The 144,179-nt window shown below is 46.8% G+C and overlaps 1 protein-coding gene across 1 annotated transcript; it reads right to left on the bottom strand.

Annotated features, from left to right (window-relative positions):
* Window positions 1–52,676: 52,676 nt before the first annotated feature.
* On the bottom strand, window positions 52,677–120,406 carry LOC144752889 (uncharacterized). The gene is made up of 5 exons (XM_078640715.1): window positions 120,345–120,406; window positions 70,893–71,256; window positions 68,959–69,051; window positions 54,498–54,632; window positions 52,677–53,176 (listed from the first exon to the last, which is right to left on the bottom strand). The coding sequence occupies exons 2-5, from the start codon at window positions 71,083–71,085 to the stop codon at window positions 52,743–52,745; spliced, it is 855 nt and encodes a 284-aa protein (XP_078496841.1). The 5' UTR covers window positions 71,086–71,256; window positions 120,345–120,406; the 3' UTR covers window positions 52,677–52,742.
* Window positions 120,407–144,179: the final 23,773 nt, after the last annotated feature.

Here is a 144,179-nt window from a genome sequence, read left to right as displayed (position 1 = left end):
CAACCAATGTGTTTGACATAAGGGAGCTACGGTCTCCATTTCAGAAATAAATGTAATACATATGATATCTTGGAATATAGCAGGAGCCAGGCGACTACTTGATGAAGGCCTCCCGCTCAAGGAGTGGGCAGGCTGTGACATTATAGCTCTGCAAGAAACTCGGTCACAGGAAGACATTCCTATAGCAGGCTACGCCCACTACACAGTAGATGCGGAAAAAAGCAAGCACTATGGCAGGGCAATAGGAGGATTGACTGTGTATATATCGACAGCGCTAAAAATATCAACAGAACAGTTGAAATCCCCGGATCCCAGTATGCAAATTGTAAAACTTTCAGATCCAAACTTAAATACAAGTAAAACGATAATATTAATCAAGTACTATACACAACCAAAGGCTCAAATAACAAGCATTTGCAATGCAATAGGTCTCGCATTTACGCGAGTTTGAGCTATTGACATTATAAATGGCAATGCCTTTTAGTTTTGTTTTCGTTTTTAAAACATAAATAAAAGGCATAGTCATTTAGAATGCCAATAGCTGAAACTCGCGTAAATGCGAGACCTATTGCATTGCAAATGTTTGTTATTTGGAGTGTGAATAGGATCAAAAAGGTGTGTGCGGGGGTCTATTTTCTTATCTCTGTGTTATGTCGGTTCTCGTCAGCCTCTGATTCTTTATACATCTGATGGTACATTATGTCAGCATGTGTGTGCCTACATGGACTCTTGAAATTTACAAGTGGCTTAGAGAGCAGCACAGATCATTGAGCAGTCGCTGATATGACACTTCACTACATAACATTACCATGGAGACCAGCTTGTTAACATCAATGATGAGCCGACACAGAGTTGCTACAGTCAGCAGCTATGGCCATGACACCACATCCTCTCACCGTCTTCCAAGCTGCACTCACAAAGACCCCATGAACAATTACCAGCAGTACAATGGTGTCATGTTAGGCAACCACTCACCGAAATCCTACATGTAAGCATGGGTGAGGAGGGGACCTACAAGGGGCCCGAATCAATAGGCAGTTTTTACTGTCTCTTTTAAGCGGATCAGAGTAGGCGAGGATTTAGTCCTGCTTAGTTGGGTGTTCCAGTGGTTCTCCCTTTGGGAGCATGGATACAAATGACAGGGGGACTCCGACACAGTACAAGTCATGCTGTGAAATGCCATACACGAGAACGTGGGGCAGTAAAAAGCAGCAACCGAAAAGGAGCAAGATGAGGTCTGAAGTGCCCCAGCTAAAGGGGTGCTGGGTATCGGACAGGGCAACATTAGGCCTGTTAGAAGTCACGAAAGAAACAACCCAAGGCCAAAACAAATAGAAAATAGTGCACCCCCCAAGGCTCTGACATGCAAACACTTTAAAAGGAGCAAAGCATTGTGTCAAGCTGTAAAACAAACCACTCGCCTCCCCTGCAGACCAACCTCAGGGGGTAACCCATGACATATCGGTCACACTGCTGCAGTTGAAGGGATCATAACATCCATCCCTCTCCTACGAAATACACCACTGTAGGACCAACCCTCACCAAACAAAGCCCACCACTCATGGTTACTGATGCCAGGGAAAAGATTAATGTCCTGTAACCCCGACCTCACCTATCCGTCTGTTCATCAGAGGATATGGCCTACCGGCTGGAACGGTTGAACTCGAAGCTGGGGAACTGGGGTTAAGTCTCAGCAGGGGGGCTCAACATTCTTTGCAAATCACTTAATCTCCCTGTGCCTAATGTAATGAATGTGTCTGTTTGTGATGCAACTGGTGCCTATGTAAAGTGCTCTGATACCTTCGGGTCGAGTCCGCGCTATATAAAAGTCTGGGAAAAAAGTGTCAGAAGGCAGGATTGAAGAACGCTGCACTGTTAAATGAGTTAACAATGTGATTGCTAAACACGTGTGTCCTCCGCTGGCATGAATTAGACATCAGCAGTGACTGTTGTCACGGGGCATGAGCCTACTAGTCCCATCGAACCCCTCAACTTCAAGGATGGGTGCTGCTGGGGGTGAGTGCTTCAAATGGACTGTGTGTGAGGTGTGCACACCCTTCGCCCTCGGGACAGTCCACTGAGTTCACTGCAGGCTGCTCATTAGACCCGCCCCTGCCCCTAGCCACCCTTTGGGGTGCAGTGTATTCATGCTGCCTGTGTCATGTGCTCCCGAGACACCCGCTGGAGCTCCTTCCCTCGATGTGCCAGTGGTCTTCGGCCATGCCCTAGGTTTAGGCTGACCCATGCTGCTGGTCGGCCCCTTAAGGAAGGAGGAGAGGTGGGGCTTTCTGCGGGCTGAGGCTAACTACTGGTGCACCCAGCCCACTCCCCCCACCACCACCCCCTTTGGCGAGTAGTGTCAACTGTGTCCGCTTCTCAGCAGCTCTGTGCAGCGCAGGCCTTAAGCATGGATTTGCATGAGAACCTATTGCCATAATGTTTATGGGGGTCGCCTCAGCGCTTAATCATTTTTAAGTCTACACCAAGCTGGGTTATCGCACCAGTTATTTACGCTCCCAGAGCTGCTTAGGATTTGTAAAGTGCACCGTATAAAGTGTCGTTGTTTTTATGAAGCGGCGATGCGTCCACTGTTCCCCGTACCCTGTTTCACAGCTCTTAGATTGTGTAAAAGCAGCCTTGCGCACGGAGCTCGAATTAGGCGCCTTTGAGGTGTGTTATGCAATATTATTCTGTTGCTGCTGTGGGTCTCGTCAGGCCCTGCCAGAAGCGGATTTCAGAGTAGTTTCCTTTTATGCCTCCGTGCGCAGCTGAAGAGCTGGCGCAGCGCTTCGAGGCGCCTGGCCCAGGGAGAGGAGCCTCAGCGCACAGAGGACGGCGCTGGAGGCGCGTCGAGACAGACAAGAGCACTGCGTCTGCACTGCCTGTCGCGCAGGGTGGGAGGCTGGACCCCCGAGTATGGCCCACCGTCCACTACCTTTAGCATCATGGGAGACCGGGGAGCAGGCGCTGGACTGACCCCCGAGGTGAGTGAACCTCACTATTGTCACAGCCTCCTAGCATCAGCCCCTCGGTGTGCCTTCTCCTTGATTAGCCATCACTTCACACCCAGAGCAGCGTGCCAGCTCGCCCACGCACCACAGACTCCAGATATAGCGCCCGCTACTGCAGGTAACTCATGCTGCAAGCCCTGGTGCTGGGGCTCCTGGCTGCTCCGGTTCATTCCCTCATGCGTGATTTGCAGGGGCGTAGCTAGAGCTTGTGGCGCCCGGGGCTATCCCTCAGATTGCCGCCCCTGGGAGGGGGTTGGGGAGTGCAGGGGAAAAAGGACGGTGAGCACTTGAAAGAGGTCCGAGAGACACATTGTATCGCCGCTAATACTTCTTCATCATACGTGCTGTCGGGCTCTCATATCACCATTGATCAGTGAAATCTCAGGCTGTGCAACTCCTTTAAACCTATCAGCCACTCATGGCTTTAAGCAGAGCAGCTCCTAAAACTGACTTTGCAATGGATCACTAATGGGCACTACAATCAACTGCTTAAATTTCAAGGCAAAAGCATGGATCGATATCTCAATAATGCACAAAGAGTGAACGAAAATATATATACCTTTCTCAATAATGGCCATAAAAAAAAACCCTAAAGATAATCCATGTCAGCAATGCAGTTCCTGTTTACAGCACAGAACACTGTGTCAACGACGCAGATGTTTACAGTTCATCTTCATTACATCTTTCATTACATGAGAGTATTTTCTATTTTTCGATTTATGAGCTATATCGTTCCTAGACAACAAATTAACTTCTATTCAAATAAGAAGGCATCCTGTACCTTTCTTCTGACTAATAGCATTGAGTCTACACACATTTGGTTTAAAATAAGATTGAAGTAGAACATAAATAAGTCCCACAGGACTATTGATGGAATATAATACAATCTCGTTCAATCAAGGCTTAGTTATGCTGCGCCACACACTTTGGCTGCCAATGATGATTTAGTGTTGGTGTCGTGTTGATTCCGATACTACTGAGGCATAGCTGCCAAGGTTTCAGATTGCTAAGTGTGACATTTTTAGAATTTCAGTGAAATTATGAGTGACATTTCAACAACTATGAGTGACATATCTCCGTCACCAGCGAGTTAAGTGCGACTTCAACTATGCTGCATGGCTGAGGGCTCCTGAAAAGTACTGTGCACTAGTAATGTACAATAAAGTAAGTTCTAATAAAATATGCATCTGTCTACTGATGTGAACTCATCAGCTGAGCTTAAACCCTTCTGCCAGAGCTAAGGTGGGCCCCACGCTCCACGGCTTTTATTTATAAGCAAGCACAATTTAAGGGGGCCTAGCCTTATCGAAAGATTACTTGAATACACTGACACATAGAAAGGGTGGGGTGGGGTGGGGTGTGATCTCTGATAACCAAAGTTCAGTAAAATGTGGAGCAGTGGTCTAGGCAGTCAGGGTTTTGTTTCAGTGCAGTTTTTACTTGTGCACTAGATGTGTCATTCTTTTGTACCACAAACACACTATATTACCATAAGAATTTTCGGGGCCATTGCTCTCAACCTGTCAGTGTTGTGATAGTCCCCTGAAGAGGAAATCACAGGCCAACTCAAAATTAAGACTAATATGTTACTGCCAGCGCAATTAGCTTTTAGGAACTTGAAATTGTTTTAGTGGAGCCAGCCAGGCCCTTAAATGAAGTGGTCATGTGATTTAAGACCCACACAGACAAACGGGCGCAGGTCACGTGCAGGGTATCGCCGTTCACTCAGGGGAAATACAGCTTTAATCAGTCCACAAAAGTACCTCCATTCCCACACAGCAGAGTTCTCTCTGGCGCCGTTAAACACACTGTGTCGTCCTCCTGCAATAATTACCGTTCTGATGGTCTATGCAAAATAGATGCGGTAAACAGCATGTACCGGCACTGGATTTGGGAAAGATAGCTTGACACAGCTGAGGTACACACAAGTCACAGCTGCCCACCAACACTAGCATCAGTGACAAGGGCAAAAATACACTGACCAGCAGGCTGCTGATCGCGCACTAACACTCATCTAAAAGTAAATTAGGTTAACAATAAAACGCTGAGTCTGGCCCTCTCTGTGACTACTTACAAACGTGTACCAGCCGCTCGGCCGTCAGACTCTCTCTCACTCAGAGTCAGCAGCAGGGACAGCTCAGTTGCACAGAATTATTCTTCATGCGCTCGCTGGGTCAGTGGATTGGTCCCGAGGTCGCGGGGTTATTTATTACAATTACCGGCCGAGCAGCGCCAGCGCTGCTAACATTTACCGGCCAGCCACAAGCTTAACTGCAGCCAGCGACAGCGTGTCAGTAGGAGATGACGTGACGTCCTGTGGCGCGCAGCGCACTTATTGGCCACAGTACTGCCTCGTGACCTGACGTCAGTCCCAATAAATGCAGCACGGGGAAATCTGAGTGAGTTAACAGCTACTAACTTGGCTCGGTCACTGTCAGCCCCTAAGCCTGCCAGGAGCAGCCTCATGACACAGCGCGCTGCCACTCTTTTAGATTAATCGGCACTATCAGCGAGGATGAGTGGCAATGCATTTTATACTTGACAAGGCTGCTGAGGTGCCGCCCGGCCACCCCCAAAATAGTGCCGCCTGGGGCGGACCGCCCCCCTCGCCCCCCCCCTAGCTACGCCAGTGGTGATTTGTCTGCGCCGAATCCGGCACGGGTTTGAAATGAATCAAGGACTCTTGCCTGCTGTTCTGTGCACCTCTGCCTCGCTTCCCAAGTGAGCTGCTTCCGGTCCATGGCCTCTCCTTCTCTCGATGCCGGCCGCACTCTGGTTGAAAGCCCGGCTGGTTTGGCGACTTCGCCCCCCAGCTGTCCCCAGCCGTTCCGTCGGCCTGGGCAGTAAACCTCGACGCCATCGAGCATGAGTGCCGGTACTGGGCACAGGGGGAACAAACATTGAATTAACCCGCATTTTAAAAAGAAGACGCGCTGGCGTCAATCACGTTGTGCTGCGCTGGAAGAGAATAAAACATACAATGGTAACACAAAAAGCACGCTGTGCGATCTAAATATATATTTTTGTTGTATTAACCTGTATTTTAAAAAGACACGCTGGCGCCATTACCAATGTGCTGCGCTGGGAGTAAAAACAAGACGTGCGTGTGCACTGCCGAAAACGAAACCTGTCGTGGGGCGGGACTTCCGTCTTCTGCGGGAAGCCCGCGCCCACGGAGTGGCTGGCCAGAGGAGCCGTGGTGACGCGGGACTCCCATGCCCGAGGGAGAGCCTCGCCGGGGGCTGTAGAAGTCCGGAGTGGCGCCGATGCGTTGAGTGGGGCTTACTTGTACTGGGGGGGTGGCGGGGGTATGTCTCTGTGTGCTCGTGCAAGTGCGTGTGTGTGTGCGCTCATGTGTGTGTGCGGCGGGGGGGTGTCTCTGTATGTGTGAGTGCGTGTATGTGCGCTCGTGTGTGTGCGTGTGTGTGTGCGCGTGTGTCTGGGTGTATGTGTGTGTATGTGTGCGTGCATGCGCGCGTCCTGATGCATTGTGCCTGAACAGCATGCCGGATTTGGAATGCGTGTTCACATGCGCGACCTGATCCGATTCCGGCATGCTGCCCGTTCCCATCTCCTGTCTCCCTTTTGGCTCCTTGTAAGCAGAGCTGGCGGCTATAGGTCTCGTGGCGAGAACGCGCTTCGCACGCTTTCGCCAGTGCGAGACCTATAAAGGAAGAAAAACGCCCTTCTAATTAAAACAATATCAAGACTACGTTGTGAAGATCCGACCTGGAATATAATAGTAAAAGGTGACTTTAATTCAAATTTGATATTCACACCAGATGATGATGAAATTATAGCTGCAGACAACTCATTTTGTTGTGTACCACAGCAACACAATACGGGGATCAATAATACGGACCGTATTGGTCAACAACTAGTCACAGATATTGAATTTCAAGATATGCAGGTCCTCAATGGAAGAAATGACGAAGATCGCCCTCCAGAAAAAACGTATTATGGTTCAAGGGCGCCCTCGACGTTAGACTTCACACTTGTAACCCTTCCCTTATTATCGATATTAACTCGCTATTACATGGAGTTTTCCCCTTTGAGTGATCATTCAATGCAGCATGTCATCTTCAATCTAGACAAACCAAGACATCAACCTACTAATTTTCCTGAGGGTGAAATTACCTCAGTTAATCTAAGACGCCTGAAATGGACAAACACGAACAAAATAGACTTGTTTTTAACAAGAGTATCTTCGCCGAATTAACTTCAGAGCCCATTATCAGAATACAAGCCTGGTCGCTATTCCAAAATAAATTAGCAAAAACGATGAAAGTGTCAGAAATTGGGGTAAAAAGCAATGACCAGACAAGAAATCTACCAAAAGATCTGCAAGCGTTAAAGAAAGAACTAAGAAAAGCTCAAAGGAAACTGCGACAGGATAAATCCAAGGGCGTATGCTGGAAAGCATTTCAACAAATGAGAATACAATTCAAAACAAGCATTTGCAATGCAATAGGTCTCGCATTAGGAAAGTTTGAGCTATTGGTATTGTAAATGACACATTTTTTATTTATGTTTTGTTTTTGAAAATAGCTAAATTAATAGCTTTGTCATTTACAATGCCAATAGTTATAACTTTCGCAAATGTGACACCTATAGCATTTGTAATGCAATATGTGTTGTATTTACGTGACTTACATGTATTGATATTACAAATAATAATGGCTTTTAATTTTTTTAAATAATTAATACTTAAATAAAAGTTATTTTAATTTATAATGGCAATAGCCTAAACTTTCGTGAATAACTTTTGTGAAGATAATGTTCAGTGTATTTTATTGTAACGAAAATCCAAGAACAGAAGTGAAATATTAACATCTTTTTGTTACATTTGTAATAAAGCTTGAAACATTGAGATAACGTATTTGAACCAGTTGTTATTGAATGGTTGCACAGATTGATGCTGTGGTGGTGTTGAGTGATGTTGTGGCGGTGAACGAGTGATGCTGTGGCGTTCAGTGATGCTGTGGTAGCGCATAGTGATGTTGTGGTGCCCCTGAGTGATGCTGTGGTGGTGCGGAGTGATGCTGTATGCTATGCTATGTTTTGTTATCCTATGTTTTGTTGTGATTTGTTATGCTATGCTATGTTTTGCTATCCTATGCTTGGATTTGTTATGCTATGCTATGCTGTGTTTTGTTATGCTATGCTATGTTTTGTTATGCTATGCTATGTTTTGCTATGCTATGCTTTGTTATGCTATGTTTTGTTGTGTTTTATTATGCTGTGCTTTGTTTTGCTATGCTATGTTTTGTTATGCAATGCTATGTTTTGTTGTGTTTGGTATGCTATGCTATGTTTTGCTGTGCTATTATATGCTTTGTTTTGCTATGCTATATATTGTTGTGTTTTGATAAGCTATGCTATGTTTTGTTGTGTTTTGCTATGTTTTGTTATGCTATGTGTTGTGTTTTGTTATGCTATGTTTTGTTATGTTATCCTATGTTTTCTTGTTATGCTATGTTTAGTTATCCTATGCTATATTTTGTTTTGCTATCCTATGCTTTGTTTTGATATGCTATGCTATGTTTAGTTTTTCTATCCTATGCTTTGTTTTGTTATGCTATGCTGTGTTTTGTTGTGTTTTGTTATGCTATGTTTTGCTATGTTATGCTATGCTATGTTTTCTTATGCGTCTGCTATGTTTTGTTGTGTTTTATTATGCTATGTTTGTTTTACTATGCTATGTTTTGTTATGCTATGTTTTGTAATGCTATGCTATGTTTTGTTGTGTTTTGTTATGCTATGCTGTTTTGTTGTGTTTTGCTATGCTATGCTTTGTTATTCTATGCTATGTTTTGTTATGCTATGCTATGTTGTGTTTTGCTATGCTATGCTATGCTTTGTTATGCTATGCTATGTTTTGTTATGCTATGCTATGTTTTGTTGTGTGTTATTATGCTATGCTTCGTTTTGCTATGCTATGTTTTGTTATGCTATGCTATGTTGTGTTTTGATATGCTATGCTATGTTTCGTTATGCTTTGCTATGCTATGTGTTGTTATGTATGCTATGTTTTGGTGTGTTTTGTTATGCTATGCTATGCCATGTTTTGTTGTGTTTGGTATGCTATGCTATGTTTTGCTATGCTATTATATTTTTTGTTTTGCAATGCTATGTTTTGTTGTGTTTTGTTAAGCTATTCTATGTTTTTTTGTGTTTTGCTATGTTTTGTTATGCTATGTGTTGTTGTGTTTTGTTATGCTATGTTTTGTTATGCGTCTGCTATGTTTTGTTGTGTTTTATTATGCTATGTTTTGTTATGCTATGCTTTTTGTTATTCTATGCTATGTTTAGTTTTGCTATCCTATGCTTTGTTTTGTTATGCTATGCTATGTTTTGTTGTGTTTTGTTATGCTATGCTATGTTTTGTTGTGTTTTGCTATGCTATGCTTTGTTATGCTATGCTATCATTTGTTATGCTATGCTATGTTTTGTTATGCTATGCTATGTTGTGGTTTATGCTATGTTTTGTTATGCTTTGCTATGCTACGTTTGTTATGTATGCTATGTTTTGGTGTGTTTTGTTATGCTATGCTTTGTTGTGTTATGCTATGTTTTGTTATGCTATGTTTTGTTATGCTATGCTTTGTTTTGTTCTGATATGTTTTGTTGTATTTTGTTATGCTATGTTGTTTTGTTATACTATGCAATGTTTTGTTTTGCTATGCTTTGTTATGTTATGCTATGCTTTGTTTTGTTATGCTATGTTTTGTTATGATATGCTATGTTGTGTTGTGTTTTGTTATGCTATGCTATGCTTTGTTGCGTTTTGCTATGCTATGTTTTGTTATACTATGCTACGTTTTGTTTTGCTATCCTATGCTTTGTTTTGTTATGCTATTTTTTGTTATGCTATGCTGGTGAGGGTGTGTGAGGGTGAGTGAGGGTGAGTGAGTGAGGGTGTGTGAGGGTGGGTGAGGGGGTGTGAGGGTGAGGGTGAGAGGGTTGTGAGGGTGAGGGGGTGTGAGGGTGAGGGTCTGAGGGTGAGTGAGGGTGAGGGGGTGTGAGTGTGAGGGTGAGGGTGTGTGAGGGTGAGTGAGGGTGTGTGTGGGTGAGAGGGTGTGAGGGTGTGTGAGGGCGAGGGGGTGTGAGGGTGAGGGGGGTGAGGGTGAGGGGGGCGAGGGTGGGTGAGGGTGTGTGTGAGGGTAAGGGGGTGTAAGGGTGAGGGGGTGTGAGGGTGAGGGGGTGTGAGGGTGAGGGGGTGTGAGGGTGAGGGGGGTGTGAGGGTGAGGGTGTGTGTGAGGGTGTGAGGGTGAAGGGGCGTGAGGGGGTGGGGTTGTGAGGGGTGAGGGTGTGTGTGTGGGTGAGAGGGTGTGAGGGTGTGTGAGGGCGAGGGGATGTGAGGACGAGGGGGGGTGAGGGTGAGGGGGGGCGAGGGGGGGTGAGGGGGTGTGTGAGGGTGAGGGGGTGTGAGGGTGAGGGGGTGTGAGGGTGAGGGGTTGTGTGAGGGTGAGAGGGTGAGGGTGTGTGAGGGTGAGGGTGTGAGGGGGAGTGAGGGGGAGAGGGTTGTGAGGGTGAGGGGGTGTGAGGGTGTGAGGGTGAGGGGGTGTGAGAGTGAGGGTGTCGGGTGAGGGGGTGAGGGTGGGTGAGGGTGTGAGGGTGTGTGAGGGCGAGGGGGTGTGAGGGTGAGGGTGTGAGGGTGAGGGTGGGTGAGGGCGTGTGAGGGGGTGTGAGGGTGAGGGGGTGTGAGGGTGAGGGTGTGTGCGGGTGAAGGGGCATGAGGGAGAGGGTGAGGGTGTGGGGTTGTGAGGGAGTGAGGGTAAGGGTGTGTGAGGGGTGTGTGAGGGTAAGGGGGGGTGAGGGTGAGGGGGGTGTGAGGGTGTGTGAGGGTGAGGGGGTGTGAGGGTGAGGGTGTGTGAGGGTCTGTGTGGGTGAAGGGGCATGAGGGAGAGGGTGAGGATGTGGGGTTGTGAGGGAGTGAGGGTAAGGGGGTATGAGGGGTGTTTGAGGGTAAGGGGGTGTGAGGGGGGGTGAGTGTGTAAGAGGGTGAGGGTGTGTGAGGGTGAGGGTGTGTGAGGGTGAGGGGGTGAGAGGGTGAGTGAGGGTGGGTGAGGGGGTGTAAGGGTGAGGGGTGTGAGGGTAGGGTGAGAGTGTGTGAGGGGGTGTGAGGGTGAGGGTGTGTGAGGGTGTGAGGGGGTGTGAGGGTGAGAGTGTGTGTGAGGGTGAGGGGGTGTGAAGGTGAGGGGGTGTGTGAGGGTGAGAGAGTGTGTGAGGGTGAGGGTGAGGGGGTGGTCGGGGGAGGGTGAGGGCGTGTGTGAGGGTGAGGGGGTGTGAGGGTGAGGGGGTGTGTGAGGGTGAGAGGGTGAGGGTGTGTGAGAGTGAGGGGCTGTGAGGGTGTGTGTGAGGGTGTGAGTGGGCATGGGGGTGAGGTGAGGGGGTGTGAGTGTATGTGATTGTGTGTGAGGGTAAGGGGGTGTGAGGGTGAGGGTGGGTGAGAGGGTGTGTGAGGGTGAGGGTGTGAAAGGGTGGGTGAGGGTGTGTGAGAGGGTGAGTTAGAGGGTGAGTGAGGGTGAGAGGGTGTATGAGGGTAAGGGGGTGCATGAGGGTGAGGGTGTGTGAGGGTGTGGGGGAGGGGGTGTGAGGGTGTGTGGGGTTGAGGGTGTGTGAAGGTGAGGGTGAGTGAGGGGGAGAGGGTTGTGAGGGGGAAGGGGGTGTGTGAGGATGTTTGAGGGTAAGGGGGTGAGGGTGTGTGAGGATGAGGGTGTGAGGGTGAGAGAGGGTGAGTGAGGGTGAGAGAAAGTGTGTGAGGGTGTGTGAGGGTGAGGGTGTGTGGGTGAGTGAGGGTGTGTGAGGGTGAGAGGGTGTAAGAGTGTGTGAGGGTGAGGAGGTGTGAGGGTGAGGGTGTGTGAGGATTCTAAGTAGCGAAATATGAAAGACAGTGGACTTAGGGGGTAATGAAGGAGCCGGTGGGGCAATGGATGGATAGGTCTTGGCCGTCAAAAACAACAATCGAAGGAGAGGCTGAGCAACACTGGAGGCGGGGGAGAAACATTAGCAAAAGTAACACAGAGCATGTGGGAGGGGTGGGAGTTTGGGCACAGGAGAAAACTCGCAAAATGAGGGAGACAGCAAAACGGAGAGTGGGGCAGGTATTTAGGGGGGGAGCGTTGCGCATGTGCTCCAGCAAAATGATGAGGGTGCCAATGTTTTTACATTTATCTATATGAGATGGGTCAGCAATTCAGAAGGCATGGAAAAGAAGTTGTGCAAAAGTAAATTTGTTTAAGACGGAGGAGCTGCCAGCAATTTGCTCACTGGTATCCCTGGCTACACTCCTCCCTCCGCACCAAAATTGTTTAAAAAAAATTTTGGGGGGCATATGAGGCAACGGATGAGCAGGTGGGGAGGGTAAAAGCGGCACATGAAATACAACCAGGCCCGGCATTTCTGACATTCCCATGGAATTAATCGAATGAAATCCGCTGTTAGTATTTCCCTCATTTTTGGCCACTAAATGTGATAAGCAGAGTGCGGGTCGTGTGGCATCTGGGAAAGAGGTTCATCCAGGCAGACAGCATCCATAACGTAATGATGATGTGCGGGGGGAGGGAGACTGTGAGCCCGGCAGGACCAGCATCCTTAATGTAGCGAGGGTCGAGAGGCATGGGGATGGGGGGCTTAAAGGCCTGAGAGGGCCAACCTCCCTAATCTTACTGTACTGAGAGCCTAGATTTAAGGGATGTGATGGAGGAGCTGAGGGCCCGGGAGCACCAGCAACCTTAACATAAGGTGAGGCGAGAATATAAGGATGGGATGGAGGAAGAAGAGACTGGGGGCTTGAGAGGACCAGATTCATTCATGTCAGGAGGGCCAAGGATAAGGAGGGGGGGGGGGTCAGTGGAAAAGAAGGCCTGAGAGAAGGCAGCATCCTTTAGGTGACAGGGTTTAGGAGGCAGGGGGTACGCGTTTGGGTGGAGGTACAAAGAGAGGTAAAGGTAAGGTAGCAACATCCCTAAGTAGGGCAGACGACATGGAAGAGGTGGAGGCAGGGAGCCTGATAGGGACAGGAAGCATCTTAATGTAACGAGGGCCGAGGAGGGCGGGTGGGGGAGGGTCACGATAGAGAGGCAGAAGCTGACACCATGGGAGGGAACATCCGCAAGGAAACGAGAGCTGAGGAGGCTGCGTGGGCTGGCCAAATGTACAGAGGTGAAGGCTGACAATCCTTACACAAGCAGCTTCCTTAAGGCAGCTAGACACACATATCAGAGCATGGGTGTTTATGAGGGAGAGATGAAGGGGAGGGAAGATTTGTGAGGGGATGGGGGAGTTTGAGTAAAAGCACCCAGGTTATTAGGGGCGCGAGGAATGTGCTCTTCAGCCTGAACTCTCGCTCTGTACGCAGAAGCCCCAGGGGTTGCATTAGGAATAAGCTCTCAGCATTGCGTGGTGGGGGGGTAGCGGTATGGGTGCTTGTTCACGAGAGCGAGGCCAGCAAGTTCGGGAGTGCATTCCTTTGAAGTCTGATGGGGACATCAAAGGAAGGGTGGGAGGGAATGAGCAGACCTGCAGAGCGCGTGAATGGGAAGAGCGCCCGTGGGAGGTGGGTGGGGAAGTAGGAGAGTGTTGGTGTGCGATGAACACGCGGGGACGGGGGAGCAGGGGAGCGGCGTTCCTTTGAAGTCGAAAGGGTGGGAGGGAACGAGCATATGGGTTGTGAGCGATAAGGAAGGTAAGAGGGGGAGCAGGAAGTGAGGCCGAGCGTGCGCTGGAGAAGCTTCGCGCTTGAATGCCTCACATGCACTGGGCGTAATCCGCACTCCAAAACCTCTTGGTTGGATTTTCTGGTGGCCCTCTATATGTCTCGCCAGCAATGCGCAAGCGCATTGGCAGGCCGAGACCTAAAAAGAATATGGGAATTCAAAAAATAGAAAGCAGAGAGTTTCTGGTCTAAACTAATTTACAACTTAAGACATTCAAATCTAAATACATTCTGGCAGTCAATAAACAACTTGTGGAGACCTCGAAACATCTTAACATCGCACATACAGGAGCAGGAGTGGGTTAATTTTCTCAGGGATAAATTTAAAGAAGAACAACCCCATGACATGCACAATTTCCATTTATGAACTGTGAAGTACATTAGTGAAAATGGAATGAAATTGCAAACCACTGGAGCAAAGTACACAACAGAAGAAATAACAAACATAATAAAGAAAGGCAAAAGCGACTGTGCTCCCGGCCCTAATGGCATTCCCAGGCAACTTTTAAACATGGCTCGGAGTACTGGAGCCTGATCCTAGGGAAACTCTACACTGATGTAGAATTATTCAATCAAATCACAGAAAGTTGGCAGGGATCAATCATTACCCCTATTAACAAAGGAGGTGACAGATCGAGTCCAAAAAATGATAGGCTAATCGCCTTACAGGATGTTGATGCTAAATATTTTGCCTCATTAATCCTTAAAGATCTAGCTGATTGGTCTAGTGAATGCAACCTAATACCAATTAATCAAACTGGATTTAGGAAGGGTATTGGAACCACTGCAAATATTCTGTCGCTTTCATTGATCGCGGAAAGATGCAAAAATAGAAAACAAGATCTCCATCTGTGTTACATTGATCTAAAAGCTGCCTTCGACAGTGTCGATCGGAAACTCATGTAGTCCAAACTAAAGTCCTGCGGCATACCAGACAGAATATTGAAAGGTCTACTATTATTCTATACAGATACCTGGGTAAGCATGAAACTTGGAAATGGAGCTAGACTATCAAGGAAAGTGTACACCTACATGGGTCTAAAGCAGGGGTGCGTACTAGCTCCGCACTTTTTTAATTTATTTATCTCAGACCTTTCAAGACAGCTAGATGGAATTTATTCACACTCACCGAAATTAGGAAAACTTCCATTATCGCACCTTGCCTACACAGATGATATTGTTCTCTTAAGCTTGACTAAGGTAGGCTTGACAAGATTATTAACCGACCTCTCCGAATTTCTGTCGGCAAATAATCTGGAGTTACATGTTCGAGGCATGTGGGCTGCTGAATTCATATCTGTGCATAGATCGCCGCCTAGTGTTGGGTCCGGATGATTGCACTTTGTTGTCTTGGAAGAGTCTTCGAAGTATCACGAGATAGGTGACTCCTCCCTTGGACTACAGTGCGCATGGGCATCTTCTCCATCCTCAGATTGTTTTTTTCCGCCATTGGGTTCGGATGCAAACTCCTATACTCCAACTCGGAATCGAAAACAAAACTTTTCAAAAGGCCAAAAGGCCTTCGACTTCGGCGGTATTGTTCTCGTTCGGTACCTCTCTACTCGATCCAACCTTCCATCTCAAATCGGTCGTCGACGCGGGCCGTTGGGCCTTTGACGCCACGTGAGCCGACCGTCGATGGAAAGAAGCCCGTTTAAAAGGTGCCCACAATGCCACTCCAAGTTCCCACATACTGATAAAGATTCAGTATGCAACAAGTGCCTTTCCCCAGACCATAGGGAAGAAACCTGCCCAGCCTGCGCCCAGTTTCGCTCTAAAAAAACTATACGAAACCGACGGGCTGCCCAGCAAGAAATGCAGCGACAGGCACCGGAACCAGACAACATCTTCGATGATGACCAGGATCTACAGGACGCCCCAGACTCGGACCTAGAAATCGTCACCGTCGAGGATTACACGATGAAATCCCATCGGGGCAAATCGTGAGTACAACACCCCCGACACCGATTAACCCGTTACCAGAGGCTCTGGTCGAGGCATCGCCAAAAGGCCTTAGCCAACATCACAAACTAATTTCGCCAGCCCCGCCTTCCGGCTCGGCTCCGAAAATGAAATCGAAACCTTCAGAAACCCCAGGACCCAGTGCCATCGCCCAGAAGAAGGTTCCAGACCAAAGAAGATCACCGACCCAAAGGGCGTCGATCCAAAGAAGGCCGCACAGCCAAAGGGCGTCGAGCAAAAAAAGACTGTCGACCCCACAAAGGCTGTGCAGCCAAAACCGTCGACCCCAAAAAGTTGGTCGACCCGAACAAAGGCACACAGCCAAAGGGCGCCGAACCGAAGAAGGTCGCCGACCCGAGCAAGCCTGCTGTTCCGAAAACCGTCGACCCGTCAATCGGTGCCGTACCAAAACCAGTGTCGAAACCGGTAACACTTGTCGACCCAAGGACAACGGCTCCAAAGACACCAGTCGATCCCAAAAAAACATCGACTCGGTGAAAGACACTCATCCGAAGAAGCCTACGGAGCACAAAAAACGTGTCGACCCGAAGATTCCGGTCGACCAGAAACCAATCCTCGATCCAAAATCGGGGCCCGAAACCACAAAGCCACACAAGACTCCGAAAGTCGTCGAAAAACCAAGTGTGACCGACCCGAAAAAGTCTAACACTAAACCCAGGACTGTAGAGGAAGAATTATTCCACCCAGATCCATCAGACGACCAGGCTAAAATATACATAAATCCAGAGACTGGTAAAGTTACCATCCTGCATAGGAAAAAAAGGCCTTTGGACTTTGAACCTGATTCACCTATTCCACTGAAGAACAAGCATTTGGCAATGCAATAGGTCTCGCATTAGGAAAGTTTGAGCTATTGGTATTGTAAATGACACATTTATTATTTATGTGTTGGTTTTGAAAATAGCGAAATTAATAGCTTTGTCATTTACAATGCCAATAGGTATAACTTTCGCAAATGTGAAACCTATAGCATTTGTAATGCAATATATGTTGTATTTACATGACTTAGATGTATTGTTAACACACATAACAATGGCTTTTAATTTTTTTTATAATTAATACTTAGAAAAAAGTTATTGTGATTTATAATGGCACTAGCGTACATTTTTGTATTTAACTTTTGTGAAGATTATGTTCAGTGTATTTTATTGAGACGAAAATCCAAGAACAGAAGTGAAATATTAACATCTTTTTGTGGGCTTGAAAAAAGTACAGACGGACAGGAGGACAGGAGGACGGTGTTGCAGCTGCTGAGATGGGGCTCGGGAGCATAGAGTGTGGCGTAACAAGACAGTGGGGGGATGGTTGGGTTTGGGGGGGGGGATGTGAGCCTTATGTTCGGAGCTGCCGTCTTTGGAGGGGGTGGGGTTGGGTTTGGGTCTAGGCATGGTTTATCTTCCTGGGGCTCATGTGGAAGGGTGCAAGGGGAGGACACCGTGCTTAGGCAGACTGGGGAGGAGGCAGCGAGGAGTTTTCATTGCTGAGTTAGGGGGAGCTCTGTATTTCTGCTGCTTTGGCCCCTGGAGGTTCGTGGTTAGGATGGAGGAGACTGATTGGGGGTTGGGACGGAGGCACACCTGGGTGTGCAATGGGGCGTGCTTTGAAGTGAAAAACGTGAACAGGGATTGTGTAGCTCTCCTCATACCGCACCAAATAATTTAACATTTGTAACGTTTTATTATTAAAATACCTTTTCCCTTGATAATACCAAAGAGACACAGCAGGAAGTCATGGACTCATGCGTGGCGTGCAGTGTTGCCAGATTTTTTCACAACTTTCAAGCCCAAAAGCAACGAAACGGTAGCCCAAAGTAGCCAAAAGTAGCCCAATTTTGCCACTCCATTACCTTACGTGTAGCCTGACTACAACATTCACAAATATACTTCTATTTCAAGGATTATATGTTTACCTCCCACATTAATCAGATAACTTACATTTTGTACACTGAAATCAAAGTTGGTCTATCAGGAAAACTGTCACTCACTTGATATCGCATGGTGTGTGTCACCAGGGGTGGGGAAATCCTATCGCCCGACGCCCGAACCAAGCAGATTTTTATAATGGGCAAGAAGATTTATTGTCTGTTTTGTCCGACGGACAAGTAGACATTAAATCACAAAAAATATGTGAGCTGTGGGAACTCGGGGGCTTTTGCAGAAAGCTTTTGGAGGACATTGAATGACTGGCAGCCCATGACTGGCCTCTATCTAGCCAGTGATTGGCTGGGGGAGTCTTGCGCTAAACGTCAGTACGTCAGTGTTCTAGCGCAGATTCCACACTGGTGCAGTCCACCTGCTCTTGGAACTCAAGGGCAGGTCCCGAGGCAGGAAACACTTTTTCCACTGCCAGGTCCCAGCGCTGTGGGTCGAGGGGTCAGGTGGCCTCTCTGCCACTGATTGCTACGTGGCTCTTAATCTTTGGTGCGCTGCGGCGCACTTCCTGGAATCGAGAGCAACAAGTTTGCGTCTCGGACACACTGTATGCCTCCCCAGCAGGAGAGTCAGTCTGATAATGGGTTTTGCAGCGGTCCGAGCCTTAATAAAAGTATGTTAACTGTGGTTCTGCGTGAAGTGGCCTGGATTCAGTGCGCGTGGGGGAAGGGTCAAATGTGTCACATGTTAACAATCTACAATAAGGCAGGAATCTCTCCTTTTGCAATCTAGCAATGGAACCAGTGCAGCGTTGTTAGGAGTGAAAAAACGATGAAAGGAAGTTTACTAAAGAGAGACATTGACCTTTACTTTGTCTCTGCTTTTATGGACGAGGTCGCATTTGGGGGCACAGAGCAAATGATAATACTTTAAACACCTGGCAGGCTTACAGAAAATGCAGCCTTGCAAGATTATGCGATTCCTGTTAATAGAATTTTTTTTTTAAATTGCATTGTTTTCCTGGTGTTAAACAAATTAAGCTAAAGTTGAATAAAGGAAACACCACATAATGCAGAAAGTATATTCGTAATCCAGGCAATGATGTGCGTGCAGCGCATTTCACACTGTTGACTGAGATGTGGGCCTCTCTTGGCGTCTCAAACGTTGCAATGTCCTCAATTTTGCCTAAGATGAGGTCTCCTTTACCAATAACCTCCCCCACAGTCTTTATTGTCTTTTCCTTATTCCGTTACCTCTCCCTTTGCTCCACAGTTTCTCGCTTAATCAGTGCCCACAATTTATCTTTTAATCTTGCCTCTGCTACAGAGGAAAAGCCTCACGTCCGTGTCAATTTTATTGGCTTAATCCTGTCAAGAAATGGGTTATTCTCCACATTTCTGTTAGCCTGTACCTTTATTTGGTTGCATTTCTCAACTCCTGTACCTACTGTAAACCGCCCCCACCATGCACAGTACTCTGGCAGTTTGTGTTAAATAAGCAGAGCCACTGTAATGAAGCGGCAGGGGATGTCTAATTTATGTGGCATGGAAGGTCTAAATTACGCGGCAGGGTTGACTATTGTGGCTACAAAAATGAGAATTATATAGCATAATGCAGAACACTTTCGTTGATAGTATTACTTCATTATTTTAACATCTGTACATGTTAACACTGTATAAATGTTTTGCCTCATTACTTTCAGATTAAGATCCAAACACAGCAATAGCAATGTAAAAGAGACCAGTCACTACTTGTGGAGGGCTTTTCACTGTGTGGCAGGACATGTTACCCCCTTTTTAGTAACATTTGATCTGTTTGAGATAGTATCAACATTTGTTTGTTAAAATATGCTGTTTAGGCAGCATGTGTTGGATTACATGGCACATTATGTGGGAAACCCCTCAGCTGTAGACTCTCGCAATTAGAGTGGCTCTGTATATAAATCACACAGGACCTGTCACCTGTGGGGGACCATCTTTCCTTTGCAACTATATAAATTGGCAAAAATTGCAGAAACGAGCTCAATATAAAGCAGAAATTACCAAAATATAAATCTTTAGGTCTCACAATCACGTTTTATTCACAACTGGGTGAAAATATACAATGTTCCAACCTCAGAATTTTAAGCAACCGCTGTAGTGTTGCATGTTGGTTGCAGTTACGTCAGTAGTAAAAACAAGCCCATACAAGATCTAAGGAAAAGTGACTCTTCCGCTTGTGTGAACATTCGTCCTATGTTGCCAAAGGGTGTTTTCCTGTGTGACGGTCTTTGTGCCTTCTTTATGCATTTGCCCATTTTTAAATATCCAAGTATCATCAGCTCAGAACTTGGATTTTAAAGAAAAAAGTGAGTAGTTTACAAATCTCAGTGAGACACACTTGCACATCTATTGCTGATCTGCACCCCTTCATGTTAGGTAAGCTTACTCTGCTGTTTCCATTACTTACCAGTGCTGTGCACAAGAGAACCCTGCACTGCTAATGCCAGTGTCGCATATGCTCCTTGTGTGGTAGAAGAATGTGGAAATGTAGCAGTGAATGCACAATAATATAATCACACCCCACCTGCCCAGGAGTGTAAAAAGCGAAATTGATTAACTGCCCATTACTTCCTCTTGTGTATTCATACTTGTGAATACTGCTTCAGTGAACTAAACACCTCTGCAATGTGATTTGTGCTGCCCCATGAACAGTTCATAAGCTCTGCCGAGAAGTGGTTATTCCCCTCCACACGTTTATCAGAGCATGATCACATGTGATTATCTTTGAAACTGGACAGCTATGAGTTGGCCCTAGGATGGAGAACACCCTTTTGCCCTACAGGTTCATATTCCGACACAGTCTATGCCAAATACACTTCAAGAAATTTAGTAAATTACCAGCCTGTACTCTGCCTTTCGGCACTATTTCTTTACATTGGAAAATTTGTCACATTCATACAGAGTAATAATTGGGTGCAGTGCACACTGACACATCTGCACACATGCTGTACATCCAGCCGGTGCAACAGTTGAATTTAAGGGTGTATGACCATGCACTGCATAATTTGACTTGCATTTGAAGTTTATATTGCATAGAATGTTGCACTGATTGCAGTGCAGGTTCTCTCCGTGCAGACCCACCTCAGTGATATATGGAATAGGTGGGGCAAGCAGATATCTTCCCAGGGGACAAGTAGATTTCTGTAACATTTTGTCCATTGGCCAAGTAGATTTTTTTAAAATTTCCACACCCCTGCGTGACTGTCACGGATCCCCCCCTGTAGAGGAGGATGTTTATCCACAGGAGCAAAGATGAATGTCCCACACACTTCCAGACAGCAACGACCCAAGCGAGAAGAGATAACTCGCTCAAAGTCAGTTGCAACCAAAAAGTGTGGGGGGGAATTTTCCCAGGGAGTATACCACTCTCCCCCAGCAAGGACGATGTAGCTGCAGTCTCGATGGCAGGAGATGGCTGGAAAATAAACGTACAACAATACTAACCTCACCAGTAGTTTACCGGGTTAATACATAAGTGTTCAACATAGCATTCCACTTACCTCACAAGGTGAGTGTCAGGGCTTTAAGCTAGTAGTCCATTCAATAACCAGGAGGTACAGAAGGGAACCTGGAAAACTACCAGCAAGGATATCTCCAAGGAAGACTGTACACAATTCCAGTCCTGCTCCTAAACTTAAAACAGAGCAAGACTGGGCCACACGAGCAGCTGATGGCAAGCTCGTATCACTTATAGAGCTAAAGACAAAGTGACACAGCAAACTCCCACTTCCAGCTCATAAACTTAAGACAGAGCGGAGTGAGGAACAAATAACATACAACACAAACAATACCCACAATACACATACCACGTCCTACTCTTAAACGTATGATGGAGCGGAGCGGGTGTACATACAACAATATAATGCAAGAAAGACGTACAAGCGTTCCACTCGTAAACTGAAGATGGAGTGGAGCGCCTAAACAAACACACACAAAATACCTCCGTTCACTCTGTAAAAAAAACGCCAGAGAGGAACGGCGAGAAAATCAGGGCTGAAGCGCCAGTCTCAATAACAGAAACGGGGAGTGAATGACCGGCAGGTAAACAATGAGGAAAGGAGTGAAAGGCACCGGGGAAGGAGGTGCCGGGAAAGGAGAAGCCGGGTGGAAGAAAGCTTTCTGCAAAGGGGCGGGAGGTTCAGGTAAAGGGAAGGATACGGGTAAGGAAAAGGAATACCGGGAACCTAACAGGGAATCAAGGGCAAATACCACAAGTTCAGAAAAGGAGCAAAACGGGAACGCGAAGGCAGACAAGATCCAAGATCGCTACGGGAACCTCACGGAGCAGGTCGCTGAGTAGAGGGGGCGTGGTCACTAACCAAGCAGTAAGCCAAGCAAGGATTCGCGGGAGAAACTGCTAGTTAGGGAGCGTCTCAAAATACTGTAACATAATGCAGTAAGAGAATTAGGGAATGTCACAAAAAGATCTCAGGGGTACAATAATGAATGCGGAAAGGAGCACTCTACGCAGCCCTGAGGAATCTACGTTGAACACTCATGAATGTGGTCAGATCCGACCACCCCTAACAGTGTGGAGCAAGCCGGCCCAAAATATTCTGGGTTCAATTTGGGGGACTGCAAGTGCGGAAACGTTCTTCTTGGGAAAGGTGCTCTTCAGCTTGCATACTCACGTCAGGCCCCCCAGAATAACGGCAATATAGGCCAATGCTTCATGTTTTTTCACACTTGTTTGAATTCTCCCAAAGCAATGCTGAACATCTCTTTACATACGCAAATTATGTATGTTTCGTACTTTTTGGTACTCATCAGAAGAGAGCAGTTCGAGACATGGGGTGCAGGGCTTGCTGCTTGCAACCTGTAACTGATGTATGCACATCATTCAGTTCTATAATATGCACAATATTGTAATTGTATTTATATAGCGCTTCCACCCCAGAAGAGGCATCAAAGCACTATTCGGCGAGTAGCATGCTACTCTGGAACCCAAAAAGGATTAGGGGTGGGTTAATATAGAGAAATATATGTTAATTTGAGAAATGGACATGTGAGTCTGTTAGTTGCATTGAATGGGATAATGGAGGAATAGAAGAGGGAGGCGTCTAGAAAGTGTTATTTAGGAAATCGTAGTAAAATGAGGTTTGAGGTGGGTTGAGGGCGGGATAGAGGGAGGAAGAATCTAGAAAGGGTTATTAGGGAGATCATAGTAGTAAGATGAGGCTTGAGATGAGTAAAAGGAGCGATGGAGGAGGGACAAGTCTCTAGAAAGGGATTTACTCTCACAAGTGCATTGTAAATGGGCATGAACCAAACATTTCTTACCCAATTGGCACCCCTTAGCCCTTAAAATAATGTTCCCAACATCCAACAGAGCCTTTTGCTCCCTAACATGAAGGTAATACACAATGATGTAGCTGTCAAACCCCAACCAGCACAGAATATAATTGAAAACAGACTATAAAGAGGTCTATGTTTTAAACTGTGCATAGAAGAGACTATGGCCTGAAATAATTTGAATGTTCATACCACCCTGTTTCATTTTCATGTTTAGCAAACACGACATTTGAAGGTTAATAAACACAACTGTACAAAATGCACTACACACAATATTACAAATGCACAGGACACTTGAAACCGCCAAATACGCTCTGCTGGATTTGAGAACACATTTTGCATGCTGTCATTTTAACACTTAAAATGTTTAATGAATCAATAAATTTTGTAACAATTAAACAATAACCTTGCAACTGAAAAACGTAGGAAAATCACATTGAGCCTTTTTAATTAGGATTTGTCTTTGTTTTTACATTTTAGTGTTCAGCCTGGATAGGTCAATGGGTTGTGCGCCTACTGCAGAGACTGCCCTTTAGCCTCTAGGCAGTGGTTCCAATCCCAGCTGGGCTAACCTGGCCCTTCATCCTTCTGAAGTCAGCACAGTAGAGTAGGCAGCATAGCAGTGTATGTCTGTCACGTGCTCAGGAGAGACAGTGCAGGTTCTGCTGAGGGGACCAGTGGAGTCACGCCCTGTCTACCAGTCTGCCTGCCATGCTTTTCAACAGTGCCTGGCTACGGGGAGCACACAGCGTCACTCATTAACTCCCATTGATCAAGGCGCACAAAAGCAACAGATTAAAAGGCAATCAGTCTAGGGCTTGAGCACGGACGGCTCAGGCAGCTCCATCTGTAGTGAAAGCGCCCATTGGGCGTGGCGCTTGCAATCCAAAATAGGCGCTTGCTCTTCTACTGAGGAGCGCGTTCAGGGAAGAGGGGGATGGGGGCCCTGGAGCGAGGAACCTTAATGCACGGGAGAGGGCTTACCTCGAACTCTGAACTCGCACTCGACTGCTGCCCTGACTCCTTCACAACGATACAGTGTGATCTTGGGCAAATCACATCAAGGCCATCGTTCTCAGTCAATTACTGAAGCTATAAAAACAACCGGATCCTAAATTAAATGTCAGAACTTGGCTGAGTGGGTTAAGTATCGATCTAGGAATCTGTACCTCACTCAGCCTTTCATCCAACTACAACCATGAAAAGAGCGCCACTGAGCTGGGACATAATAAAAGCTGCTACGAAGGAGTAGAGGTCAGGCGGTGTTGCTGCGACCTTGACTGGTGTCACTTCTGACACATGTATTGATAACGGGACAACATTATGACTGCTCTGGCGTGCCGTGTGCTCCGCCCCGCTAGGTTTCCACGCAACTGAATGTATTGTGTTTCTGTGCAAAAGAACACAGTCCAAGCTGTCTCACTTTGAATATTGTTTGAAAAATGTTGTTCACTGCCACTGCCTCCTGAAAATAATTTATAGCCCCGGCCCTGACAATAAAGTGCCGGTGCTGAGCACCGGCACAAATTAACCACTGACCTCACCTTTAAACTTGCTGGGGACGGCCGCCGGTGCAATCTGCAGAGTTCTCAGGAGAGGAGGGGCTGGGGCCGGGAGGAGCAGCTGACTGCAGGGCAGGCTGAGGCTGCTACAAGTCGAAGGCCAAAGACGAGGAGCCACGCAGAGGCCTCGTCGTCGTAATCAAGATGGTCGGTCAGTCAGTGGTACTGGTCACTCTCCCTCGCAGTCCGTAGTCGCCGCTCAGCTCGGAAGTTGAAAAGGAGGAAGTGGGGGGGGGGGGGGATCCCAAAGATAAAGGGCAAAGGTATGGGGCGGGGCAGTACCCTACCTGACGATTGGGTCACAGGAACCCCAGGGCAGGTCAGCACACTTTTGGGGGCAGGTCGGGAAGTCGTTGCTGATATAGCAGGACCCTCATTGGAAGCAGCTTCCCGCCTGCAAAGATATACGGCCCTGCAGGTGTTACTTGTGGGCAGGGGCCGCAGGGCACAGACACCTCTAGGTCAAAAAGGGGTGTGATGAGGAAGGCAACCATCGGCTGCAGCGTGGGCGGGGCGGCGCCGCACAAAGCTTTGAATCCGCCGCACACTCGGCGGATTCTAGCTCAAATTTCGGCAGCCCGCCCAACACGATTTTTTCTCGCACAATTGGGCAAAATATCGCCCAATTGTGCGAGAAATAGCCCAATCTGGCAACCCTGGTGGCGTGCACAATCCCGGGCGGAAGTCAGGCAGGCCGGGGGCGGGACATCAAGACACACCGGAAGCCCAGGCGGGAGCCTACCCAGCACTGGGACGTGTGGGCAGGAGGAGAAGGGCGGCTGGCGCTAGCGGGGCTCCCGTGAGGTGAGAGAGCCCCGCACCGAAGGAAGAGACCGCCGCCGCCTGCAACGAGCCCTCGCATGGAGAGCTGGAGATGAGTACCGGTGAGTGGGGGCCTTTACTAAGCTGCGAGGGCGGGGGGCATGTGTGTGTGCGTGTGTGGCGGCGGGGGGCTCTGTATGTGTGTGAGCGTGCATGTGTGTATGTGTCTTGGAGTCTGTGTGTATGCGTGTGTGTATGCGTGTGTGTGTGTTTAAAAGAGGCCGATGACTGTGGGGGGAGGGGGTGTGTGTGAGCGAGCGAGTGTCTGTCTGTGTGTGTATGCGCACGCATGTTGCTGAGAATGTGGACGGAGCCGACGTGCGCGTTCAAGCAGGCAAATCCAGCAGCAGAAGCGCGTGCCACCCTCCTGTCCCTAATTCCCCAAAGACGGACGGCTATACGTTTCTAGCTGGACGCATCCTTCGGATGCTACTCCAGCGAGACCTAAAAAGGACTTTGGGACTTCTCCCTCAAGACCCTTCAGCCCTTTTCAACATATCATTCCTACCACACCGTTTGCACCTTCCTCACCTTCTCACCACGGGGGCGATGAAGGGGACACAGGGTATGAGCCTCAGCCTCTATATGATTTCCCACAAGATCCTCACCAAGAGGAACCTTGGGAAGAGCCAACAGACCCTTATGACACCCATCCCATCCCTGATGTACCCACTTACCCTACTAAGCCGTCACCTACTGATGACACTGTAGTCTTCAACCAACTCATAGACAGGGCAGCACAATTCCACAATGTGGACATGCATAGTGACCCTGTGGAAGAAGACTTACTTTTTGACACATTCACTACTGCAGAAAAAAGTGTCAAAACACTTCCCATGCTGAAGGGAGTTCTAAAACACGCACCCGACATATTTAAGGATACAGCCAGGGCACGAGGGGTTTTGTGTGGCCATTCTTGGTTAAAGTGGAGGTCTTCCAACATTTGTAAGGTGTCTTCCTGGGGCAGGCTCGTGTACAAGGCCTCTACATCAAGACCTACCAGCAACATTGTGTTTGGATTGAATTCTAGATCTGCGATTTGAATCAGGAGGTCCCTAGTGTCTTTTAGGTAGGTTGGTGTTTTCTGGACCAACTGCTTCAAGTACTCATCAGCAAACTTCGAGAGGGGCTCTAGTAATGACCCTATTCCCGAGACAATCGGGCGTCCTGGGGGATGGGACTTGTTCTTGTGCGTTTTTGGTAACGAGTAAAAGAATGGTGTTTTAGGGCTTTTAGGCGTCAAAAAATCTGCCTCCTTTTTTGAAACCCATCCACTGACTTCAGCTTCGTGTACCATGATAGCGATGACATTGGTCAGTCTGTCGGTAGGGTCTTCTTCAAGTTTTTTGTAAAAATTCTCATCAGACAGGAGGGATAGGCATTGTTGGTTATATCCTTCTTTTGATAAGATCACTACTCCACCCCCCTTGTCTGCTGGTTTTATGACGATATTATCATTATCTCTCAACTCCGTCAAAGCAAGTCGTTCCTTTTTGCTCAGATCTTGGTAAGTCTTTTTGTTGGGACCCAGATTGTCGATTCCTTTCATAATTGCCTGCTCAAAGGTTTGTATCTCAATGGGTACTGTAGTCATTGGAGGACAGAACTTAGATTTCCTCTTCAGGGTAGTAGACTCCTGCCTAAAGACTGGTAGGCAGAGCCCCGCCTGTAACCAGGGGCAGAGTCAGCACAGGGACTGAAAGCTGGTCCTCGTGGGTAAGAATTATGTTTGAAGACGACTTTACTCGGGTAAGAAGTCCTACTTATTATATTCTAACCGAGGTGGTAAATTTTTCTAGCAAAGACCACTCCTAGCGACTCTTCACTCCTGTAGAAGCCTCTAAGAACGCCTATTAAGGTATTTTTTCTGAAATTTTGCCGCGTGCGTAAATATGCACTTTATTGGAATTGGCAACCACAGAGCAGCGTAGTAATTGACAACAGTTTTTGAGCACGACCCTGCACTCTTAGCATTCCACTCCTACCCCACCAATAAGCACGAAATGCACAAGTAGCCTCCTCTCTGTGTTTAGAGACTTGAAACCTGTTTTCCCCTGCCCTCCTTCCTTCTCACTATTAATGTATCTACAATTAGGTGCATACCTTTTACTAGTAATTCTAGTCTGTGTGCTTTAAGAAAAGTATTATGCCTACTCACCGCATTTAACATACCATAATATAGTGTATTGGTTTGTGTTCCCACATTATAGGTGACTGTATAAGAAATTCCATAATAGCTATAGGAACCTACACAAGTTGTGTAAGTACCTTCTGTGTATGTATTTTTGTCTTTTTGTCCTGACGAAAGCTCTACAGACCCGGCTGGGCTCATAGAGCTGAAACATGTTGACGCATCCATATATATATAGATATATGGTAATCTAGTTGCCCGATTACATATATATCGAATTTTTTAACAACAGTGCCAACCTTTTCATTAAAAAAAAATATTTTTTGGTGACACACTGTTTTTTATATTTTTCCCTTTCGTATTATTTCTGGACACTTCTACCTGGACCAGAGGTAGCCTCGGGTGAGGCAGGCATACCGCACGTTATTTGACTACCCTATGAATATGCCATGACGCCTGACGGGGCGGATAAAAGATACACCGCATCGACTAAATCAGGCTGTCTATGAGGGTTTTCAAAGACTAACCGAAGGTTTAGTAGACACCAGTGTCCATTCCCTTTTGATTAATTCAGTATCTAACTAGGGGAACTGAATGGACCTTGAATCCTCTTCCCTCCTTTTTGATAGAAGGCAATGGAAACACCACAATCATTGGAGTTAACTAGTACACCAACACCTATCGCTTCCATATTTCTTCCTTGCCAGAAGGGACCTCCATCCACCTCGACCTCAATTAGTGGTGGTGAAAGTGCACAACGTAGTAAAGTTCGGCAATCCACATCCTCCACTTCATCTGGCATTAGCAACATGACCACCACCAGTATCGCCGCCTCCTCCGGCCCCCACAGACTTTTCAAGTCCGCAGTTTGGGACTTCTTTAGTGTTTGCCCAAAAAAGGAAAACTTCGCCATTTGTAGCATTTGTAAGCATGCAGTTAGTCGTGGTAAGTTTGGTACCAACTATGGTACCGGAGGCCAGAGAGGTCATCTTAAGAGACAGCACGCTGTCCAATGGTTTGCGCACCTAAAGGAGATCAATGAAGCCCGAATTGCAAGTCAAGAAAACGTTGATGTTTCATCTGATGATGACGAGGAGGAAGAAGTGTCAAACACTTCACTTACACCCAGTACCCCTGTCAGCAGCACACCCCCTGTGAGCCACACTACGAGTGTGGGAGAGAGTGAGACACCAATGCGAAAAAGTTCAGCAGCGAGCGTAACTGGGTCGAAGAAGTCATCATCATCCCGTAAAATGGTCCAGGCCAACATTAGAACTATGTTGTTTTCAGACGCGCCATATGATCGCAACCACCCACTGACGCGTCTGTATAACAGTAAGCTGGCTAAAATGCTAGCTCTGGACCTTCTCCCTTTTTCTTTTGTAGAAGGGGTTTGTTTTCTAGAATTAGTGGCAGCGCTCTGCCCTAAATGGAAGGTTCCTAGCCGGTTCTATTTTGCCAGAGTTGCGGTTCCAGCACTACATGAAGATGTGCTGGAGGTGATTGGGGCAGCTTTGCAGAAGAGTGCTGTTCACACTATACATCTGACAACAGACATGTGGACCAGTGCCACAGGCGCTGATTACATGTGCATCACTGCACACTGGGTCTCTTTTTCAGGGGTTAAAGCAAAGCTAAACGCCGGTGTTGACCCGGACCAAGTTTTTAAAGCTGCTCGGAAACATGCAACACTAGCCATGTTTGGCTTGGAGAAACGTCATACAGCAGAAAACATTTTGAATGAGTTTAATACAAAGGTCTTTCACTGGCTGTCCCCAAAAAAACGCCAAATTGGTTATGTTTCCACGGATAATGGCGCCAATGTAGTTAATGCCATGGAGCTGGGTCACTATTTCAGAGTGCCGTGTTTGGCTCAACTGTATAAACCTGGTTGTTAAAAAATTCTTGAGTGATGAAGACAGTCCAGCGTGCGAGTTAGTGGCCACCTGCCGAAGAATGTGCAACCATTTCAGCCATTCTTTTAAGGCCCGGAAGCATCCGAGGAGCCTGCTACATGAACGTCGAATGCCAGTGAAAGCACTCATCCAGGAGGTGCCAACACGTTGGAACTTAACCTTCTACATGCTTGAGCGTCTGTATGAGCAGTATACGGTACTCGATCACTATTTCTTAACACTGGGTACAGCTCAGAAGGACCTGAGGCTAGATGTGGCGCAATGGAACCTAGTTAAAAGCCTGACAGACATGCTTCGTCCTTTTGAGGTCTTCACGCGTGCAGTCAGCAAGGAGGACTGTAATTTGGGAAAAGCTATCCCATTGTTGAGCATGCTGGAGCACAAACTGAAGGTGGTGTCTTCTATGTTTTAAAAAGATAAAAAAAGCAAGACGCTTTTGTTTTGGCGGAGAAATTATTAGAGCGCCTACTTGGCGATGAACGTCTTAAAATGATCCACTCAGAACAGCATTACATTTGTGCTACTATTCTGGATCCACGCTACAAAAAGGCGCTGGCAGGCCGAGCATTCTTTCCTTTTGATGATGAAGATGTTACAAAGTACAAACGTTGGCTAGCCTTGTCAGCCATGAGGTTTGAAAGAGAACGGCAGGAAATTGAAGGAAAAGGCAGTACATCAGCATCAGCAGGCCATCCCCAGTCAAAAGAATCCACTTCTGCACCTGTGGCAGAAATGACCTCTCAGCCGTTAAAGACACCGGCAACCGGATCATCTGCACCAGACACAACAGTAACATTGGGTGGAGAAGAGGATTGGCTAACTCAGCTTGGGCTTGGTTCTCAAATGGTTCCACTCCCAGCAAAAAGTAAGCAAAGTGGAGGAACCATGGAGAACCTTCAGTCGATGGTGCAGGACTATCTGAATGACTCAACAGAGGTCTATCTTAATGCTGACCCATTGGCGTATTGGCATGGGAAAAAAGAATTGTGGGCACAGATCTCCAACCTGGCTATAAACTACTTGTCTTGCCCACTCGAAAGCGTGTCTTCTGAACGTGTTTTCAGTGCTGCTGGTGGCATTGTAACTTCCAAACGGACCCGCCTCTCGCCCAAAAATGTGGAGAGGTTAACAATGATCAAGATGAATCAGCACCTCATACCACCAGATTACAAAGTACGAGAACACACGCCGGATGAAGACGAGGAGGACAGCAACTTAGATGAGGGAATTTCTTTTCTGTTAGGTGACACTGACCTACTCCTGCCTAAATTCGCAGAGTATGAGGACGAACTCTTATTCTTATTCCCTGACACCGAGCCCTGAAAATGAGCCAATGAATCAATAACTTTCTTTTTCGTCCTTTTTCATTTTTATTCCTGTGTGTCTGTCTTTCTTTGTTTTGCACAGTTAATATAATTAAAACTTTAATCACCTAATCACAAAAACAAGCCCATCAGCAGAACTGTCTTCACTTGTTTGCTTATTGATTTGAAGGTGCCGCAGTCTGCATTCCTCAGGTTCACAAGTTCACAAGAACATGCTCCTCTATCCTCCTCCTTCAGACTCCTATTTCTCTCAAAGCAGAGGGCTGGATTACGCCCAATGAAGAAAGACTCTGCACTTGTGGGGGTGTTCTACTTCTTTGCGGGTGAGTTGGCGGGTCTTGGGGCCATTGCTGGGAAGCTCTAATACCGGATAAAAGTGGTTTGGACCAAATCGGAGGCGAATTTTTTTTTGCGTTTTTGCTGACTTGCTTGCCTTTGAGGTGCTCTTTGGGGGGGTTCCGGGTGTTTGTGGGTGGTTTTTGGGGTCTGGGAGCACTGCTGGGACAGTCTAATTTTGATTGCATTTGTTTTTCAGGAAATCCGTGATGGAAAGGAATATGCTACTTACCAGTATGCATCTGTTCTTGGCATGTAGGGCTGCTGACATTCATATCTGTGCATAGATCGCCGCCTAGTGTTGGGTCCGGATGATTGCACATTGTTGTCTTGGAAGAGTCTTCGAAGTATCACGAGATAGGTGGCTCCTCCCCTGGACTACAGTGCGCATGGGCATCGACTCCATCCCCAGATTGTTTTTCGCCATTGTGGCATAGATGGAGTGTAATACAGTAAGTGATGACCATGCCTGAGAATGATTCAGAGTGCTACAGCTGCGACAGGCACCGGGGAGGAGGGTGGGCGATATGAATGTCAGCAGCCCTACATGCCAAGAACAGATGCATACTGGTAAGTAGCATATTCCGTTTGAGGCATGTGGGCTTCTGAATTCATATCTGTGCATAGAATAAATAGCAGTTACCTCCTTATTGGCGGTTGCCCGTGCCAGCTGCAGCAGTCTGAAAGAGAGTTCTGAGAACAGCCTGTCCTACAGCAGCTTGCTGTTTGGAGTGTACATCTACGCAGTAGTGTTTGGTAAATGTATGTATGGTGGTCCATGTGGCTGCTCTACATATATCCTCTAGAGGAAATGTTACCCAGGAAAGCCATGGATGCCCCTAGCTTGCGTGTGGAATGCGCTCTTGGGAGAACTGTTAAAGTGCGTTTAGCTTTTTGATAACAGATTTGAATGCATTTAACTATCCACCTGGCTATACCTGATTTGGAAATAGGGTTGCCTTTATTTTGTGGAGAGAAGGCAACAAACAGTTGTTTAGTTTTGCGAAAGTCCTTTGTCCTGTCGATGTAATACAGGAGAGCTCTTTTGACATCTAAGGTGTGCAGTGCTCTGTCTGCCACTGAGTCAGGGTTTGGAAAGAAAACTGGCAGTTCGATGTTTTGATTAATGTGGAACTGCGAGATCACCTTTGGCATTAACTTGGGGTTGGTGCGCAGCACCACCCTATTAGCATGAATTTGTAGGTAGGGCTCTTGAATTGTGAGGGCTTGAAGCTCGCTGACTCTTCGCAGCGATGTGATGGCTATTAGAGAGGCCACTTTCCAAGTAAGAAACTGTATCTCACAAGAATGGAGAGGCTCAAAGGGGGGTCCCATGAGCCTGGTGAGAACGATATTTAGATTCCAGACAGGCGAAGGAGGGTGTCTGGGAGGGATCACTCTTTTAAGGCCTTCCAAAAAGCCCTTGATGACAGGCACCCTGAAGAGTGAAAGGCGCTGTCTGTTCTGAAGATAAGCGGCTATAGCAGCTAAATGTATTCTGATGGAACTGTACGCTAGGTTGCATTGATACAAATGCAATAGGTAACATATGATGTTTTGCGTGGATGCATCTAGCGGATTAATGTCATTGTTGGAACAATAAATGACAAACCGTTTCCATTTGGCTGCATAGCACGCCCTGGTCGTAGGCCGCCTTGCCTCAAACCGTTTCCACTTGGCTGCATAGCACGCCCTGGTCGTAGGCCGCCTTGCCTCTCTGATGATGTTCATACACTCGGGGGCAAGTTGAGGTAGCCAAACTCTATGACCTCAGGAGCCAGATCGCTAGGCTCAATTGTTGAAGATCTGGGTGTTGAATGTCTCCATGGCTCTGAGTGAGGAGGCTGGGAATGAGGCGTAGTCGTTGGTGAGGTTCCACAGAAAGTTCCAGGAACGTGGTGTACCAAGCCTGCTGTGCCCACGTTGGAGCAACCAGGATGAGCGTCATGGAGTGCTGTCGCAGTTTGCGCGCCACCAGCGGTATATGAGTGGGGCTGGGGGAAAAGCGTACGCAAATCTGCCTGACCAGTCCATCCATATCGCATTGCCCTGAGACCCCGGGTGGGGGAACCTGGCGGCGAAGCTTTGGCATTTTGCGTTTTCTTCTGTGGCGAAGAGGTCGATCTCTGGATGACCCCACTGCTGGAAGTATGGCTGGAGTACCGAGGGGTGGATCTCCCACTCGTGCATCTGATGGCTGTGCCTGCTGAGCAGGTCCGCCATCTGGTTGTCTACTCCCGGGAGATGCTCCGCCATGAGGAAGATGTTCCTCTGAATGGCCCACTTCCACATGCTCTGGGCCAGGTGAGATAGCTGCGGGGAGTGTGTGCCTCCCTGTTTCTGGATGTAATACATGGCAGTCATGTTGTCCGTCCGGATCAACACGACCTTGTTGCAAAGGTGCAACTTGAACGCTTTCAGCGCCAGGAAGATTGCCATCAGCTCTAACAGGTTGATATGCATTTCCTGCTGTTGTGTTGTCCATAGTCCCTGCACCGTGTAGTGGAGGACATGCGCTCCCCAACCCTGGAGAGATGCGTCCGCCGTTAGCACTATTTGTGGGACAGGCTCTTGGAACGGTCGTCCCTTGCAAAGGATTTGTGGATTCCACCAATGCAGAGAGTTGTAAGCACGACCGGTCACCAACACTAGGTCTTTGAGATGCCCATGAGCCTGGTTTCACTGTCGCGCTAAGCATTCTTGAAGGGGACGCATGTGCAGTCTCGCGTGCGGGACTATGAATATGCAGGATGCCATCATACCGATCAGTTGCATGAACACCTGCGCTGGGAGTGATTGTTGAGGTCTGAACCTCCGAATGAGCAGCTGCATGCTGTCGACCCTGGCAGAGTTCGGCTGCGCTGTTGCTGTCAGAGTGTTCAAGGTTGCCCCTAGGTACTGTCGCACATGGGCCGGCCGCAGGTGTGACTTTGTGTAGTTGAGTGAGAACCCCAGACTGTGAAGGAGGTGAATCGTGCGCGACATGTGGCTGGCACACTGCTGGGCCGACTTGGCCTGAACGAGCCAGTCGTCCAGGTAGGGATAGACGTGAACATGTTGTCTGCGAAGGTGTGCAGCCACGGTCGCTAAGCACTTGGTGAACACTCTGGGGGCAGTGGTGACCCCAAAAGGCAGAACCTTGAATTGGTAATGCTGATTGTTGATGGTGAACTTGAGATATTTTTTGTGAATGGGAATGTGGAAATATGCATCCTTGAGGTCCAGTGTCGCTAGGAAGTCGCCCTGACTGAGCAACGGCAGGACCTGCTGCAAGGTTAACATATGAAAGTGTTCTGAAAGGATGTATTGGTTGAGGGGTCTGAGGTCTAGAATGGGCCACAGGGATCCGTCCTTTTTTGGGATTAAGAAGTACAGAGAGTACACCCCTGTACCTTGTTCTTCTGCAGGCACGAGTTCTATCGCCCCTTTTTGCAGCATGGAGAGTACTTCTTGCTGCAATAAGTGCATGTGCTCTGCGGACATAGGACGGTGCCTTGGGGGTATGTTGGGGGGGGGGGGTGGAGGTTAGTTCCAGACAATAGCCTTTACCGGATAAGTTGTCTCACCCACCTGTCTGTGGTAATGCTTTCCCAGACTGGCAGGGACTGCTGTAGTCTTCCCCCGACAGGTGTTAGATGGTCGGGGGCAGTGACAGGGCGTCACTGTTTGTTGGGAGCGGAGGATCTGGCGTTGTTATTGCCGCGTCCTCTGCCTTTGGCGCTGTTCCCACGGTATCCACCCCTGGTATTGTTCGTGTAGGTGGATTGCGTGCTCCCTTTGGTGTACTGTGCCTGCTGTAAAGCCTGTCCTCTAGAGGCTCCCCTATTACCGGAGCGACGAAAGGAACTGCCCCGAAACTGCTGAGACTGCAGAGTCCCCATGGATTTGGCTGTCTCTGTCTGTTTTTAATTTCTCGAGTGTTGTGTTGACCTCAGGACCAAAAAGGAAGTCCGGGTTAACCGGATGATTGAGCAGAGTAGTTTGAATCTCGGGCTTGAAACCAGAGATGCGGAGCCATGCGTGACGTCTCAGCATCACACTAGTGTTTATGGCCCTAGCTGCTGTGTCTGCTGCGTCCAGTGCGCACTTGATGGACGCATTAGAAATCAATTTCCCTTCTTGTATCACCATCTCTGCTCCCTCCTTGTACATATCAGGCAGGTGTTGCAACAACTGTTCTAGTGTGTCGTAGTGTGCCCTGTCATATCTAGCCAACAGGGCCTGTGTATTGGAAATCCTCCAAATATTTGCAGCCTGCGCTGCCACTCGTTTCCCTGACGCCTCTAGAATCTTTGATTCCTTGTCCGGAGGCGGAGCGTCACCACTGGTTTGTGAATTTGCCCTCTTGCGGGCATTGGCCACTACAAGTGAGTCCAAGGGGAGCTGGCCTTTGATGTAGGTGGGGTCCACGGGAGCAGGCCTGTACTTTTTCTCAATACGTGGGTTAAGAACCCTAGCTTTTGTGGGTTCCTTGAAGATGTCCGCAGCATGCTTGAGGACCCCTTTAAGCATAGGCAAAGTCTTAGTGGAACGTTCAGAGGTGGAGAAAGTGTCAAACAAGAAATCTTCGTCCACTGGCTCCGCATGCATCTCCACGTCATGGTTGAGTTCTGCCCTTTCGATCAAAGCGTTAAACGCCGCCGTGTCCTCTATTGGCGATGTTTTGACGTTATAGGACTGGGCGTCCGGTGCAGCATGTGGATCATCAGGGTCCACAGATTGATCTATAGCCTCAGACCACCGTTGTGGTTCATCCTGATCAGTGTCAGCAGTATAAGCGTAGGCTGCTTGTCCATAGTCTTCACCCATGTCCTCCTCACTCTGTGTTGGAGAATATGCCATTTGCTGCGAATAGTCCTGGACGTGCCCGAAGAGAACTGGTGAGGTGGCCGAGTCCTCCTTCCGTTTGAGAGGAATTTTGTAACCCTCCAAGGGATGTTCAGGCGCGATCTTCCGCTTGTGGATGGTTAGCCTGCCTGATTCCGCGTCGATAAAGAGTTTCGACTGGTTGTCGTATGAGGGTTCGTGGAAAACCACCCCTTCTGTGGCGGGCTTCGAAGGCGTCGACGACATTTTGGAAGGTTCGGCGCCTTTATGGAGTTCGAGTTGCTTTTCCCGAGCCGTTGGCGGAAGACCGAACTTAATCGGAGTTGGTCTGACTGTTTTGGAGCTTGACGTGGTAGTCGATTCGAGCTGCTTTAGCACTTGAGGAGGACGCTTGCTTGAAGGCGTCGACCCGACCTCTCGGCGTGTAGCATCCCCAGCCTTGGGCGTCGACGAGACCTGCTGGTTCGGGTCGGCTTTCGGCTCGAGGTGCTTGCTGAGCAGTGGCTTGAGTCCCGAGATTTTCGGCTCGACGGCCTTCGTCGTCTGGAGGCCTTTGGCATTGTCGCCATATTTGTGCGTTGACGTCGACGCCGTCGAGGTGACGTGTTTGCTGCCTGAGCTCTGCTTCGCCGCTCCAGTCTTCGAGGCGACAGGCACTTTCGGCGCCGAAGGGTCGTCGACAGCCTTTGACGTCGACGTCGAACCGACCACCATCTTAAGTAGTTTCGGTTTCGATTTCTGCTCCGTCTGTTTCGGTTTCGATGTAGAGGAATCGACCGATGGCTCTTTAGATGTGTTCTTAGCCTGGCTTGGACGCGGGGCTATAGAACGTGTAGAAAGATCTCGGCTAAGGCCTTTCGGCGATGCCTCGACCTGAGCCGAAGGGAGCGTAATGTCAGTTATAGGCCCCGCTACTGCGGTTGGGCCTGGCGCATCACTGGAGTCGTCATCGACGGCTCCGATGGCCCCTTCGTCGTCCCCTACCTCGACGATGTCTTCTTCGTGGACGTATTCTTCAGCTTGCTCGTCCATCTCGAAGTTGGAGTCATGCTCCGACGCCGGTTCCGACCGTTCTTCGGGAACCTCCTCATCTTCTTCATCTTCATCGTCGATGCCTTCCTCGCCACCGGCCTCGAAGATGTCGACTGGCTCGGGCGCCGACTGTTGCGCCGACTGCCTCGCAGCGCGCCGAAGTTTAAGCATTTTCTTGGAGCGGAACTTCGAGCAGGCCATACAGCTGGCCTCGTCGTGCTCGGGGGACACACATTTATTGCACACAGGGTGCACATCGATGTGGGGGTATTTGGAATTACAGACGGGGCATCGTTTGAACGGGCTCCGGTCCATCGTCGTCGTAGTCTGGGCCTTTGGTGTCGAAAGCGAGAATCAGCTTCCAACGTCCGGTTCAAAGAACTGGAAAAGAAACAGGCACCGAATGAGACAATACCGACGCTTCGAAGGCCTTTTGGCCTTAGGAAAGAGTTAATACAAAGTTTCCGAGCTAGAGTCGAGAAGTACATCCGAACCCAATGGCGGAAAAAAACAATCTGGGGATGGAGTCGATGCCCATGCGCACTGTAGTCCAGGGGAGGAGCCACCTATCTCGTGATACTTCGAAGACTCTTCCAGGACAACAATGTGCAATCATCCGGACCCAACACTAGGCGGCGATCTATGCACAGATATGAATTCAGCAGCCCACATGCCTCGAACACGGGAGTTATGACCTAGCTGCACAGCGCGTTTGGACCAAAGGCCGATAAATATTGTAAGTATGAGATTTTCCTTTTTGGCTGTTTGGGGGTGTTGTGCTTTTTTGCGGGTGGGTTGGCGGGTCTTGGGGCATTCCTGGGAAGGTCTAATACCGGATAGAAGTGGTTTGGACAAAATCCATGAGGAAAAAGTTTTTGCTATTTCTGACATTTCACTCAATGTAGCGTTTTCGGGGGCCTGTTTGGGGGGTTCCTGGTGTTTGTGGGTGGGTTTCGGGGTCTGGGAGCACTGCTGGCTATTGATACTTTTGATTGCAAGAGGTTTGAAGCAAATACATGGTGGCAGAGGGGAGTTAGGGCCTAGCTGCAGAGCGCGCGCGGAGTGATTTTGGAAATTACCATGAAAATGACTAAGTCCCCATTTTTGTACTTTTGCTTTTTGGCTGTTTGGGGGTCTTCTACTAGTTTTCTCCTGGGTTGGCGGGTCTAGGGGCCATTGCTGGGAAGCTCTAATACCGGATAAAAGTGGTTTGGACCAAATCAGAGGCGAATTTTTTTTTGCGTTTTTGCTGACTTGCTTGCCTTTGAGGTGCTCTTTGGGGGGTTCCGGGTGTTTGTGGGTGGGTTTTGGGGTCTGGGAGCACTGCTGGGACAGTCTAATTTTGATTGCATTTGATTTTCAGGAAATCTGTGGTGGAAAATGGGAGTTATGACCTAGCTGCACAGCGCATTTGGACCGAATGCCGATAAATATTGTAAAAGTATGAGATTTTCCTTTTTGGCTGTTTAGGGGTGTTGTGCTTTTTTGCGGGTGGGTTGGCAGGTCTTGGGGCATTCATGGGAAGGTCTAATACCGCATAGAAGTGGTTTGGACAAAATCCATGAGGAAAAAGTTTTTGCTATTTCTGACATTTCGCTCAATGTAGCGTTTTCGGGGGCCTGTTTGGGGGGCTTCCTGGTGTTTGTGGGTGGGTTTCGGGGTCTGGGAGCACTGCTGGCTATTGATACTTTTGATTGCAAGAGGTGGTTTGAAGCAAATCCATGGTGGCAGATGGGAGTTAGGGCCTAGCTGCAGAGCGCGCGCGGAGTGATTTTGGAAATTGCCATGAAAATGACTAAGTCCCCATTTTTGTACTTTTGCTTTTTGGCTGTTTGGGGGTCTTCTACTAGTTTTCGCCTGGGTTGATGGCTCTGGGGCCATTGCTGGGAAGCTCTAATACCGGATAAAAGTGGTTTGGACCAAATCGGAGGCAAATTTTTCTTTGCGTTTTTGCTGACTTGCTTGCCTTTGAGGTGCTCTTTGGGGGGTTCCGGGTATTTGTGGGTGGGTTTTGGGGTCTGGGAGCACTGCTGGGACAGTCTAATTTTGATTGCATTTGCTTTTCAGGAAATCCGTGGTGGAAAACGGGAGTTATGACCTAGCTGCACAGCGCGTTTGGACCGAAGGCCGATAAATATTGTAAGTATGAGATTTTCCTTTTTGGCTGTTTGGGGGTGTTGTGCTTTTTTGCGGGTGGGTTGGCGGGTCTTGGGGCATTCCTGGGAAGGTCTAATACCGGATAGAAGTGGTTTGGACAAAATCCATGCGGAAAAGCCTTTTGGCACTTTTTGTAACTTAGGGTTCGTTAGGGTTAGCCCTAGCAGCAGGATTGCATGTGTTTCGGGGTGTTCTAGATTTTTGCAACTGAGTTCTGGGGTCTTAGAGCACTCGTGGGAATGTGTAATTTTGGTTGCAAGTGATTTGAAGAAAATCCATGGTGGGAAAGGGGGGATTTGGCATAGTTAAAGAAAGCGTTTGCCACTATTCTTAACTTAGGGCTCATTAGGGTTAGAATTATTTGTATTGCATGTGTTTGGGTGGGGGGCTGTTTGTGGGGGGGTTTGCGAGTCTTGGAGCGATGCTGGGTATGGATACTTTTGCTTGCTTGCAAGTGGTTTGAATACAATCCACGGTGGGTAAGGGGGGATTTGGGCCTACTTTTACTTTCAAAGTACGTTTTGTCACTAGTTTTATACTAAGCCTCGTTTTTTGAGATCTGATTGGGGGTCTTCTAAATTTTTGCGACTGGCTTTAGTAAGGGTCTGGGTGGGAGCACTGCTGGGAAGGTCTAATTTTGTTCTAAAACACAGTTTACAGTACACCTAGCTTGAGGGGAAAGATCCGCTAAATTAATTTGCCCATACTTATTTATCCTTCAAAAGGAGACTCAGACAGAGTACGCACTTTCAAAAATATTGTACTGTCTATTAGGAAACTCAAAGTGTGACTTTTTGCACTACACAGCGTACATACCTTATATTTATTTATCAGTGGTGTTCTAATATCACTTCCTGTTTTTCCATCAATATTTACAGGCCGGGTTTCAGTCTGTGCAATGGAAAAAAAAGGATGAAGTCAGGCGTCACATTAGCGAGCCGCAATTCAGCATCCGCCAGGCAGGCAGTGGACAGGGTGTCTTCTGGTCACCAACATTGATGGACGAAGCGTCAGCTGGAATGGAGGAGTGCCGCTAATAAGAGGAATGGTTTGATGCGTGCAACTTACTTACCCCAAATTCAACAGGACAACTACAACAACATACAGATACAGTATCCATTCTTTGCAAATTATTTTTTAAGTAATGTTATTGCTGTGAACTTCTACGAGTGTGACTCTGCATTTCTTGGATCTCTCTCTGCTTCTAAATTGATCCCAACAGCCATTCTATAGGTTTTACTTCGGCTATTTTTTAAACCTAATTTAATGTAAGAAGTGTTTCTCTGAGTGCAGAGATAGAGAAGTGAAAACGCTGCAGCCCTGTACTGTCGCATTCTGTCATTCACGGTTGTCGAAAGTACTACTTACTTTTCAGTAACCATGCATGCAGTAGTGCATGCACTTCCTTAATGTCACTTAAAAGATTTATGGTTAGCTTTGTACCCAAAGATTTCTTTATCTTCAATTATTGTTTGTCCATGCTGTGCTTTTTTTTTCTTCTCTCAACAAAACTTACCCCCCAAAAAAAACCCCATTCCCATCCATTTTCCAAACTGTGGAAAAGTAAATTTTGCCATGTTCTGTGTCCCTACGCCTCATCCATCATATGTTATGTGTGCATGACCAATATGCATATGTTATTCCCCATGTCTGATTAATGACGCAATTACAGTTGTGTCCACCTTTAGTATGCTATTTTCCAGTCCTCGTGAATACTACGAATACCAGGCCTATGTAAAGCTACGTTGCCACGTTTCACAGTGTGCACGTTATTCCATTATAAAGTCCCCGTTTCCAGGCCTCAAAAGGGCCCGGACCACAGATTCAGCTCCTGTCTCCTGAAGTCCTCGCTGAGGAGCGATACAGCCCCCACCTGTATCCTCGACCCTTCACTTACTTCCTGCCTCGCAGTGCCCGGTGCAGCTTGGCTCTGCCTCTGAGTCTGCCAAAAGTATGTTATAGTTCCAGCTATCAGTTCAGTCCTCCTTCTCTGCATTCCTAAGCTACTGAACTGCATCAATAGTTTCCGTCATTGTCTAGCCTATGCGGCTCCACGTTAGAGAAATACTGTATTTAATGGTCATTTAGTATTCTTCATCACGCACTACATGTAGAATAATGCATGGTCCAGTCTTAGAAGCAAGTTAGCCTTTCCCCTCATGACTTCTAGTTTATATCAACATGTTCCCTAAACATCAGATACTAGATAGGGTTTAGGTACATGTCGCTCCGACCCTCCAGACTTTAGTCTCTGCTCCTAGCACAGAGTTCATAGCCCCCAGCTTCTCCTAGTGATACGTCATTGCCAGTTTACGCGCACCACCAGGTTAGAGGTCCCGGCTCCTTAGGTAGCCCCCTCCTATGTTTCCGCCCCATTCATGACATATTCTGTTACGTTTGCACCACATGTCTATGTATACGCCCAGTTACACCTACTCTTACTGTTATCTTTCGCGACTGCTACGCGTCACGCCTTCTGCTCCACCCACTGCTACGCCTACTGCAATGTAATGCTATGTGTTTGCGCTATGTATATAAGTTCATGTATTGTTATTAAAAGTTAGCGCGCTCATTCCAGACCCAGCCCCGGCAGCTGCCGGGCCACTCTAGCCCTGCCATTCTGTTCCTATGCAGGTCGTCCTGATCCTGTCCTTATGCTGTAATAAACCTGCAGAAACTCCTACTACCTCGAATCTTGACTCTTATTTATTGAGCTATCTGTTATGCTATATGCCTAGTCAAAAATAGGGTATTATTTATTTATTTACCACATAATGGCGCCCGAATAGGGACTTGCCCTTTCCCCACGCGTCGGTGAAGCCACGCCGACCCCCTGACCCTCTGCAGTCGTGACGGAACCATACCGTGCACTGGCAGATATTTCTGCTTCAAGTATCCCTCAGGCCCACGGAGGAGACGGAGGAGGCGGTCCAGCATCCAAACGAGACGGTGGAGGAACGCGGCGAGTCCCGACCAGAGCCCAAGCCGAGAGTCCAAGGTCCGAGGTATCCGGAGGCCCACCCGTAACTGAAGTCCGAAGTCCGTCCGTCGTCGTAGCAGTCCAGTCCAGTCCAAGGCCTTCCGTTCCGTGCTGCCCGGTGAGTACCATTGCTGGGGTAGTATCTAGACAGGACCAATCTAAATTGACTCCTGGTCCGTGGGTTGGTGGTGCCCAGACTCACAAACGAAGTGTTCACCTAGGTGGATACGGGTCTTGATGCGTCCCTTTCATGGGACCGGTATGTTCCGTACTGTTACAGCAGTGCATCCAGTAATTCTAGTCTGTTCCGTTCTCGAGAAAATTCTTGTATTTCTGTTCTCAGTATTCCAGGTAAAATTCTGTTCGAACTGTTATTTATAATGTTCTTCATGTATTTTAATGTTGTGGTATGAGTGTGACGTGATTTCGTGTTTTCATTGTATATTGTATTGTGTCCAGATTACAGTTCAGCCATGCCTATATTTTCCAAGTTACGTCAGTTAAAAACTAGAAAGGGTTTATTAGAAGAAGCAGTTCCTGTTCCGCCGAGGGACAGTCCAGGTCATTTTATGTATCAGAAACATGGCATAAGCGCCATATTGTATCTAGATTTATGGGTAGAGTATACCAAACAGTTAGAAGAAAAGTATAGATGGCCCGTATCGGGTACATGGGATGCCGAATGTATCATGCGAGTAGAAGAAGCATTATGGAAAAAGAAAGCCAGACAGTCACAGAAAGATGCCATCGAGTTATGGCGTAAAGAAGCGCATAAAAGAACGGAAAAGGAAGTCAGAAAGTCAGAGTTAAGTAGAGAATCCCAAGAACGAGCCCAAGAAAGAGAATTAATCGAGATAGGTGAACAAGTCAAAGCCGAACAGTCAGACAGACAGAGGCATGCCCTCATTAAGGGAATGTATCCTCTTCTTGCCGAGGGCTTGCCAAAAGCGACCCCAGAGGCATCCAGTAATTTCCCGCCACCATTAGTTCCGACCAAGCTACGTCACAAACCGACCGCAGCTGATATTTTTATTTCGTCCTATTTGGACGACACAGTCCCAGAATATGCAAATCCTGTTCGCGCTCCGCCAGTCCCTGTAAATCAGGCACTTCCCGCTTCTCCAGACACCGGAGTACCTGTTACGGTACCCCCGGTCCAGCCCGTCATACAAGTCCAGCCTGCATTTCCATTTCCCACTCTGCCAGGACGTAGAGCCTCAGTAGACGACTCCAGTTTAGGGGCCGCAGGAGGAGGTCCTCCTCAAACCCCGCCGCCACACAAGCGTTTAACGTTAGCCGAATTACATGCACAAGCGTCACAGCGTACGCCTAGGCATCAGACTGTAGCAGAAATAAGAAAATCCCTTGCCGAATGTTGCTATGATCCAGTCCCAGGCGAGGATAATATGGTTTTATATTCGTTCCGAGTAAGAAAGGTGGCCGAGTATCTAGTCACCTTACCGAATATGAAAGAAGATCTAGACAGAATATATCGTTTCATCCGTACAGGGGATGATCCAGAAAGTATTAGCGAGACTATGTCTCAAAGGAAAGCCGAGATCCAGCTCATGATATTAAAGTTCCTGATCAATTGTCTAATAAGAGAACAAGATTACCCGTCTAAAGATTCCGCCGAAATGAGAATCCTGACAAGGTGGAGTGATAATATAGCTGAGGGTAAGCACAAGACCGTCGGTGCTATGGAGAGTATGTACAAGAAAATCCGTAAAGAGATAATAAAGATACACGAACAGCGTAAAGCAGCACAAGTAAGCGAGAAAGAAAGTATCTCTGATCCTGAAGAAGAGGACGAGAATCCCGCCAGAATAGCGTATGTAGGAAAATCTAGATTTCCAGATCGCCATTTACGCCTAGAACCCAAGTCTATTTTTCATCATCCAGCTCCAGAACAAGGTTCTCTAGAACAAGTATTTCAAGCTACCGATCACATTCTGAAATCACGAATTGGTTATAGTGAATTAAGTACTATGCATGAACAAGAACTAGCCCGATCAGCAGTCCGATGGATTACTGATTCTACCACTTTTCCAGACGAAATAGTGGCACAAATGTTCCTAAAAATGCCCCCAGCCGAGCAGCGACTGGTGGGTATGTATATGATTCAGCACCTCATTACTCTGTATGAGGGTCAACACTCTGATCCAGGTCCGTTACATGATATCCTGAACGAGTTACTCCAGCATAGATGGAGAGGTCTAGGTACCGATTTAATTAGTGTCATTCTAGAACAGCGTCACAAATATAGAACGTTCTTGAACCCGCATTTTGTTCATGTCTCACCCCCAGAAAGTAAATTATTCTACATAGACCGACAGAATCCGTTACGAGAAGTCCACCCAGTCAGAGGGACGGGTGGCGAAATGCAACGAGTGTTTGTATACACTCCAATATCAAAGATGGAACTTCTTGAAATGAAGAAATTAATTCCCTGCCATGACAAAGATCCAGCGGGGTTCCATAGAGAATTAAAAGACATGCTCCGTATGGGAGAATACACTTACCCAGATATCATTAAAATGTTAAAGGTCCTGTTACCCGCAGGGGTGTATGAAAAGCTAAAGGAAAAAGAATGGGAGGTGGGAGAGAAAAAGATCGATTGGGCAGCTCTAGAAGCTGAAGACAAGGCTCGAGTACCAGGTACCGGTCTTGGAGATAAATGTAGAGAATTACCAGAATTATTGATTCAAGTTTTACCCAGATTATTGACAACGAGAAAAGAAGACTGGGATGCAATCTCAGCCTGTAAACAGAAACAAGATGAAGATATTAGTGATTTTTATTCTAGATTTGAGAAATGTTTCAGTATCAACAGTGGTCTCAAGACAAGTAGTGAGTCATACCCTCATCTTTTCGTTACTAAACTAGTCGAGAATTCAAGCCCACCAATTAAAAATCGAGTTTTGAAAGTCGAAAGCACCTGGCAAGCAAATACTCCGTCCCAGATGCTCCAGATGCTCCAGTATCACCAGAATAGAATTAGGGAAGAGCAAGAACACGAGAGAAAACGTATGAAAGACACGAAAATGAAAGTGCTAGTTGCACAATCTGTTCCTCAAGACAGTCAGAAGAGGGGTCCGAATCAAGCCAGTCATCCTGCAGCTCCCGTTAAAGGGAACTGCAATTATTGTAAACAGCCAGGTCATTTTATAAACGAGTGTGCAGTTCTGAAACATAACATAGCTACTGGTAAGACTAAAGAAAGACCACGTCCGCCTAGACAAGAACAAGTTTCACAGACTCCTCAGTCACAGAATGCACAGCAGACAGTTACAGTACCGCAGCCTATTGCTGCAACACAGCATGTTACATCGCAGATGTACCAGTATGCACAGTCCGAGTATCCAGAGTACCAGCCATATTCATGAAACAGCCTAGAGAGGGAGGTAGGCTTGCCTCTCATCGAGATACCTGTAGATCAAGAAGGTCCCTATGTTCACAGTCAAGTATTAGGGAAAGACAGAAAGTTTTTGATCGATACAGGGGCAAGTAGGACCACAATTAGTCATGCCGAAGTTCCAGGGGCTCCGCTCTCAGGCTCAAGAAATGTTTCCCTTGGATTTTCAGGAAAGCCAATAGTTAACGAGATATCTAAACCAGTTACTCTAGAAGTAGGTCCATTGTCCCGTACTACTGATCTGTTACTTACTAAGTCATGTCCAGAAAATCTGTTAGGCATTAAGACACTGAAAGAATTAGGTGCAGTTATTTGCTGTTCCCCAGAGGGAATACGTCTGTTCCTACGTGACTTTAAGGGTCACTATGCATTACGAGATTTTGATTCAAGATTGTCTAATGTTCCACAGCATTTATGGGCACAAGGTCCAACTGATGTAGGTTATATGCAAATCACACCCTATCGTGTGACTCTCAAGCCAGGTGTAGTGTTACCCCGAATCAGACAGTACAGATTGCCACCTGAGGCTGTAGCAGCCTTATCCAAAATTATTGACGAGCTCATGGCTCAAGGAGTAGTTGTAGAAACTGACTCCAATGTATGTAACTCTCCGATCATTCCAGTCATGAAACGTACTGATCCAAATGCACCCCCAGTATATCGATTAGTGATTGATTTACGAGAGCTTAATAAATGTATTATTCCGCAGTACCCAGTTGTCCCAGACATCTCTTCCCTATTGACAGCCATTGATTCCGAAGCCACGTTCTTCACTGTCATAGACCTCAAGAACGCATTTTTTAGTGTTCCTATTCATCCAGACAGCCAGTTTCTTTTCGGATTCTGTTTAAATGGAAGGAGCTATATGTTCACACGCGCTCCTCAAGGTTTCACAGAAAGTCCTAGTATTTACAGTCAGGCACTTAAGAGACAACTAGACAATATTCACATGCCAACTGACACTGCCCTGCTCCAGTATGTCGATGATCTACTGATCACAGCCCGTTCTGAACGTGCATGCGAGCGAGCATCACTTACAGTCTTGTATTTTCTAGCCGAGATGGGGCACAAGGTGTCCCCTTCTAAGCTTCAATTCTGTGTCCAGCAAGTGGTCTACTTAGGACACTTACTGTCCAAGAGGGGTAGGCAGTTGACACCCGACCGTATCCAGTTAATAGCGAGTCTTCCCCAGCCCAGAACCCAGAAGGAGGTACGTGCCTTTATCGGCCTTACTTCTTATTGTAGACAATGGATTCCCCAGTATGCATTTCTAGCCAAGCCACTGATACAGTTAACGACACAGGAGGCAGCCGTATCGACTGTCCTCCCTTGGACATCTGAACATACACTTAGTTTCAACGAGTTAAAGAAAGCCCTATGCCAAGCTCCAGTTCTAGCTACACCGAACTACAGTAAGCCTTTTACACTTTTCGTTACTGAACGTGAAGGTACAGCATTATCTGTTCTCACACAAGATCAAGCAGGACAATCCAAGCCCTGTGCTTATTTTTCTAGCACATTAGATCCAGTCGCCCAGGCGTTGCCTGCGTGCCTCAAGTCAGTTGCAGCCACAGCACTAGCTATCAGACAAAGTGATTCCATAGTTTTAGGACACTCCCTGACAGTACAAGTTCCACATTCAGTAGAAGTTCTTTTAAACCGAACACAAACTCAGCACTTGACAATTGCACGTTTAACAGGTTATGAATTGACTCTGTTCCAGCCACACATAGAAATTAGACGCTGCAACGTCCTGAATCCTGCTACACTGTTACCATCAGTCAGTTTGAACCCTGACCCACATGACTGTGTGGAAGTAATTAACATTACGACAAAGCCAAGACAAGATCTGACAGACATTCCGTTACCAGATCCTGACCTGACACTTTATGTGGATGGTTCATGTATGAGAACTAGTACAGGAGAACTAGTCGCCGCGTATGCAGTGACTACTGACACCGAAGTTATTGAAACACACCGTATTGATACCCTGTCCGCTCAAGCAGCAGAGCTAGTTGCTCTGACACAAGCCTGCATACACGCCAAGAACCTGAAAGTTAATGTTTACACAGATTCACGTTACGCATTCGGAGTTGTACACGACTTCGGAGTGCTCTGGCAGGAGAGAGGTTTCATGACTTCTCATGGAACCAAGATTCAGCATGGTTTCCTTATTCAAGCTCTGTTAGATGCCATACATTTACCGACATCCATTGCTATCATGAAATGCAAAGCACATACGAAAGTTACTGACATTATTTCCCAAGGTAACGATCTAGCAGACCGCACAGCCAAGCTTACAGCACAGACTCTAGACATTCCAGTTAATCAGACACATACTCCAGATCCGACTACATGCATGACAGTTAAGGACCCTACACAAGATGTCATAGATATCCAGTTACATGCTACTCCCGAGGAAATCAAGAAATGGTCCGAACAAGGAGGGGTCCAGACAGATCAAGGATGGTTAACGAAGGGTAGAGCCACATGGTTTCTCCCCGACTCTATGGTTCAAGTCATTATTAATACCGCACATAGTCCAGCACATTTAGGAGAAAAAGCTATGTTAGACAGTATCCAGAACATTTGGTTCAACAAGCATTTACGAGCTGCAGCCAAGCAGAAAGTCCGTACCTGTATGATATGTTGTCAGTTTAATCCAGGTAAAAGTGTCCCGGTGGAACAAGGTGGTTTCCAGCCCCCTGACCACCCTTTTGAGGTCCTCCAGATGGATTATATTCAAATGGAGCGATGTCGAGGTTTCAAGTATGTCCTTGTAGTAGTATGCGCTTTGTCCAGGTGGACAGAAGCATATCCAGTCCCAGATTACACAGCCGCGACCACTGCCAAGCAGTTGGTTCGTGAATTTTTCCCTAGGTATGGACTCCCTAGAGTCGTATATTCTGATAACGGTCAGCCATTCTCCTCAGAGTTAATGAAGCATGTTTCCCTGTTGTTAGGGTACCAGTGGAAGTTCCATTGTGTACGCCATCCTGAAGCAGCCGGTCTAGTCGAGAGACATAATCAGACTCTGAAAATCCGTATTGCAAAAGTCTGTAAAGAAAAAGGTGTGGACTGGCTAGTAGCTCTGCCAGTTGCTCTATTTTATATGCGCATGGTCGCACATTCCAGATCAGGTCTGTCCCCGTATGAGGTCGTGTTCGGCCGCCCCCCCTAACATGTGGGGTACTCCTAGACCCCGAAGTATTACCGATGTTTCATGTAATATGTTGACAGATTACCTAGCTTCCTTGATGTCTGCCCTCAACTCATGTCGTTCACAGGTTGCCGCCGCATTTCCAGACAATACCGAGGTGGCACCGCATGAAATCGTTCCAGGTTCCCTTGTGATGGTCCGGAATTTTGACAGATCAAGTCCGCTGGAACCTCGTTGGAAGGAGCCACGTCAGGTCCTCTTGACCACCCGTACTGCCGTCAAGCTGGAAGGCAGGAAGGGGTGGGTCCACCTTTCTCATGTAAAACTTTTCAATGGACTGAAACCCGTTTCTAAAAACATTTTCAAGGAGTTCCAGGATTTTAAAGACTGCCAAGACATTGTTTTAAAGGACTGTCCCGCAAAAGACATTGTTACAACCCCTTCCCTGTTAGAGAAAACTCCGCAACAGGAGTATAAGCTAAAACTACGGTCTAGTAAAATAAGTCAGTCAGTTTGATTGTATAAGTCCTCCCCTAGGTGAAACGGTTAGACTGTTTCTGACATGTATAAAATAGACCCCCATAGTGAGAGAGTCAGTCTAAACTCAATCAAATGTATCGTTTTTCTGAGTTTCATATTATTTCTCAGCATAATGATTTTCTGCACCAGTTATGCATTTTTCCTGTATTTTCCAGTTCCTCATGTAAATAAGTCTGCTAATGCTACAGTAGAACACACGTTTAGTGATCTGCCTCCTCACGAATATTCATACCGCCTCGCTATGCGTAACAACACATTTATCCGTATGTTACATTACTCACACCAGACCAGCAATGCCACTTAATTGTTGGGTGTGTGGTCGACTCCCCCCTTTCCAGACATCAAAGGGAGTTCTGCCACTTTTTCCTTATCCATTCTCACATAATGGTTCATGTGGAGCATGGTCCACGTTAACGTCATCCGCAACAGATATGTCTTTTCTTAACAGTACATGTCTCTCAGACAAGCAAGGTTTCCCCCACAGAACCGGGTTAGATCTAGAAAATGAAGTGTATAATTTAGGTAATTATTCGTCGAATTTCATGGTCCTGAATGTTCAGTCTGATACTACTCCAGACTCACCTGCTATTTCAGTACTACCAGTCAAAGGCGAATTATGTGTCCGAAATAAGGGTTCTGTACACGTAGGACATAGTGAATGTACTACTATTGTCAAGTATAGTGACAGTGGGAAATCTATTTTTAAAGCCTCACGTCATTCTTATTTTGTTTGTGGTCAAACTGCATATGTTCGTCTGCCCCTCGATTGGGAGGGAACCTGTTACATTGCCTTCCTACTGCCGCCTGTTTTTCTAGCCCCACCTGACTACCATAGGAATTCCTTCCTAGTACATACTAGACACAAGAGAAATCTCCCGATTGTCGATTATACTGAAACTGCCGCAGAGCAATTCATTGATATAGATAAAGGTGTTTTCCCTTATTTAGGTACAGTTGTAAATAGTAAGCTAATCCGTAGGTTAACAAGAACCCTTGAAGCAGTAGTAGATGAGACTGCCTCCGCTCTAGGTAACTTAACTGAAGAGCAATCCTTTATGAGAATTGTCGTTTTACAGAATCGTCTCGTCCTTGACGTCATACTGGCCGATAGGGGCGGGGCCTGTAGACTCATCGGATCCAGTTGTTGCATTTTCATTCCAAATAACGCGCCGTCTGTTTATTCAGCTATAACCAGACTCCATAATATTGCCCATCTGTTACATCAAGATCCAGGCACCTGGACATGGTCCGGTTGGTTCTGGAATATAATTTCCGCATGGGGATGGAAAGTCCTGTCCTTTCTAAGTATTGCAGTAGCGATCATATTTAGCTGCTGCCTCTGTATACAATGTGGCCCTGCGATTTGCAGCATGTGCGCTACCTCTTGTATTCCTAGTCCCAAGCCCCGTTCTAAGTCCCGTTCCAAGATAATTCGAGACGAGCAAATGGTACTGTATGAAATGATAGACGGTATCATGAATATTGATGTTTCCTGATGGAAACGTAGTGACAAGGAGGGAATGTGGAAAAGTAAATTTTGCCATGTTCTGTGTCCCTACGCCTCATCCATCATATGTTATGTGTGCATGACCAATATGCATATGTTATTCCCCATGTCTGATTAATGACGCAATTACAGTTGTGTCCACCTTTAGTATGCTATTTTCCAGTCCTCGTGAATACTACGAATACCAGGCCTATGTAAAGCTACGTTGCCACGTTTCACAGTGTGCACGTTATTCCATTATAAAGTCCCCGTTTCCAGGCCTCAAAAGGGCCCGGACCACAGATTCAGCTCCTGTCTCCTGAAGTCCTCGCTGAGGAGCGATACAGCCCCCACCTGTATCCTCGACCCTTCACTTACTTCCTGCCTCGCAGTGCCCGGTGCAGCTTGGCTCTGCCTCTGAGTCTGCCAAAAGTATGTTATAGTTCCAGCTATCAGTTCAGTCCTCCTTCTCTGCATTCCTAAGCTACTGAACTGCATCAATAGTTTCCGTCATTGTCTAGCCTATGCGGCTCCACGTTAGAGAAATACTGTATTTAATGGTCATTTAGTATTCTTCATCACGCACTACATGTAGAATAATGCATGGTCCAGTCTTAGAAGCAAGTTAGCCTTTCCCCTCATGACTTCTAGTTTATATCAACATGTTCCCTAAACATCAGATACTAGATAGGGTTTAGGTACATGTCGCTCCGACCCTCCAGACTTTAGTCTCTGCTCCTAGCACAGAGTTCATAGCCCCCAGCTTCTCCTAGTGATACGTCATTGCCAGTTTACGCGCACCACCAGGTTAGAGGTCCCGGCTCCTTAGGTAGCCCCCTCCTATGTTTCCACCCCATTCATGACATATTCTGTTACGTTTGCACCACATGTCTATGTATACGCCCAGTTACACCTACTCTTACTGTTATCTTTCGCGACTGCTACGCGTCACGCCTTCTGCTCCACCCACTGCTACGCCTACTGCAATGTAATGCTATGTGTTTGCGCTATGTATATAAGTTCATGTATTGTTATTAAAAGTTAGCGCGCTCATTCCAGACCCAGCCCCGGCAGCTGCCGGGCCACTCTAGCCCTGCCATTCTGTTCCTATGCAGGTCGTCCTGATCCTGTCCTTATGCTGTAATAAACCTGCAGAAACTCCTACTACCTCGAATCTTGACTCTTATTTATTGAGCTATCTGTTATGCTATATGCCTAGTCAAAAATAGGGTATTATTTATTTATTTACCACAAAACCCTAACCCTCTTCCCCCGGGCTGTGTGGTTTTGATTGATGTGCGACTAAATGACAGCAATAATTCCAACACTTGCTGGGGAGGATAAGGTCATAGCAACAGACTGGTGAAGGAATCCGACGATATATTTTAGACTTACTCAGCTTCTGTACTATTTCTTGTAGTAGTAGCCAATGTCAAAGAAATTCAACGCAAGTACTAGTTATACTTTCAATACTTTACCATTTGTTAGGCTACATTGCGGCACTGTTCTAGTGTACTGTCACCTGCTATATTCTCTATTGTACCGTTGTAATGCTCCAGTAAGGACAAAGCAGGTTTCATTTTCTTTTTTTCCATAGGCATGCAACTGCCACTGTGTCACACCACTAGTACCACCGCAATGAGGACATTTCATCCGCCCAGGATTGCCAACCTTAATCGCCATTTCCCGTGGAGCCAGCCCTGGGCCTAGCCCTACTTTCAAACACAAATTACAGGTAAGATAAGCGTTTGGTGGGAGGTAGTATAATGGAGTATTAGGAGAGACGAGAGATTGACGGTAGTACTACTAAAGTCCTAGGACTCTTTAATTCACTTACTCTGTGAGAGGCACTTAGTGTTGAAAACATTTAGCCATTTACACTTAAAGGAAGAAAATGACACAGACTTAAGTTTCAGGAAAACAAACTTACTGTTAAACCCCCACCCACCAGACTCAAAAGCAGTAAAAAACAGGTATGCTCAGATAAAGTTTCAAAAAGTATATTTGTGTAGCTCTAACAAAATAATCTCCTGCAAGACCCTCCCTAACCCCAACGATTGTCCTTCAAAAGTCCCAAAAACAACCCAACTCCCAATTCCAACCCCCAAAAGTCTCTAAAAAAGGGGTAAGGGACACTACGGCAGGGTGCTGTTCACTTTAGCGGCCAGGGCATCATACTCCTTGCGGAGGGTGGCATGGTCGAAGCGGAGGCCCTCCACCAAGCTCTTATATGTTAGGAATTCCTGCTCCAGGTAGGACACTCTGAGGCATAAGTGGCGCTGGCGTGCCTTGCAACTCCTGTGGGGGGCAGCTGCTGTCTTTGCTGCTCGGCGGTGGCGGTTGGCTTTGGTAGCCCGGCTCCGTACCGCTGGAGCACTGCGCTGGCTGGCAGCCCGTGGGGGCACGGAAGAGGATGCAGCTGTCCCAGTGGATGTACCAGTAGACTGCGTGTCCTCCTCCTCCAGGGCCACCAGCCGCCGATATTCGGTGACAGTGGCATCCAGCCTCCGTTGCCGGGCCATTCGAGCCAGCTCCTTCCTTGTTGGTTTCTTTGATTTGGAAGGAGCAACTATATGAAGAAAGAAAGACATAGTCCGTAACCAATGCTCCTTAAGATTAACACAAAATGATTGAGCAGAAAGTTGTGTCACAGTACAACTAGCAACTTGAAAGCACAGTACATAACTATTGAGGCTAGTATCTATCTAACCTCCCACTTCTTCATCCTTGCTCTAACATTAGTGGGAGTTTAAGGAACAAATTCTACGAGCGCTATGGACTTCCATTACAGTCGACTATGACAGTACACCAGTCTTATTCTTCTTCTTCTCTCTTGTTTAGGAAAATTGGTATGTTATCTTATGCAAGCCGGCATAATGCCAGCGCAGTGAACTTGCACCCCAGAAAAACAGACGCACACCATGATGAGTGAGACAGACTTGCGTTACTGTACCGGTCCAGTACATGCAGGTGGTGAAGCTCTTACTTTTCTATTACGGGTGGCACTGAGAATACTCTGTTAAAAGGGCTACTGCTTAATTAATTTAACTTTCACCCTACAGTGCAAATGAGTACTAGAAAAGGAAAATGAAGAAGCTAAATAATCTGATTTTCTATCACTTCACATGGGATGTATTTGATTACATATGGGATGACTTTAGGTGCTTTGCTTTTTATTGAGTGAACAGTGATACACCCACACATGAATGACGTTCTACTACTAAACTAATTAAGAGAGGTAGGGAGTGTCAACCGTAATAACCGGATATATGCTGTGCTTGCAGTTGCAATACAAACTACTGCTACTATTCATGGTAGTATTTGGACAAAATTACAACTTCTTTTCCTTGCCTTTCCTACAATGGAACGGACGTGCGGGTGCGGTGTTACATGCTCTTCAAAGTAACACTTAGTTCATCCAGTGACCGTCTACTCTCTCTAGATACACATATGCTATCTAAGAGTCAGATAGTACCATGATCCAGGCATCCATCCATTCAAAGTATGTGCACACATACAGTTTCTGTTTCACCTACCCAGGCTGTTCTCCTTCCACCCATCCTTGCTTCATCATTCACCCAGCCATGCACCATACCATATTCTTTCCTTCCCAGCCACCTCAGGACCAAGCAAACACATATCATTCTTCTTTGCCAGTCATCATTAAATTTCTCATCCTTCTACACTTACTTACACCCTTCTTTCACTTTTCGTTCATCCCATCCATCAAGTTCATCTCAGATCTGATTGGTATTCTTCTCGCCAAAAACTTCACAGCTAAGTCAAAGTACATTTCGAGGAGGCTACTACCTGGTTGATTTATAATACACCCATGCAGAAAGCACACTCTGCAGTCTTCAATCTCAATAAGTAAGGCATATATAGCTTACCTCTGCCCGCCACCACCGTGTGAACTCTCACAGGCACATTGGTGTCGTCCGGCACTTGCACCGCCTCCTCCCCAGAATTGTTCCCCTCATCCAGCACCACCACCTCCGCGCTGGCCCCGCCACCAGATGTTCTACCTACAAAGTACATTTAAGAATGTTAGAATACCTCACTCACTACTATATAATATTTGGTCTAGGAATAAAGAAATGTGAAAAAAATGAAAACAATGTAATAATTTGTGACTGTCTACTCTGAAGTAAAAATTTCCCTTTTTCCAGGGAAGGCTGTTGTCTTGCTGCACTTTTTGGCACAACTGATGAATGCTTGCTTTTCATTTTTAACACGCACCACTTTTTCTCCTAACAGACAGAAGCTTGACTTCAAAGAACACGAGCAAGATCAAGTTCAAACCAGGTGAGAGCTCGGCTCGACCACAAGAAATGTGTTCAATTAATCGTCAGCACTAAGCACCTTTCCATTTTCAGTTAAACGTTTAGTTTTATGACAAACATGATTTTATTAATGAATATGCTACTTACCAGTATGCATCTGTTCTTGGCATGTAGGGCTGCTGACATTCATATCTATAGCATAGATCGCCGCCTAGTGTTGGGTCCGGATGATTGCACATTGTTGTCCTGGAAGAGTCTTCGAAGTATCACGAGATAGGTGGCTCCTCCCCTGGACTACAGAGCGCATGGGCATCGACTCCATCCCCAGATTGTTTTTAGCCATTGTGGCAAAGATGGAGAGTAACAGCGTAAGCGATGGCCATGCTAAGAGTAAACATAACAAAGTCTGCAGCCGCTACGGGCACCGTGGAGGAGGGCGGGCGATATGAATGTCAGCAGCCCTACATGCTAAGAACAGATGCATACTGGTAAGTAGCATATTCAGTTCGAGGCATGTGGGCTGCTGAATTCATATCTATAGCATAGAATACATAGCAGTCCCTCCATTAACGGCGGCCGCCTGCGCCAGCTGCAGAAGTCTGAAATAGTGTCTTAAGAACAGCCTGCCCTACAGCTGCCTGCTGCTTGGAGTGCACATCTACACAGTAATGTTTAGTAAAGGTATGTGGTGTAGACCATGTGGCTGCCCTCCAAATATCTTCCAAAGGGATATTACCAAGGAAAGCCATAGAGGCCCCCAACTTACGGGTGGAGTGGGCTCTGGGGGGGACCGTTAAAGTGCGCTTAGCCTTTTGATAGCAAATTTGAATACACTTAACGATCCACCTGGCTATACCTGCTTTGGAAATAGGGTTGCCTTTGTGTTGGGCTGAAAAGGCAACAAAGAGTTGTTGAGTCTTTCTAAAATCCTTGGTCCTATCGATGTAGTACATCAAAGCACGTTTGACATCAAGAGTGTGGAGCATTCTTTCTGCCACCGTCTCGGGGTTTTGAAAGAACACAGGCAGTTCAATAGTCTGATTGACATGGAACTGGGAAACCACTTTAGGAAGAAAAGTAGGGTTAGTGCGCAGCACCACCCTGTTGGAGTGAATCTGAATGAATGGCTCTTGTATGGGGAGCGCCTGTAGCTCACTAACACGGCGCAGGGATGTAATGGCTATTAGAAATGCCACTTTCCATGTCAAGAACTGAACCTCGCATGAATGCAGAGGCTCGAAAGGTGGGCCCATCAGCCTGGTGAGGACCACATTAAGGTTCCATACTGGAGCTGGCGGGGTCCTGGGAGCAGGGCTTAATTTGTGCCGGTGCTTTCCGGTGCTTAGCACCAGCACTTATTTCTTAGGGCCGGGTCTACATCTGATCCGATATACATTCATGCAGAAAATATTTAAATTGGGATGCAGTGGCCGCCAGCCGTAAAAAAATAATGCCTGGGTGAGGTCCTTGCCTCAGCTTAACAGCAATAATAGTGCGCCACTAATCACAATGAAAAAATTATTTTTAGCACAGCACCCATCCGTTACTCCTTGGCGGCGGCGGCGCCGAATCGATTTTCCCCTTGAGGAGTCGTAAAAATGCAGATCAGACAAGTTTACCCACTTTTTCCCGCCCCAGTGTACTGCGCAGCCGCAGCAGTGCTGGTCTACTCAAGAGGCAAGCAGCGTGTTTTGCGCTGACCCGTGCAGCAGCAGGCCTCTAAAAAAAAAAGCCAAAGGCAAAGTAAGTAGTGATTTGATTTTAATATTTGTTAGTAGTTTAGTCTGTAGCAAGTCTGTTTTTAAATGGTTGAGGTACGTGCAATGAAAAGGGCACCTCTCATTTGATGTGCGCGCTTGTTTTTATGTGTATGACCTGCTGTTCATTTCCGATTGCCAGGCTGGCCGAGTAATAAATAATGTGTCTGCAATATATCGCACAAAGAAAAACCTTGCTTCCGAAGGTTCTTGTTAACCGCAACAGTGGTGTTCCAGTTCTTTCTCGAGTTATAGTTCGCATCTTCAACTTCCCAAAATAATACTAGCGATAAATATTAAATACAACTGTGGCTTCACAAGGTTTCCCTGTAGACAATTATGTTTACCCCTACTCAAAGGCATAACTGAAACAGAAAGTTATCTGTTTCAGCTTCGCCCGGAACATTAAGCCTCTGTGTCGGGCATTCCTTTTTTTAGCAGGTTACATAAGAATGTCTAATACGGAGCTGGATTTGGCAGACTTTCATGTTCAGGGTGGTCTGTGGCGTATATGGTTTGCAAATATCACCTTGTATTGCACTGAGTGCACCAGCCCGTGCCTACTCACTGAGCCTTCAGTGGCCCCTTCAGAGTCAGTTCTCACCAAAGAAGAATGTCGTAGCTTTGGGCAAGGGTTCGCAAGCAGGTGCCCGGCTCCTCACTGACTCTCTTATGACCTTGCACATGGCACCCCATTGTCTTGCGCCTACGGTGTTGAGTTTAAGAATACTACAACGGACTTCACAATATATTTAGCCACTCTGCAGGTATTTGCTCTGTACACCCAGGGCATATGTATGTGCACCACACTTTCCATGCCGTGCACAGCGCTTAATAGCATTATTTTCGCAACATTACAGTTCATGCGCTTTCATCCTTATTCACACCAATATGCAAAGTTAAAACAATATCTCTTATCAGCAATTAGATAAAATACCCATTGTACATGGAGAATAACGTCATGATGCTCATTTGAATGTAACACTTATTATCGACACAGGTTATAGGCAAGTGTGTCGCTGCGTACACCTAATAGCCATGACATCTGCATATGTCACACATGTGTAGAAGTGTGCCCCAACGGTAATGTACATCACCATGTAAACTAGGCACATGCATCTACATATTATAACTACAGGGTAACATTTCTATATAGATTGGGCAACCAGGCGTAGGCATGCACCAACTGTACAACAAAGGTCAGCGTCATCATGTACACCCTATGTTTGTACCTACCTCGCAACACGGGAAGAAGCCATTCGGGTGTACACCTAAACATTGCATCAGTTGTACAGCACAGACAGGAAGTCACGTCCTAAGTGTGCACAAGTGGAGCCAAGTTGTGCATATTAATAGTGCACCAGGCATTAGGTTTCTCACTCTGAAGTGTACTTCAACTGTGAACCAGACATTTGCATAAATTGTGTGGTTCAGAAATTAGGATTCTGTGTCAGAAGATTTTATCAATGGTAAACCCAAAAATGGCATTTTGCACACAGTGCGTACCAATGCTACACCAAAATGCGCCTCAATTGTGTAATGTTGATTTAATCTGTTATTGAAGAGAATTGTTGTATCTAATGAGGTTGTTTCCTGCATGGAATCCTTGCTAATTATCAACTGTAGCTTCACTCCAGAGAACTATTCCTGAGTGTTGTAACAATAATTCAGACGTAGTTGCTTGTCCCGTGGCTCCCTGAAGCACTCCTTGTGTCTTGATGTCCCCATTTTGGCTGGTAGTTGGGAGTGGTTTTGCACTGGTAAACACGAGATGATTCACAGGGTAGTATCCTGACTCATTCTCACAGGTGTAACAGTAAATCCTTCCAGGTATCGCAAGTGCAGTTTCCAATTGTGGGCTTCCTCGAGTGCTTTCAATGCCCCCTGTGCCAAGTTAGCACAAAACATTTATGGACAAGCAGTAATTATTGATTCTGCACGAGTAGACTTCCCCGTCTATCAAAAAACTGAAGTTTCTTCCATGTATTCACAATTAGAGTCTGCATTCATGGAATACTTAAATCACTTGTAGATGTGACATCACAGCAGTCAAGACATGATGGCGATTAATGACATGTTAGGCAAAAACGGCTGGACCCACCTGTCAGAACTGACAATTCCTGAAGAGACTACATAACATTGCAGATATATAAAACCATGAATCGATCATTTCCCATAGTTGTAGATGCGGGCACATTCAGTATTTATCTTCTGCTAATAAAGTGGGTCTACAGTACCCAATCCCACCGTAGGACATTTTAACGCTCTTCAGCTCCTGAATTAGAAGGGACTGTAACAGTGGAGCTGGGGAACAAACTACCCTCTTCGCCAGTACTCCCAAAACATTCTGGTAGAGTTCTCAATACTGTTCGTACTCTCAAGCAATCTGGTGTTTGCATCATCTATCACTCAAATTGTGGGTGGAAGAAGTTACATAGAAATGTAGTTTTTTAGCCCCATCTTTTTTGTTCAGCCTACGCAATCACACAAAACATACAGGTACACTTGCACAGAATTTGCATTCAAAAGGGCCAACATACCTACAGACACTCATTTTCCCAATTGCAGCAAACACACTGGCACTTTACACACAGACCAACAAATGTAACTTGTTTGTTGTTTTTGTACAATTTAACATTTTTAACAATTGAGGATTGAGAAGGTGTTGAATAAAATATATTAAAGTAACGTGTTGATATATTGTGTATTATGATTGATACTTATTTTGTTAATAAATATGATTCAATGTAATGACGCAACCTATGAAGCATGGCGAACAGGAGTTTTCGGGCCTATGAGATAAATTCATTATGGTGTTAAACAATAAGTGTGGTACTGAATTGGCTAATATTTTGGTGTTTATTTATTGTGCATTGCTTTCAGGCTCAGATGTTGTTTACATCTCACTGAGTGATAGGCAAGGAGAAATGGCGATCCCCAGGTTCTGTGTGACCTGAGCCTACAGCATTGAGGCTTTACAGGATCATCATGGAATTGATTGCAGTATTGACACATAAAGGTCACCTATGTAGGAGTGCAGTTAGGAAACCTAAGTATTGTTAATTATGGCATGAGATGTACGAAAGTTGTATGTTGTTTTTGTGAGCAATATGGTGAACATGGTGTGAAAACCACTCTTGCTTGCAATAGCAATGTCACCCACCCCTGAAAAATGTGTCTCTAGATATCCTTCATCAGTGGAGAAGTGTGGCTCACTGCTTAGAGCGGCAGTCCTTGGTGCAGAGGCCTGGCCTGGGACCAGGGTTCAAATCCCGCCTCGGCTGACCTCGGCGGTTCTTGGGCTCATAATTCCTCGGACCTGATTTCTCGCCTCGGTGCCTACTCTGAGCATGAGTCCCACGCTGCAACTCTGGGCAATAGCTTGCTTAGTCTCCACAACGGCCCCCTACAGCGCTGGGGATGCCTGGCTGCACCCCGGGGATGCCCAGGAGTGGACATTTCACGGGGAAAAGCCAGGACGGGTTCCCTAGCGGTATGAATACAGCGCCAGGACACTCCGGATTTCTGGAGTAACAGTGCGCTCTATAAATACGCCTACATTTACATTTGTCATGGTTACATGTAGGACACCCTACCTCCCAAAGCGATCATGAAATGGGCTGTAATGTAGAAGCAAGTGGATTGTGACTCTTGTTTACAGAGCTTATCATCACTGTAATGATACAATTTATCAAGAAATCTTTTGAGCAGGTTACAGACTAAGGAATGGAAGTGACGTCAATGAGGTGAAGCCGCTCCATTATATCATGGCTGTGGGACACAGCCACACCCCATTTAAGTGCCTGCAAGCAGTTTGCTTGTCAAAAGACTGATTTGTATAATTAAGGAATGGTTGCACTGAGCAGTGGTGAAATCAGCATCTTGTCATGAAACTTGCAAAAACATAGAGGGTAATATTAACCACTACTAATGGGGTTAAAGACTAATTAATTTTGGTGTCATTTAAAGGGACCAAGCTAGGAACTAAAATGTCACTGCACATCTTGGTCAGTGTCATGAAGCTCATGGGAGCAGTTAAACAACAGGAGGTGTATGACACATTACAATAGCAAAAAACACAGTTGATGGACAGAATGTAGAACAATGTCATACATTCACCCCAGTACAAAAAAACGATGGATTTAGGCCCAGATCTTTGTACTGGGGTGAATGTATGACATTGTTCTACATTCTGTCCATCAACTGTGTTTTTTGCAATTTTCACCCCGAGTGTGCTGGGGATGCTCAGACGTGAGTCCCAGGCTCTCCACACCACTGGAGTCAAGCTATCCAGGCTGATGAAGGCTGATAGCCAGAAACCGGTCCTTGGATGCTTGATTCCGGTCTGGGAAAGACATGGCTTGGTAGTTCGGACTGGACTGTTCCCATGAGGCACAGGGTCAGAGCTGATTTGCATATAGCCAGTGTCTAACCCAGGGTGGTGTGGAGTGCAAAAAAACGATGGATTTAGGCCCAGATCCTTGTACTGGGGTGAATGTATGACATTGTTCTACATTCTGTCCATCAACTGTGTTTTTTTCACATTACTATAGCAGGCAGAAAGTCAAGCTTACACTCTGTAATGTGAGTGAATTTATAGATAGGTAAATCGCCAACCCTTGGACAATGATGGAGTTAGTATGGAGCGTGTATGTGTTGGAGGACATCGGGGTCTGGGGTGGCACTCAGTTGGCTAGAGTCAATGTGGGAAGGGAAATACCACTCACACTACCTGGAAGTGTAGCTGAAGGGTCCAATAATGTAACCATAAACAGAATTCACAGACTACTAGATGGTCTCAAAATAATATTTACTGGTAGGTCGGCAAGCATGCACTCCAGCTTCCTTAACTGTATTTTTATCTTGTTTTGAGGAGGGAGATGTGTTGTAATTGGGTAAACAGAACTGTGGATTATCTGTAGCCAGGAAAGGACGTTTGGATGAGGCCTCATGTTCTGTGTGGGGGCTGGAGATTCAGTTAATGACTGGTTCTGTGGTGTTCTGTCCATGTCTAATTCAAGAATTCTTTCAGTATCCTAGGGTCTGAACTTTTTGTTAGTTCATCCATAGCTTATAAAAAAAATGCATCAGCCCATCCGTGGATTCGATATATTTAATGTATTTATGAATTATTTTACTAGCTGAGGCTTCGTACAAGTACCAAGAGAATCAGAGCGTTTACATAGTGCATAAGCACTATGAATACTATCAAGACAAAATAAGTAATTAAATGCAACACAAATAGGGAACATTATTTCTTGCATAAACAAGCTAGTCTCTTTACAGAAGATCAAAGTAATTCAATAATAGAGCCATTCCCCAAAGGACGACTTTAAGTGAGTGGGGAGGATACATTTTTAGGAATATTTGTAAGAATGCAATTACTATACTCAATACTGGAGATGACTAGAGATTTAGCAACATCTGTGAGATCTTGCTCGAAATAAAGTGTTCTATCCCATAGATGAATATCAGTGTACAGATGATGTTTTTTGGCTGTAAGGTTAATATGTTTGTGGGGAGTGAGGTCCCTATCTGTAAGAAAATTGAGAGATTTAGAGCAACCAGTGGTGGTCTCTGTTCATTCTAAGATCCAAGTAGGTTGGGACCGGGTTAGAGGTTAGGTACCTTGAGATGTAACAAAATCTGTTTTGTTGGGGGTTAAATTTAGACCTGCATTAATATAAGCAGTAACATGACACTAAAGTTCAATAAGATAAACAACATGTGAAGCCTTAACACCTTGCGTGCGGCCCCGATTTTTCCCCTGTGCTGGACATTCCAGAACAGGGTGTGGTCGTGAGGGAACCATTCCGTCATCAGCACAGCTCAACCGTGACTGATGACGGAATGGTTCCGTCACAAGCATCGAAGGGGCTAACGAAAAGTTAAATAACAAATACAAAACTGACCTTTGACATATAGACATAAAAAGCATGGACATATAATGATATAAAAAGAAAGCTATCAATAATGTATTTGAGCTGTTACCATTAGTCCTCAATGAGTTTAAAAGGGCATCATATGACCCATCATAACCACTTAAGAGGAACCCTATTATTAAAGCAGTCTCACACACGCACCACTATCCCACCTTCAGCTTTTTGGAGAACAACACTTTACACCGCACATTACCTAGGGATGCAGAGTAGATTATTTCGCACTATTGCATCTGGCTTTCAGCAGTGTCAGTTGAGGATGTGGGTGGAGCCATTAGAGTAAGAGGGTGGAGCCAGTGGAGGAAGTGGGTGGGGCACGGGTAGGTGGGTGTGGCCTCCTAAAAACAATTTGAGCACCTGCACTTAATATTTTACAAATTAAGCACTGCCTAGGAGGGATGACCCGTTTCAGTCCTTCTAGAAAGGCTTTAATCGCAGGCACCCTGAAAACGGAGAGATGCTGCCTGTTCTGGAGATAAGCCGCTATGGCGGATAAGTGTATCCGAATGGAAGCATACGCCAGATTGCATTTGTAAAGATGCAACAAATAACAGATGATGTTGTGGGTGGATGCATCTAGCGGGTTGATGTTGTGGTCGGCACAGTAGATGACAAACCGCTTCCATTTAGCTGCATAGCAAGCTCTGGTAGTGGGCTTTCTGGCCTCCCGTATGATATCCATGCAGTCTGGAGGCAAGTTAAGGTAGCCAAACTCTAAGACCTCAGGAGCCAGATCGCCAGGTTGAGCTGTTGCAGATCTGGGTGCTAAATGTCGCCATGGCTCTGCGTCAAAAGCGTGGGTGTGAGGTGCAGCCTTTGATGCGGTACCACGGAGAGTTCTAGAAACGTGGTGTACCATGGTTGGCGTGCCCACGTTGGAGCAACCAGGATGAGAGTCATCGAGTGTTGCTTCAACTTCCTTGCCACCAGCGGTATGAGAGGCGCTGGGGGAAAAGCGTACGCAAATCTGCCTGACCAGTTCATCCATATCGCATTGCCCTGCGACTGTGGATGTGGAAATCTGCTGGCGAAGCTTTGGCATTTTGCGTTTTCATTTGTGGCAAACAGGTCTATCTCTGGATGACCCCACTGCTGGAAGTACGGGTGGAGTACTGATGGATGTATCTCCCACTCGTGCATTTGGTGGCTGTACCTGCTGAGCAGATCCGCCATCTGATTGTCCTTGCCCGGGAGGTGTTCCGCCATGAGGAAGATGTTCCTCTGAATGGCCCACTTCCACATGCTCTGAGCCAGATGAGACAACTGTGGAGAGTGTGTACCCCCCTGCTTTTGAATGTAGTACATGGCTGTCATGTTGTCCGTCCGGATCAACACGACCTTGTTGCACAGATGTACTTTGAACGCCTTCAGTGCCATGAAGATCGCCATCAGTTCTAGGAAGTTGATGTGCATCTTCCTTTGCTGCGTTGTCCACAGTCCCTGCACTGTGTAGTCGAGCACATGAGCTCCCCAACCCTGGAGAGATGCGTCCGTCGTCAGGATAATTCGCGGAACAGGCTCCTGGAACGATCGGCCCTTGCAAAGGTTGTGTGGATTCCACCAATGCAGAGAGCTGAATGCCCGACCGGTCACCAACACTAGGTCGCGTAACTGCCCTTGAGCCTGAGTCCACTGACGAGCCAAGCATTCTTTGAGCGGACGCATATGGAGCCTCGCGTGCGGGACTATGAAGATGCAGGAGGCCATCATGCCTATCAACTGCATGAACACCCTCGCCGGAAGCGAGTGGTGCGGTCTGAACTTCTGGATCAACAACTGAATGTTGTTTATTCTTACTGAATTTGGCTGAACTGTGGCTGCCAGAGTATCGATCGTCGCACCCAGATACTGCCGCACATGGGCTGGCTGAAGGTGCGACTTTGGATAATTCAGTGAGAACCCCAGATCATGAAGGAGGTGAATGGTATGGGACATGCCGGCAGCGCACTGCTGGGCCGACTTCGCCTGAACGAGCCAGTCGTCCAGATAAGGGTAAACGTGAACGTTCTGCCGCCTGAGGTGCGCAGCCACCGTCGCCAGACATTTCGTGAACACCCTGGGCGCTGTGGTCACCCCAAAAGGCAGGACTTTGAACTGGTAATGCCGACCTTGACTGGCGAACCTGAGGTATTTTCTGTGTGATGGATGAAGTGGAATGTGAAAATACGCATACTTGAGATCTAAGGTTGCGAGGAAGTCTCCCTGATTGAGCAGCGGGGGAGAACTTGCTGCAGCGTCAGCATATGAAAGTGTTCTGAGAGAATATATTGGTTCAGGGGTATGAGGTCCAGTATGGGTCTGAGGGACCCGTCCTTCTTCGGGATTAAGAAGTACAGGGAATACACACCTGTGCCTTCTTCCCCCACTGGCACGAGCTCGATTGCCCCTTTTTGCAGCATGACAAGTACCTCCTGCTGCAATAAGTGCAAATGCTCGGCGGACATAGGACGGTGTCTTGGTGGTATGTTGGGTGGAGTGGATGTTAACTCCAGACAATAACCGAACTGTATAAGTTTCCTGACCCACCTGTCTGTGGTGATTGATTTCCAGACTGGCAGGAACTGCTGGAGTCGCCCCCCGACAGGTGTTGTATGGTCGGGGGGCAGCAACAGGGCGTCACTGTTTGTTGGCGGCAGAGGAGCGGGAGTTGTTGTTGCCTCTGCCCTTGGCGCTGTTGCCTCGGTATCCACCTCTACTCTGCTTGGTGTAAGAGGATTGCGCCCCACCTTTATTGAATTGTGTTTGCTGGGACATCTGGCCTCTGGAAACACCTCTATTGCCTGAGCGACGAAAAGTGCTCCCTCTAAACTGTTGGGACTGGAGAGCTCCCATGGACTTAGCAGTCTCGGTATCTTTCTTTATCTTTTCCAGGGTGGTATCCACCTCAGGACCAAATAACCTGTCAGGATTCACCGGCTGGTTAAGGATGGTAGTCTGTATTTCCGGCTTAAACCCTGAGATTCTAAGCCATGCCTGACGTCTTAGCATCACGCTGGTATTGACTGCCCTGGCTGCGGTGTCAGCAACATCCAGTGCGCACTTAATGGAAGCGTTAGAGATGAGTTTCCCTACCTGGATAAGCATCTCCCCCGCCTCTTTATATTGGTCTGGCAGATGCTGCAATAGGGTCTCTAGCGTGTCGTAGTGTGCCCTGTCGTATCGTGCCAAGAGTGCCTGCGTGTTAGAGATACGCCAGATATTGGCCGCCTGAGCTGCTACTGTCTTCCCTGATGCCTCCAGCACTTTAGATTCTCTGTCTGGGGGAGGAGCTTCACCAGTGGTCTGCGAATTCGCCCTCTTGCGGGTATTAGAGACTACCAGAGAGTCCAACTGCAACTGGCCCCTGATGTAGGTAGGATCCCCAGGTGCCGGTCTGTATTTCTTCTCAATTCTAGGGTTGACTACCCTTGACCTCGTGGGTTCCTTAAAAATGTCTGCAGCATGCTTAAGGACCCCCTTTAGCATCGGAAGAGTCTTTACAGTCTTTTCGGCAGTTGAGAAAGTGTCAAAAAGGAAGTCCACTTCCACAGGGTCAGCATGCATTGCAACGTTGTGGTTAGTAGCTGCCCTCTCAATTAAGGCATTAAAGGCCGCAGAATCCTCAGTGGGAGACGTTTTGACGCTGTACGCCTGAGGGTCATGGGCGGTGTGCTGATCCCCTTGGTCACCTGAGACCACCCATGAGTCCTGCTGTTCATCAGGCTCTGTGTGGTGTGGAAAATTGTATTCTTCATCCACATCCCCAGCATCCTCACCATCAGAATAAGTGGGTGAGGGTGTTGCAATTCTTGGAGTGTGAGGAATTAGAGGTTCGACCAAAGCTGGTGAATCTGAATCAGGCCTTTTGCGCTTCAGAGGAATTGTATATGACCCCAAAGGCTGCGAAGCTGTGATTTTTTGTTTGAAAAGCATAAGCTTCCCGGTCTCGGCATCAATGAAATGCTCCGACTGCTCCTCCTGCAATGGCTGATGATGCTGCAAGCTCCCAGCCGGGGGAGTCTGCTTCGACACCGCAGAGTCCTCGGGCACCGATCGCGGGGCGAAGGCCTTGGGCGCCACCTTCGGCGGCAACGTGAAGATGAGTGGCGTCGATGGTTTCGGCGGCGGGACAGATCCCTTAGGGGTGGAAGGCGTCTTCGGTGCCGCCGCTGAAGTCTTGTCCCTGATTCGCTTAAGGGAGTCCGAGACCTGCTTCGTAAAGGAAGCGGACGGTTTCGTCGACCCGACTGCCGACCTCGGTCCACCAACATCGGGAGACTCGAGCGTCGATGACAATGGCGTCTCCGTGCCAGGCGTGGGAGCATCCTTCTTCGGTGCGCCACGATCTGTGTCCGCGGCAGCAGACTTCGACGCCGGCGGTGTCGGAGCGGCAGCCTGGACCACCGGTTTCGGGACTCCAGACTTCGGCTCGACGCCCTTGCTTGACTTCGGCTCGACGCCCTTTTTTTGCTTCGGCTCGACGCCCTTGCGTGAATCCGACTCTACGCCCTTCTTGGACTGTGGGGCAACGATTTTGACCACCTAAGGTCCGACGCCTTTGACCGACTTGACCGGGTCGATGGTTCTCTTTGGCATAGAGGGCCCCGACACCTCGGAAGCTGATGGCGTCGACAGGGGTGCAGACGTCTTCGGTTTCGATGGCGTCTCGACCAACATCATTTTTGTCGATACCGATGGTTTCACTTTCGGTTTCGTTTTCGACAATGGCGGCTCCGCCGAAGTGTCAGTAGCCGGGCCGGAAGGCGGGGCCGTGGATCTAGGAAGAAGGTCTTGGGAAAGGCCGTGTGGCGATCCCTCGACCTGCGCCTTTGTAATTGTTCGAACGGGGCATAGCTCTTCCTCTGAGCTATCTTCCACGGCCCCATAGGCCTCATTGTCGTCCCCTACCTCGTCGACGACTTCTTTTACTTCTTGGCCTTCGACATCCTCATCGTAGTCGAATTCGATGTCCACCGATGGAGGTGAAATCTGCAGCAGAACCTCTTGTTCGTCTGCCTCTTCGTCGTCGAAGATGTCCGCCGGTGCCGGGGCCGAGCGCCGGGCCTCGAGGCGCGCCACGCGCCGAAGCCGAATCGTTTTCTTCGAACGAAACCTGGAACAGGCCATACAGCTGGCTTCGTCGTGGTCCGGCGACAGGCACTTGTTGCACACAGGGTGGACGTCAATGTGGGGATACTTAGATCCACACACGGGACAGTTCTTGAACGGACTCCGTTCCATGTCGTCGAAAATCTTGCTGCGGTCGACCGGGCCTCGATCACCGAAGAGTCACACGACTTCCTGGATATCCGACTCGAACAGAGCCGGAACAGAACCGGGCACCGAACGCAAACAATACAGACGATGTGAAAAAGGCCTTCGGGCCTCGAGAAAGTTTATGTCGATTCCGAACTGGAGATAACGAAATTACATCCGAACCCAATGGCGGAAAAAACCAATCTGGGGATGGAGTCGATGCCCATGCGCACTGTAGTCCAGGGGAGGAGCAACCTATCTAGTGATACTTCGAAGACTCTTCCAGGACAACAATGTGCAATCATCCGGACCCAACACTAGGCGGCGATCTATGCTATAGATATGAATTCAGCAGCCCACATGCCTCGAACATGTGTTTACTTTTAATAAAGCTTTTAAACTTAAATAGACTCTGTGGTTTTTGGTCCTCCAGACTAGAGTGGCTGAGCTAAAGGTTTTGCAATTTTTGCAAGCATGAGTCCGTGCCTCTGACACTTCTTGACTCTGACTCCGTACTCTTGTCCTGCGTTGGATAATCATCATTGGGGATCAATCATCGGTGACTTTGGGAGCTAAATGACTCTGCCACACTATCTAGTCAATAAGGAGATTAGGGGTTCAACTACAAAGTCTGTTATCACTGAGGTATGTGGAAAGTCTAACAGCGCCTATTATAATTGATAAGCTAAGCAATGCATTATTTAGTGTCCATAGTTCTGTTTGTGCAGATTTGTCCCTGCAACAGTAGTAGAATGGATTGTCCTCATTTCCAAACCAAAAGTAAAGTAGTATCTTATTCTTTCTTGGTGGTCATTCACCTTTTTATTGTTGGCAATTGTCAAAGCATAAACATTTAGAAGACTTGAAAAGACATTATGGACAATCCCAGAGGACTGCACTCAGTGCATAGAGCTATTGCTGACTAGAATGGGAGTCCAATGGAATTGCCAAATGTGCAATCTTAGTTAGCTACACAGACAGACTAATAAGAATAATCTAGTAATACCACAGGGAGTCATAGTTGAGGCAGGATAAGAATTTAGATACAGTCTACAAGAAGATCAAAGACGATTTTGAAAAAATCGAATGAGGAACGCTAGGAAAAAATAGGTACTCTATATTAAAATGAAAACTTACTGGGGGCAGCAAAGGAGCCCTCGCCTGACCGATCCTGGCCTGCATCGAGTTCCACAACAGCCTCCTCCTCTGTCCTCTTGCCCCTGGGGGGAGCTGATGTACAACATGAAAGAAAGAAAGACCAGAAAACATGGATGATATTTGTCAACCAAAGCAAACATTTCAAAAGAACAATAACAAAATATTTTGGCGAAATAGCAAATAGACAACTATTCCACGGGATATATTGACCGATCTCATGTGGTCTACTACGTTATTAGTATTGCTTGATTTGCGGACCGTCGACTTGGAAAGTTCTTATCTAACTCACTAAACAAACTACTAAAAAGGTTCGCCTAGGACTGACAGGCAGCAGTCCGCAGCACGCGAAGTGACAGACAAAGTCCATCGTGATTGCAGATCAGCGACAACACTAAAAAGTTTCCTACTACATTAACCAGTCATTAAAATACTCAAACTATCAATCCACCACCACTATTTCTTCTTATCGCCATGTGTACAAAGGAAGGACTGGACTTGAGTCTGTAGGGGCTGATTTAGAAGTCCCTTGCGGCTCTTTTGCTCCATTGTTGCGTGACTTTTGTGACGCAGCGGCAGAACAAAAGAGGCGCCATGGTGCGGCGTATATTAACATCGTGACGCATATGGGAGATGCATCACGTTGTAAAGCCCTGCGCCATCAGGGGGCGTTCCGGTGCAAGGGAGGGCGTTCCTGCGCAGGAATGCATCCTAAAAGTGGCTGAGGGAAATCTACAAGATTTCAATCGGTCACTTTGAGGACAATGATGCGTGACTCAAACCCTGCGCCTGCTTGAAGCAGACGTACGGCTTGACGCAGCATTGGGGAGATAGGGCACCCCAGAGCATTGATGGAGCTGCGCCATCGTTGCGACGCAACTCCAGCAATGCGCCGCCTTTACGGCACAGATGCGTAACGCTTTGGTGACGTTTTGGGCCCATGGTGCGCCGCATTGTAAATACGGCGCACCATGGGTGGTGGTGGCGTGGCGTACAATTACTGGCACATCCCTGCTACTTTGCAGGGATGCGCCGGTAATTAAAAATCTGACCCTTAGGGCTCTATTAGGATGTCCGGCGGATCGCCACCGCCATGGTGGCGGTGGCGATCCAGCCGACAGAAATGACCGCCCGCCACCCTTTTCCCCCCGCCACATTACAATGGCGGGGGGGGACCGCAACGTAGGGAAACACCGCCCGCCACTTTTCCGCCCCGGTCGCATTGCGGCCGGGGCGGAAAATGATTAATATGGTGGCGGTGTCTATGAGACACCGCCAGCCATATTACAATGATACAAGTGCAATGCCTTTCCACGGTGGCAATGCCGCCATGGAAAGGCAGGCGGTGTTCACTCTGTGGGCCCCCGGAGTGAAGGCCAAAGGGGGGTGGCACACGGGGGGGACCGTTGGTAGCCCCCTGCATTTACATAATCAAAGCGGTAGGCACCGCGCGGTGCCTGCCGCTTTGATTATGTAAATGCTGCAAAGCATTTTTAGTAGTGTGGCGGGCGGAGCACAGAGCTCCGCCCGCCACAATACTATAAATACAGGATGTGCCCGCGTGTGTGCGGGACCCCCGCCCTTAGGGCGGGCGGTCCCGATTTACGATAGGATGGCGGGCGGGCTATCCTAATGGGGCCCTTAGTGTCTAGCATTACGCAGTTCTTTAAACTACACTCATACATAATTTCACAGGCCAATGAAATGAACACAAAATCGAAAACAAATATGCATAGTAGCAACGCTACTGAGAAGGAGAGCAGTGCACCTGAAATGCACAGAAGATTTTGAAATATAATTTACCTACAATGTAATCAGCAGCATTAATGCTCTTGGTAAAAAACAAAAATTTGCAATATAATAACACACAGAGCAGGAGAAAACAGAGTAGTTAAGAAATAGCTACTACTACTCACCAACTCCGGGGATCTCAAGGCCGAGCAGGTCGAGCAGATCGCGTTCCCTGTCCAGGAGATCCGTCCAACGGTGGGTGGCCTGGTTGTAGGTGCGCCGGACCCGAGAGTGCTGGTACATGGCCCAGCACACCTTCTCCCACCGCTTCCGGCGCTCCTGGATCCCGTACCCGCGAGCGATCTTGCCGCCTGCCATGATGGTCCTGGGGAGGCGGCGCTGAACATAAAAAACGAGTGCGGCCACCTCCTCCGCGCTGAAGATCTCCCGGGGTGCGACTGCTCCCCCCTCAAACGCCCGCACGGGAGCCGGGCACGGGGTGCGGGACCCTTCCCGGCTCCCTTTACCATGGTCTGGGCAGAAAGGAAGCTAAATAATAAAGAAGAAATAGAATAGGGAAGAAGAAAAGAAAAGAGTTTAAAAAAGTAGTTTAAAAATTAACCAAAAGTAGCAGAAAACACCAAAATATAGAGCTAGAAAAATAGAGGGATAGTCAAGTCATCAAGTTTGTTTATTATGTTTTGGAACTCCAAAGAGGTCCACATAAAAAGATACATAATACAAAATACTCGTTCAAATGCAAAAGACATTTACAAATTTTACCAAAGTACAGCATAATCAGCACAACACAGTTAATAAAAACCCCTCTAATAAATATCTAAAAAACTTTTTAAAAAGTTAAAAATGCTAAAACAGAACTTTTCATTGGGAGGATTGTACAAAGCATGCAAGAAGGAATTGGCAGTAAGAATATATAATTTCAAGCATATTTGTCTCAGCCACTTACGACGAAATGATCGAAGTACAGGACATATAAAGAGAACATGTATACAGTCCTGGGTAAACAAATTACAGAAGTTACAAATTGCAGAACAACCATACCACCTGGCCATAAGATTATTTAAAGGTAGCAGATCCTGCCTCAGGAGAAGCCAAAACCGCTGTATGCCATGGGATAGGTTCCAGGCGACATAGGGTTGCATATGTTTTAATACGCAAGTATCAGTAAGAGGAGTAACTCCCTTCTTTACAATAATGGACTCCCTGTCCAACCTGAAACTGAGATCCCACGAGGCCTGTTTCAAGAGTGATTTTAACTGGACGGCAGACAAAGTAAAAAGAGTACTCTCCTCCAATTGTAGAAGAGCGACAGCCCTTCTAAAATTATTTACAATTAAGGAGAACTCCCTTAGGGTGCCCAGCAATTCAGTCTTCATTAAGTGTCTCAAAGTCCCCACTTCCCCTCTAGCCAGACTTGATACCCAACGCACTAACCCTGCCAAGCCCTGCACCCAACTACTACGGATGCCGAACTCAAGTCTCAGGGATGCCACTGTGCAGGCGGTGTTAATAGACGCTAAAAACCGTAGAATATTTCCTTCTGCAACGTGTAAGAAACCCCATTGCCCTAGATTGACTATTTCAATTCCGTACAAGAGGGATGACGGGATTTTCGCCCTAAAGACCTCTAGCAGGTAAGAGAAATGTCTTCTCCCTGTGGCAGAGTATAATGCACTCGAGCTTTTACCCTGAGACAGGGCCTTCCGGGTATTATTATCAATGTGGGCCTTGTCACTTAGGTTATCAGATATTATTTTCCCCAGGAAGACATAAAACTTAACCACCTCCAACTTATGACCTCCTACTGACCAACCGAAGTTTTCATACTTTGTTTTTTTCCTCCCTGAAATACACATGATTTTACTTTTAGCTGCATTTATCTTTAAGTAATGGGATTCAGCAAAAAGATGCAGAGCGTGCAGACGATTATTTAACCCTTTGGGCGTTAAGTCCAATATAATGATATTGTCCGCATATAGCAAACAAGAAATTGGAGTTCCCCCCAATGTTGGTGCGATACCATCACAAGCAGATAAAGACATAGGGAGATCTTAAATGTACAAGGAAAAAAAGCAGAGGAGCTAAAAGACAACCCTTCTTTAGTCCGTTGATGGAAGGAATGACTTGAGACAACCCCCTTTCCCCTCCTTGAAGGACTTGGCACCATGTATCTGAGTGAAGAGCCTTAACCAAATCTAACAGGAGAGGGGGCATGCCTAGAGCGGCTAATTTTCTCCACAGCAAGAGCCGATCCACTTTGTCGAACGCTGTGGAGAAATCTATAAACGCCGCAAAGACTCTTCCCCCACGAACCCTTACATATTTATCAGAAATTATCTGAAGTGCGGTAAGGTTGTCCAAAGTGCCATGTCCCTTGCGAAAGCCTGTCTGTTCTAAAGGTAATATGTGACTCCTATCAACCCAGTCGTTAATCGAGTATAGGAGACATTTAGTAAAGACTTTACCTATTGCGTCGAGCAGGGCGATTTGGCGGTAATTCTTGGGTTCATTCCTATCACCTTTCTTAAACAATGGCACCAATATGCTCCCTTTCCAGGACAAGGGGACAGATTTACTCAGGAAGCAAAACCTAAATATAAGGAAAATAATTTTGCTCCAGGCGACTGAGTCTTGTTTCAGGACGGATATCGGGAGCTCATTATGCCCCATTGCACCAGAAGGGCGCAGTTCCTTTATGGCCAGTTCGATAGATTTCCCTTCTGAAAAAACTATTAGAAAATTACTATCATTACAGAATCCCCCATACTCGGCCATCGGCCCATTACTAGCGTATAGATTAGCGATGTAATTAACCCAGATTTGTTCAGATATAGGGATTGGACGGGGACTGACTCTTGTTCCACAATCCTCCCCGATTAGAGACCAGAATAATCTTGCGTGACCGTTAACTACGGCCTCTCGCAAATTGATCCATAAAGAATCCTCTTTTTCTTTTTTTATTTTAATCTTGGCCCTGCGTCTCCTTCTTTTTAAGAGGGCTATTTTGCGGCATCTTTCGGGGGATCTGGACAAATATTGTTCCCTCACCAGTTTATTTATTTCCTTATTTAAGAGGATGACCGATCTGGGAAGTATGGTCTTTTTTGTGGTTAGATTGGATTTTCTTGCGGCTCGAGTGACCTCCTTCATAAAATCCTCAAAAGAAGTTAATTCGGCCCCCTAGCCAGTTACGAAGATCTTTTAGTGTTTTATCCAGGATATGCTCCAGGCCCTTCATGGCTTTTGAATTCCAAAAACATCTTCCTGTTTTATTACTTAAGTTGACCAAGTCACCACTAAAGTTGACCAAGTCACCATAGAGGGATAGATAATAAGTAAAATAGATTAAAAAAAACTTCAAACAAGCAAAGGATGGCAGAGATTCAGAGAGGATACAAAAAGCATGCCCAGAACCATAGCAATGAATGAGAAAAAAGATGGCCGCGCCCGTTCACGACCGCGTGGGTAAGTTCGCGCGAGATTTTCCTCGCGATCACTCGCGAAATTGTACTAGCGAGCCGCACACTTTGCGAGATTACACATCGCGCCCGGAAACAGAAATACGTCATGTAAACAAGATGGCCGCGCTCGTGAACGACCGTGAGGGTAACTTCGCGCCGTTGTGCTACAAGCGGCTCGCTAAAACGCACAAAACCTTGCGAACTAACACGCCGCAAAAAAACAAATCGTAAATTCGCACGAATTCGCTGCTTCCGAATTCGATCTCGCGCAAGTTCGCCACCCGCGAATCCCGCAAAATTGCAGAAAAACGAGTTTTGCAAAACTGAAAGCACTCAGCAGGTGCAAAAGTTCAAACTCATCATTAGTAACCATTCCCTGTAGTGCTTCCTGACTGGGGCCCCTCCAGAGCTCAGTTGCTAGTTTCAACTATTCTATGACCCTGCTCTGACCCTCACAGCAGGCTCATAGAATAGCTACAAGTAGGCCACAAAGGTCCTGGAAAAAAAATTGCACTGCAACAGAAAGCAAATTACAGATAAGGAAGCAGGTGCCAGACTGGAATTTTAAAACAGTGACACATTAATAAATCAACCCCAAATTAATTCATGTCAGTTGAAGCAGGGCAGGTGTGCTTGCTTTTCCCCCCCATAATCTACAGTGATGAACCAGAGGGTGGCATTGATGTACCAGAGGGTGGCATGGGTGAAACAGAGGGTGGCAGTGGTGAAACAGAGGGTGCTGTGAATCTGTGATGATGAACCAGACGTAGAAACAACATAGTCGCGACCGTTGCGAGCCGACAAGTAAGTTCGCAATTGCGAACTGGTACAAAACCCTCGCGAACTGGCAGAAACCCTTGCGAACACAAAAAAAAAAATCCGCAAATTCGCCAGAATTCACGGATTTTGCGGATTGCAAGTTCGCAAATACGCAAATTCGCGAACGCCAGATTCGCGAAATTCGCCCATGCTTACAACTCATCCCTTCGGTGACCGGCACTGAACGCACGATATTGAATGAACATCGAACACCCGGGACTAGTGTCGCATCGTGAGTCACGGGGGCCTCGGTTAAGTGTATTTTGAAAGTTTTCACCCAAATCCGTCAATGTTCGTCTCATCAGAAGCGCCGAGGTTAATGTGTCTCTAGAACGGCTGCGGGTGCAGGGGCTGCTGTGCCCATGTGTGGGTGAACTGGAAACAGAAAGGTAGCATCAGGAGTGAAGATGGACTGCCCTGGTCAGTGATGCTTGGTCCAGTGTCTGCGGTCACTCACCTCCAGCATCCATCCTCCAGGCCGCGCTCCGCCTCCTCTGTGGGCGCATCTCTATGACGGGGCCAGCACTCACTTTAGTCTGCTCATCCTCCGGCCTGGCCTCTCTCCGGGGGTGGATGGGGCCTTGAAGCAGCGGGGGTCGCGGGGTCTCAGCAGGGGCCGGGCCTGGGCTCAGGGGGCCTCTCTCTCCTCAGCCTCACCGAAGGGGCCTCTCCTCCTCGAGACCACGGATGGAGCAGGGTGTGGCCCCCAGGGTGGGGCCCTTTATATCCCAGAGGTACCAGAATGTTCTGGGGTGTTCCAGGGCCTGGGGAGGGCGGGGCTTCAGACTCCTTCCAACGCTCGGGCGGGGGGTGGGGTGGGGGGAGGGGGGGAGCACGTGCTCCAGCGTTGCAGGCCCCGTGGAGCTGCACGTGTTGAACTTTGATGGCGGCTGGAAGGACTTTACCATCGGCCCAGAACGGACAGTTCAAGACATTACGACTCATCGATCACCAGTGCTCGGCTCAGCTCTGCATGTGTCACTGTCTGCACCAACCTTTATTAACAGCAGGAGATCCAATGACTGAGCCCTCCCTGGGGACGCAGCTGTCATGGGTTTTTCTTAGCACACTTTGTGTTTTTGCACCAATTACTTGCGTCCTGCACATTGTAACACCTCTGCATTTTAACACCCCTTTTACAGTTTTATCTATTTTACTTTTTCTAATTTGTATCTTCTTGCTCAGTTTTTTTGTAAAGGATTTTAAGTAATCCAACAATAGAGATTCTATTCATTCATTAAAAACGTGGCTCCAGCAGCGCAGCTGCAACAAGTTCTCACACTGATCATCGGTCACTCTCACACTGATCATCGGTCACTCTCACACTGATCATCAGTCATTCTCACGCTGATCATCAGTCACTCTCACACTGATCATCGGTCACTCTCACACTCATCATCAGTCACTCTTACACTCATCATCAGTCACTCTCACACTCATCATCAGTCACTCTCACACTCATCATCAGTCACTCTCACACTGATCATCGGTCACTCACACTGATCATCGGTCACTCTCACACTGATCATGAGTCACTCTCACACTGATCATCAGTCACTCTCACACTGATCATCAGTCACTCTCACACTGATCATCAGTCACTCTCACACTGATCATCAGTCACTCTCCCACTGATCATCGGTCGTTCTCACACTGATCATCAGTCACTCTCACACTGATCATCAGTCACTCTCACACTGATCATCAGTCACTCTCACACTGATCGTGAGTCATTCTCACACTGATCATCAGTCACTCTCACACTGATCATCAGTCACTCTCACACCGATCATCAGTCACTCTCACACCGATCATCAGTCACTCTCACACTGATCATGAGTCATTCTCACACTGATCATCAGTCACTCTCACACTGATCAGTCACTCTCACTGAGGAAACAGAAATTTTATATGGCCAATATGTCCCCTACGTATACCCCCACGTTTTAGTGTATATGCATGTCACCCATGCATTTTCCCTTAATGGCCTGAATAACGAGGCCTCTGCATTAACGTCCTACATTAGGATGTCAGTTACCAAGTCTTCCATGAAAGAAATGTTAATTCTGCACTGAGGCCCATGTTGCCAATGTGTTTGTAAAGTGCACGTTTACTAAATCAAGATGGACCCATATTGTGGCTCAGACAGGGCCAGTCCCTGAATTAAGGTTTTTCATGGCTCCTGACACTCTGAGAGTTACAGCTACGCATCCGTGACCTCTCGCATACTCTTGGCTCAGCCGAGAGGTGCCCAGCCTGGCCTGCCAAGACAGTATTTTGCCTACAGTTATCTGCTCCGTTCCACAGAATCACATTCCTGCCTGGCGAGGAAAGTCGACAGAACCCTTCTGCAAAGATAGAGCCTAGCCTTTCTGTCTCCGTTTAAGTGATTTACAGAGCTCACATCCATAGAAAGCCCAAAGCCCCCACGTAATGCACGAAGAAATATATGCCCACACCGGCTCTTGGTGAAGAGTGACCTTTTGCTTCAGATAATACATCCCCGGACCCAAGATATCAGATATTACCAGATGTACAAGTCGTCCTGACACTGAAGGTTTCTCTACTAGACCGAAAGTCAGCTCCCCCCAGCTCCCCCCCAGTCACACGTCAATTACACGTCATGACCAAGTTGCACACAAGTAGGGCAAAGTTCCAGCTGGCCATGCAATCCCCTCCATGTATCCACCCACCTATGACACTTACCCATGACATCTCAAGTGTACGCCTACATGCACGCCCACATGCTCTTATCTCTTTCTCTTGCTCCGCCTGAAGTCCTCCTCCTCTTTCTCTATGTACGAGATTAATGTATAAATATTGTACTCTGTGAATAAACTTCAGATGACGATCCTTCCTGAACCTTAGTGGTGATGGAACCCGATTCTCCTTTAACTCGAGTTAGAGAAATAAAGCCCTTTGAATCGGACACCACGGACTCTGCCTCTCATTTAATGCATGACCCTTTGTTTAAGTATAGAAATTATGACAGGGTAATATTTTATTTACCACTGATCATGAGTCATTCTCACACTGATCATATCACTAGGGCCAATGACCCTTACTTCTACTAAAATTTGTAGCCAAAATCCAGCCACTGCCGCTGCAGGTGAGAGCGGAGGGGCCAGGTGAGGGGGGATTTTGAGAGATGACCACAAGGGAAAATGAATTATTTATTTAATTTTCCCTCGTGGCCATTTCTTGAAATCCCCCCTCACCCGACCCTGCCGCTCTTACCTGTAGCGGCCGCAGCTGCAAAAATCCTGGAAGTGATGGGGTCCTCCAGGGGTACTCAGATTATAATAGTGAAAGTATGTGTAAAGAAACAGAGAGGAATTATTTAAAGCTAGTAAATATGTTTATGCATAAAGAGGATAATTGGATTGATGAGTTAGAAATTGCCTTAAATGTGTTATTGAAATTCTCCAACGCAACCTTGGTCATGGCTGGTGACTTTAATGCAAGGCTGTTTCGAGCACGAACGGATACTTTACTACAGGACTTCTATGATCAAGGGGCTCGATTCACAGTACTAACTTAAGACAAAATCCTAAACTTACTACCATTTTGGTATTCACAGAAGGCACTTACTCATTTCGGTAATCACTAGAAGTCTCCCCACGACCGCTCCCCACGACCCCTGGTCCACCTGGGTATCGTTACTGTATTGCTCTGCATTTAAAAAGCTGTTGTGCTGCTCGCATTGCCTCCCCAGCTGATTCCGCCATCATAGCGCTACTGTATTGCTCTGCATTTAAAAAGCTATTGCTCTGCATTTAAAAAGCTGTTGTGCTGCTCGCATTGCCTCCCCAGCTGATTCCGCCATCATAGCGCTCACTATTCAGCCGTTTTGTGTTGTAGTGGGCTGCTCGCTTTATTTGGCCATATTTATTTATATTTATTTATCATTGCCTCCGCTGTGTTCACCTAAAGGTTGCCCGCTTTGCCTTCAATAGTGTGTAGCCTATTTGTAACCCTGTGTGTGCCCCGGGCTCTTCCAGTTTCGTTTCACCAGCCATCTTGATGTTGTGCATCGGAGCCCGTCCCCTCCACCACGATCCCGCCTCCCAGCAGCCCCTCCCTCGCACCTCCCCTTCCACCATCCATATATGACAGATGTATTCACGCGCAGCGGTCGCGCCCCATGCGTGCCGAAGGTGCGCCAAAGGTAAGCCCGTCTACGCCCGTCCGCGTCTGGACCGCACCCAGCACCTGACCCCCTGGCCCTCGCAAACCCCACTCCACCCACATAACGTATTACACTGCCACCTTCCTAGCCCTTAACACCGGACGCACACCACAATGCTTCGAAGCTGCCCCAGGACTCACCCACGGCCCCTTCGCCTGCCTCTCCTGCAAGTTCGCCTGCATCAAGACCCACACCAAACCCACTAACTCCAAACACAGATCCAACCCTAACCACCTGAAGTGCATCCTGCTGAATACCCGCTCGGTCCACAGACACGCCACTGAACTTTGGGACCTACTGGACACTGCTTCACCGGACATCGCCTTCCTTACAGAAACCTGGATGAACGCCTCTTCAGCGCCCGACATCGCCATAGCCATCCCGGACACTTTCAAGATCATCCGAAAAGACTGCACTAACCAAACAGGAGGAGGCATCGCCATCGTTCATAAGAACACCATCCGAATCACGACCAGCCTCGACGATAACCTTGCAACCGCAGAACACCTCCACTTCCAGATCCACACCGACCCCAGGACCACCCTCATCTACAGACCACCAGGAACCCGTAAACAATTCAGCGAAGACATCACTGACTTCATCAGCCCACATGCCCTCGACTCCGAGAACTGCATTCTACTGGGAGACCTCAACTTCCACCTGGAAAAGAAAAACGATAGCAACACCACCACCCTTCTGGACAACCTGGCCAATCTTGGTCTCAAACAACTTGTTGACACCCCCACCCATATAGCCGGACATACGCTCGACCCAATCTTCTCCTCCAGCAAGTACATCTCCTTCGACCACACCACAGCTCTCCATTGGACGGACCACAGCTGCGTTCACTTCAGTTACAAAACTACCTCGACCCACAACCCCCCACAACCTTTTCCACGAAGAAACTGGAATAAAATCACCACCGACCAACTCCTCACATCGCTCAAACAAAACCCTCCCGGCCCTCTCATCGGATCCAAACCAAGCGGCCACCATACTCAAACAATGGATCACTCACAGCGCTGACGAACTAGCACCCTTGAAAAACCACCAAACCAAACAGAGTAACAACAAGCATTTGCAATGCAATAGGTCTCGCATTAGGAAAGTTTGAGCTATTGGTATTGTAAATGACACATTTTTTATTTATGTGTTGGTTTTGAAAATAGCAAAATTAATAGCTTTGTCATTTACAATGCCAATAGTTATATCTTTTGCAAATGTGACACCTATAGCATTTGTAATGCAACATGCAAAATTAATAGCTTTGTCATTTACAATGCCAATAGTTATATCTTTTGCAAATGTGACACCTATAGCATTTGTAATGCAACATGTTTTGTATTTACGTGACTTAGATGTATTGATATTACAAATAACAATGGCTTTTATTTATTTTTTTATAATCAATACTTAAATAAAAGTTATTGTAATTTTTAATGGCAATACCTTAAACTTTTGTAAATATCTTTTGTGAAGATTATGTTCAGTGTATTTTATTGTGACGAAAATCCAAGAACAGAAGTGAAATATTAACATATTTTTGTGACATTTGTAATAAAGCTTGAAACATTGAGAGAACATATTTGAACCAGTTGTTGTTGAATGGTTGTGCAGCTGAGCCCCCCTCACCAAAAAAAACAAATAAGGCAACAGTCCACCACAATTAATCAACAGTGGGAGAAGCTTAACAGCAGCAACCCAAACAAAGGAACAACTCAAGCCAACATGAAGGACTGTGGAAAAAGCTAAACAGCTGGGGTGGCTATAGCGACAGATGGGGGATGGGGCAAAGCTCCCAACTAACACATATGGGAGGACCTAAGAACCAATAGTTGCCTGGGATGAGGTCACAGGCCAAAAGTCGATAGCCAGGCAGGGCTCAACTAGAGTAATAGAGGCTGAAGACAGACTACAGAGAGAAGAGAAGTGCCAAGAAAATAATTCAAGTTGGAATACATGCCCGGTAGTTTATTAGTGAGGCTGATGGTGGTCAAAGATGAGGTTAAAGCAGCCATCTCCTTGTAAACAGAAGCACCAACACGCAGGAAGCCTAGCAATCAAAATACTGTTTCTTTTGTAAACTTTTATTTCAGTTTTGGTGGGGTTTCTGTGTTCACACAGTGGGTCTTTCCAAGTAACTCTAAGGAGTATGTTACTGTTCATCTATATCACGTTCAAGTGTCTTATCAGGTGGCGTTTCTGTATTTAAAACAAACCCAAGAGACGCAACATGTTTGGGATTCTTCGTGTGCCCTCTTGAAATAAGTACAGCTTTGAGAAGAAAGTCTGATATAGTTTCTGCTTTCACCAGTGTTTCTGTGAAACTAAAACAAACCATTTTCATGTCAAAGGAGGACTCGTTTTCCCGCCTATTCCAGTTTCTTTAAGTATGCCAGGGTTTTGTTTCCTGATCCCGTGTTCATAGGCGAAATGTAAACACTTTCTAGGACAAGTTCATATGATAGGGTGCCGCCGCGCTGCCCGCTGCGACCCGGAAGCTCTTGGCCGGCCGGCCAATCCGGACCGGAAGTCCCGCCTCCCGAGGTCCGCGAGCTGCCGGCGCATGGAGCGCCCTGCCGGTCCGGGGTAGCCCGGGTCCCCAGGAGGGGGCCGGGGAGAAGGAGGAGTGTGGCGCCTGTTGCGGGGCTCCTCTGACCTGAGGGAGCCCCGATTTAGAAGAGGAGACGCGAGGAGCAGAGCGCGAGAGGAGCCCCGCCGGAAGAGCGAAGTCGGTGAGTGGGGCCCAGGGCTGATGTGAAGTGCGTGCGTGCCTGTGTGTATGCCTGTGGGGGAGGGGAGGGGAGGGAAGGGGGGGGAGTGTGTGCGCGCGTGTGTGCGCATGCATGACTGTGTGATTGAGAGAGAATGCGAGGCGGGGGATAGTGTGCCGTGTGCCTGTATGTGTGCCGTGTGCCTGCGTGTGCATGCGCGCGCCTGTGTGTGTGTGTGTGTGTGCGTGCGTGCATGCAGAGGGGTGGGGGCTGCCTGTGTCTGTGTGAGGCTTTGCACCGCGCATGCGCAGCTATCAGACGCGCGCGCTCCCGAGGTGAAATCTGACAATGGGAAAGCGCGCGTCTGATTGCTGTCCACTTTCCTAAATACGGGCAGCATAAGATGTCGAGCTGATGCATTCATGCTTCGCATGAATGCCACATCAGCTCGACCTAAAAAGGCCGCCTGGTTCAACGAGGACCTTAAGAAATTCAAGAAACTATGCCGTACTCTCGAGAAAGCATGGAGAAAAAACCCAACCACTGATAACCTGACCACCTTCAAGACAGCCATCCGCAAACACCACCAATCGATCGATCCACAAAGAAATCATCATTAAGGATCGACTCGACAACAACGCCCAAAACAGCAAGGAACTATTCAACATCGTCAAAGAATTTACCAACCCCACCGCAGCCTCAAACGACATTACTCCCTCCCAAGACCTCTGCGACTCGTTATCCTCTTTCTTTTACAACAAAATCGCCGACATACATAACAGCTTTGAGAACATTTCCAAAGAACAGTCCACTCCACCTACCTCCGAACCTAAACCGCCCTCTACCATCCTCAACGCCTGGAACCCAATCACCACTGAAGACACCATCCGCCTAATGAACTCCATCCACTCAGGCTCGCCAACTGACCCCTGTCCCCACCACATCTTCAACAAAGCAGACTCCATCATCGCACCCTATCTCCGTGATGTCATCAACTGCTCCTTCAACTCCGCTACCTTCCCAGAAAGCTGGAAACACGCAGAACTTAACGCCCTCTTGAAGAAACCCACAGCGGACCCCTCCGAACTTAAAAACTACCGCCCCATCTCCCTCCTCCCATTCCCTGCCAAAGTCATTGAGAAAACCGTCAACAGACAGCTCGTCGCCTTCCTTGAATCCAACAACTCCCTCGACGCCTCACAGTCTGGCTTTCGAGCCAAACACAGCACCGAAACCGCCCTTATTGCAGCCACAGACGACATCAGAACACTACTGGACAATGGAGAAACAGTTGCCCTCATCCTACTCGACCTCTCCGCCGCCTTCGACACAGTCTGTCACAGCACCCTCATACAACGCCTCAGCAACATCGGCATACAAGGAAAAGCCTTGGACTGGATCATCTCGTTCCTCGACGGGAGAACCCAGAGAGTCCGACTCCCCCCATTCAAATCAGAGGCCACCGAAGTCATCTGCGGAGTACCACAAGGATCATCACTCAGTCCCACCCTCTTCAACGTTTACATGAGTCCCCTCGCGTCCATTGCGCGACAACACAATCTTAACATCATCTCTTACGCTGATGACACCCAGCTGATCCTCTCCCTTACCAAAGACCCTAACACCGCCAAAACCAATCTTCATGAAGGCATGAAAGAAGTAGCCGAATGGATGAAAAACAGCCGCCTAAAACTTAATTCAGACAAAACGGAAGTCCTCATCCTAGGATCATCCCCCTCTGCGTGGGACGACTCATGGTGGCCATCGGCCCTGGGCACGGCACCCATCCCCACAGACCACGCACGCAACCCAGGCTTCATCCTAGACTCCTCCCTCTCGATGACCAGACAAGTCAACGCCGTCTCATCCTCTTGCTTCAACGTACTTCGTATGCTCAAAAAAATCTTTCGTTGGCTCCCCACCGAAACAAGAAAGACTGTCACCCACGCACTGGTCACTAGCAGACTGGACTATGGAAACACCCTCTACGCCGGATCCACAGCCAAATTACAGAAAAAAACTCAAACGCATCCAAAACGCATCAGCCAGACTCATATTGGACATCCCGCGCCAAGCTCACATTACCGGTCACCTGAAAGACCTCCACTGGCTTCCCGTCAACAAGAGAATAACGTTCCGTCTCCTCACCCACGCATACAAGGCCCTCTACAAACTAGGACCCGAATGCCTCAACACACGACTGTCCTTCTACATACCGACCCGCCAACTAAGATCCTTCAATCAAGCCCTTGCCGCAGTTCCGCGCATCCATAAATCCACCATGGGAGGAAGATCCTTCTCCTACTTGGCGGCCAAAACCTGGAACTCTCTCCCCACTCACCTCCGCCTTACCCAGAATCACATTTCCTTCAGGAAGGAACTTAAAACCTGGCTATTCGATAAATAATGCACCCCCTGCCCCAAGCGCCTTGAGACCCTCTGGGTGAGTAGTGCGCTATACAAATTCCTGAACTTGAACTTGAACTTAACTGTGGGACTCCTAAATGCCTTCTGTGAATACCAAAAGTCTTTAAGTTAGGATTTTTCTCAGTTTTAGATGTAGTAAAGTTAGGACTCCCAACTGCTGTGAATACCGAAATGAGTAAGTGCCTTCTGTAAATATCAAAATGGTAGAAAGTTTAGGACTTTGTCTTAAATTAGTTCTGTGAATCGGGCCCAATATAATGTACCAACCGCTGTATAGCCAGCAGGGGTGTCTTCCAAGAAGAATATCATCCTGGGAATTGATTGGCTACATTGGGTTTAATTTCTTTGGATGGGTGACTGGACAAAGATATGCAAGCCTCATGGTCACTTCAAACTGGCAGTCACGTCTGCCCAAGGGATTATATTTTTGTATTGGCACGGCAGTGAGGGGTTATGGATTTTCTTCTGATCACTGGGCACTTGTGGCTACTTTTAATTTTGAGGAAGCTCTGACACTTGAAAAGGTTTTACCCATAGCTATGTTATTCCTGACATTTTACCACCCATCTAGAACCTCAACATCTTTAATATCTATCCAACTTACAAGCCGTAGAAAAGATAGATATTGTTCCAGAAAGGGAAGAAAATATATTAAGGTGGTACAATGTTCAAGCCCGTGCAAAGACTGTTCGCAACACGCGGTTTGATTCAACATGTCAGAAATGTAAGTCAGGTGAGGAAGGCAGTTCAAAACTACTGGTATGGTATGGTACCAGCAAACAAGGGTTAGATCACCTAACAATTCAATACAGGCAGCTTATCAGAGAAAAGAAAAGACAGTTCTATTACTGCCGATGGGAGGAATGAAAGAGGTGAAAGCGTCAAGGACCAAATATAGCTTTGGAAATTGGTAAATCAGTCAAAAACTGCTACCCAGGAGTCGCATATTGTTCAATTGAAGGACAGGGAAGTACCCTAAACCTTAGCAATGGTCCATTTTAAAGCCCATTTTGAAATAGGCGGTCAGGTGTCCATTGAATTATAGATTAGTCAGCAGGCCCGGACTGGCCATAGCGGGCACCGGGCAATCCCCCGGTGCGCAGCACGGGTGGGGGCCGTTTTTGGCCCCTGGGGGCCATTTTTGTTACAGGGCCGTTTTTGCAGCATAGCTGCAAAATCGGCCCTGTACCAAAATCATCCGAAAACCGGCCCTGGCAAAGAGCTCGGCGGCACCTCCAACCCCCCGAGTGGGGAAGGGGGGCCGGCCAAGCACTTTTCCGGGGCCGGTTGTGGTTCCCAGTCCGGCCCTGTTAATCAGTTTGTTAGACATCTTGGAGAAGGTCTTTTAAAAAATGGTATTGACTCCCCTTGAGTGGGTTGGGGTCATCAGCCTCCTTCCCATCAAACAAGGCGTGTTATGTGAACGTCATCCTACAGCAGACATTGCGTTAAATTATGTGCGACTGTCAGGAAATCTTTGGTAATCACCCAAAGGCTGTGCTGTTGTTTATTAATTTCCACACAACCTTTGACACTGTAGAAAGACGGCGATTGTGGGGTAAGCTCAGTGCCTGGAAATCTCCTGGTGATTTGCTTTCTGCAATACAGTACCTCCACTCGTCACATTTGGCTCAGGTGGAACTGGATATGTCAGGGAGACTATCAAAGAAAATATAAATTCGGATGGGTTTGCAACAAGGTTGTGCCTCAAAGTTGTGTTGGAAGGAAATGTGTGTGAGTAAAAGGGAATGGGACAAAGCAGTGGTTAAAGGAATTAATGAATTTAAATGCATACCTCTCTAGGCCAAATATTACCATGGGACAATTATTCAGCATTTCAAGTCTCCTCTAGACATGACAGCAACTATTTGTCAGCGAGAATCTCCATTAATAAAACCTTATGGCGAGGATACATTTTCCCATATGTGTTTAGTCTGCATGATCGCTTTTGTGGCTTAGATTTGTTTAAAATTTGGCTTGGGTGTAATCCTATCTTTTCTTGCCAAGAATGGTATAAACACTGACAGAAGCAGAAAGGGGTACGCCCTTGCCCCCTAAAAAAGAAGGAGTAGTTTCTGTCCTGTAACTCCAGTTCTGTAGTAGGGGTATCTCTGTTATAGTCATAATCTAGTGAATAGTCCCGCTCATGAGCGTGGACCCCGGAGCAATCAAAAATAATCTCTTAAATTGTCAAAAAATGCAGTCCTGCACAGACACTTAAGAGGGAATTGAAAGACAGGTAATGCAGCCTATATCCACAGGCTACACTGTCTAGTACTTCAACTAGAAATTCCATCAAAAAAACCACAAACAGCACAGCCTGTCCAGTTTTTCCTCACAGAGAAAACTTCCTTTTTCTCACAAAAGCCTCAAGAATGATAGAGATGAAGGGGGGGACAGACAAGCCCCATAGGCTGCCATTATGTGGCTCAGACAGGGATACTGTGCCTTTAAGAAAACTTTCCAGAACTCTCTCAGTATCCCAGAATGCACAGCATATCCCTTTTACTTTCAGTTCTTTTTGAAGGCGTAACACGCCAGACCTGTAGCATTCCTTACATGAATATCTCTCTCCACCGGGGAGGAGGGCGGGTGCTTATGACTATAACAGAGATACCCCTACTACAGAACTGGAGTTACAGGACAGAAACTACTCCTTCTGTAGTAGGGGATCTCTGTGTATAGTCATAATCTAGTGATTAGAATAGCAAGCCCATCCCCACACCAAAGCGGCGGTGGAGAATAAGAAAAACAATACCACTACTGTGCGAACAGATTTCGCAGCGAAGCCTGCCCAACCTGAGCGTCTGTCCTGGCATCAGTGTCCAGACAGTAATGCAAAGGTATGGACCGACTTTCAAGTGGCGGCCTTGCAGATTTCTGCAATGGGAACATTACGTAGCAAAGCAGTCGTAGCAGCTTTGCCCCTGGTGGAATGAGCCTTAGGTTTACCCCCTAAGGTCTTATTAGCTTTCTGGTAACACAATTGTATACAGGACACAATCCACCTCGAAATGGACTGTTTAGAGGTAGCAAGACCTGTCCTGACTGATCCATAATTGATAAACAATTGGTCTGACCTACGAATATCTTTGGTTTTACCCAGATAAAATTTTAACACCCTCCTAACATCCAGGGAATGCAGCAACCTTTCCGCTGGAGATGAAGGATTCTGAAAAAACGTAGGTAAAGTTATGGTCTGGATAACATGGAAATCAGAGATAACCTTTGGAAGAAATTTAGGGTGAGTACGCATAACAACCTTAGCAGCATGAAATACAGTATAAGGTTCTTGGCTCACAACGCCTGAATTTCACTCACCCTGCGGGCCGATGTAATGGCCACAAGGAACGCCGCCTTCCAGGACAGGTGCTGCAACAAAGCCTTATGAATAGGTTCAAAAGGCTCCTTCATCAACCTGGACAGAACCACATTCAATTCCCATGAAGGCGAAGGAAGCCGTACAGGAGGGAACACTTTCTTCAAGCCTTCAAAAAAATCCTTGATCACAGGGATCTGGAAGAAGGAGGTCTGTGAAGGGCATTTCCTGTAGGCAGTCAACGCAGCGAGATGAACCTTAATGGAATGAAAATTAAGGCCAGACTGCACAAATGTAACAGATATGGAAGGATGACATCTTCCTTACATGTCGTTGGATCATAGTTCTTGGACTTGCACCAGATGCAGAATCTCTTCCACTTGTAAGCATAAGAAGTCCTAGAGGAAGGACGTTTAGGCTCCTTCAGTATGTCCATACAATCTTCAGGAAGATTCAAATGGCCATATTGTACTATCTCAGGAGCCATGCCGCCAAACTCAAAGACGAGAGGTTGGGGTGCACCATCTGCCCCCCGAACTTCGTGAGAAGGTCCGGCCGGCACGGCAGCCGTATGTGAGGAAGGAGAGACCGGTGAAGCAGGTCCGTGAACCACCACTGCCTGGGCCATTCCGGGGCAATCAGGATCATCCGTGCCCTGTACTGGGACAGCTTGATGAACACCGCCGGAATCAGGGGAATGGGTGGAAAAGCGTACAGAAAGCTGTTCGACCAGTTGATCCATAGTGCATTCCCCAGTGTCCCCTGCTGGTAGTACCTGGATGCGAAATCTCGGCATTTGCTGTTTTCAGCAGTGGCGAACAGATCTACGTCTGGAGTCCCCCACCTTGCGAAGACTTCTCCTAGTACTTCGTCGTTTATGACCCATTCGTGGTTTTCCTGAATCAGTCTGCTCAGTGCGTCCGCTTGAACATTCTGCACACCTGGCAGATGGGTATCCGTTATAGTCAGTCCTCTGGCTAGCAGCCAGTGCCAGATCGCCTGCGCCTCCTGCGACAGGGTGCGCAATCTCAAACCCCCCTGCTTGTTGAGGTAATACATCGTGGTCGTATTGTCCATCTGTACAAGCAGAGAGTTGGTCTAGCAGGACGGCCTTTAGTGCCAAGAGAACAGCTCTGAGTTCCAGGAAATTAAAATGATACGTGGACTCCGTCGGGGACCACGTTCCTTGTATCTGTAAGTCTCCGGAATGCGCCCCCCAGCCGTGGAGAAAAGCATCCGTCACGATAGTCTGAGTGGGAATGTCCTTGTGGAAGGGAACCCCCTTGAGGAGATTCTCCACTGAACACCACCATTTCAGAGACTGTAGAGCATGCAGAGACAGTCGTATCTTGTCGTCCCAGTTGCCTCTCCTCTGGTCCCACTGATCCTCCAGACACTCCTGCAGCGGTCCCATGTGAAGCCGTGCGTGTGGCGTGAGGAAGATACAGGAGGCCAGGAGAGAAGACACCGTCCTCACTGTTGTAGATGGAGCAGTCATAAGAGCCTGAGCCTTCCGAAGGAGTAATAATCGTTTTTCCTCCGAAGGAGACACGCTTGCCGACAGCGTGTCGATGGAGGCTCCCAAGTACTGAATGCACTGGACCGGAGTCGGGACAGACTAGGACATGTTGATGTGCAACCCCAGTTTGTTCAAAAGAACGCACGTCCTCCGGAAGTGCGCTTGAGCTTCTGAGAAGGAGGAGGCCTTGATCAACCAATCGTCCAGGTACGGGTAGACAAACACTTTGTTCTTCCTCAGGTGTGCCGCTACCCCTGCCATGTACTTCGAAAACGTCCTGGGCGCAGACTTCAGCCCGAATGGCAGTACTGTGTACTGATAATGATTCTAGCCGACTTGGAATCACAGGAACTTCCTGTGTTTCTGTGCAATGGGCATATGGAAGTACGCATCCTGTAGGTCTATAGCACATAGCCAGTCTCCCCGTTGCAGCTGAGGGTAAATCTGATGCAACAACAGCAAGCGAAATTTCTCTCTGCGAATCCACTTGTTTGCTTGTCGCAAATCTGGAATGGGCCTGAACTCGTTCTTGTCCTTCTTGCGAACTAGAAAGAACCGGGAGTACAGACCTCTTCCCCTTTGAGACAGAGGGACGTCTTCTATAGGCCTTTTCCTTAACAGGATATCGGCCTCCGCCTGGAGCTCATGCAGCTGAAACTGCGAGCTGACCGGTGGAATTGCTGGAGGCGGGCTGGTGAACCAAAGACTGTATCCATTGCAAACAATATTCAGCACCCACCTGTCCTGCGTAATTTTTCTCCACTCTGCCAGAAAATATTGAACGCTTTCCCCCACCGGAGTGGGTAACGGATGACGGGGAAGTAACCGCTCAGGGACGAGACCCGGCCAGGCCTTTGGACGCGGTGGCAGACTGCTTATCACCCCTGCCCTTCTGACGCTTCTGGAAGGGCTTTCTCTGGAACTGCTGCTGTTGTTGCTGTCCAGACTGTTGTCCTCGCCCTCTACCTTGCGTCCAGTACCGTCTTTGGAACGGGCGGTAGTTTTTCTTCTGGTCCTTGGGCTTCTCCAAGCCCACCACTGTCAGAGTCTCGGCCTCCGCCTTCATGCGGGCCATCTCGTCGTCAGAGTGCTTCTTGAAGAAGGTCTCTCCCGAGAAGGGCAGATTGGCCACCCTCTGCTGGAATTCGGGCTTTAAAGATGTCAATTTAAGCGCATCTGGTTGATACCATGGCAGTAACCAAGGGCTGCCAGGAGCGACGAGTCCGCAACCCCTAGTTTCAGGATCTCCATAAAGTCCTCCTTCTCCCGAGGGAGGAGGTCTGCGAACTGTTGGAGGGACTCCCACTGGGCCCGATCATAGCGCCCCAACAGTGCTGATGCACTGGCAGCCTTCATGGAGGTAGCGGCCGTCCCGCATACCTTCCTGCCCGCTGAGTCCAACCAGCGACTCTCCTTGTCCTGAGACACATTCAACGATGGAGTGGTGGTGTGCTGCTTTCTCGCCGCCGTCACTATTACAGAATCCGGAATGGGATCCATCTGGAGGAAAGCCGGGTCCGTATCAGGTGCCTTGTACTTCTTCTGCAACCTCGAGGGGACTGCCTTCGTCACTGCTGGAGTGAGAAAGAGCTCCATTGCGGGTTCCACTAACCCTGGAACCAAGGGCAATAGAGGCCGAGACAGGTGCTTCTTTTGAAGAGTCTCAAAGATGACGGAGGTCGTGGGCGTGGGCACCGACAGTTTGATGCCCAGCTTGCTAGCACCCCTCAGCAAGACCTCCTGAAAGGACACCACGTCGTCCACCGGGGATACCCTCGTCTGAGGGGATTCAGATAAGGTCGGAGAATAGTCCCTCGCACTGGACGTTCCCGTGCTGTACCGAGACGACCCCTCCTATGGCATCGTCTGGATCTCGTCGACTCCTGAATCTTCCTCTCTGTCCGGAGCGAGATCTGGGTCTTCTAGGCCTTGGGCATTCCGCAGGTGTCTGAGGAGCAGCCGGTGTTGGAACCTGTGGCGTCGGCCTGACCGGGGACCTCGGCCGAGGTGCCCCCTTAGGCGGCGTTGGAAGACGCCTGACCGGGGACCTCGGCCGAGGTGCCCCCTTAGGTGGCGTTGGAAGGTGCGGCAGTGAAGTCGACCTTGGAGGCCTTGGTGGTGCACGTGGCGGCACAGGAGGAGGTAACAGTGGCAGTGTACGTGGAGGCACCGGAGGCGGCAACTGTGGTGGTACGCGTGGAGGAACCGAAAGAGGAGGAGGCGATGGAGTGCGCGGCGGCGGCTCCTTTGGCAGTGGAGGAGGAGGACTAGGCGACCTCGGCTTAGGAAGAGAGTACGCCTCAGAGTACACCGAGCCCGGTGTCCCCGTCTTCTTCTTCCTGGGCGTAGGCGATCGAGAGGCAGCGCCCCCTGTCGGTGACCGACGTCGCCATCTTGCCCCAGATGACCTGGAAGAACTCCTGGCTCCAGAACGCCTCCTGGAGGAAGATCTCTTCCTCTTATGCGCTGAGCGCCTCCTCGGCGTCGAAGAACGCCTCCGTGAGGTCGACGAACGTAGTCTCGATGTCGACGACCTACGCCTCGACGACGGGCTTCGCCGTCTCGACGCTGATCTCCTCGACGTCGAACGTCTTCTCCGCTTCGATGTCGGCGACCTCCTTCTCGACGCTGACCTTCGAGTGGACGTCGACGGCGAATGGCGGTGTCGCCTCGATGGCGAGCGCCGACGCCGGCTGGAATCTTCTCGATGTCGATGTGTCGAGGACGGCGTCGAAGATGACGAAGATGATGATGCCTTCGGCGGCGACCTCGACGGTGGTCTAGTCAGTCCCCTGGACGTCGAGCGTTGACGTCGTCTCGACCCAGAGCCCTGGGGAGAAGGGGAACAGAACGCCGTCATGCCTCTCGACGCCGTCGTTGATGCTATCGACGGCGACGGAGAACGGCGACGCTTTCTGGCCTTCTTAAAGCTGGAGAGACCCTTGGAGGCCTTAGCACGTGCAGAGGAGGCAGATCCAGCCTTTCCAGACCCACCTTGACTCTGCAGCCTTCTTTCTTCCAGTCCTTGGAGCATGATCTTCCTTCTGTCTCTCAGGGTCCTGGAGGAGAAAAGACTGGCAGATCTTACACTTCTCAGGTAAATGAGAAGCAGGGAGACACAGGATACACAGTTCATGTGGATCCGACTTGGCCTTCTTCCTGGAGCACTCCGGGCATTTATCAAATAATGCAGGCATATGTAGTGATTCAGTCGTACTCGGTTAGGAGATTTTGAGTAGGTTTAATCACAGACAGGTGCTGCGCAGCAGCTCAGCATACAACCCCCAGAAAAGCCCGTTACATCTATTCAAACAGCATTCCAAATCGAACATAGAATGGAAAGACATAGAAGGGTTCTGAAAAGACTAGAGCAAAACATTACATTATCCTCTCTTCCTAAACAACAAAAGGAAAATAAGAAAAACATTTAAAACATTAAAAGAAACTAAAGAAAACATTGCAGGATAAATAACTTGCAAACTTAACAATACCTAGCAGGAATAGAACGAAGGCGACCACTCCTTCGAGGTCCCTCAGGGCGAGGAGAACGAGAAGGAGACAAGTCGTCAGCGCACGCAGAATTAGAAGGCAAAGAGTCACCACCACAAGAAGAGGAGGCAAACCCAAAACACGTATTCCTGACATTATCATTTGCCTTGACAACTCTGGCGATGTTCAACCAGTTCTGGCACAAGAAAGAGTTAAACTCTTGGCTCACAAATTGAACGCCATTATCGCTCACAATTGTGGAAGGAAAACCCTCCCGTAGAAAGAGATCCTTCAAAAAGTCAATAAAATTTTTGGAATTGGGCTCACCATCAAAACGAACTTCCGGCCATTTAGAGTAGTAGTCAACGGCAACTATGGCAAACCTTGAGGAGGAAGGGAGCAAGTAAAATGGGCTAACCAAATCAATACCTATCTTCTCCCAGGGTCTGTCAGGAAGGGGAATAGGCTGCAAAGGAGGAGAACGTACCTTCAAACACTTCTCAGCACTTGAACAAACAACACACTCTTCAACAACAGTATCAATGTCCTGATCCATTTCGGGCCACCAGAAATGCTCCCTGACCCTCCTCTTAGTTAAAGTTTTCCCGAGATGACCCTCGTGTGCACCTTTAACAATTCTGTTTCTGAGGTCGCAAGGAGGGATCAACCTATCACCAAGCATCAGTAACCCTCCTTCAATAGAGAGTTCGTTGGAGACTTTCACAAAGGTTTGCAAAGAGATATGTGCATTTTTCTCTCTAGGCCAACCCTCTTTCACACATCTCACAACCTCATTAAGAAGAACGTCTTTTGACAGATGTTCCCTCCATTCAGCTTCACTAACAGAAAACATGTCATCCAAACCAACTGAAGCAACAAAACAATCCTCCTCATCGTAATCCTCCTCAAAATCATCCTCACAATCAGCTTCAATGGGATTTCTCGAAAAATAATCGACTCTTGTGTTCTTGCTACCAGGGATATAGGTTACCTCAAAGTCGTACTGGAGAAGTTTGATTGAAAGTCTAGCTATTCTTGGTGAATGCTCTTTCACTCTAACACCAGAAAGAATGGAAACCAAAGGACTGTGATCAGTCCTTAACCGGAAATGCTTTCCCCAGATATAAGGGTTGAACTTCCTAATAGCCCACCAGCATGCCAAAAGTTCCTTCTCAATAACAGCAAAGTTGGACTCTGAACCACGAAGAACTCTAGAAGCATAGCCCAGGGTTTGTTCCACACCACCTACCTCCCGAGTCAGAACAGCACCCAAACCTAGCCCACTTGCATCCACAGTAATCGTACACACGGCATTGGGATTAAAAGGCTTCAAAACTTTGGAACTCACCAACTGTTGCTTAATCCAGGTAAAAACTGCCTCACAGCGAACATCCCAAGCAAAAGGAACATCTATTTTGAGCATGTTCGACAAAGGCTGTACCTTAGTGGCATAGTCCGGTATAAAATTAGAATAAAATTCGCATAAGCCAATAAACGATTTCAACCCACTTTTATCCTTGGGAGGTGAACTGTCAACTATAGCTTTCACTAACCCAGGCCTTGGCTCCACACCATTTTCTGACAACACATGGCCAAGATATTCCACCTTTCGTGCCCTGAACACACACTTTTCTTTCTTCAAAACCACACCTGCATTACACAACGCTTCCAACACCTTCCTCAAAATCTCATCATGCACATCACAAGTGACTTCGTGAACCAACACATCATCCTGGAAGACGACAACTCCAACGATCCCTTTCAAAATATTGGACATGATCCTCTGGAAGACCGCTGCCGCAGAGGCCAACCCAAATGGCATGCGGCAGTACTGGAAAGAGCGAACAGGGGACACAAAGGCAGTGAAATGTCGTGAAGTGGGATCTAAAATGACCTGGTGGTACGCGGATGCTAAATCCAGTTTGCTAAACCACTTAGACCCATCAATGAGTGACAACATGTCAGGGATTTTTGGGAGGGGAGAAGAATGTATCCAAATGTTCTTATTCAGACTGCGTAAGTCCACACAGGCACGAAGCTCGCCATTCTTCTTTTTAGCGACGACTAAAGGAGAAAGCCAAAGGGAGGATTCAATGGGTTCAAATATCCCTTTCCTACAAAGACCATTCAATTCAGTTTCCAGTTGTTCTCTCACACTGAACGGGACATTCCTCAATCTATGCTTAACAGGGATGGCATTGTCTTTTACCCTAATGGTGTGTTTGAACTAAGCATGGGCGAATTTTGCGAATCTGGCGTTCACGAATTTGCGTATTTGCGAACTCGCAATCCGCAAAATCCGCGAATTCTCGCGAATTTGCAGATTTTTTTGTTTTTATAGTATAGTGTTCGCAAGGATTTCTGCCAGTTGGCGAGGATTTTGTACCAGTTCGCAATTGCGAACTTACTTGTCGGCACGCAACGGTCGCGACTATGTTGTTTCTACGTCTGGTTCATCATCACAGGTTCACAGCACCCTCTGTTTCAACACTGCCACCCTCTGTTTTACCCATGCTACCCTCTGGTACATCAATGCCACCCTCTGGTTCATCATCATCGCTGTAGATTATGGGGGGAAAAAGCAAGCACACCTGCCCTGCTTCAACTGACATGAATTAATTTGGGGTTGATTTATTAATGTGTCACTGTTTTAAAATTCCAGTCTGACACCTGCTTCCTTATCTGTAATTTGCTTTCTGTTGCAGTGCAATTTTTTTTCCAGGACCTTTGTGGCCTACTTGTAGCTATTCTATGATCCGGGTCAGAGCAGGGTCATACAATTGTTGCAACTAGCAACTGAACTCTGGAGGGGCCCCAGTCAGGAAGCACTACAGGGAATGGTTACTAATGATGAATTTGAACTTTTGCACCTGCTGAGTGCTTTCAGTTTAGCAAAACTCGTTTTTCTGCAGAACAGCAACTGTAATGCCCCAAAAAAACTTACTTGTGAAAGTTGATTTCTAATCCAAAAGTGATCCAAAGAAAGTCAAAAGGCCTCAAATCCCAAAAAGTGCAGGCAAATGTCAACCTGAGGAGTTATTCTGATAAAAATCATCATTTTCAGAAGGTCTATGCTGCTTGCTAGTGGATTTCTTGTGCAGAATTGCAAATTTTGTAATTTCGCGAGTGCGAGATTGTTGCTGCCCGCCGCACCTACATGTTCGCAATTGCGAGCTTACGCCGCACGCCGCAAAATTGTATCACCAAGAAAAAAAATCCGCTGCGAGCGTTCGCGGATCGCGAATTTACCGAAAATTCGCAAAATCCGCGAGCGGAACGGATTTTCCGCCCATGTTTAGTTTGAACCCCTTCACCTCCCCTAAGTTATTGCTAAAAACTGTGGGAAAATCCTCAATTAACCTGCTGACAAAATCATCAGCTTGCACTACAGAAATGGGATCTTTTGCACAGACAAAATCATCAGCTTGGACAACAGAGATGGGGTCTTTTGTGCCAGGATGGAGAACCATTTTAAACAAACCCTGATGGAACCATCCGAGAATGTTTAGTCCTTTGATGGAAACATAAATTTTACCAAAAATCTTCCTCCCTCTAAACTCACGAGAATCCTCAAAGTACCCCTTTAGTTCTATCCTCCTACCCTCATAATTTACTGGAGATCTGTCGGGAGGAAAAAGTTTACGGTCAACCCACACCTCCTCAAAAAGTTCTTGAGTTAACATAGTTATCCTCGCCCCTGAGTCTACTAACAAACAAACAACCTTATCACCAATGCCAATATCAGTGTAAGGGTCAACACACTCAACCTCCGAATCAGCCTCACCGTTCCCAACAATCGCAACCATATCTCTTAAGTCATCTTGAATGCTAGAGGTGTCATCTTGGTTGTAGTCGGAGACATAGGCAACAGAAGAAGAATTACTCGAATTGCTCCACTGTTTGTTAGATTGTACTTGAGACACATTTCGCTTAACATTCTGGCAAACCTTAGCGAAATGGCCCAATCTTCCACACAATCTGCAGGTGACATTCCTGGCCGGACACGGGCGTCCAGACCTGAAATGCGGAAAATTCCCACATTTAAAACAAATGTTGCTTTGCTTGAAAAACTTGTTATCTGTACGACCCCCTGAATTTACTTTAGCCTCTTGCACTTTCACAACATTAACAGTATCTTCTTTAGTGATGGAAGAAGAACACTTTCCATCAAGCTCCTTAACATAAAGTTTGGAAAATTCAATACCTTTAGCCACACGTACAGTTTCTTCCAGTGAGGGATTGCCCAAAGAGAGTAATTTCTGTTGGATACTTTTGTCTACAAACTTACAAATGTATTGATCTCTGATCATCTGATCCTTAAAATGTTCGAATTCACACTCTGCACTGAGTATTCTCAGTGCAGAAATTAAATCTTCAACCTTTTCTCCTTGTCTCTGTTCGCGTTTATAGAATTTGTGTCTGACTACAACCAAACTAGGTTGAATGTCAAAACGTAATTCTAACAACTTGACTGTTTCAGAATAATCATCTAAATCCTCTTCTTCAGGAGGATGAACCAAAGGAGGTAAATGTTTGAAGATTGAACGACCTTCGAACCCAAGACTATTTAACAAAAGGTACTTTTTCCTCTCTGCTCTGTACCTAGAAGGCCCTATAGCTCCCAGATACGTAGTAAATGCATCAAACCACTTTTTCCAAACAATAGGTGGTTCACCTGGAAGATCAAGGAAAGGGGGTGGAGGTGAAACTGCTTGTATAATCATATTTGAAAGAAAAGTAACAAGTAATAAGTTACTCTAATAAATTACACTAGTTGCACTGTGAAAATAAACATTCACTGTCACAAAGCTGCAATGCCCAAAAAAATAATAAAAAATAAATGAATAAACCCCTTTGTGTATCCTTGACACACTTGATGTACCGTAGTAGTAACTGTGAAGACAAAGTCAGGGTTTTTTTTTTTTGAAGCAAGATTAGTTACAAGGGTTTGAGTGTCACCGCGAAGAGACAAGAAAAAAAAATATCAGGAGACACGCTTGTTGAAACGTTAATATGTTTCGGTACCGTAATCTTTAAAACAGCAACATGTTCCGATATCGTAATCCCTTTGAAGGATGTCCCTCGATGATACGTTCTCTCAACACTGTCTCTTTCACTCGATGATGCGTTATTGACGTCTTTCAACGCTGTCTCTTACACCCAAAGATGCATTATTGACGTAGAGTTCTTGCTTAAAATGGATACACACGTGATGTGACGTTGCGTTGCAAGGGGAGTGGTGCATTTCAGAAGTACAAAATGGCATCTGCGTATTGAATTATGCGTTGCGTTGCAAGATAAGACGTTGCGTTCCATTCGCAGAAATAACGTCAAAGTGATGGGCCACTTGAATTTGACTAGTGCGTTAACTACGTCACACCAACTGGGATCGTAACAACGAAAGCTAACTGCCGCCGTAATTTTAAGAAAGAGAAATACCTTTAAAGTTCGTATTCGCCGTAATCTCTGAAATGTTCCTGCACGTTCCAGCAGCTGGGGAATTACGAGGTATTTCTTCACGTTCAGTTGCAGCCACGTTATTCTTCTCAGACCGCAAACACGAAAGCGTGGGTAGCAAACACCTGTTGATCGTCGCCACGTTTTTCTGTAGTGATTCAGTCGTACTCGGTTAGGAGATTTTGAGTAGGTTTAATCACAGACAGGTGCTCCGCAGCAGCTCAGCATACAACACCCAGAAAAAGCCCGTTACATCTATTCGAACAGCATTCCAAATTGAACATAGAATGGAAAGACATAGAAGGGTTCTGAAAAGACTAGAGCAAAACATTACAGCATATTTGATAAAAAATAGAGTGCTCAGATGATAGAAAAAGGAAGAGGGCATCAAAACACGTCGTGTGAAAACACTTAAACACTTAAAAGTGCAAAAAATGATTTATTAAACCCAAAAAAGGGAGAGAGCAATGCTCCAGGGTCCTGCTAGCAGGAGCCGGAAAAACGAACTGAAAGTAAAAGGGACCTGCTGTGCATTCTGGGATACTGAGAGAGTTCTGGAAAGTTTTCTTAAAGACACAGTATCCCTGTCTGAGCCACATAATGGCAGCCTATGGGGCTTGTCTGTCCACCCCTTCATCTCTATCATTCTAGAGGTTTTGGGAGAAAAGGGAAGTTTTCTCTGTGAGGAAAAACTGGACAGGCTGTGCTGTTTGTGGTTTTTTTGCTGGAATTTCTAGTTGAAGTACTGGACAGTGTAGCCTGTGGATATAGGCTGCATTATCTGTCTTTAAATTCTCTCTTAAGTGTCTGTCCTACTAGCATTGCGATAGCTGGGCTCGTCTCAGACACTTTTTTTTAACTGCCCCGTTTTTGTGCTATTTAATTTATTTTCTTTTTTCACCATTCTCCCTTGGTTTTAAATTCCCCGGCCGCATTACCTGCAATTTAATAGTTCCCTCACTGCCTCTTTGGCGGGCCGGTCCCTCGCGCTCCACGTTTGGTGAGCGCCATCTTGGGTGGGGTAGGGAGACGCTGGTCACTCCCGCGCTCTAGCAGTCACGAGGACTGGCTAGAGACCGACGCCGGGATTTGGGCATAAATAGAACAGGAGGTAGGCTCTCCTTGCTCCTACTAGCATTGCGATAGCTGGGCTCGTCTCAGACACTTTTTTTTTAACTGCCCCGTTTTTGTGCTATTTAATTTATTTTCTTTTTTCACCATTCTCCCTTGGTTTTAAATTCCCCGGCCGCATTACCTGCAATTTAATAGTTCCCTCACTGCCTCTTTGGCGGGCCGGTCCCTCGCGCTCCACGTTTGGTGAGCGCCATCTTGGATGGGGTAGGGAGACGCTGGTCACTCCCGCGCTCTAGCAGTCACGAGGACTGGCTAGAGACCGACGCCGGGATTTGGGCATAAATAGAACAGGAGGTAGGCTCTCCTTGCTCCTACTAGCATTGCGATAGCTGGGCTCGTCTCAGACACTTTTTTTTAACTGCCCCGTTTTTGTGCTATTTAATTTATTTTCTTTTTTCACCATTCTCCCTTGGTTTTAAATTCCCCGGCCGCATTACCTGCAATTTAATAGTTCCCTCACTGCCTCTTTGGCGGGCCGGTCCCTCGCGCTCCACGTTTGGTGAGCGCCATCTTGGGTGGGGTAGGGAGACGCTGGTCACTCCCGCGCTCTAGCAGTCACGAGGACTAGCTAGAGCCCTATTTCAACTGGTCATCATGACGCGCAGCGTGTGCGCGCAGTGTGTCAGTCGCAGCCACGCCGGAGTCACGCCAGAGTCCAGCCCGTCTGCGCCCGTCCGCGCTGAGGACGGGCTGGATGGCTGGACTGCTGGCCAGGCTAAGGTTAGCTCCTATCCACCTAAGTATTCCCTACAGGATTTATTAAGGCTTAGACCTCCATCCGCACCCTGTTTTCGCCGGTGCACTCCTGAAGACCTTCTACCACCTCGGGGGTGCGCCTGTTTTCAGACAGACCTAGGGGATTTTAATCCTCTCCCCCCCCCCCTTCCCCCTGGGAGTTTTGCTCCTCGGTGGGGCCCAATATGTCGAGCGACCTCGGCTTTCTTATTAACGCTCGTTCTCTCGTTAAAAACAATATTGTTTTTAAAGAGTTTGTCTCAGAAAGGAACCCCTCCTGGGTATTCGTTACTGAGACTTGGGCCAAAGATTCCTCCGGCCCCGACCTTGTGGAAGCAATCCCAGAGGGCTATTGCCTAGCAAGACAGGACAGGATAGGCTGAGTGGGTGGCGGCCTGGCTATCCTGTATAAGGACAGGTTTCACTGTCACATTACACCCCTCTCTGACCCCAAGGATCCGTTCCAAGCACTAAACTTCTCACTGTCCGATCATCCTAATCCTGTGTTCAATGGGATTCTGCTCTATCGGCCTCCTGGCCCTAGAGCGGATTTTGGGCTGAAATTGCTTCAGATCTTGGAACCTTACTTTGGTCGCCAAGATCTCACGATTTTAGGGGATTTCAATTTTCACCTGGAGTTGCTGGAGGCAAATGACACCATCTCCCTTCTGGAAGCTATGTCGGCTTGTGGACTCACCCAACTGGTGAAAGGACCCACTCATCGAGCCGGACACACGCTCAATGGTATTTTTTCTAATGATCAAAGGCTGACAGTTACCAACTCCCTCCAGCTCTCTTGGTCGGATCATCTGGCCGTTTCCTTCAGTCTGACTTATCCGACCCAGAATATTGCTGGAAGGTCTCCAGGGACGGTGGAAGTACGTAGGAACCTTAAAAATATTAAGGAAGATTCTTTCCTTCCTTGTATACCTAGACTGTCTACTGCTCAGGAGCAGGACGTCTCATCAGCGGTCTCACAATATGAAAAGACCATTTCGGAGGCCTTGGATCTTCTGGCTCCTGCTAGGTCCTGCTACATAGCCAGGGAAAGACCCTCAGCTCCCTGGTTCTCCAAACAATTAAGACTCTTTAGACAACAAGTAAGGAGACAAGAACGCTTATGGCACTCTAGCTGGAATCTTAAGGACAGAGAAGCACATAAGATCTTGCTCAAAAAATATAAATTGGAAGTGATCAAAACTAAACAGGATTACTTTACGGCCCTCACTTCCTCACTTTCATCCCCTAAAGAGCTCTTCAGAATTGTTGATTCCCTCACCTCTCTCCAGACCCCAGATCCGGCGGTTGCTTCCCAGAGGCTCTGCAACGAAATAGCCTCTTTCTTTCAGTCCAAAATACTGGACATTCATAGTGCTTTGGAATCCCAAAAATCTTCCACCACTATGCCCTCGGTGCCCGCTTTCTTGGATTCTAACGGTGCCGTCCCTTCCCGGCTCATGGATCTTGAATCTTTTCCCCCTCTCTCTTACCAAGATCTTGAGATCCTTCTTACCAAAACCAAATCTGGATCTCCACTTGATGTATGCCCGCTAAAGATCCTAAAGCAGTGCAGAGAATCCCTCCTTCCCCCTCTGGTTGACATCATGAACAGGGCGATGGAGGAGGGCGTTTTTCCCCAGCAGTGGAAAAATGCTGTGGTAAAACCTCTGCTCAAGAAATCTTCTCTTGACCCTGGGGTTTTAAAAAACTTTCGCCCCATTTCTCTGCTCCCGGCTCCCGCAAAGATGCTGGAAGCCCACCTTAACAAACATCTTGCAGCATTTGTGGAGAACTCCGGATGCCTGGATCTTTCCCAGCATGGATTCAGGAGGGAACACAGCACCGAGTCTGCCCTCACCATAGTGCTTGATAACATCCGCACGCGGGTTGATGGGGGACAGACCTCCCTCCTGATCCTCTTAGATCTCACGGCTGCTTTCGACACCCTTTCTCCCTCAGTCTTAACATCTCGACTGAGGGACATTGGAGTGCGGGGGGCGGCCCTGGGACTCCTTTCCTCTTTTCTCGATCTTAGAGAGCAAAGGGTGATGCTGGGTCAGTTTCTATCTCCATCCCTGTCTGTGCATTGTGGGGTCCCTCAAGGGTCAGCGCTTAGCCCTACCCTTTTTAATATCTATGTGACCCCCCTTGCCAGACTTATTAGATCTTATGGGATGGAGGTAGTCTCCTACGCGGACGACACTCAGATCCTCGTCTCTCTCTCCCAATCAGTTACGTCGACTGCCGCCAACTTTAGATCTTGTATGGAGGCAGTCGGCCAATGGATGATTCACAATTCATTGAAACTGAACGGGGAGAAGACTGAGGTGATGGTGTTTGGTGGGAGGGAGGACATTTGGTCCGCCGAATGGTGGCCGGACTCTTTAGGTGCCTGCCCGGACCCCACATCCTCAGCGAAAAACTTGGGGGTCATGATTGACCCTATCCTTAGTATGTGCCAACAGGTCAACAGGACTGTATCGACCTGTTGGGGGATCATCCACATCCTTAGGAAAATCAGGCACTACCTGTCCTTACAGGCAAGAAAACAACTGGCTGTTGCCCTGCTGGGCTCGCGTCTGGACTACTGCAATGCGCTGTATGCTGGACTTAACAAGTGCCAGCTGCAGCGCTTGCAGGTGGTTCAGAACGCAGCGGCCAGATTTGTTCTCGATCTACCCCAACGTGCCTCTGCCTCCGCTGCTCGGAAGCAGCTGCACTGGCTCCCCGTTGCGGATCGCATCCTTTTCAAGTCCATGTGCATGTGCATGGTTTATAAGGCCTTAGCTAAAACCAGCCCCACCGGGATTGGATGTATCCTCTCCCGCTATAATCCCGGTGGGAACATTCGTTCCTCCAATAGACTCCTCCTCTCCGTTCCTCGTGTTAGGAAGGCTAGATGGGGTGGCAAGGCCTTTTCCATTCTGGCCCCTAAATGGTGGAATGCTCTCCCTCTTGAGGTTAGGTCTCTCCCCACTCTCCAAGCCTTTAGATCTGCCCTGAAAACCTATCTCTTTGTACGTGCCTATCTGTAGTAGTGCTGTGGTAATTTGCTGATCTTTTTTAGATAGGCGCCTTGACACCTTCGGGTTTAGTACGCGCAATACAAATTGCTTAATAAATAAATAAATCTGTGCAGGTCTGCATTTTTTCACAATTTAAGAGATTATTTTTGATTGCTCCGGGGTCCACGCTCATGAGCGGGACTATTCACTAGATTATGACTATACACAGAGATCCCCTACTACAGAAGTAGTCTACATGCCATATTTTGATAGACTATATTTTACATCAGGTTGTATCAAGTCTTTAAAATCCTTATTTATTAAATATTGGAAACGGTCTAGACAGGAAGAGATAGCATTATTGACCAATGTGTACTCCTTTGATGTAGCAGTGGGCCTTGCATGATTTTTTACTCTGTATTAAACATCATTAGGAAGTAAATATGATTAATAAGTTGCATATTTAATTAGATCTTGGTCTGTTCTATGGGATTGTGGTTTCTGGGTTTTACTGTGCTGTAATCGTTTGAACATGATTCATAGATATCTGTCCAGATAAACTTATTTATTTACTATCAACATAAATCTCAAGGAAGGAAATCTAGGGATATGCTTGTCACCATGACACATGTCTGCTCTATTACATTTCGGGCACATACATCAGTATCAATGTTTTCCCCCTTTTATACATAGTACACTATAGACATAAAACACACTAAGTTGTATATGTAAGAGGAACCTTGTAGATGAATAATCTAATGATAACTCAATCTGTTATGATACAACATACAAACATATATAGTGTATACACATGAAATTAAAGATACTTAAAAAAAATCAATAAAACCTCATCATAACCAATTCTCATAACTAATAACTAAATCCTACAACTGTCTGCTAACTTGCATTAATATTAACAAATTACTTAAATTCTACTAAAACATCATCCCTCCATCTTAATATAACACAACATTTAATTGCACTACACATAGAAATATTATGTGTATAAATTAGTATCTAAACAAGTACAAGAACACTGATTAACTACATATAAACATTAACCCCCTCCCAATAATGAATATATCTAAATCGTAGTAATAATTAGAGCTTCTGCTTTTATAGTATACTAGCAGCCCGTCCCGACGTTGTCCGGGTATGAATTGCTGCCGGACAGTAGTATATTGTTTTGTAGGATTTCGTTTTGATAGCATTTCTTATCTGTGACAGGCCTGTGAAACGCTCCGATTCACAGTGCACTGCTGATGCACTTAAGAGTGCGCGTTCAGTAGTGCGTGAACTCGAGTTGCCCTACTTTATTTTTCCTTGCAATATTATATAGCGCGAACTCGACAACATGGCATGAGCACAATTTACATTACAGAAGAACACAATCATTTGTGGTAGGCACGGGGAGACGAAGCGATTTGCCTGGAATCACAGGATGTTGAGCTGATGCCGAGATTCGAACGTAGCTCCCCAGCTCTAAAGTTCGCAATTCTAGAACTTGTGGCGGGAGGTGTGTCTAAAAGTGTATGTCGGTGCTGGCCATCACTGAGAGAGACCTTTGCATTTTTCAAATGGGTAGTGAAAAAATATGAGTATGTTGCGGGAGATGTGGGCCGCCGTGCCACCAATGTACTTACCGTGGGAGGGTAAACACCCATTATTCCGCAACTTTCTTTCCGCATACCATCACTCCGCATACTTTCATTACGAAAGTACCATGACTCCGCAATGCCATTATAACGCATGGCACTACATTTTATATGCTTTTACCACGCACATTTACAACGAAATTCGTTGTAAATGCATGAATGGTAAAAGCATGTTTTTTTTTTATGTTTGGATAAGGTAAGTATGGGTATAGGGGTATATGTTTTGGGGTACTGAGGTATATGGTTTGGGGTGTTTGGGTATTTTAAGGGTTCAGATATAGTTTTGGGTTATGGGGTACAGGGGTGGTTTTAGAGTTTAGGGATAGGTATGGGTTTTGGGGTACAGGGGTATTTTTAGGGTTCAGGGCTAGGTTTGGGTTTTGGGGTATAGGGGTATTTTTAGGGTTCAGGGGTAGGTTTGGGTTTTGGGGTACAGGGGTATTTTAAGGTTCAGGGGTAGGTTTGTGTTTTGGGGTACAGGGGTATTTTTAGGGTTCATGGTTTGGGTTTTGGGGTAAAGGGGGATTTTAAGGGTTTAGGGCTAGGTTTGGGTTTTGGGGTACAGGGGTACTTTAAGGGTTCAGGGCTATGTTTGGGTTTTGGGGTACAGGGGTATTTTAGGGTTCAGGGGTAGGTTTGGGTTACAGTGGTATTTTTAGGGTTCAGGGCTAGGTTTGGGTTTTGGGGTACAGGGTTATTTTTATGGTTCAGGGGTAGGTTTGGGTTTTGAGGTACAGGGGTATTTATAGGGTTCAGGGCTAGGTTTGGGTTTTGGGCTACAGGGGTATTTTTAGAGTTAAGGGATAGGTTTGGGTTTGGGGGTACAGGGTATTTTTATAGGGTTAAGATGGGTTAGTGTTTAAGGGTGTTGGTGTATTTTAAGGAGTAAGGGTGGGTTATGATTATGGGGTGCAGGGGTATTTAAAGGGATCAGGGTGGGATTAGCACACGATATGAGACATGGCATCAAGGGCGGAACGTACCACACGCCCCCAGCGTTTGTCACGCCCCCAGCACACGCCCACGACACAACACAGACACGCCCACAAGAGACTACTTTGCTGGCACTGTTCTTTTACCTTTTAAATGTATATGGTGGGCGTCTGCATGTAAATTTACATTTACATCTATATTTATCCATATTTAAATTGTGCTACTTTTATCAGTATTTTTATATATTAATTTTGGGTGAAAATATTTGGCTTAAACTAGTATGTTTCCACATTTATCTATCAGATGGATGGACACATTTGCTTGAATTCCTGACAAGTTTCAATGATATAAACACCGACAGATGATATATAACAGCATTTACATGAAAACATGCAGATTATTTTACTAACTTTATGCATGTCTACTGCTTTTTAAGCCTCATTACTAAAATGTATTTTTAACCCTGACACTTGTAAATCCACATAGCTATTGGGCTAGTTGTCATGACTGACAGCATTTAGAATCACTCAAATAATAATCTATTTTATGTTTTTATCCACATTTAAAAATAAATACAGACAGCAAACCAAATAGTTTTCTGTCCGTGTTTATCTGTAAAAATCAGTAAAAATGGAAAACAGAGAGCCTTATTAATGATAAACTAATCTTTACTTAACACTATAAAACTATTCCAACCCTTCCCTTACTCTAATCTAGCAAATATCCAGCTAAAACACTGAACATAATGAAATATTACCAAGGAAAATGCTACTTACCAGTATGCATCTGTTCTTGGCATGTAGAGATGCAGAGTCGTACACTATGCATTAGATCGCCACCTGGTGTTGGGCTTGGATGATTGCAGGTTGTTGTCTTCTTGAAGAAGTCTTTGCAGTCACGAGATAGGGGACTCCTCCCTTGGACAATACTGCGCATGGGCATCGGCTCCATCCTTACCTAGATTGTTTTACGCCATGATGGGAAATGATGGAGTCAGTAGAAGTAAAGAGAAAGGATGTCCATGCGTGTGCATCCAAGTAAGATGAGAACTGGAATGGATACAAGTCCGGGGAGGCGGGAGGGTGTGTACGACTCTGCAGCTCTACATGCCAAGAACAGATGCATACTGGTAAGTAGCATTTTCCGTTCGAGGCATGTGAGCTACAGATCGTACACTATGCATTGATTGTGCAGCAGTGTCTCCCCTAGCGGTGGTCGCTTGTATCCATTGCAGTAGTCTGAAATAGTGTTCTAAGGACAGCCTGGCCTACTGCAGCTTGCTGCTTGGCTTGCACGTCAACACAATAGTATTTCGTGAAGGTGTGTGGTGTAGACCATGTTGCTGACTTACATATGTCCTCCAGTGGTATATTTCCTAAGAAAGCCATAGAGGCTCTCAGCTTGCGAGTGGAGTGTGCTCTAGGAGGAACTGTTAGTGTGCGTTTAGCTTTTTGATAGCATATTTGTATACACTTTACAAACCGCCTGGCAATCCCACCTTTAGAGATAGGGTTGCCTTTGTGTGGAGGAGAGAAAGATACAAACAATTGTTTTGTCTTTCTAAAGGATTTAGTTATATCTGTGTAGTATAGTAGAGCTCTTTTAACATCTAACATGTGTAAGGCCCTTTCTGCTACAGAGTCTGGGTTTTGGAAAAACACAGGTAACTCTACAGATTGGTTTAGGTGAAAAGGTGAGATAACCTTTGGTAGAAATTTTGGACTAGATCTGAGAACCACTTTATTGGGATGTATTTGAAAAAATAGTTCTTGTATAGTGAACAATTGTATTTCACTTACTCTTCTGAGAGAGGTGATGGCAACAAGGAAAGCAGTTATCCATGTGAGAAATTGCAGTTCACATTTATGCAGAGGCTCAAAAGCGGGACCCATTAGTCTCGTAGGGACAAGATTTAGGTTCCATACTGGAGAAGGTGGCAGTCTGGGAGGGATTATTCTCTTTAATCCTTCCATGAATGCTTTGATTGCAGGTACCCTAAAAAGAGAGGGGTGTTGACTGTTTTGCAAATAGGCTGCAATTGCTGCAAGGTGCAGACGTATGGAAGAATATGCCAGATTAGACCTTTGTAAATGTAAAAGGTAACAAATGATATTTTGGATGGAAGCATCCAGTTGATCAATGTGATTATGTTTGCAATATATTGCAAATCTTTTCCATTTAGCGGCATAACACGCTCTGGTAGTAGGACTCCTGGCCTCTTTAATGATGTTCATGCAGTCTGGTGGTAGGTTGAGATAACCAAACTCGAAGACTTCAGGAGCCAGATCGCCAAATTCAGTTGGTTTGGGTCTGGGTGTCTGATTTCTCCATGGTTCTGTGTTAACAGCGAGGGTGTGAGCTGTAACTTTAGATGTGGAACCAGGGAGAGATCTAGTAGTGTGGTGAACCACGGCTGGCGTGCCCGTGTGGGAGCTATTAGTATGAGCTTGAGAGACTGTTGTTTGAGCTTGCGCACCACTAGTGGAATGAGGGGGAGAGGCGGAAAAGCGTACGCAAATCTGCCTGACCAGTTCATCCATATTGCATTGCCCTTGGACCGTGGGTGTGGAAACCTGGCGGCGAAGGTTGGGCATTTTTCATTTGCCCCCACAGCTGGAAGAATGGCTGAAGAACTTGTGGATGTAGTTCCTGTAGGAGAGTAGGGTCTGCTATCCTATGGTCACCCCAAATTTTTGCTTTTTGCTTCACTGGTTTTCGACTACTGAGGCTGTGGGCCTGCTGATCAGACCCCCAGCCTGCTGTTCTCTCACTAAATTAATGACACATGTGCTATAGGCACATACCAATTGGAAATGGACTCCTTGTCAGCCCCTGTATAATGCACTATAGGTGCGCAGGGCATAGGAGCCACTAAGGCCTACCAGGGGCTGCAGCATATCTTTTGCCACCCCTGGCTGGTTCTTAAATTGACACAACTGGCTGATCACTCAGCTGGGGTAAGGTGGTGTACACACCCCTTGCTTAGGTATAGTATACCTATATCTAAACCTATATCTGGACACATGTAAACCTGTGAGCCACTCCTATAGAAGGCCTCATCAATCCTGGAGGCTGAGTGCGTGGTTTTATGTGAGATGGAGCTCTAGCATGAGCTGAGCCTGTCTGCAGCCGTCGGGAACAAATCCCTAAGCTGTTTCAGGATAATGCCATACCATATACTATTAAGTGCCTTATAATCCTCGCGGTTATTTAGCAACTTTGGTTTGGCTTTATCAAAACATGTCGTGTAAGGTGTCATACGCTTTGGAATACCATCCCCTCGCCAGTTCTGGCGACGGGGATGGCATTCCACCCCTCTAGAGGGGTAAGACATGTTACTTTACTTTAATGCGGTTGATTTCTCCAAAGACCTTAAGATCCACAAAATGGATGCCTCTGCCACAGACAAATGTCTGGACCCCTGGAGCTGACCGAAACTCAGTCAAGGGGGTCCTGGACAAAGGGTTTCCTGTCACAGGAGGGTGTCACCGCCCTCCAGACAGGAGATAGTGTATTGTAGCAGGGAGGTTTGAAAGAAACCAGACACTGCTTGGGGCGCACAAGGCTGCCCCTTGCATAATCCGGCCAAACCGGTTCTGGGGCACTCCAGCCCTCGTGCCAGGGCGGCCTGGATCAAAGGAAGGGGGTGTATCCACCCACTTCCTGGGTCCCACCCATAGGAGGGGACCTAGCAGGTAATCACGCCCACCAGATTCGAATAAGAGTGGGAGCAGTGCCAATGCACATCAGATTTCCTGGAAGAAACATTTGAAACGATATTCTGGACCCTTCGCCCTCCATTTCAACGTGGAAGCCCGAAGAATCTCCCTTGTGGTCAAGGAGTGACCACCCTGCAGCAGCAGGCACCATCCAGCCCTCGACGTCTACTTAGTTGCAGTTCCCGCCGGAACTCGAGCGACTGAGATCGACGAGATCAAGCCTGCCCAGCTTCTAACAGCCCGATCCACAGTCCCTGCAAAGCTGAGACCCGTGGAGGCGACCGGAAGCGTGGGGCACGCCATCTTGAATTGACCACGAGATGCTGACCGTGCAGCCCACGAGTGACCCTCGAAGCTGTGCACCGGGGTTTGAGAAGCCCCCACCCTGAGCTACTCCTGAGCCGAAGTTCAGCCCTCCACACTCGACGAGTGCTGCGTGGGGCCCTTTGGCACGATTTGGCTCAACGCGTTGGCCCGGTCACTTGCCAGCCGGCTAGTGGTCCCTGTGCCGACGAACTACCTAAGAAGACTCGTGAATCTGGTTGCTCCAGATCCACACCAGCTCCCCTGAAAAGGAGCCCCGACTCTGACCTTCCTGGTCCGAGTGAGAAGCAATCTTCCGATCCCGCGTGGATTGCTCTTGCCAAGGCTTGTTTGCTCCAAACTTGAAGCCGACTGCACCGACGGTGAGAGCCTGCGTGGGACAGATCGTGACCTGCTCCTGGACGTCGCAGATGCCCCAGAGCCCACGTGACAGCGGAGAGAAGCTCCTCGACGACCACCTGATTGCGCCCGACATTGCCTGGTTCCGTCCTGGTTCCACCCTGGTCACTGCTGAGTGACCCAGACTCTGTCCCCTCTGCTTTCAGGTACTCTACAACTTGAGTCCACCCTTGGACTCCACCGGACACTTCATCTTTAACCCGCCTGCAGCCCTTTCAGCTTCAAGCACCAAGAGCCTGCGAGTCAAAACCCGACGCCACTTCGACCCTGTGCACCCACTTCCTGTGGGTGAGGTAACTTTGCTCCGCCGGTGTTCCCACACTGGTGCACACCTCTAGGGTCTGTGTGTTAAGTTTTGTTCCTCTAGGTTCAGCGGAAGTGTCCTTTAACTTTAACTTTACAACTTTTACGCACCATTGGTTAACATTGGTGCGTGCGTGCGCTTTCCGCACATCTCCCGAATCCCGAGGGCCATTCCCGACTTCAGCATTGCTTGTCCTGACTGCTCCCAGCGATTCCCTAGGCCCTAGGCCTAACCACTGTTCGAGTGGCCTCTCTTATACCACTTGTTTAGTATATGGTTCGAGTGGCCCCCTGCCCTCATCCATAATTGTGCAACTTTGTATGTTTAAACAGTGCTTTTGATTTAACGCTTGTGCCCCTTTATTCATAAAGAATACTGGGGATTGTTTTTAGTAATAAACACATATATTTTTATAATATATACTGGTGTGGTGTCCTTTCATTTGGTATTACAGGATTGTATGTGGTAAAACAGCTCGCTTAACACGACCTCTTAAGTTAAGCCTTTAGGCTGCTTAGTCCATGCTACCCCTAGGATAGCTTGTCTAATAAGGTTGACTTACAACCAGACACCATAAGGGATTGTTTGGTCAGGTAGTAGGTGGTTCCAGAATTGGAAACATCCCCTACCAGGCCAACTTCTCACAGTTCCCATTCGTGAATCTGTTTTGTCTGTCGACTTAACAGATCTGCTATCTGATTGTGAACCCCTGGAAGGTGTTCCGCTAACAGATATATGTTTTGAGGAATGGCCCATCTCTAAATGTTCTGTGCGAGCTGGGACAGTTGCAGAGTGTATCCCCCCCCTGTTTTTGTATATAGTATATCGATGTCATATTGTCCGTCAGGATTAATACAGCTTTGTTCTGTACTTGAAGTTGAAAGGTTTTGAGTGCTAAGAATATCGCTAGCAGCTCTAGATGGTTGATATGGAACAGCTTTTGTTGGTTGTTCCATCGACCTAGAGTAGTATGGTGTAAGGGATGTGCTTCCCCATCCTGTGAGGGATGCGTCTGTTGTGAGCACTATCTGTGGCACAGGTTTGAGGAACGGCCGTCCTCTTGTCAAGTTTTTGGTGTTCTACCATTGCAGAGAGCGATGCGTGCGGCTGTCTACCAACACCAGGTCTGTGAGCTGACCTTGAGCCTGATTCCAATATTGTGCCAGGTCTTGCATGTGGTACTATGAAGATGCAGGATGCCATCATGCCTATTAACCTCATGAACACTCTTGCCTGGAGAGACTGCTGGTGTTGGAAAGTGGAGACTAAGGCTTGAATGCTCTGTATCCTGGCTGGACTGGGATACGCTAGAGCTGTAGACGTGTTTATGGTAGCTCCTAGATACTGATGCACGTGCGAAAGCTCTAGGTGCAACTTTGTGTAGGTGATCGTAAACCCTAAGTTGTGCAACAGTTGAATTGTCTGCCGAGTGTGTTGTACACATTGGTGGAATAACTTGGCTTTTATGAGCCAATCGTCCAGATAAGGGAACACGTGTATCTGTTGTCTGCTGAGATGTGCTGCTACTACTGCTATGCACTTTGTGAACACCCGTGGTGCTGTTGTGACACCAAACGGAAGGACTTTAAACTGTTGTCCTTGTATTACAAACTAGCAGCCCATCCCAACGTTGTCCGGGTATGAATTGCTGCCGGCCAGTAGTATATTGTTTTGTAGGATTTCGTTTTGATAGCATTTCTTATCTGTGACTGGCCTGTGAAACGCTCCGATTCACAGTGCACTGCTGATGCACTTAAGAGTGCGCGTTCAGTAGTGTGTGAACTAGAGTTTCCCTATATTATTTTTCCTTGCAATATTATATGGTGCGAACTCCACAACATGGCATGAGCACAATTTACATTACAGAAGAACACATTCATTTGTGGTAGGCACGGGGAGACAAAGCGATTTGCCTGGAATCACAGGATGTTGAGTTGATGCCGAGATTCGAAGGTAGCTCCCCAGCTCTAAAGTTCGCAATTCTAGAACTTGTGGCGGGAGGTGTGTCTAAAAGTGTATGTTGGTGCTGGCCATCAATGAGAGAGACAATCGGTGGTGAAAAAATATGAGTATGTTGCTGGAGATGTGGGCCACCGTGCCACCAATGTACTTACCAGGGGAGGGTAAACACCTAGTTTTTTCTTTCCGCATACCATCACTCCGCATACATTCATTAAGAAAGTACCATGACTCCGCAATGCCATTATAACGCATAGCATTACATTTTATATGCTTTTACCATGCATACATTTACAACGGAATTCATTGTAAATGCATGAATAGTAAAAGCATGTTTTTTTTTAATGTTTGGATATGGTAAGTATGGGTATAGGGGTATATGTTTTGGGGTACTGAGGTATATGTTTTGAGGTGTTTGGGGATTTTAAGGGTTCAGATATAGTTTTGGGTTATGGGGTACAGGGGTAGTTTTAGGGTTTAGGGATAGGTATGGGTTTTGGGGTACAGGGGTATTTTTAGGGTTCAGGGCTAGGTTTGGGTTTTGGGGTATAGGGGTATTTTTAGGGTTCAGGGGTAGGTTTGGGTTTTGGGGTACAGGGGTATTTTAAGGGTTCAGGGCCAGGTTTGGGTTTTGGGGTACAGGGGTATTTTTAGGGTTCAGGGCTAGGTTTTGGGGTACAGGGGTAGGTTTGGGTTTTGGGGTACAGGGTTATTTTTATGGTTCAGGCCTAGGTTTGGGTTTTGGGGTACATGGGTATTTTTAGGGTTCAGGGGTAGGTTTGGGTTACAGGGGTATTTTAGGGTTCAGGGGTAGGTTTGGGTTTTGAGGTACAGGGGTATTTATAGGGTTCAGGTCTAGGTTTGGGTTTTGGGGTACAGGGGTATTTTTAGGGTTTAGGGATAGGTTTGGGTTTGCGGTACAGGGTATAAATATAGGGTTAAGATGGGTTAGAGTTTAAGGGTGTTGGGGTATTTTAAGGAGTAAGGGTGGGTTATGATTATGGGGTGCAGGGGTATTTAAAGGGAGCAGGGTGAACACCCGGAGCTGGAATGTACAGAACCTGGGAAGAAAAAACAATGAAATATTGGGCACAACGCTCGCTTTTTTTCCCCGTAATCCCGTGCCCCGCACAGGCCCCCAGCACATGCCCACAGCACACGATATGAAACATGGCATGAAGGGCGGAACGTACCACACGCCCCCAGCGTTTGTGACCCCCCCAGCACACACCCACAGCACAACGCAGACCCGCCCACAAGGGACTACTTTGCTGGCACGGTTCTTTTACCTTTTAAATGTACATGGTGGGCGTCTGCATAGCCTATGTCCTTCTGCTGCAACTGCCCTTTCCAACGCTGTATTGGGTGTTGTGATTGGTGCTGTGGTTCCTGAGATTACCCGCCTCAAAGGTTTGGGCTCTCTCTTTATTATATTAGTATGAATCACAGGTATTTCCTGTGAGCAGGATGTATTGGAATGTGAAAATAGGCGTCCTTTAGGTCTAGTGTTGAAAGGAAATCGCCTTGTTGCTTTAATGGGAGCACTTGTTGTATGTAATGGTTGAGGGTCTGAGGTCGAGAATTGGTCTCAGTGTCCCGTCCTTTTTGGGAATTAGAAAATACAGCGAGTAAACCCCTGTTTCTTGTTCCTCTAATGGGACTAGCTGAATAGCATATTTTTGTAGAAGTGCTAGTACTTCTTGTTGAAGCAGAGTCAGGTGATCTGTGGCCATAGGACGCTGCCTGGGTGGTATGTTTGGGGGGGTTGCTCTAAGTTCTAGCCAGTAGCCATGTTGGATAATCTGTCTCACCCACCTGTCCATTGTGATGGAGTTCCAGACAGGCAGGAACTGTGTTAATCTGCCCCCCACAGGAGTGGAATACTGTTGGGGGAGCAGAGGGAAGTCCCTGTTTAGTTGTGGAGGAGCGATTGCTGTTGTTACCGCGACCTCTTCACTTGTTATTATTGCCTCTGTATCCTCCTCTAAAATACCCTTTGTTAGTGGATGTTTGAGTCTGCGTCTTGAAAGATGTTGTTGTATCTGCTCCAGTGTGTTTGGAGCCTCCTCTATAAAAGGAGCGACTAAAAGAACCTCTAGTCTGTGTGGACTGTAGAGCTCCCATTGACTTTGCAATGTCTGTGTCTTTCTTCATTTTTTCCAGTGTAGTGTCTACTTCTTGGCCAAATAATTGGTTTTGGTTGAAAGGCTGGTACAAGATTGTGGTTTGCACTTCTTGTTTGAACCCTGAAATGCGCAACCACGCATGTCTTCTGAGTATGACACTAGTATTTACGGCTCTAGCAGCTGTGTCTGCGACATCTAGGGCACATTTTATTGAGGCATTTGAGATTAATTTGCCTTCTTGTATGAGCTCTGTTGCCTGATCTTTATTTTGATCCGGAAGGTGTTGTAGTAGTGTCTCTAATTGGTCATAATGAGCCCTGTCATAACGTGATAGAAGGGCTTGCGTATTGGCAATGCGCCATATATTTGTAGCTAGTGCCGCTATTCGTTTACCTGACGCATCAATAACTTTGGATTCTTTGTCAGGTGGGGGCGTTTCACCAGAAGTCTGTGAATTCGCTAGTTTTCTTGCATTGGACACCACTAAAGAGTCTAATGGAGGGTATCCTTTAATATAGGTTGGGTCAGCTGGTGCAGGCCTATATTTCTTTTCTATTCTTGGATGTAGTACCCTAGTGCGTACAGGATCTTTGAATATTTCTGGAGCATGTTTAATGACTCCTTTGATCATGGGAAGAATTTGAGTAGATCAGTGTGATGGCTCAAAAGTGTCTAACAGAAAATCTTCAATGTCATCAGATTGCATTGTGACATTGTGGTAAAGAGCAGCTCTGTGTAAGAGGTGGTTGAAACCAATGCTGTCTTCTGGTGGAGAAGGCTTTGACGGGTATAACTGTGGATCAGGGATATCAGGCACATTATGTGGTGGAAAAGTATAGACATCCTCATCTAAAGGATATGTATTTGGGTCTACATGTGGATCATCCCCACCACCTAAGTCATACTCCTCATCAGTCTGTGGTGAATGTGATGATGCAGGAGAGGGGACAGGAGAGATTTGAGGTGATATGTAAGGAGGGACAGGAGAGGAAGGAGGGACAGGAGAGGAAGGAGATACAGGAGAGGGAGGGTGCATAGGGGAAGTTGCACAGTCCTTCTTCTTGGCAGGAATCACAGATGGAGGTGGTGTTTCTGCTGGTCTCTTTTTATGAGGTATAGCACCTACATGTCGAGTCTTTGGGTTTATGTAGATCTTCTTTTGTTTAGGATCTGGTCTAAACAGTTCATCTTCCTCTACAACCTTCTTCGGCTTCGACTTTTTCGGTTCCGACAGAGGTTGTTTTTGGCGTTTTGCCTTAGGAGGTGTTACAGCGTCCTGTGGCAAAGTTTTCGGTGCCGAAGGTGTTGTTTTCGGGTTGGTAGGCGTGTCCGAGGACTTGGGAACCTCAGAATCAGGCTTTGTGGGTGTTGGCACCGGAGCGGGAGTCTTCGGAGTGGAAGTTGGCCTCGTCGGCTTTGTGGCGTCAGCTTTCCCTCTTTAGGTTTGGAAGCGGACGGCTTCGGGCCGGAGCTTCTTTCGGTGCCTGTACCTCTTTAGGCTTTGGCGTCGAAGGATCTTTTACTTTCGGTGCCGAAGGGTCCTTCGCTTTCGGTGCCGAAGGGTCTTTTGGCCTCGGTGTCGAAGGGTCTTTGTGTTTCGGTGCCGATGGAGGTGGTGGAATCTGCACGTGTGGCTTGCTCGGTGCCGAAGCACCTGAAGGCGTAGTTGCTTTCCTCCTCGGAGCCGAGCTCGAAGGCTGGGCTTTAGGAGAATGTACTTGGGCAGTGCATGTGGTGCAGGGGCAGAGGTACTCACGGGTTGACGTGATGCAATCGAGTTGTCCGAGTCCTCTGCCTCTGATATGATCAGGAGATCAGGCGAATCCTCTTCCGGAACGAGCGGAACCTCGTCGTCGAAGATATCCTCCAGTGCTGGGGCTGATCTCATTTCGTGTCGACGGGCCCTCCAAACCCGGATGGTCTTTTTTGATCGGAAGGATGCACAAGCTGTGCAGGTCGACTCGGCGTGATCCGGCGATAGGCAGAGGTTGCAAACCTCCTGGTGGTCGCTATGTGGAAATTTTGCTCGGCATACCGGGCATTTCTTGAACGGAGTTCTTTCCATGTGGTGTAGGCCGCACGGCGTCGATAGGCCCAGCGGTCCGCGTCGATGAACCGGAATCAAGTTGATGGCGTTGAAAGTTGTATTCAATGTCGATATTAGTTATAGGAAGTTTTTGCGCTTCGAAGTTGCAGAAAAAGTTTTTCTAGCCAGAGCGGAGAAACTTTCATCCGAACTCAGTGGCGGAAAAAAACAATCTAAGGATGGAGCCGATGCCCATGCGCAGTATTGTCCAAGGGAGGAGTCACCTATATCGCGACTACAAAGACTTCTCCAAGAAGACAACAACCTGCAATCATCCAAGCCCAACACCAGGTGGCGATCTAATGCATAGTGTACAATCTGAAGCTCATATGCCTCGAACACATAATTTCAATTAAGTATTACGTAATAAAATTAAACATGAATTGCAAACACCATTTGATACAGTGCCTGCTGGCATCCATACAGTAATTTGTTGTTGACAAGGAAATGTTAGCAAAATTTATCCATTTGCTTGTTTATGTGTTTTAGCAAAGTGATACTCTGTTTTCTCAATTTGAGATGGGTCAGAATCCTCTGCTTTGGTTTGGCCTGTCCTCTGTCACTTTACTTACTTTTGTGCGCACCGGGTTAAATGTTGATCCAGTGAGGTAGCTGCCTGGCTGGTAGTCGGATCTTCCACGGTATTTAGGCCTTCACTTTTGAATATCATCGATTTTGCCCACATTCTAAAATCCTGCTGCCATTTTTCTCTGCGTTCATATTATGCCTTACGTGCCCTTAGAACTTCTTGGCATCAGCATTGATATTAGCTGCGTGAAGCAGAAATGTACATTAGTTACCAGTGATCATATGTAAGTAAGGAAGTTGTGACAAGCTAGACTTGATTATAAAAGATGATGGTAAATTCAGCCAGCAGGAAAGAACAATTACCAAAAATAATGGACTAGCACCTCAGCCCAGCATGAGTGATTGCCATAAATACTGCCCATTGCACATGTTATGAGGCCAGCCAAGCGGAAACAGCACAAGGCTGTGAGTACATTCAAGTCAAAGTGTCATTGCAAAGGGCTCCAAGGTTAGTCACATCTACATTGGCGCACACTGGTATTTCCTGATGATTCCCTCTCAGAGCAGTAAGACAGAGTCTTGTATCCATCCCGTCACTTCTCACTCTCACGATATATTTGCGATATTTCACCACGGTCCAAACACCAACTCTCTAGAAAATGGCGTTTGCCCCTTTTTCTTTTGTTTTTCTTTTGAAATGAAATGAAATTAAATGAAATTTAATTTGTAAAGCGCATGGCTGCCCTAGAGCGTCCCAGCGCTAACCCAACAGATAACAGGAAGAAACTCCGAGAGGAACCGGTACTTAGGGGATCTTAGGAAAAAGAAAAGTTTTGAGCGACTTTCGGAACTTAAGGTAGCAGGGTTCGGTCCGGATATGCCTAGGGAGTGCGTTCCAGTTTTTCGCCGCATTTACAGTAAAGCGGCGTCCTCCTGTGCGGGCCTTCCTAACTCTTGGAACTATGGCAAGATTTTCCAAATCCGACCGGAGGGCCCGAGTGGGTCTATAAGGACGAATCAGGCTCCTAAGGGCCGGAGGACCTTTGCCCTGGAGCGTCTTATGGGCAATGCATGATGATTTGAAGGCAATTCTCTCACGAACTGGCAGCCAGTGGAGAGCTCTCAACAGTGGTTTTACTTTTATGAACCCCTTCCTCCCAACCAGTTGAGGGGAATTTCCCCACCTAAAACTGCAGTGCTATTTAATAATGCTCTACAGTGCAGGCGGCGAAATGTGTGTCTGCCGAATGAACGCAGCCCGAAGTCCGCACACTGTCACCATGCTCTCTGTCCCTCCTCGAGCAACCCTCCCCAGGGTCCCCCACCAGTGTGTACCAGGGCTCCTAATGGGACTCAATGGTGCATCCCTGGCTCTGGGAGAGAGAAAGAAAGAGAGTGGAAGAGATGAGTGGGGTGTGAGATGGGTAGGGGTAAGGGAGGGAAGTATGGGTGGGGGAGGGGCAGGCAGGTGTCGCAGCCAGGAGCGGAACAGGGCAGTGAGCAGATATCGTGCCCAGAAGGTCCGAGCAAGAGTCTGCCGGGAGAGTAGTGAGGCTCCGCCCATCTAGCTCCCCGGTAGGCCCACCACAGGTATGCAGATGAGTGGTCGGAGGAGGAGGGGTTGGAGATCTGGGAGAGCCTTCACTTCAGGGGGTGTCCCATAAGAAGGGTGTCCATGTGTGTGTAAACACCTGTCTGGTACTGCATGCTGTAAATAACAAGTTCATGTGAAGCAGTCTGTATCATCGCCACCATCCAGTCCTCCTGTAAAGGGGGCACGGTCGACCTCCACTGACCAAGAATGCAGATTTTAGCTGTGGCCAAAGCAGTATGAAGAAGGGGGCGTTGTGGGCGGGAGATGTCTGGAAGGTCTCTGGTGTCGTGAAGTAGAATAACGGGGTGAGTGAGGGGGAAGGTGAAGTGGCATGGATGCCCCTAAAGTGTCTGCAACATAAGACCAGAGGGCACTGCTTCTTATTCTTATCCAGTCTCACCTTGCAAAGCTTCCCTAGTTCATCCAAAGTCCATTTGTGCACATCCTTCCCACAAGGTTTGAAGCTTGAGGACTGTGCATGTAAAATGATATGTTAGGGCCGCACATGTGTGCTAACACGCCACTGTCAGATCCCATGTCAAGATTTAAAGTTTAGGAAGGCACGGATTCCTGTTAGTTGTAGCAAACCTCACTTTCCATCCTGGACAGTTTTCCATATTTCAGGAACTGGAACTGGTATAAATAGTTAAGAGGCCGGCCTTTGTCAAAAGTAGGACATTTCCCATATCACACAGATCACCCAGGGTCTGACAAATCCCGCCAGTCCATATGTGCATGGTCATCAACTCTTGTAATTATAGAAGGTGTCTAAGGCACCATATACTAAAGAATTGAATGTATGGTGTATGCTGCAAGAAGTGTCAGACTCCCCCTTCCCAGTACCCTGCACCCAGTTGTGCTATGAAATAAAGCACTGCTGTGCTTCAAGAGCCCCTCAGAAGACACCCAAGAGGATCAGTGACCTCAAATAGGCCCCTCAGAGGGGTTAATACAACCAGGGCATTACATCTCCACACCACAAAGCAGCTTAGCACAGAAATGCAGCCATAAAGAGCAGCTGGAGGTTGTGTGGACCAGTCACCCTACTCACTGTCATATTTCATAGTTTTGAGCCTAATCATACTTGTGTGACCTGCCCAGACTAGGGAGGTCAGAATAGGCTTTAGACTCTAAAAAGGCAGATTCAGTTATCAGGCACATTTACTTTACAGGAGCCATCTTGCTGAGGCGTACCCGGCCCCTAACCACGAGCGAGGAGGACTGTAGTCCAATTTGCACAATCTCAACTCTGGCCATGTTTTGCCAATAATGTTTCTTCGGGGTGTGAGTCCATCAAACCCACAAGAGGTGAAATTCTATGTCTGCCAGGGCAATCCTAACTCAGAGAGCTGCCTCACATCCCATCAAGGCTGCCGATGGGACCAGCGCGATTTAAACTCTGTCAATGTACAATTCAAAGGGAGCGCAAAATCTCTCCAGGGTCTTGAACAGGTGAGGAACAGACTCATGCAGGGTCTTCAACTAACTTACTGTGAATTCTGCATACATTTACATTATATGTGCAGTTCCACACACGCGTATCCCCCAGTTTTGGAAAGACATCACGGAGGTGGAGCGGCAAGACCTCTACTCCAAATGCAAACAGTGACAGTGGGCAACCCTGTCCCTTTGCCCTTTCTATCACCCACAACAATCCCCCAGTGCTGAATATGACCAATTGTTTGCTTTAAAGCTGTGAGACAGGAGTTACATCCACTTACCTTCTGCTGCAGGATCACTAAAGCTGGCTACTTCAACCGCATCAAAAGGCTGGTGGCCACCTACACAAGGAAATATATAGTCACAATAATTACAATTATCAACAGTGTTCACTGTGTTTGAGCATTATACAGGATTTGACAATTTCCAATAACATTCATGTTGGTCGCAACATACAAATTTGCCATCATAAGTAGGAGCCAACCAATGTAAAAAAAGAAAAATACAACTGTAATGGAAGTAATGCAGACGCCTTGCACTATGCTGCGTGGGTAAGTGCCATGTTTTGTGACTTTATACAGGGCCCAAGCTGAAGGAAATATGTCAACAGATCAAAATGAAGCTAGTCATGCTGATTGTTGCCCCTCTCTTACTTACACAGCAATGTGGTGCAAGAGAGCACGAGGTCTATACATTTGTACAAATGTGATTTTGTGTTAACAAATGTGACCCTAAATAGACGGGCACATTTACTACGTTTTTGTGTTGAGATTGCATCACTTTTATAGAGCTGCCCTGGCATAAAATCATTTTTGACATTTATTAAGCCACGCAAAGCCACTTTACATCGTTTACTAAAATTAAAGTGGGGCAAGCCACCACATACCACTACCTTGCATTACCTTCTGTTGGGAAGGCGTTGCAGAGGGGTAGCATGGGCGTTCTCATGCATCTGCCTATAAACAACTTGTAAACCTTCTACAGAACGAGCACCTTTATCTTGTACTAGCAGCCCGTCCCGACGTTGTCCGGGTATGAATTGCTGCCGGCCAGTAGTATATTGTTTTGTAGGATTTCGTTTTGATAGCATTTCTTATCTGTGACAGGCCTGTGAAACGCTCCGATTCACAGTGCACTGCTGATGCACTTAAGAGTGCGCGTTCAGTAGTGTGTGAACTCGAGTTTCCCTACTTTATTTTTCCTTGCAATATTATATAGCGCGAACTCGACAACATGGCATGAGCACAATTTACATTACAGAAGAACACATTCATTTGTGGTAGGCACGGGGACACAAAGCGATTTGCCTGGATTCGACATTTGAACGTACCTCCCCAGCTCTAAAGTTCGCAATTCTAGAATTTGTGGCGGGAGGTGTGTCTAAAAGTGTATGTCGGTGCTGGCCATCAATGAGAGAGACCTGCGCATTTTTCAAATCGGTGGTGAAAAAATATGAGTATGTTGCTGGAGATGTGGGCCGCCGTGCCACCAATGTACTTACCGAGGGAGGGTAAACACCCATTATTCCGCAACTTTCTTTCCGCATACCATCACTCCGCATACTTTCATTACGAAAGTACCATGACTGCGCAATGCCATTACAACGCATGGCATTACATTTTATATGTTTTTACCACACATACATTTACAACGAAATTCGTTGTAAATGCATGAATGGTAAAAGCATGTTTATTTTTCATGTTTGGATAAGGTAAGTATGGATATAGGGGTATATGTTTTGGGGTACTGAGGTATATGTTCTGGGGTGTTTGGGTATTTTAAGGGTTCAGATATAGTTTTGGGTTATGTGGTACAGGGGTAGTTTTAGGGATAGGTATGGGTTTTGGGGTACAGGGGTATTTTAAGGGTTCAGGGCTAGGTTTTGGTTTTGGGGTACAGGAGTATTTTTAGGGTTCAGGGCTAGGTTTTGGGGTACAGGGGTATTTTAGGGTTCAGGGGTAGGTTTGGGTTTTGGGGGACAGGGTTATTTTTTTGGTTCAGGGCTAGGTTTGGGTTTTGGGGTAAAGGAGCATTTTTAGGGTTCAGGGCTAGGTTTGGGTTTTGGGGGTATTTTAAGGGTTCAGGGCTAGGTTTAGGTTTTGGGGTACAGGGGTATTTTAGGGTTCTCGGGTAGGTTTGGGTTTTGGGGTACAGGGGTATTAGCGTTCAGGGCTAGGTTTGGGTTTTGGGGTACATGGGTATTTTGGGGTCCAGGGGTAGATTTGGGTTTTGGGGTACAGGATTATTTTTATGGTTCAGGGCTAGGTTTGGGTTTTGGGGTACAGGGGCATTTTATGGTTCAGGGTTAGGTTTGGGTTTTGGGGTACAGGGGTATTTTAAGTGTTCAGGTCTAGGTTTGGGTTTTGAGGTACAGGGGTATTTATAGGGTTCATGGCTAGGTTTGGGTTTTGGGGTACAGGGGTATGTTTAGGGTTCAGGGTTAGGTTTTGGGTTTGGGGTACAGGGGTATTTTAGTATTCAGGGGTAAGTTTGGGTTTTGGGGTACAGGGGTATTAGCGTTCAGGGCTAGGTTTGGGTTTTGGGGTACAGGGGTATTTTGGGGTTCAGGGGTAGGTTTGGGTTTTGGGGTACAGGATTATTTTTATGGTTCAGGGCTAGGTTTGGGTTTTGGGGTACAGGGGTATTTTGGGGTTCAGGGGTAGATTTGGGTTTTGGGGTACAGGATTATTTTTATGGTTCAGGGCTAGGTTTGGGTTTTGGGGTACAGGGGCATTTTATGGTTCAGGGTTAGGTTTGGGTTTTGGGGTACAGGGGTATTTTAAGTGTTCAGGTCTAGGTTTGGGTTTTGAGGTACAGGGGTATTTATAGGGTTCATGGCTAGGTTTGGGTTTTGGGGTACAGGGGTATGTTTAGGGTTCAGGGTTAGGTTTTGGGTTTGGGGTACAGGGGTATTTTAAGGGTTCAGGGCTAGGTTTAGGTTTTGGGGTACAGGGGTATTTTAGTATTCAGGGGTAAGTTTGGGTTTTGGGGTACAGGGGTATTAGCGTTCAGGGCTAGGTTTGGGTTTTGGGGTACAGGGGTATTTTGGGGTTCAGGGGTAGGTTTGGGTTTTGGGGTACAGGATTATTTTATGGTTCAGGGCTAGGTTTGGGTTTTGGGGTACAGGGGTATTTTGGGGTTCAGGGGTAGATTTGGGTTTTGGGGTACAGGATTATTTTTATGGTTCAGGGCTAGGTTTGGGTTTTGGGGTACAGGGGCATTTTATGGTTCAGGGTTAGGTTTGGGTTTTGGGGTACAGGGGTATTTTAAGTGTTCAGGTCTATGTTTGGGTTTTGAGGTACAGGGGTATTTATAGGGTTCATGGCTAGGTTTGGGTTTTGGGGTACAGGGGTATGTTTAGGGTTCAGGGTTAGGTTTTGGGTTTGGGGTACAGGGGTATTTTAAGGGTTCAGGGCTAGGTTTAGGTTTTGGGGTACAGGGGTATTTTAGTATTCAGGGGTAAGTTTGGGTTTTGGGGTACAGGGGTATTAGCGTTCAGGGCTAGGTTTGGGTTTTGGGGTACAGGGGTATTTTGGGGTTCAGGGGTAGGTTTGGGTTTTGGGGTACAGGATTATTTTTATGGTTCAGGGCTAGGTTTGGGTTTTGGGGTACAGGGGCATTTTATGGTTCAGGGTTAGGTTTGGGTTTTGGGATACAGGGGTATTTTAAGGGTTCAGGTCTAGGTTTAGGTTTTGGGGTACAGGGGTGTTTTAGATTTCAGGGGTAGTTTTGGGGTACAGGGGTATTCTTAGGGTTCAGAGCTAGGTTTGGGTTTTGGGGTACAGGGCTATTTTTAGGGTTATGGGGTAGGTTTGGGTTTTGAGGTACAGGGGTATTTATAGGGTTCATGGCTAGGTTTGGGTTTTGGGGTACAGGGGTATTTTTAGGGTTTGGTGATAGGTTTGGGTTTTGGGGTACAGGGGTATGTTTAGGGTTCAGGGTTAGGTTTTGGGTTTGGGGTACAGGGGTATTTTAAGGGTTCAGGGCTAGGTTTAGGTTTTGGGGTACAGGGGTATTTTAGTATTCAGGGGTAAGTTTGGGTTTTGGGGTACAGGGGTATTAGCGTTCAGGGCTAGGTTTGGGGGTACAGGGGTATTTTGGGGTTCAGGGGTAGGTTTGGGTTTTGGGGTACAGGATTATTTTTATGGTTCAGGGCTAGGTTTGGGTTTTGGGGTACAGGGGCATTTTATGGTTCAGGGTTAGGTTTGGGTTTTGGGATACAGGGGTATTTTAAGGGTTCAGGGCTAGGTTTAGGTTTTGGGGTACAGGGGTGTTTTAGATTTCAGGGGTAGGTTTGGGTTTTGGGGTACAGGGGTATTCTTAGGGTTCAGAGCTAGGTTTGGGTTTTGGGGTACAGGGCTATTTTTAGGGTTATGGGGTAGGTTTGGGTTTTGAGGTACAGGGGTATTTATAGGGTTCATGGCTAGGTTTGGGTTTTGGGGTACAGGGGTATTTTTAGGGTTTGGTGATAGGTTTGGGTTTTGGGATACATGGTATATTTATAGGGTTAAGATGGGTTAGTGTTTAAGGGTGTTGGGGTATTTTAAGGAGTAAGGGTGGGTTATGATTATGGGGTGCAGGGGTATTTAAAGGGAGCAGGGTGGGCACCCGGAGCTGGAATGTGCAGAACCTGGGAAGAAAAAACAATAAAATATTGGGCACAACGCTCGCTTTTTTTTCCGTAATCCCGCGCCCCGCACACGCCCACAGCACACGCCCACAGCACACGATACGAGACATGGCATGAAGGGTGGAACGTACCACACGCCCCAGCATTTGTCACGCCCCCAGCACAACGCAGACACGCCCGTAAGGGACTACTTTGCTGGCACGGTTCTTTTACCTTTTAAATGTATATGGTGGGCGTCTGCATAGCCTATGTCCTTCTGCTGCAACTGCCCTTTCCAATGCTGTATTGGGTGCTGTGATTGCTGATTGGTGCTGTGGTTCCTGAGATTACCCGCCTCAAAGGTTTGGGCTCTCTTTTTATTATATTGATATAGATATAGACATTTAATGTATAGCAGTTTCCTAGTCTTTATGATGTTTCACATCAGCCTCTTAATACCTCAATGTCACCACTTCCCTCTCTCCTGACCCTTTCAACTAACCAAGCTCCCTTAAATATTTTTTATTCTTTTTTCCAGTAAAACTAAATCATGCAATCTCTTACACCATCTTCTCTTAAAGCGTACCTGTTTTTTTGTTACAGGTTAACTTTTTCTTCACTCCCTAAACTGACAACACTTTGTTTACTTTTCGAATTAAAGAAATTGTCAAATTATTTTGCCGATTAACTTGCCAGGAACAAAGTTATGATCAAAATATTAAGTGAGGCAAGAAATAATTGGAAAAAAACTCTCAAACTGATGAAAGGTTTGTGATATTTTGCTTTTGGAAACAAATTACCTGGTTTTCTCCAGGGCTTGTCCTCAAAAGAATCCAAGTCACCCCCAGTGGTGGAACCCCATTAATACTTCCGGGGGCTTCAAGATCAACACCTTTTACTTTCCTCCTGTAGGAAAAAAACTAAGGTGAAAATTACATGTGCAACTATTTTTTAATCTTCATTTGTGCAATTTGTGTGCATAATTACTTAATTAAATAAGCCAAATAATGTTCTTATTTTAACACTTCTAAAGTGATTCAGGCACCAAAATGCATTTGAGCAGTTTGACACTCTAGCGATGAAACACAGTTAAAGACACAAAGAATGTGTACATTTCATAGTGTGACTTTGTAACATAGCACAAGGTTGAACCCACCAGGACACTACACATGGATTTAATACAAGCCCAGCATTCGGGGATGGGGCAGAGAAGGGACAAGTTTCTTCTACAGAACACAAGATCTAATTTTAATAAGAAAGATGACAAAGAGAAACACACGGTACCTTTGCATATGTGCACCGACCGAGCAGCAGTCAAAAGTGACGTAGCACGAGGGGTAACGTGCCAAGGCTGATGTTAACCTTAATACACCTTCTTAACTCACCTTAGACAGCTCGAGAGCAGTTCAGGCTCCTCAGCTGATGCCCTGGAGCTGCCTCAACCCCTCCAAACCATGCTCTCCTCTCCCTACAAGAAATCCCATCCCCAGACCCCTCTCCTGGGCAGGTGTCCACAGGGTCCTCGTCCCACCCCCAGACCCCTCTCCTGGGCAGGTGTCCACAGGGTCCTCGTCCCATCCCCAGACCCCTCTCCTGGGCAGGTGTCCTCAGGGTCCTCAGCCAAGATGGAAAAAGGGCCACAACATTTCACAATTTCTTTTTACCCGGAAACCAATGCGGTAAGGGTTAAGGTTTGTCATTCATCAATGAAAGGAAATGACATCATCACTGCACTCCAGAAAACCTATCTGGAAGACAGAGAGCACATCAGTCTTGGGATTACACGATTCCCTTAGACTGTCATCTTCCAACACAAAACATAACAGGGCCTCCCTATCATTCTATAAGACACTGAACATTAGGGGCTAGAATAAAAAGATAGACAAGCATTGGCAGAGCCAATAGGTCTCGCATTTGGGACCTGTGTCTAGCCGAGCAACAGCTGATGTATCACCAAGGATATTGTGCTGCAGAACTCAACACTTACAAGGTCTCAAAGGCGAGACCAATTGGCCATGCCAATGCTTGTTTAAGTTATGGGGTGTAAATGGCTCGGCTACAGGCGGGTCTGGTTCTTGTGATATAAAACAGAATATAAATGAACACAGAGCCCCCGGGCCCCTCCCGTGAGCTGCACGTGCCTCTGCTGCTCCGAGTGCGCTCGGTGGGTCCATGCACCAGCAGTGAGTGCACAGGAGTCACTGCACGTGCTTTCCTCTGCTGCTCCGAGTGCGCTCGTGGGTCCATGCACCAGCAGTGAGTGCCCTGGAGTCACTGCACGTGCTTTCCTCTGCTGCTCCGAGTGCGCTCGGTGGGTCCATGCACCAGCAGTGAGTGCACAGGAGTCACTGCACGGGCTTTCCTCTGCTGCTCCGAGTGCGCTCGTGGGTCCATGCACCAGCAGTGAGTGCCCTGGAGTCACTGCACGGTCAGGTCTCCCTCGAGTGTGAAGATGCGGAGTCAATGTAAAGTTATCAATTCGGTGGTCGGGAGTAAACGCAAGATATTGAACCAACATTAAGCAGCCGGTAAGTGCGAGTCACGAGGCCTCAGTTTGCTGCATAAGTTTTCACCAACATCCGTCAATGTTCGTCTCATTAGAACTAGAAGCACTGGCGTTAATGTGTCGTTACAACGGCTGCGGGTGTAGGAGGGGGTGCGGTCCCCATGTGTGGGTGAACTGGAAATAGACAGGCAGCATCAGGAGTGAAGGTTGAGTCCCTGACCTGCTGAGTGATGCTCGGTCCTGTGTCGGGGGTCCCTCACCTCCAGTCTCCAGGCCGCGCTCCTCCTCTGTGCGCATCTCTGGACGGGGCCCGCACTCCCTCTGTCTGCCCATTCTCCGGCCTGGCCTCTCTCCGGGGGTGAGTGAGGCCTGGGAGCAGCGGGGGTCCATGGTCTCCATCAGAGGCCGGGCCTGGGCTCAGGGGGGCTCTCACTCTTCGGCGTCACCGGAGGGGCCGCTCGTCTCCTCGTGCGCACGGATGGAGCAGGGTGTGGCCCCACGGGCGTGGCCCTTTATAGCCCAGAGGTTCCAGAATGTTCTGGGGTGTTCCAGGGCCTGGGAGGGCGGGGCTCACAGACTCCTCCCACCGCTCACCTCGGGGGCCCGTGGCCCCAGCGCTGCGGGCCCCGTGGAGCTGCAGGTGTTGGAAGTTCGACGGCGGCTGGAAGGACTTTACCATCGGCCCAGAATGGACAGTTGAATAAAAGACTACTCATGCGTCACCAGCGCTGAGCTCACCTCTGCACGTGTCACTGTCTGCACTGACCTTCATGAACAGCAGCAGATCCAATAGACAGAGCCCCAGTTGTGACGCAGCTTTCATTGATTTTTCTAAACACACTTTTTTTTTCACCAGTTACTCACGCACTGCACATTGTAGCCCCTCTGCATTTTAACCCCCCTTTTAGAGTTTCATCTATCTTTTTCTAATTTGTATCTACTTGCTCCGTTTTTGTAAAGGATTTTAAGTAATCTTGCACCAAGGTCTCACTCTCGCACCGATCATGAAACGCACACGCTTTAACCCCAGCAGCGCCGGTCCTAAGGTTGCCTTTGCCCCCCCCCCCCACACACACACACCCCCCTCTCTATGCCCGGCCGAGGGAGGCCCGCCCCATGGGGATGGATAGGGTTGTATGCTGGGGTGATGTGCACGATACTGGGGTGGGGTTCATTGGGGTCTCTGCCCATTCTCTGACCCTAAGCTCTGTTTGTAGGAACAATGTGACCATATTAGTAGGAAAAAACAGTGGATTGGAATGTGACTTCGAGTGATTAACCCATGCAAAGATACACTGAAGGAACACAACACACCCCTTAAACAGGGTCGGATTGGGATCACAATTCGGCCCGGGCACTGACGAAAAAAGTGGCCCACATTCAAGAGGCGTGGCCCATATTTAAGGGGCGTGGCCCACATTCAAGGGGCGTGCCCTTTCATGAAACACCATTTGCACAGACAAGGAATGAAAGTGGGAGGATACTGAGGAAAAGTAGAAAATGACTCACTCCCCATCAGAGATCTAACCAGCAGTTTGCATAATAAAGCAGCATTGGAATTGACAGCCAATCTGTAAAATTAAAAGACATCTTTATTATAATTAATTATGAGGCTTCGTCGTCCAACCGTAGTTCTACAGCTGAAAGAGGGAGCCTGCCTGAGCTTTCTCAGGCAGGCCTTTTATACAAAAAGTTTGCCCCTAGGCTCACATTCTTGCTGTGACACACATCATTGTAGGTCGCTCCCATGGTACCATAACAAAGCAGGCTATAATTATGAATTCCATTCTACTTGCCCAAACTGACCAACCCATCTTCCATCATGAACATATGTCAAACTTCACATATTTTCCTGTGCAGGCCGGAGAAGCTCACAATAGAACTGGTTTCCTCCCCATCATATAAACAGTCACCTCCCCATTGTAAAAGCCCAGAAGCAGAGAAACAGAGCCAGGTGTGGAAGATAGAAATGTAGGATAAGGGATGCTTATGGGTCATAAACAGGCATGGCTACTGTATTCGGCCTTCTAATCTTGCTCAGGCCAATGTACACAACAAGTTGCTCAGATCTTTAATATAGATTGACTAGAGGGCATGGACTGGTTTGGTGAGGCCAACATCACGTAGGCAGATTCAGCCTGTTCAGGTCAAATGGGAGTCAGGGAGAACTCAAGCTAAGGAATACGTGTCCTTTAAGAATCATTGGCTCATGTATATGCCTATGTAAAGGGCAACACCTAAAATGGACGCTGTTCACAACATGGGTGCCTGTGGGCTCAGAATGAATTTGCCAATAACTCCTGCATGCATCATTGTATCGTGATGAAAATACACACACATATAAAACTTGCCATTTTCGTTTCTCTGATATCAAAATCAAAGCAGAATAATGATATTTTAAACACAGGTTCAGATTTCAAAGAACCTCAGACGCCCCTTTTGCCCTTACATAGGCAATAACCTATACTCACGCTAGTCTGGGTCCAGATCTATATTTTATAAAAATCCTCAAGATGTTACTGAAGCATAATCCTATTACCTAGCGTCTCTCTCGGGACAGGTCTCCCTACACACGCAGTAGAACAAAGGCCATATATGGCAGGACAAAAATAGGGAGTGCCTCTATCTGTAGTATGTGGTACAAGACCGCACACCCAACAATAAGTGATGTCCAACTACTAACTGGTGTTGATGAAAACGATACAAAAGGAATTATCAGTAAACTCTGATCTCCTAACTATCCGTGTTCGGGAAACATCTGGAAAGATGCAAAGAAGTAGAAGAAAGACATAGGTGTGGGAGGTGGGTGCAGATGTGAATTGGGCAGGAAAAAAAAACAATCCTACCCATAAAAGACAACGCCATGTTTAAAACACACTAGAAAACACGTTATTAGGAACATATAAACAAAGCAGTGACCGCTATTACAAATAAATCATAATTTTCCACAACCCTAAGCAAACGTAAATCCTAAAATTATCTAGTACATTTTAGGTATTCTTATGTATTTCTGTAATTCATCATATGTTCAAGTGAAACAGTGGTGACTCTCATTAATGCTCTGAGGTGAAAAGGGGGTACTCTTTCACAGGAAATGGACGTTATTCTGCTTCAACTCAAGGGAATAGTACTTTAAAATAATGCTAGCAAAGCTGCAAAAAATAGTTTCCAAACTCCAATTCTAGACAAGCTCACAGAAAATACCCAGAGTCCGTCAAAGCCTCTACTGGCAGGCTTCTATTGTCCATCAAATCCGCTTCCAGTGTCTTCTTCGCGTTGGGCCTCTCCATTCAGGCTCTTCATGACTCAGTATCCGTTGGAGTGCCCTCTTGGCAAACACTCATAGCTCAATTACAAAGTCTCAATGTCTCAAGGCAGTGCACCAGTGTCTCTTCTTCGTGGCAGATACTACAGATGATGCGCCCTTCATTGATCAAGGGCACAAAGCATTTCATGCAGATCCAAGCACTACTGAAAAACAAGCCAGCAAGATCAGCAGCACTTTCAGACTCCAACACTCATTATTTAGTGTCAGAGGACGCTCAAGCTGCTCTCTCACGGGCACCAAAATGTAGTGCCTTTTTCCAAACGTGGATGCTTGGGTGTACTGCCGTTCCACTGGTGCAAAGCAAAAGAGGTGTGAATGTGGCCAAAACTCGGGCCAAGGGCTCAAGGGAATGTACACTGACAGAGGTTTCCAGCACATAACAGGTACAGAGCCCAAACAACAAATAAAAGAACCAGCTCCTCCTTTCTTCTGCAACGCCTTTCGCAAATCAAATGCCTTGCTTTGGAGGTACCACTGATGTCGCGCTGATGATCGCTGTTAAGCTTCGCGACTTTCTTGTTGCATGAATTGTAGAGCCAGGAAATCTATTCATCTCAGAGCGGTCACTGATGGGGAGTGAGCTTAGTGCTGATCACAGGTCTACAGGGAATCTCTCTTCCTTTAACTCTGGAAGGTCTAGCAGAGCCTAGTGATGCAGGGAATGTAACACAATTGTTAGTTTCCTTCAAATCAAGCACAAGAAGCAGTTCATGTGTTTTAACAAGGGGACTGGTAAGCATGTGGCCTGTAATTCTGCAAGGGAGTGACAATGTGCCATTGGCATAAAATACAAGAGCAAAGGCAAAAGGGCAAAACAGTATCTTTAGAATCTTCATTTATGTTCTTTTCATTATTCTCTGTCATCTATAGCTACACAGGAATTCTATCCAAATGAATTTCCTCACACAGTGGCATTGTCTAATGGGGTAAATACATGTGTTCCCTCAATGACTAAGCCTAGGTGTTCCTAAATTCCTTATCTAGTGTGAGAAGTTGGCCTGATGTGCAGTGTTCACTATTCTAGTGATCACTATATATCAGTCCAAACAACCCTTATTGATGATTGGTTGTAAGTCAACCTTATAGACCAGCTATCCTAGTAGCATGGATACGAGCAGTCTAAGGCTAAGACTCTAGAGGGCGTGTTAAGCCAGCTGTTTTACCATCACATTACCCCTTGAACACCCAGTGAAAGGACACCACACAAGTTGTTATGAAAATAAACAGTGTATTTATTTATAACAAGACTACCCTGGCTCTTTATGAGACAGGGAGCTAAGCACACAACAAAACTCTTACGAAAATACTTTAAGTTAGCACGTTATACACAAATGCCCGAGGGGCACGAAAAACCATATACTCTAAAAGTGGAATGCGAATTACTAGCAGGTAAGTAACAGTTCTAATAGGCTTTGGAATCGCTAGGACTGGACTAGGGAATCGTTAGATTACTACTAGGAGGCCCAGGGGACTCGGGTGCAGAGTGTGCACTCTCACGCGGGATGCGGGACAAAGTCTATGGAAGCTAGAATTCACAAAGTTAGTGTTCACGGGCGAACCCGACCTGGTAGGGAGAAAACGACAGTGGATCCTGACCCTTGGATAGTGAGGCTATGCTGGGACACCGGAGTGCCGAAGTTACCTAGCCCAGGGGCTGCAGCTGCATAGGTCTGAAAAGACGTCGGGGATCTCGTTGCCGGACCAGGAGCCTGGAAGAAGGAAGTTGCTGGCAGGCGACCAGTGAAGAAATGTTCGATGGATCCAAGCCTGGATCAAGGAAGAAGAAAACCTGAAAGCAGAGGGGACCAAGTTCTTGAATCACTAGCCAGTGATTAAGTGGGCACCAGGATGGCACCGGGCGAAGTGACCGCAGTCAGGTGAGTGGGCGCTGCTGGGCTCTGCAGTCTCTCGGACCAGGAGGCGTTGTCGGCGACCAGGATGGAGGTGCGAGCTGTCCCACGAAGGTTCTTGCTGTCGACGTCGCTGGACCCAGGATTGGGCAACAAGTCTTGGCAAATGCAAGGCCCACGCGGTGGACCTAAAATGGCGTCTTGGGCGGACCAGGAGGGTCCAGGGTGCTTCTCCGATGGAGGGAAGCAAGGGCCAGTCTGGAGCAACCAGACCAGCAGCAGAAATGTCGTCGGGCGTCGTCAGGAAGGCCACAAGCCAGCGGGCTAGTAGCCAAACAACGCGGTGAGCAGCAAAAAGCAGAAGGGCCCCACGCAGATCGTGGAGATGCTGGGGGGCTGCACTTCGGTGCTGGAGCTGCTCAGGGTGGGGGCTTCTCGGACCCCAAAGCACTCACCAGGAATTCACTCGGCGGGCTTGCTGGAAAGAAGTCGTGCAGTCTTGAAGATGGCCGGTCCCTCGAGGTCTCGTCACACCCACGAATCTCAGCGTGACTGATGATGCAGGTAGAGGTCAGAGGTGCCAGGGAAGCCGGTTCTCGTCGAGCTGGGCAGTCTTGATCCGGAGGAGAGACTTGCAGCAGACCGCAGTGTTCTTAAGATGGTGCCTGCGGATGCAGGGTGACTACTCCTTAGTCACAAGGGAGAAATCTTAGGAAGAAGTCTTGAGTTCCTTTCGTGGAAAGTAGTTTCAGGATTCAAAGATGATCTGATTTGGAAGGGGGCCAGTTCCTACCTTTATCCTGTAAAAAGGGGCTGGCACGCGACTAAGTCCTGCCCTAGGGGTGGGACTAGGAGGGGGGTGGTTACACCCACTTCCTTGGCGGGCTTTTCCCCAGCACAGGGTCTGGAGTGACCCTGGAACTGGTTCCAGCCAGCCTATGCACAGTGAGCACCGGGGTGCCACGTGCAGTCACCTTCCTCCAAAGCCCTGCCTACCTACAATACACAAAACCCTGTCTGGGACGGTGCTGGCACCGCCCCTGGCAGGAAACCCTTTGTCCTTATCTCCTGCTCTGGGAGGACTCCCAGCAGCAGGAGGGCAGACTTGTGTCTCGGTGGCAGCATCCATTTTGTGGATGCTAAGGCTCTGTCTGACTTTAACCGGGGTTAGGGGTTACATACATGTCGTGTCCCTCTAGAAGGGTGGAATGCTAACCCCGTCGCCAGAATTGGCGAGGGGTTAGTATTCCAATTCGTATGACACCTTACTCGACATGTTTTGATAAAGCGATACCAGAGTTGGCATATAACCGCGAGGATTATAATGCACTTAAGAGTATATGGTATGCGATATCATGGAAACGGCTAAGGGATAGATCCCGAAAGCCGCAGACAGGCTCAGCTCATGCCAGAGCACCATCTCACACGATTCCAAGCACTCTGCCTTCAGGATTGTTAAGGCCTGCCATAGGAGTGACTGATAGGAGATCTGTGTGTCCATTTTAGGGTTAGATATAGGTATACTATATCTAAAGCAAAGGGTGATTACACCACCTTGCCCCAGCTGTCAAGCAGCCAGTTGTGTCAGATTTGGATGGCCAGCCAGGGGTGGCATAATACATGCTGCAGCCCCTGGTAGGCCCTGGGTACACCTATGCCCTGGGTACCTAAGGTACACTGTACAGGGACTGATAAGGTGACTCAGTATCCAATTTAGATATGTACCTAAGGTACATGGAATCCATTTTACAGAGAGAGCAGTAGGCCTGGGGCCCTGAATAGCAGGGTCCCAGGTCAACTAAGTCAGAAAACCAGCAAAACACCAGGCAAAAAGTTGGGGGCAACCATAGTCAGGGATCTACCTTCCTACATCTAGAATATCTCGAATAGAAAAATAACATGATTCAGATTATCAAGGACATGAAGAAAAGTCCCTTAAAAATGTGCATTAAGTGCACTATGCAACACAAAGGCTAATGATCAAATGTGAAGACAAAGAACAAACACTAGAAAGTCCTGGTATTTGCATGATTAGAACACATCTAATTAAAAAAATTGAAACAGCAGAAACAGAAGAGAACTGAAAAATTAAAAATAGACATTAAAAATATGTCGTACTAAAAAGAATGTAAACTTGAGATATCTCCTATTGAGATGGAAAACTTGTATTGGGTCAATTAACCAGGCTATCACTATCCTGACAGTCAGTCTGAAAAGACATTTGAAGTGGGCCTAAAGAAAATTCTCGAAAACTAGTCTGATCAATCAAAAGGGAATGTATGTGGCATAAGGGGGGTTCCTACTACATCACTGCAGTTTAGAAGTGTGAACATGAACAATATACCCATAATAATAAATGGGCTGACTGGTGAAAGGAAGATGGAGAAGGGAAAATGGAAGTAGAACACAACTAAAATCTTCAATAACTAAACATGATGCAACATTGGTCAGGTAAGAAGCAAAAAGAAAAATCTATAGGAAGGACAAGAGTTTGCTTGGGTGGCCTAAGGCGTGTGACGCAGCACCAAGAGCACGGGGATACATGAAAGACCAATGTTACAGAAATTTAACTCTACCGCTGACAATCTATACCCTACACGGTAATTCCAACTAATGTTCAGTTGTCTCTTCAGGGAAAAAAAAAAAATGAATCCATAGGCTAATCAAAAAAATGCAATCAAAAAATGCGATATCGAAATTAGGCCACCTTTAGTCACGGATCTATAATTCCATCCTTAGGCCCAATCAAGGATACATAAATGCTGAGCTGCCTGTCCTTAAGGGAAAAGAGCAGTAAGTGACTAACAACGGGTGGCACACTTTGATCCAGTATCATTTTAGTTTTCTTAAATATCATTACAGCCAAATTTAGGCATGCACTAGAAAAAACTGCTGCCTTACTCGCTCACAGTATGAGGTCCATATCTGTGAAATTTATCTTAATACAATATTCATCCAATTTATTGTGAAATAACACATATCGTCATATGTGTTCCTAACACAGGGGATTAAAAAAAATACACATATCAAGCCGTCTCAAGCCATAAGATATACTTGCTGTATGTCAAGCACAAGGAAAAAAAAACAGCCCAGACAAACAAACAGCATATATGAATAAGCGGTCATGCATAATACCATACTATACTATAAACCTGCAGCCCAATCTCAATTGTCAAGTCTAAAATCCTATACCCTACTTTTGACAGCAGGGCATCAGGTAATTGATACTCTGCTGTAAAAATATTATGTCGCTGTGTCAAATAACGCGTTTCAGTGGACCAAATGTATAAATGAAACATAAACACACATTTTTTTCTTAAAGAAATTACGCAAAAAAAACATTCTCTTCAACCAGCCAACTCACGTGTCTTGCGAATTAATCCATGAATTATCTGTAGGAAGAAGCAGAAAAGATACACAACACACACATTTCTCATAATACAAAATCAATTATAACCCTTTTTATAAAACATGACACAATGTGACATACAAAAACTTTTCATTATTTACCTGTAACTTTTTGTCCATGTACCTTGTAAAAACGCCCATTCTCACTCAGGCCTAAGGCCTTTAAGTTGCAGAATTTTGGGGAAGGGCTTCTACTTATCGTCTATCTAAAACTTAATGTAACACTTCGTTTTTCTTTTTGTCATATAAACTTAACTAAAAAAAATTAGTTCCTAGCATGGAGACACACATATACCAGTTCTACAGATCATTTAGCAGAATGTTTGATATTTTTTTTTAAAACAATCACTTTTGCATTTGCCCTTTTTAAATCATGTTCCCTCATTTTACACAGTGCTTAATTTGTAAGACATGAAGTGCAGGTGCTACAATTTTGCATGAGGAATACCTTTCCTATTTGTTTATTATCTCAGATGTGCGCTTTTAACGCAGATGTAATGTGAATGCGGCAAATGAGAACAAGCCAGCCTGCAATGAATGAAGGTTACAGATTTAAATCATATACAATCAACTACATCTCATATAAAGCGCTTGTGTGCAGCATTTTGAAAGCAACTGGGAGCTATGCAAACCACGTGTGGGCTCTAGAATCCTTCAGGGTACTGACAAATGAGGCTGCAGTTTTTCAAATTAAATAGTGTTCCTTTTATTATTATTAGCGGGATGCAATGCTGTGTCAGCCCTGCCGTATTTCTAATTTGAGATAAATGTGTTGATGACATAATTTACCGAACAACAAGCGTTTTGTGGGAACATGCTGGAGCTATTATTTATTCTTTGGCTAAAATGCAATCATCATTTGCTGTACATGTGCCCTGCATCCTCTGCTCATTTTAGTTCAAAAACAGAAACCCCATCCCAGCTAATGTCAAATTTGTAACGCTTTAAGAAGACACTTTTAAATTATGAACATGAGCAGGAATTAAATTTATCGGAGCAAGTCAGGCTATTCAAGTGACCTCAGGTCAGGACCGTGGCAGGGGCAGGGATTTAAATACAAAGAGGCAGCTGAAGTTAGCATCAGATGCATGTTTAACCGTGTCATGCTGCATTCCGCAGGCGAGGCCCTAATTAAAAGGTCACAAATGTCAACAAGACAGCCTTACAAGATAACATCTCGGCCGCTACTGCTGGAACACGTTATACATGTTCTGCCAGTCCCCTGCTCATGGTAACTGAAGCTGACGAAAGCCAGTAAGTTTAAACACCTGCAATATTTCACTCTATTTAAAACAATAATTTCTCTCTCTTTTTTTTCTTTTGCGTTAAAATTCATCTCCCTACTCTTATATTATTAACCTAGATTCACTGAATAAATCACCAAACCTAATAACACACATACTAGTCTTTTTAGAATAAAAGCTTCTTGTAATTCTATGACACATTGACTCGCTGAATCATAAGAAGGCACAACCTGCAAACATATATATTAAGATCTAAATGTATGTATTTACTAAAGAGACACTTTAAAAAGGGGCCCTGAAACCATTTAAACAGTCTATTTATCTGAAAATCGACTTTGGTATTCTAGATACTAAGAAATAAATATCCTACAATTTTATTGCATAGTGGGTATTACTAGAATGTCTACTACCTAATTTATGAGTCATACATTTGAAAATAATTATTTATACCTTATAGAAATGAGCTTGTTTGCGCCTAGGGTAAGGGAAATTGCGCACAGAAGTGTTTGGTCATTTTCGTGGTACAACATAACTTAAATCAAACATTTTAATGCTAGGGGGTCATAGTATGAGTGTTAAGCTTCACAAATATTAAAAAACGATTTTTGTAGCACTTGTTTTTAATTATTATTTTTCATAATTAATAATTTTTTTCCTCCTAATGAAGCCTAATTATTGCTATTTGTGACTGTTCTACATGTAAAACGCTCACTACATCCCAAGCCTATTATTTAGATACATATTAACACACAAGCCTAGGCGCAGAAGCCTAACTGGGACTGCGTGAGATTACTGCGCCATATTTATGTAAAAAGGACTATTTGCAAAATTCCACCACCCGTGTTTAACTAGAGAGGTGCTGGCTGAATGATTAGATATACTGCAGCTGAAAAGACTTGGCTGTGAACATCTAACACTGTGCGTCTAAAGAACAGGCAATTTCGTTTTTTCATTTTTTTTTCTTTGGAGCCTTATTTACATCTATTGAACGTGACCCATACACATACATACATTGAGCTCATTCCAGACACAAAACAGAAGGGGAGTCAAACACTCAGGCCACACAAAACAGCGTGCTCTAATCATTTCTTGTAAATAGCGCCGTTCTTGTACATAGCGCCGTCGCAATTTACAACAAAACCCACAAACAACATAGACATTTAAACACACATTTTAACCCGTAGGTCAACACTTAGGACAGGAACGAGGAACAGCCTACAGACTGTGTTAAAAATAACCTGCCAATACTAGTTGTAAACCATATTTACAACAAAAACGTTTTTTGTTCCTATTTTTTTTTTGTTTTTTTTGTTAAATTCTTCAACAGATTTCCAGAAGGCTGCAAAAGGGACAGCCTCACAGACCTTTAGAGAGAGCTCATAAATTGGAGTTCCAACCGGAGGTATCAGACGCGAATCCTCCAACCGGGAATCCTTTGTTGCAACCTAGTCAATACTAATACAAAACAAAATACCGCGACCAGGCATCTGCGCTCACTAGTCGGGTTTCAGACTTCATGGGGCTATCTCCAACGATATACACGCAAATGTACGTGACCCACGGTTTTTGAATACTGCAGTGTTCAAATAATACTAAGGAACCAATACTGAGGAAGATTATCCAACTAAAGCAACCGGCGATAATCTGAACCACAGCAACCAAAGGCCTACCGAACGAACCAAATGTACCGATACCCGAACTGAACCGAATGATTATCGTAACCAGAATAACCAGTGATAATCTTACGAAGGACTGCGTCACATTTCTGCGACCAATAAATAACCAAGGACTGCGTCACATTTCCGCGACCAATAAATAACTAAGGACTCAGAACCAAAAAGGAGTGGGAGCGACCCACTTATTCTTCAATTAAAGCAGATGGAGAAAATATCTCTTCATTAACTGCCTATACAAATTGCAATTTGCATATACACAAATATTTGTCCAAATTATAACTGTCAATTCCCCACTGCACTAACAGTCTGTTAAAAAATACTTACAGCAAAAAAAAAGAATGGGTTCCTTAGTCAGGAGTGGCAACTTCAGGAGAGTTTTAAGTCAGAAAAATCAAAAAAAAACATACTGGGCCACAGAGACAGATAATCCCCCAGAAAACCCTGTGCCCAGAGTACCTCTTTTTGGTAGAATTCTGTCTTGTCTTCCCCAGCAGTTTTTCCATCCTTTGACAAAACACTACTGAAGATAACCACTCCATTATAAGGCCCAACGTTGGGCACCATTTGAGGAAAAGTAGAAAATGACTCACTCCCCATCAGAGATCTAACCAGCAGTTTGCATAATAAAGCAGCAAAGGAATTGACAGCCAATCTGTAAAATTAAAAGACATCTTTATTATAATTAATTATGAGGCTTCGTCGTCCAACCGTAGTTTTACAATTGAAAGAGGGAGCCTGCCTGAGCTTTCTCAGGCAGGCTTTTTATACAAAAAGTTTGGCCCTAGGCTCACATTCTTGCTGTGAAACACATCATTGTAGGTCGCTCCCATGGTACCATAACAAAGCAGGCTATAATTATGAATTCCATTCTACTTGCCCAAACTGACCAACCCATCTTCCATCATGAACATATGTCAAACTTCACATATTTTCCTGTGCAGGCCGGAGAAGCTCACAATAGAACTGGTTTCCTCCCCATCATATAAACAGTCACCTCCCCATTGTAAAAGCCCAGAAGCAGAGAAACAGAGCCAGGTGTGGAAGATAGAAATGTAGGATAAGGGATGCTTATGGGTCATAAACAGGCATGGCTACTGTATTCGGCCTTCTAATCTTGCTCAGGCCAATGTACACAACAAGTTGCTCAGATCTTTAATATAGATTGACTAGAGGGCATGGACTGGTTTGGTGAGGCCAACATCACGTAGGCAGATTCAGCCTGTTCAGGTCAAATGGGAGTCAGGAAGAACTCAAGCTAAGGAATACGTGTCCTTTAAGAATCATTGGCTCATGTATATGCCTATGTAAAGGGCAACACCTAAAATGGACGCTGTTCACAACATGGGTGCCTGTGGGCTCAGAATGAATTTGCCAATAACTCCTGCATGCATCATTGTATCGTGATGAAAATACACACACATATAAAACTTGCCATTTTCGTTTCTCTGTTATCAAAATCATAGCAGAATAATGATATTTTAAACACAGGTTCAGATTTCAAAGAACCTCAATACTGTTCTTGCACAGGACACAGGGCCAAGGTGACAATGGCCTACATGCTGAGCAACTAAAAAAAATAGCAAGGCCCCTTTCTGTCACAAAATTATTCCAGCCCTCCAGCACAGGAGCACCTAAAAAGCAGCCAAGCCCCTGCTATTACTAACCTACTAAGCCCTCCCCAGACCTTCAGCTCAGGAGCACATGAACAGAGGTAAGGCCCCTGCAATTAGTAAATTAATCAGCCCTCCAGGCCTCGGGAAAATGTCCTGGCAGGGGAGCACAAAACGCAGCTTTCTGGGTCACCCAAGGTAGCCAGGTAGCCAGGGGGGAGGCTGAGGTGAAGCTGGTGCATGGGAAGTGCCTTCCCAGTGTGTTCTGGCAGTTTGAGTGTTTACCATTTACTGTAGTATTACCCTTGTACCTGTGTATGGTACCCTTTTGTAACTTGCACATGTCACTTTTCTCTGGTAACACACTGTTTGCTACCTCTCACTTTTGTTTGCTTTCAATACTTGCACAAGTGCCACCATTGCCTACATAAGAACTATTGTTACTTACCTGTAAACAGGTGGTTCTCCAGTATTGGTGTCTTTCATAGATTCACATGCTTGAATATTCCCCGTCGTCGAAGTGGGAGTCCCACGGTATATAAAAATAGCAATAATGCTAATATAATATAAATTATAATATCATATAATAATAAAAATAGAGATAATACACTGTAAAACCTCTACAATGGTAACTTCCATAGGAAGACATTACAAGAGAAAAAACTCATTTGTAACATATCAGTGTCATTATGTTGGTCCAAACTGCAGCCAATCAGGCTCAAGCACCCTCTAGAACCTTCTCCTCAGAAGCTCAAGCCCTCAGATTTTCGTAGCACTAGTAATAATAGCGCATGAGGAGAAGAGAGCCTCTGAGGGGAGGAAGGGTGGGTCGCATGTGAATCTATGAAAGACACCAATACTGGAGAACCACCTGTTTACAGGTAAGTAACAATAGTTCTTCTCCAGTATTAGGGGTGTCTTTCATAGATTCACATGCTTGAATAGAATAGATAGCAGTAACTCCTTAGAACTGGGATTGCTAAGCATCTTCACATGAAGTAAACACATATCTTAAAAGCATATAGCAATCACAGAAGAAAAAAAAAAAAAGGAGGAGGGAACAGAGGCTCACCTTATTTAAAGAGATGGCGAAGCACTGCTTGCCCCACTGCGGTATCCGCCTCGTTGATGGAATCCAAACAGTAATGTCTGGTAAAGGTGTGCCTATTCGACCACGTTGCCGCCCGGCAAATCTGGTGTAGAGGCACTCCGGCAAACAAGGCGGTGGAAGACGCCATCGCTCTCGTCGAATGTGCCTTCACAGGACACTGTAAAGGCTTGCCAGCTTGTTGGTGACAGTAGGATATGGCTGCTGAGAGCCATCTTGCAAGTGTTTGTTTTGTCACTGAATGTCCCCTTCGCATTCTTCCATATGCTACAAAAAGTTGATCTGATTTGCGGAAAGGGGCAGTTCTTGAAATGTAAAACTTTAGACAACGGCTGATGTCTAAAGAATGAAGGCGTTGTTCTGCCGGTGACTTTGGATTCGGGAAGAAAGTCTTTAAGAAGACAGGTTCGTTCAGATGGAAATCTGTAGGCACTTTTGGCAAAAAAGAGGGATTGGTACGAAGAGATACTCCATCGGCTTTAAATTGCAAATAAGGAGGCTTGATTGTGAAAGCGTGAAGATCGCTCACACGGCGAGAAGATGTTAGGGCCAAAAGCAAAACGACCTTCCAAGTAAGAAACTTGTTGTCTGCCCTGTGGATTGGCTCAAAAGGAGGCTTCATGAGCTGTGACAATACCACGTTGAGCTGCCATGCCGGAGGCGGGTGTCTGATAGGAGGAAACTTTCTGAAGAGACCTTTAAAGAATTGTCGGATAATTCTGGATGAGCAGAGAGAGGTTGAGCCATCATGTCTGAAACGTGAAATAGCTGCCAGAAAGACCCTCAAGGTGGCATGAGAGAGGCCAGACTGAGCAAGGCTTAGAAAGAAAGGCAAACGCTGTTCCGGGGCAGAAGTGAGTGGATGGACATTTGCTTCTGCGCACCAATGGCAAAACCGTTTCCATTTTAGCTTGTACATTTGAATAGTTGAGGAAGCTCTAGCAGAAGCCAGAATCTCTCTGCATTCTTGGGGCATATCTAAGTTCGCGAATTCGAGGTATTCAGGTTCCATGCCCATAACTGAAGGGTGGTCGGGTCTGGATGGCAGACTTGGCCCTCGTCCATTGACAGAAGATCTGGACGTGGATGTAGACGAATGGGCGTGCATTGGGACAACAGAAGAAGTTCTGAGAACCAAGCCTGTCTGGGCCAACGAGGTGCGATCAGTATCAAGTGGCAGGGTTGCCTGCGCATCTTCCACAACGTCCTCGGCACCAGTGGTATGGGAGGAAATGCATAGGCGAACAGGCCGCTCCAGTCCATGAGAAGGGCGTTTCCGCTGGACCCCGGATGAGGATGCCAGCTCGCAAAGGCGGGGCACTTCCGATTCAGTGGAGTGGCAAAAAGGTCTATCAGGGGACGACCCCAACGGCGGAACACCATGTCCAGAGTTGGTTGATGAAGCTCCCACTCGTGGGTCGATGATGTGGACCTGCTCAACGAATCCGCTAGGACGTTTGAAACCCCCGGCAGATGGACCGCCGTCAGGGAGATTCGATGACGAAGAGCCCAGTTCCAAATCTTCTGAGCTAGCCGAGACAAGGGCTGAGATCTTGTGCCGCCCTGTTTGTTCATGTAGTGCATGCTGGTTGTGTTGTCCGTTTGAACCAGCACGGACTCTCCTTGCACTACTGGCAGAAAGGATCTGAGAGCCAGGAAGATCGCCAGCAACTCCAATCTGTTGATATGCCATGTTCGTTGTGATGGCGTCCACTTTCCTTTGATTGAAAGGTCTAGGAGATGAGCTCCCCAACCCTCCATGGATGCATCTGTGGTCAGTGTTAGATCCGGAGGAAGGGCCAGAAAGGAAACTCCTTCGTTTAGGTTGGATGGTTCTCTCCACCAAAGGAGACTGTCTTTCATGCGAGACGAGACTCTCACTAGATCGTTGAAGGATCCTGACACTTGGCGCCATTGCAGGTCTAGTTCCTCCTGAATAGGGCGAGTGCGGAGCCTGCAGTTCGGGAGTAGAGCGATGCAGGACGACGCCATCCCCAGAAAGGACTTCAACATGCGCACAGAAACTGACTGTTTTGAGCGGATGAGGGTGACCAGACGTACTATCTTCACCTGTCGTTCTTGGGAAACGAAGGCTTTTGATAATTCCGTGTCGAGAATGGCACCCAGGAAGTTTCTCCTTTGTGATGGTGTTAAATGTGACTTGTCCACGTTGATGGTCAACCCCAGTGACTCGAAAGTCTGTAGGCAGAGACTTGTGTCGTGAGCCAGCTGTAGAGGAGACGGAGATTTCAGGAGGCAATCGTCCAGATAAGGAAAAATCTGCACTCCTTGAAGACGTAGATAAGCCATGACTGGGGCCAGGACCTTCGTGAAAACACGAGGCGCCGAGCGCAGGCCAAAAGGCAGCACCTTGAATTGGTAATGGACAGTGCCCACCTTGAACCTTAGAAATTGGCGATGCTGTTGAAGAATCGGCACATGAAAATAGGCGTCTTGCAGATCTATCGTGGACAGGAAATCTCCGCTGCAGAGAAGCCGCAAGACTTCTGACAATGTGAGCATGCGGAAAGACTGCTGTTTCAGAAAGAAATTGAGCGCCCTCAAATCCAGTATAGGCCGCCACTCTCCCGTCTTCTTGGCAATGAGGAAAAAACGTGAGTAGAAACCTGTCCCTTGTTGTGATATAGGAACCACTTCGACTGCACCTTTTAGTATGAGAAGACGAACTTGATGTTGCAATTCTAGGAAATGGGGAGGTGGCGGGCCTGATGGCGGAGAATGAGGAGGAATCTCTGTGAACTCCAAGGCATGACCCT

The sequence above is a fragment of the Lissotriton helveticus genome, chromosome 5_1, assembly GCF_964261635.1.
Source record: "Lissotriton helveticus chromosome 5_1, aLisHel1.1, whole genome shotgun sequence".
NCBI classification, from domain to species: Eukaryota; Metazoa; Chordata; class Amphibia; order Caudata; family Salamandridae; genus Lissotriton; species Lissotriton helveticus.
This window is presented reverse-complemented; position numbering and strand designations above follow the sequence as displayed.

Bases quoted from the DNA above. Each gene is read 5' to 3' on its own strand.
- LOC144752889 (XM_078640715.1), bottom strand. From the start codon at position 71,085: ATGGCAGGCGGCAAGATCGCTCGCGGGTACGGGATCCAGGAGCGCCGG. The intron at 54,633-68,958 runs GTAAGTTTTCAT...TGTACTTTGTAG, and splicing joins GGGCTCCTTTGCTGCCCCCA to GTAGAACATCTGGTGGCGGG. The intron at 53,177-54,497 runs GTAAGCTATATA...TTCTTCATATAG, and splicing joins CACGGTGGTGGCGGGCAGAG to TTGCTCCTTCCAAATCAAAG.